General features: G+C 45.9%; 2 protein-coding genes across 14 annotated transcripts; both read left to right on the top strand.

The window, feature by feature from the left end:
- The first annotated feature begins 10,830 nt into the window (after window positions 1–10,830).
- On the top strand, window positions 10,831–90,833 carry LOC132782877 (zinc finger protein 135-like). Of its 13 annotated transcripts, XR_010908705.1 has the most exons (4): window positions 19,811–19,900; window positions 20,941–21,049; window positions 22,864–23,000; window positions 23,321–23,957. XR_010908705.1 is itself a non-coding variant. In XM_067473578.1 (3 exons), the coding sequence occupies exons 2-3, from the start codon at window positions 19,820–19,822 to the stop codon at window positions 35,389–35,391; spliced, it is 1,533 nt and encodes a 510-aa protein (XP_067329679.1). In that variant the 5' UTR covers window positions 10,831–10,906; window positions 19,813–19,819; the 3' UTR covers window positions 35,392–36,496. The 13 variants fall into 13 exon arrangements, 10 of the variants coding, with proteins under 10 accessions (XP_067329679.1, XP_067329646.1, XP_067329796.1 ...); XM_067473578.1 differs by lacking the exons at window positions 20,941–21,049; window positions 22,864–23,000; window positions 23,321–23,957 and adding exons at window positions 10,831–10,906; window positions 33,940–36,496 and having other exon boundaries at window positions 19,813–19,900; XM_067473545.1 differs by lacking the exons at window positions 20,941–21,049; window positions 22,864–23,000; window positions 23,321–23,957 and adding exons at window positions 10,831–10,906; window positions 33,940–36,496 and having other exon boundaries at window positions 19,766–19,900.
- On the top strand, window positions 70,393–104,597 carry LOC132761661 (zinc finger protein 420-like). Its single transcript, XM_067460612.1, has 2 exons — window positions 70,393–70,435; window positions 101,581–104,597. Exon 2 carries the CDS (start codon window positions 101,711–101,713, stop codon window positions 103,220–103,222), a length of 1,512 nt encoding a protein of 503 aa, XP_067316713.1. The 5' UTR covers window positions 70,393–70,435; window positions 101,581–101,710; the 3' UTR covers window positions 103,223–104,597.
- The last annotated feature ends 15,682 nt before the right edge of the window (window positions 104,598–120,279 follow it).

The following is a 120,279-nucleotide window of genomic DNA, read 5'->3' as shown; positions in this document are numbered from 1 at the left end:
CTGGAGTGCTCCAAAACACCTGCAGGGCCCAAGTTTTCCCATGCCTGCACTATACTAAACGAGTCCGGCCCGGTTTACCTGTCCGAACGTATCCTCCCCTATGAACCATCAAGATTGCTAAGATCGTCTGGAGGGGCCCTGCTCTCGGTCCCACCGGCCTCACAAGCGTGTCTGGTGGGGACGAGAGACAGGGCCTTCTCGGTGGTGGCCCCTCGACTCTGGAACTCCCTTCCACTGGAGATCAGAACAGCCCCCTCTATCTTGACGTTCAGAAAACAGGTGAAAACTTGGCTCTGGAAACTGGCATTCGAAGAATGAGTCAAGTTCTTGTGATATGGGTGGATGTCGACGAACAATGATTTTATGTTGACGACTGACCATTGTAATTATTTGACTGTATTTTGCTTTTTAATGTTTTAGTAATTTGGAATACAATGTTTTTAATGATTTTTGTAATATTGATGTTGGAAACCGGCCTGAGTCCGTCGATGGAGGTGAGAAGACCGGTATACAAAACTGCTAAAACAAATAAATAAATAAATACTAACCACCACCAACTGCTAGGCATGCCACTCACTCATTCATTCAGAGACACACCATCCTGAGCTAAGGATGTTTCTGTATATTAGTATTTTAGGAGAGCTGCCATTATTTCTTTCTTTGTTTATGTTCCATTATATGCCCATTATATGTTTTTGGAACTGCTAGGTTGACAGAAGCTGGGGCTAACAGTGGGAGCTCACTCAGCTCCCCAGATTCCAACCTGCAACCTTTTGGTTAGCAAGTGAAGCAGCTCAGCAGTTTAACCCACTGCGCCACTGGGGCCTCCCACTGTATAATTTAGCTAATACATTTTCCAATCCAGTGGCTATTTTTTTTGCAAATATTATATAGTCCTGCTTTCATAGGCTGATTGATCTCAAAGATCCGGTCTCCCTTGAGTCTTTCTGTGGTTCCAGGATAACTATAATTTCTGCATTCCTCCAGGTATCAGGTGCTTCCCTCCTTCCAATATATTATTGAATAGGGCATACAGCTCAAGGCTCATTACCTACTTAGGCGATCCCTCGTAGCCTGACGATGATGGTTCTCCAAGTGCTGTGTCTTGGCGGTGGGTCCGTAGGTGGCTTTAGGGGCTCAACCTGTGGTTGTCTCTTTGCCTCAGGCTTCTGAGGAGAATGATCATGAGTCTGCAGAGGTTCCAATGTCTGAGTTAGATGATCATGTTTCTGCTGACTCTCGGAGGTTTGTGTCTAGAGATGATGGTCAAGAGAGTAAAATTAACCAGAGTGAGCCTGAGGATTCTGGAATAGTTGGTTCCCAAGGCAAAGATGCTTTGTTGCTAACAGAAAAAGGCCGAGGAAAAGGTTGAACGGCCAAGGCGAAATAGTGATAGTGAAAGGAATGTATGAATTGTCAAGCCAAGGGAGGACCAGACACTCTTTGATAGGAAAAGTCAAATCAATCAGCATCGCCACCTGGAAGGGGGTAGAAGGCGGTCTGAAAGATTAAGAGAAAAAAGGGGTCAGGGAGAGGTTTCCCAAGGGAAACGGAATGCTTTTGCTGTGGCTTTCTGAATAAATATAGGGCCTGTGAATCTATACTCTTCAGTGAGTTCAACGTTTGGTTTTCATGTGTATCCACGCCTTTTTTTTTTCATGCCTGGTATCCATGCCTTCTTGTTCATTCTAAGTTTTCCTGTTTACTTCTGCCTAGGATTCATTTTCGTGCTGAGATTCTTATATGTGGTTGGTCCTGGTTTCAAGCTCCTGCATTGGGATTTAATGGTTCAAGTTTGCTGCTGTTTCTGTTAGCATTAGCGGAAGTTTTGCACAGGCTTAGAAGAAAAACATGGATTCTGGAGACGTCTGGTTACAAAGCAGGTTCAATTTACTTAGAGCAATTCCAAAACACATCCATTACAGTAAGCGACCAGACATGAAGTACACAGTACACAGGACAAAGCTAGTAGAAGTGTAAACCATTCTGCAGCTGCTTGGCAGATACCAGATACTCCATAATTTTCTCACAACTCTGCACAGAGAGTATCTCAGGGCTACTTTCTCACAGCCTCTAACTGTACAGAAGTGTTTATTATAATGTGTTTAAAACTGTATTTGTGTTTTACATTGGTTGCCTATGGCTGGAGCGGCCCAGCTGTGAGAGATATGTTGCCATGGAAACAAGGCAGAAGAGGAGGTGGGAGGAGCTTAGAGAGAAAAAGGTTTGAAAGTGACAGTTAAGTTTCAGTCAGGAGGAAGAGACCCTGAGAGAGAGCAGAGTCAGATAGGGACTCTGAGAGAGTAGCAGAGTCAGGGAAGAGACTCTGAAGAGTGAAGGAGTGTAGAGATAGTTAGTGTTCGTGAATATTTCTTCAGCTAGGGAGCTGAAGGGTAAAACTCTGTTAGATTTCTTTAGGTAAAAAGAACTAACAGAGGCTTTGTACGATTGCCAGTCGGTGGAAGACTGGAGTTCTATTATTTGATCCAGTATAGATCAAACAGTGAGAATATTCACAGCAGGGAACACTGAATAATAAAACCTTCACCAGAGCAAGAGTTTACAAGTTGTAACATCAAAAGCCTGAATTGTATCTCAACCAAGTCATATTGTAACCATCAAGTATATGCCAAGCTGAACATCTTTATATTGCAACCACAAGCTTTGTTCAACAATAAACTTGTTTTCTTTGTTATTTTAAAAACTGCCTCATCTCCATTGATTTTACGTTCGGTGCATTCCACTCTACCAAAATTACCTCACAACATAAACAGAGACTAACAGAGACTTTAATACCAGCGTCTCTATACATTTTGGTGGCAGTTTAATTAGCATTGACGGAGGTTCCTTACAGTTTTTGGTGGCATTTCGGTGGCATTAATACTTCTTTACACTAACATAAACAGACATCACAGCAATATTTATTTATTTACATTATTTATATCCCGCCTATATCAGCCCGCAGGCGACTCAGGGCAGTCTACATATTGGCACAATTCTATGCCATCAATACATACATTCAAAAGCAAAAACAATAAAAGTGCATTTAAACATAAAGACAGTGCATATAACAGTTTAAAAAGAGCGATATCCTCTCGTTCCAATCCTCATCCGTTTCATCGTCTTGTCCATTCCTGGGTCATTCTCCATCTCAAGCTTGACTATTTACAATACAGTCTTGTGGCATCCATATTTCTACTGCATGAAATTACATTGAAAACACATTACATACTTCAACATATACTGACAGTTTCTTCAAGGGACTTTGGTCTTTGCAACCTTTTGGAACTGAAAGACTCTTAACTCCTGTGGACTTGTTGATTGGATTTTTGGAAACCTCCTGGTTCCTGACTGATATTTATTTATTTATTTATCGTGTCATCAGCAACCATACCATTGTATTACATTTCTAACAGAACAAAACAAACAAACAGATTTAAAAAAACAAAAACAAAACACAGATTTTGTCAACTTGGTAGTTGGTTAAATGTCCTTTGACCAGCATCTGGCCACTTGGAGTGCCTCTGGTGTTGCCGCAAGAAGGTCCTCCATTGTGCATTGCAGCAGGGGGTCAGTGGTTTGCTCTTCTCCACACTCGCATGTCGTGGATTCCACCCTATAGCCCCATTTCTTAAGATTGGCTCTGCATCTCGTGGTGCCGGAGCGCAGTCTGTTCAGCGCCTTCCAAGTCGCCCAGTCTTCTGTGTGCCCAGGGGAGAGTCTCTCATCTGGTATCACCCACGGATTGAGGTGCTGGGTTTGGGCCTGCCACTTTTGGACTCTCGCTTGCTGAGGTGTTCCAGCGAGCATCTCTGTAGATCTAAGAAAACTATGTCTTGATTTAAGTCGTTGACGTGCTGGCTGATACCCAAACAAGGGATGAGCTGGAGATGTCTCTGCCTTGGTCCTGACTCATCATTGACTGTCTTATTTTGCTTTGCTCAACTGACTGCTTTGTGGACATTTCTTTATTACTTGTTTGAATGCTTTTTACCTTTTTGGCTGTTGCTATATTAATCCTCAATAAACTGCTTTGCTATAAAGAACATTGGTGTGAGTTGCCTCTGGCTGAGAAAGGCCGTATACAGATGCGGTAAATAAATAAATACGGGTTCAAAGGTGCCAACCCCAGCCTTGGTGTGCAAAAGTGGCTGTAGAGCCCTATTCTTGAACCGCATGTTCTCCCACTTAACGCTGCTCCTTCCTCCTATATGTCACAAATTCCAATGACGTGGTTTTGAGATAACAGACTGCTGGGCGTTCTCTTCCGGCCATGCCGGGGAAGGAGCAAGACGCATGTGTGATTTCTCCTGTACAAAGTTATATTTATTATTTTTCTGTAGCTTTTAGAATGTAACTAAATAAAAGTACCACTTCAAGGATTTGAAGTTGACAAAGGACTGCGCACTTTGCTTTAATTGCGTGCCTCATTGCAGTTGCACTGAAGCCAAACTTTATTGACAAGGGTTATGGACACATAGCATTACGGAAATTCAATGCATACAATGCAATTAAAGAAATACAATACAGAGTACAATGTGCACATGCACAAATTCCAAAGGCCCTTCTTCATAACTGGTCAGTTATTAAAAGTTGAAGTTGGACAAAGGACTGCGCACTTTGTTTTCATTGCGTGCCTCATTGCAGTTGCACTGAGGCTGAATTTTATTGACAATATATACAATGTATTGTCGAAGGCTTTCATGGCCGGAATCACTCAGTTCTTGTGGTTTTTTTCGGGCTATATGGCCATGTTCTAGAGGCATTTCTCCTGACGTTTCGCCTGCATCTATGGCAGGCATCCTCAGAGGTGAGGTCACCTCTGAGGAGGCCTGCCATAGATGCAGGCAAAACGTCAGGAGAAATGCCTCTAGAACATGGCCATATAGCCCGAAAAAACCCACAAGAACTGAATATATACAATCTTGAGAACAGTTGCATTGACTCACACAATATATTTTGAGAGAGATTCAAATGGTATTTAGGTGTCCATGTGGAGGATCCTCTTCCTGCAGCTCATGAAGCGAGAAATATCTCTCTGTAAGCTCCTGCACAGGTAAAGCCCAAGTATGTAACTGTTGCCAAAACTCCCAGGCTCAGCTAGCTCCTTGGGTGTTGCCCAACCAATCAGATTTGTGCTTTCCATTTCCAATTAACACAGTCACCAATTGTTTTTGTCCATGTCCTAACATGTTATAGACGGATCACTCTGACCTTTACAACCAGGGGGGAGATCCCCCTTCCATACCTTTTTGCAGCATCACCTCCCTGCTAATTATGATCCTATATTACCCATCCCCAAACTGCCAGGCATTCTATAGACTGACCACTACCAACTGCTAGATGTGCCACTCTACCAACCACCATCAACAGTGGGACATGACACCTGGGTTCAGTCCCAATGTGTCCTGTTACGGTAAGTCCTTGCAGGACACAAGTATATGTGTGAAGAAAAAAACTAATTGTTTGTAATTATCTTGTTCAGCTGACTAAGTAGGTCAAGCAGCAATCTTGTGCCACGCCCAAGGGGTTATAACTGTTTGAGTTTTTTGAATAGTGTGGTGGGTGCTGGATTTCTGGCGGGCTGCTGCTGGAGTTCTGTTTCGCCAGTGTGGAGTACCAGCAGGAGATGCTGATGGTGAAATGGCTATTTACTTCAGGTTGTTATGATTTCCCATTTGCTGCTTAGAAGATGTTTTATTTTATGTTTATTACAAAGATTGTGTAAACATGTTGCACTGCTGATTTTTGTGTGCAGTATTGCCAGTTCTGTTTCATCTCTGCAAAGTTAAGAGAGTAAAGATTTTCTGGGTTGTTGTAGGTTTTCCGGGCTATATGGCCATGTTCTAGAGGCATTTTCTCCTGACGTTTTGCCTACATTTATGGCAAGCATCCTCAGAGGTAGTGAGGTCTGTTGGAAGTAGGAAAATGGGTTTATATATCTGTGGAAAGACCAGGGTGGGAAAAAGGACTTTTGTCTGCTGGAGCTAGGTGTGAATGTTTCAACTGACCACCTTGATTAGCATTTAATGGCTTGGAAGTGCCTGGGGGAATCTTTCTTTGAGAGGTGATTTGATGTGCCTGATTGTTTACTCTCTGTTGTTTTGCTGTTGTAATTTTAGAGTTTTTTAATACTGGTAGCCAGATTTTGTTCATTTTCATGGTCTCTTCCTTTCTGTTGAAATTGTCCACATGCTTGTGGAGTTCAATGGCTTCTCTATGTAGTCTGACGGTAGTTGTGAGAGTGGTCCAGCATTTTTGTGTTCTCAAATAATATGCTGTGTCCAGGTTGGTTCATCAGGTGCTCTGCTATGGCTGACTTCTCTGGTTGGAGTAGTTTGCAGTGCCTTTCATGTTCCTTGATTCGTGTTTGGGCGCTGCGTTTGGTGGTCCCTATGTAGACTTGTCCACAGCTGCATGGAATACGGTAGACTCCTGCAGAGCACCTGATGAACCAACCTGGACACAGCATATTATTTGAGAACACAGAAATGCTGGACCACTCTCACCACCACCATGTCAGACTACACAGAGACGCCATTGAAATCCACAAGAAGCATGTGGACAATTTCAACAGAAAGGATATAACATAGATGTGCAGCTTCCCCGCTTGGCCACTTGATGGCAGCAAAGGGCTGCAGATCAGAATCTCAAGGCAAGTGCAATATTCTCATGTCCACCAGAGGGCAGCAAAGGGAATGGCAATGGGGGCTGAACCTGGATTGTCATTGACCTATCATTGGGCCATGGCAATGAATAATAATAATAATAATAATATCCTGGGAGTCGTAGTTTCATATATTAGACACTATAGATCAGCATTTCTCAACCTGGGGATCGGGACCCCTGGGGGGGGGGTCGCGAGGGGATGTCATAGGGGTTGCCAAAGACCATCAGAAAACATAGTCATGAGGGTTCTGTGTGGGAAGTTTGGCCAAATTCTATCCTTGGTGGGGTTCAGAATGCTGTTTGATTGTATGTGAATTATATATTCCAGCAACTACAACTTCCAAATGTCAAGGTCTATTTTCCCCAAACTCCCCCAGTGTTCACATTCGGGCATATGGAGTATCCAGATCCATCAGTGTTTGAGTCCACAGTGCTCTCTGTATGTAGGTGAACTACAACTCCAAAATGCAAGATCAAAGCCCATCAGACCTTTCCAGTATTTTCTGTTACTTTTGGGAGTTCTGTGTGCCAAGTTTGGCTCAATTCCATCATTGGTGGGGTTCAGAATGCTCTTTGATTATAGGTGAACTATAAATCTCAGCAACTACAACTCCCAAATGACAAAATCAATGCCCCCCACACCACCAGTATTCGAATGTGGGCGTATCGGGTATTTGTGCCAACTTTGGTCCAGTGAATGGAAATACATCCTGCCTATCAGATATTTACATGACGATTCATAACAATAGCAAAATTACAGTTATGAAGTAGCAACAAAAATAATGTTATGGTTGGGAGTCATCACAAAAATGAGGAACTGGATTAATAAGGGGTCGTGGCATTAGGAAGGTAGAGAAACCCTGGTCTACATGGTGGCAGCACACAGTTTGGCCACTGGATGGCAGCAAAGGGCTGCAGATCAAGGCAAGTGCAATATTCTCATGTCCACCAGAGGGCAGCAAAAGGAAAGGCCATGGGGGCTAAACCTGGAATATCATTGATCTATTATTTAGCCACGGCTAATAATAATAATAATAATAATATCATCCTGGGTGTTGTAGTTTCGCAAGGTCTTTCGCCTCCTATGCCCAAGAGTGTGAGTACCTCTCCAAACTACAACTCCCAGCCTCCCAGGCAAGTCTATAATTACACTGCACCTCTGCCACAGCTCACTGCTATGGCAGCCTGGGAGGTGCAGTTTTCCAAGGAGTTTCGCCTCCTCTACCAAACTACAACTCCCAGGATTCCATAGCAATGAGTCACTGAAGTTTGAGTGGGACTCACCCAGCATCAATGCCTATCAGAGAGCAATGGGAGCACAGCGAACTACAGATCCCAGCAGCCCACAGCACAGAGCCACTTCAATCTCGACCGGTGCCAAAGTGTGCCTTCATTGCACCATTGCAGTGGGGTGAGTCCCTGGTGTGATTTAGCAGAGAAGTCCTTGCAAAAGTACAGCCCTTTGCTATAGAATTTTTGGGAGGTCTAGTTCAACAAGGGTCCAAATCAGACATTGCTAGGGCCATGCTAAACTACACCTCCCAGGATCCCACAATGTAGACATGCAATATTATTATTATTATCATTCCTAAAGATTCCTATTTATGGTTATGTATTATTATTATCTATATATATATAAATGCTCTGTGCATAATGAGTGAGTACCTTAAAAACAAAAGAACCAATGAATGAAATCACACCAAATTTGGCAACAAAATGTCTCACAACACAAGGAGTGACCATCACTCAAAAAGTTATGATTTTGTCATTTGGGAGTTGTACTTGCTGGGATTTATAGTTCACCTACAATCAGAGCATTCTGAACCCCACCAATGATAGAATTAAACCAAACTTGGCACACAGTTCTCCCATGACCAACAGAAAATACTGGAAGGGTTTGGTGGGCATTGGCCTTGAGTTTGGGAGTTGTAGTTCACCTCCGTCCAGAGAGCACTGTGGACTCAAACAATGAGAGATATGAACCAAACATGGCACTAATACTCAATATGCCCAAATACAAACACTGGTGGAGTTTGGGGAAAATAGACCTTGACATTTGGGAGTTGTACTTGCTGGGATTTATAGTTCATCTACAATCAAAGAGCATTCTGAACCCCACCAATGATTGAACTGAACCAAACTTGGCATACAGAACTCCCACGACCAACAGAAAATACTAGAAGGGTTTGGTGGACATTGGCCTTGAGTTCGGGAGTTGTAGTTCACCTACACCCAGAGAGCACTGTGGACTCAAACAATGATAGATATGAACCAAACTCTGCACGAATAATCAATATGCCTAATGTGAACAGCGAGCCCCCGGTGGTGCAGTGAGTTAAAGCACTGAGCTGCTGAGCTTGTTGATCGAAAGGTCGCAGGTTCGATTCCGGGGAGCGGTGCGAGCTTCCGCTGTCAGCCCTAGCTTCTGCCAACCTAGCAGTTCAAAAACATGCAAATGTGTGTAGATCAATAGGTATCACTCCAGCAGGAAGGTAACGGCGCTCCATGCAGTCATGCCTGTAATAAGAAATTAAATGTGCAAATTTGATAAATGTGAATTTAAAATGATGTGTGTGAATGAATGGAAGAATGGAAGGATGTATGGATGGACCTAATAATTTTGGAGACACCAGTATAATATTAAGGCCTGCAATGACTAACTACCTGCTTGCTGCTTTGTGATTAAAACCTGCTAATGAGATCTGAAGAGTAAACTGTGAGAAGAACTGGGACAGTGATAAAGGAAATGTTTGCAGCCTTCCTTATGTTAAGAAGGAAGTCAACATAAGATCAGCACCAATCAAGAAGATCAACATCTGGCCAGGAAACTGAGATGGAGCCAGGATGGAAGATGTCTATCATTAATTTACAACTTTGGGACGACATCAACAGAATTTTCCTATAAAAGACTCAGGCTAATAATGCTCAAATTGTGGCAGACCTGAGGAGTCTGGTCCACTCGCCATGCTCTGCTCCATGGGAAGGACAGAGGTGGTGTATTCGGAGAGTGTCAGATATGCTCTGGGAAAGCATGATTCTGGACACTTTGAGGCTTCTTTCTCAAGGGAAGAGGAAGAAGTGTGCTTTTGGAGTCTTGGATTTTGTGCAGGGAGTCAGGTTCTGTTGTACGGAAAACAGAGATCTGGCCCTTGGCATTGTTCTTAGGGGAAAAAGTTTTGGCATCTCGGCGTTTTGAAGTTTTGGCATTATGGAATTTATGGAACTATGTGTTGGCAGGCTGCAGGAAATCAGGGTCTGGCCTTACAGGTGCTTCTCCAAGGAGGGAGAAAAGGATATGGTAATATTTGGATGCATGTGGATGAATGCATGTACATGTGTGAGAATGCTGAGTGAAAACGTCATTCCCCTTTGTTTGTTTGTTAACCAATGCAATTGTGAATCCAATGTAGTTGCATAAAATCTGTCTGTCTGTCTGTCCAATGTCATTCTTTGTCTAAATGTTTTCTGTAATCTGATATATCTTCTCATGCTGGAAATTGCAATAAAAAGAACCTATGCTTCAAAGTTATTGAAAAGTCATTCATAACATGCCGGCCACATGACCTTGGAGGTGTCTACGGACAACGCTGGCTCTTTGGCTTAGAAATGGAGATGAGCACCACACCCCAGAGTCAAACATGACTGGCCTTAGTGTCAGGGGACTACCTTTACCTTTACCTAATGTGAACACGGGTGGAGTTTGGGGAAAATAGAATCTCGACATTTGGGAGTTGTAGTTACTGGGATTTGTAGTTCCCTTTGGCGCCCTCTTGTGGACAAGGGAAGATTGCCCTCGCCTGGAGATTCCCATCCGCAGCCCTTTGCTGCCACCCAGTGGCCAGGCGGGGAAGCGCCCCCTTCAGCCCCAATCTCCTTCCCAATCTCTCTCTCTCTCTTCCCGCCCTTTCCTCCCGTCTCTCCAGAGACAGAAGGAGGCTCGGAGGCTCTTCCTCGGAGCGGAAACCGGGAAGGAAACAGGCAGAGAAGGGAAGGCCTGGCTGCGCCTGCGCACAACGGAGTCCCAAAGGGAGGGAGGCAAGAGGACACGCGGCGTCCCCTTTAAAGATGCAAATGAGCCCCGCCAGAAGGCGGCCAATCAGGAGCGCGGCTGTTGAGGGGTGACGTCACTGCAGGCCCCGCCCCTTCCAGCCCGGCCGCCATTTTCCCGGAAAAAGTCTCGTTTGGCGCCCAGGGAAGCTTTTTTCTCCTTTGATCCGGTTGGATTCTCTATTTTAAGGTTTGTATGTATATAGATCTGTGTCTATCTGTTAATATATCCTAGCTTGGCAATCTGAGGAAGGCCTTGTTTGTTTTGTGGGGTGAGGGGGTCCCATTTAGTTAATTAGCCACACTCTGGATGAGCCGCTCCCTATGAGGAGCGGCTTAAGGAGCTGGGCATGTTTAGCCTGAAGAAGAGAAGGCTGAGAGGAGGTATGATAGCCATGTATAATAAATATGTGAGAGGGAGCCACAGGGAGGAGGAGGGAGCAAGCTTGTTTTCTGCTTCCTTAGAGACTAGAACAAGCCCTATGAGGAGCGGCTTAAGGAGCTGGGCATGTTTAGCCTGAAGAAGAGAAGGCTGAGAGGAGATATGATAGCCATGTATAAATATGTGAGAGGAAGCCACAGGGAGGAGGAGGGAGCAAGCTTGTTTTCTGCTTGCTGGATGGCCCATGAGGTCTCTTCCAACTCTTTGATTCTATGATTCTAGGGAAAAGCCTGCCTTTGTTGATGAATGCGCCCATGAGGAAATACAGAACGAGCTGGGTGAACTACAACTCCCAGAATCGAGGGTCAGGCCTCCCCAAACCAGGCCTGTATGCACAGCTGGGCGTGTTGGGCCTGTGTGCCAAGTTTGGTCCAGGTTTGTCATTGACGGGGTTCAAGTGCTTTCTGGATAAGGGTGAACTACAACTCCCAGATTCCCAGGGCTGTCACCCCCAAGCCCAGCCAGTATTTACAGTTGGCCGTGCTGGCTCTGTGTGCCAAATGTGGTCCAGATATATTGTCAGCTCAGTAGAGTGCTCTCTCCATCAGGATGAACTACAACTCCCAGATGCCATAATAATCATCATCATCTTTGTATTGTCGAAGGCTTTCATGGCTGGAATCACTAGGTGCTTGTGGCTTTTTTCGGGCTATATGGCCATGTTCTAGAGGCATTTTCTCCTGACGTTTCGCCTGCATCTATGGCAAGCATCCTCAGAGGTAGTGAGGTCTGTTGGAACTAGGAAAATGGGTTTATATATCTGTGGAATGACCAGGGTGGGACAAAGAACTCTTCTCTGCTGGAGCTAGGTGTGAATGTTTCAACTGACCACCTTCATTAGTATTAGAAGGCCTGGCTGAGCCTGGGGGGAATCTTTTGTTGAGAAGTGTTAAGATGTGCCTGGTTGTTTCCTCTCTGCTGTTTTGCTGTTGTAATTTTAGAGTTTTTTTAATACTGGTAGCCAGATTTTGTTCATTTTCATGGTCTCTTCCTTTCTGTTGAAATTGTCCACATGCTTGTGGGTTTCAATGGCTTCTCTGTGTAGTCTGACATGGTGGTTGTTGGTGTGGTCCAGCATTTCTGTGTTCTCAAATAATATGCTGTGTCCAGGTTGGTTCCTCAGGTGCTCTGCTATGGCTGACTTCTCTGGTTGAAGTAGTCTGCAGTGCCTTTCATGTTCCTTGATGCGTGTCTGGGCAATGCTGCTGCGTTTGGTGGTCCCTATGTAGACTTGTCCACAGCTGCATGGTATACGGTAGACTCCTGCAGAAGTGAGAGGATCCCTCATGTCCTTTGCTGAACGTAGCATTTGTTGGATTTTCTTGATGGGTCTGTAGATAGTTTGTATGTTGTGTTTCCTCATCAGCTTCCCTATGCGGTCAGTGGTTCCCTTGATGTATGTCAAGAACACTTTTCCTCTGGGTGGATCTTCATCTTTACTCTCGTGGCTTGTTCTCGGTCTTGCAGCTCTTCTGATGTCTGAGGTGGAGTCTCCATTGGCCTGTAGAGCCCAGTTTGTCCACAACCACCATGTCAGACTACACAGAGCAGCCATTGAAATCCACAAGCATGTGGACAATTTCAACAGAAAGGAGGAGACCATGAAAATGAACAAAATCTGGCTACCAGTATTAAAAAACTCTAAAATTACAACAGCAAAACAGCAGAGAGGAAACAACCAGGCACATCTTAACACCTCTCAACAAAAGATTCCCCCAGGATCAGCCAGGCCTTCAAATGCTAATGAAGGTGGTCAGTTGAAACATTCACACCTAGCTCCAGCAGAGAAGAGCTCTTTGCCCCACCCCAGCCATTCCACAGATATATAAACCCATTGTCCTAATTCCAACAGACCTCACTACCTCTGAGGATGCTTGCCATAGATGCAGGTGAAACATTAAGAGAAAATGCCTCTAGAACATGGCCACATAGCCCGAAAAAACCCACAAGAACCTAATCATCATCTTTATTTCTACCCTGCCACCATCTCCCCAAAGGGGACTCAGGGCGGCTTACATGAGGCCAAGCCCAGTAGTGCATTACAACCAAATAAAACCAGAAGCACAGAACAAACATCACAATAAAATAAATAGAACATAAAAATACAATAAAACAATGGTGAATAAGACAATTAAAAATCAAACTATATACAGAGAGAGAGAGAGAGAGACATACACACTAGCAGTCCCCTGCCCGGCATTGCTGTGGCCCAGTCTGGTGAACTGGCTTGGGCCCTCCCAAGTTGATTTCTAATATATGTAATGTCTGGATGCTTGTGGGTAAACAGTATTTGTTGTTGTTGCTTTGTCAGTGTTGATGTGGAGATTGTCTGGCTTGCCCACTCTGGAATATGCAACACATCACTGACCTTCTTTAGGGGTCCTTTTCAAATCTATGATACTATATCTCTCTCTGTGTGAATCATATCTCTCTATCTATGGCTCTTTGTCAGGAGAGCTTTGATTACCTTTTCCTGCCCTGATGAAGGGAGTTGGATTCAATGACTTTAAGTATTATCTGTTTGTCATGGGGATTCTGTGTAGGAAGTTTGCCTCAATTCTGTCGTTCGTGGGGTTCAGAATGCTCTTTGATTGTAGGTGAACTACAAATCCCAGTAATTACAATTCCCAAATGTCAAGGTCTATTTTATCCAAAGTCCATCTGTGTTCATATTTGGGCTTATGGAATATTCATGCCAAGTTTGGTCCAGATCCATCAATGTTTGACTCCACAGTGCTCTCTGGATGGAGGTGAACTACAACTCCCAAACCCAAGGTCCACCAAACCCTTCTAGTCTTTTCTGTTGGTCATGGGAGCCCTGTGTGCCCTGTTTGTTTCAATTCCATCATGGGTGGAGTTCAGAATGCTCTTTGGTTATTTGTGAACTATAAATCCCAGCAACTACAACTCCCAAATGACAAAATAAATTGTTTGAGTAGTAGTCACTCCTTGGGTTAGTAGATGTCTTGTGGCCAAATTTGGCAGCAATTCATCAAGTGGATTTTGAGTTAATCCCACAAACAAACATTACATTTTTATTTATATAGATATAAAATATCTATATAAATGTTTATTATAAATATTTATTATAAATATATAAAAATATCTATTATAAATATATACATATGAAATGTCTATATGAATATTTACCTGATTGTTGTGGATATTTCTGTAAAAACCTTTGGAATATTTTAATGATTTTTGTCGTGCAAATATTTTCCCGAATTTTGAATGGCTCAGACTTGTTATTTCACTTGCTGCTTATCGGTTACGACAGTGTTTCTCAACCTTCTTAATTCTGCAACCGCTTAATATAGTTCCTCATGTGGTGGTGACCCCCAACCATACAATTATTTTCGTTGCTACTTCATAACTGTAATTTTGCTACTGTTATGAATCATCATGTTGTTATCCGATTTGTTGTTCATTCGTTCAGTCGTCTCCGACTCTTCGTGACCTCATGGACCAGCCCACGCCAGAGCTCCCTGTCGGCCGTCACCACCCCCAACTCCTTCAAGGTCAGTCCAGTCACTTCAAGGATGCCATCCATCCATCTTGCCCTTGGTCGGCCCCTCTTCCTTTTGCCTTCCACTTTCCCCAGCATCATTCCCTTCTCTAGGCTTTGCTGTCTCCTCATGATGTGGCCAAAGGACTTCAACTTTGTCTCTAGTCTCCTTCCCTCCAGTGAGCAGTCGGGCTTTATTTCCTGGAGGATGGACTGGTTGGATCTTCTCGCAGTCCAAGGCACTCTCAGCACTTTCCTCCAACACCACAGCTCAAAAGCATCGATCTTCCTTCGCTCAGCCTTCCCTCAGGTCCAGCTCTCACATCCGTAGGTGACTACAGGGAATACCATGGCTTTGACTAGGCGGATCTTCGTTGCCAGTCTGATGTCTCTACTCTTGACTATTATCCGATATGCAGGATGTATTTCCATTCACTGGACCAAATTGGGCACAACTACCCAATACGCCCCAATTTGAATACTAGTGGGATATTGAAGGGATTGATTTTGTCATTTGGGAGTTGTAGTTGCTGGGATTTATACTTCATCTACAATCAAAGAGCATTCTGAACCCCACCAAGGATGGAATTGAACCAAACTTATAGAATCATAGAATCAAAGAGTTGGAAGAGACCTCATGGGCCATCCAGTCCAACCCCATTCTGCCAAGAAGCAGGAATATTGCATTCAAATCACCCCTGACAGATGGCCATCCAGCCTCTGTTTCAAAGCTTCCAAAGAAGGAGCCTCCACCACACTCCGGGACAGAGAGTTCCACTGCTGAACGGCTCTCACAGTCAGGAAGTTCTTCCTCATGTTCAGATGGAATCTCTCTTGTAGTTTGAAGCCATTGTTCCACGTCCTAGTCTCCAGGGAAGCAGTAAACAAGCTTGCTCCCTCCGCCCTGTGGCTTCCTCTCACATATTTATGCATGGCTATCATATCTCCTCTCAGCCTTCTCTTCTTCAGGCTAAACATGCCCAGCTCCTTAAGCCGCTCCTCATAGGGCTTGTTCTCCAGACCCTTGATCATTTTAGTCGCCCTCCTCTGGACACATTCCAGCTTGTCAATATCTCTCTTGAGATATTGGCACACAGAACTCCCACGGCCAACAGAAAATACTGGAAGGGTTTCCCCCGCCTTGCCTGTTGCCTGCTGCTTCTGCCTGCTTTTTCCATCAGCCCACTTTAGTTGGGATTAAATGTTTACTTTTAAGATGTTGTATTATATTTGTATTGAATTGTTTAATTGGTTGTGTTGTGTTTGATAAAGAAATCACAGAGCGACAATATGTAGGGACAATAGCAATATCCTTCTTGCCATTCTCTTCTTCCATTGATGAATGGAGCTCTTGGTTTGAGGCACTTTGAAATTCTGGGTTTGATGTGACTATAGCGACTAGAGTGTAGCCTCAGGTCCAGTCCCTTGTCGCTTTAGTCAAAAAAGAAGTAGCAACGCTGGGAAGGACTACATAGATCGGTGGTATAACAGCAGCTTGTTTTTAGTTTCATATCTCAAAACTTTGTGAATTGGTATTTATTATCACGAATGTATGGTCCACTGGTTTGGGTGCTTTGCCTGTCAAATCCAGTAGATCTCAAAGAACAGTTTTCTGTGGAGCCAAAGTTTTCTTGTTGTATCCTAGTGCTAATTTTAGTACCACAGCCTCCCTTCTGTCTTTCACTCTTAGCTCTAGGGCAAACGAAACACATGTTTTGGTATCCACTTGTTGTTCAGTGTATTTAAAAATAGTAGTAGTAGTGGATACTACTATGTATGTAGTAGTATAGATTATTCTCCATCTTCATTGCTGTGATACTTCACCTTGTTGATGGGAAGCTTCCCACTGGAGTGGAAATCATCTATCGGACAGATGGCAAGCTGTTTAACCTCAGCAGACTGAAAGCCAAAACCAAGGTCACAACAACCTCTGTTATAGAACTCCAGTATGCTGATGACAATGTCGTCTGTGCGCATACGGAAGAAGATCTACAAGCCACTCTCAACACCTTTGCAGAAGCATACACAAAGCTTGGCCTGTCACTGAACATCGAGAAAACCAAAGTGCTGTTCCAGCAGTCACCAGCCATCCCCTCCCAATGCCAGAGATACAGCTTAATGGTGTAACATTAGAAAATGTCGACCATTTCCGCTACCTTGGCAGCCACCTCTCCACCAAAGTCAACATCGACGCTGAAATACAACACCGCCTGAGCTCTGCAAGTGCAGCATTTTCCCGAATGAAGCAGAGAGTGTTTGAGGACCGGGACATCCGTAGGGATACCAAGGTGCTTGTCTATAAAGCTATTGTCCTCCCAACCCTGCTATATGCCTGTGAGACGTGGACTGTCTACAGACGTCACATGCAGCTCCTGGAACGATTCCATCAGCGCTGCCTCCGGAAAATCCTGCAAATCTCCTGGGAAGACAAGCGGACAAACGTCAGTGTGCTGGAAGAAGCAAAGACCACCAGCATTGAAGCGATGGTCCTCCAACATCAACTCCGCTGGACAGGCCACGTTGTCCGGATGCCTGACCACCGTCTCCCAAAGCAGTTGCTCTACTCCGAACTCAAGAACGGAAAACGGAATGTTGGTGGAAAGGAAAAGAGATTTAAAGATGGGTTCAAAGCCAACCTTAAAAACTCTGGCATAGACACTGAGAACTGGGAAGCTCTGGCCCTTGAGCACTCCAGCTGGAGGTCAGCTGTGACCAGCAGTGCTGCAGAATTCGAGGAGGCACAAGTGGAGGGTGAAAGAGAGAAACGTGCCAGGAGGAAGGCGTGCCAAGCCAACCCCGACCGGGACCGCCTTCCACCTGGAAACCAATGCCCTCACTGCGGAAGAAGATGCAGAGCAAGAATAGGGCTCCACAGCCACATACGGACCCACAAGGAAACCCATGATGGAAGACCATCTTACTCGTCCAACGAGGGATCACCTAAGTAAAGTAAGTAAGTAAGTATAGATTCAGTAGTGGAAAACTCAAAAGTCATAGTGCACATTGAGTACCATAGGAATACGATGTTGGAGAATTATGTGCATCTTGTGATCAATATTTAGCTTGACACCACAGGTATGGGATGTTTTCTTAGAATAGTGGTTGAAGACAGTTTTTTTCATTCAGGTGCTAAGTTTTAAAAATGGCTGTTTACTAAAGCTATTGGACATAACTGATTTGTTTCAAAACTCTTATGCTCATGGTCTTTAAGCAGTTTAAAATGGTTTCCAGCCTTTTCAATGTTTTTCTTGTTTTCATCTGTTTTTGTTGATTTCACTTGTTTCTCATCTTGTAAAAATGGAATAGAAACATTTCAGCAAAGAAATGATTGATTTATTTATCGTGTCATCAGCAACCATTGTATTACAAAACAAACACAGAGATTAAAAAGAAAAAAAAGAAAAAGAAAGAAAGAAAAAAAACCACACAGATTTTGCAAATTTGGTATTTGGTTAAATGTCCTTTGACCAATATCTGGCCACTTGGAGTGCCTCTGGGGTTGCCGCAAGAAGGTCCTCCATGGTGCATGTGGCAGGGCTCAGGGTGCATTGCAGCAGGTGGTCAGTGGTTTGTTCCTCTCCACACTCGCATGCCGAGGATTCCACCCTGTAGCCCCATTTCTTAAGATTGGCTCTGCATCTCGTGGTGCCAGAGCGCAGTCTGTTCAGTGCCTTCCAAGTCGCCCAGTCTTCTGTGTACCCAGGGGGGAGTCTCTCATCTGGTATCACCCATGAATTGAGGTGCTGGGTTTGGGCCTGTCACTTTTGGACTCTCGCTTGCTGGGGTGTTCCAGCAAGTGTCTCTGTAGATCTAAGAAAACTATGTCTTGATTTAAGTCGTTGACGTGCTGGCTGATACCCAAACAGGGGATGAGCTGGAGATGTCTCTGCCTTGGTCCTTTTACTATTGGCTGCTACTTCCCGGCGGATGTCAGGTGGTGCAATACCGGCTAAGCAGTGTAATTTCTCCAGTGGTGTGGGTCGCAGACACCCTGTGATAATGATTATAGTTTCAGAGTGAACGCCACTTTTCTATGGCTAACCATATTAAACAAGGAGTATGGAAAGTAGGCATGTCATCCTCTAAACATGCCATCTTGTTCCTGAACAAAGACTTTATTCATCTCCATGTGCAAGCAGTGATCGTTGCAGAATGACGGGGCAGTAATTTGCCCTTTGAAATATACTGTAGAGAAGTGTTAATATTGTTGAACAGACTAACATGGTGTTAAATCAAGTGTGAGTTTTGGATTAAATGGGGAATGAAAGGGAACCATTTTCCCGGAAAAAGTCTCGTTTGGGAAGCTTTCTTCTCCTTTGATCCGGTTGGATGCTATATTTTAAGGTTTGTATGGATATAGATCTATGTCTATCTGTTTATATATCCTAGCTTGGCAATTTGAGGAAGGCCTTGTTTGTTTTGTGGGGTGAGGGGGTCCCATTTAGTTAATTAGCCACACTCTTTATGAGCCGCTCCCTATGAGGAGCGGTTTAAGGAACTGGGCATGTTTAGCCTGAAGAAGAGAAGGCTGAGAGGAGATATGAAAGCCATGTATAAATATGTGAGAGGAAGACACAGGGAGGAGGGAGCAAGCGTGTTTTCTGCTTCCTTAGAGACTAGAACAAGCCCTATGAGGAGTGGCTTAAGGAGCTGGGCATATTTAGCCTGAAGAAGGGAAGGCTGAGAGGAGATATGGTAGCCATGTATAAATATGTGAGAGGAAGCCACAGGGAGGAGGGAGCAAGCTTGTTTTCTGCTTCCTTGGAGACTAGGACACAATGGAACAATGGCTTCAAACTACAAGAGAGGATATTCCATCTGAACATGAGGAAGAACTTCCTGACTGTGAGAGCCGTTCAGCAGTGGAACTCTCTGCCCCGGAGTGTGGTGGAGGCTCCTTCTTTGGAAGCTTTTAAACAGAGGCTGGATGGCCATCTGTCAGGGGTGATTTGAATGCAATATTCCTGCTTCTTGGCAGAATGGGGTTGGACTGGATGGCCCATGAGGTCTCTTCCAATTCTTTGATTCTTTGATTCTATTATTTTAATATTTTGTGCCATCCTGATCATCTTTCTTTTACTGCGCGTTCTTTAACATTTCAGGTCAATTTCACATACCAGTTTCTGAGAAAGAAATTTTATATCTTTAGTCAGTTTATGTATGATGAACACATCAAATCCAGGCTGATCAAAGACATCAGATTCTTCCGGGAATTTAAGGATCAAAATGACCACAAGGTATGTTTAGAGGCTGCCTCTATTGTGATTTTAAACACACTTGATAAAAGAATTACTTGAAAGGACTTGAGTGTAGAAGTACATAGATCACAGTATATTTGTTCTGGACTTTGATGCAAAAATGTTAAAGTGTGGACATTTACCACCTTGCTATTGGAATGTCTTTAAAATTGCAAACGATGTTTGCAGTTCAAGATACTAAGTAGTATATATAGAATGGTAAGAAACCGTGGAGGCCGTGACAGACTTTGTATTTCTAGGTGCAAAGATGACTGCAGATGCAGACTGTGGCCAGGAAATCAGGAGACGCTTCCTTCTTGGGAGGAGAGCAATGTCCAGTCTCGATAAAATAGTCAAGAGCAGAGACCTCACTCTGGCAACCAAGATCCATTGCCTAGTCAAAGCCATGGTCTTCCCTGTAGTCACCTACGGATGTGAGAGCTGGACCTTAGGGAAGGCTGAGCGAAGGAAGATCGATGCTTTTGAGCTGTGGTGTTGGAGGAAAGTGCTGAGAGTGCCTTGGACTGCGAGAAGATCCAACCAGTCCATCCTCCAGGAAATAAAGCCCGACTGCTCACTGGAGGGAAAGATACTAGAGACAAAGCTGAAGTCCTTTGGCCACATCATGAGGAGACAGGAAAGCCTAGAGAAGACAGTTATGCTGGGGAAAGTGGAAGGCAAAAGGAAGAGGGGCCGACCAAGGGCAAGATGGATGGATGGCATCCTTGAAGTGACTGGACTGACCTTGAGGGAGCTGGGGGTGGTAATGGCCGACAGGGAGCTCTGGCGTGGGCTGGTCCATGAGGTCACGAAGAGTTGGAGACGACTGAACGAATGAACAACAACAACAAGGAATCTTATTAACATATGATCAGAATAGAACATGAACATGTTTGTTGTACAATCTCTATAGCAGGTAAATGCTAAGAATCTAAAAGAGGAAAGTGTTTATGTTTAGAAAAAATGTGGCAGACACATAAATCAGTATTTTATCATTGATGCCTATTCATACATAATGGATACAACAATATTTTTTCTAGTACCCTTTTGAAAGAGCAGAGAAATTCAACCGGGGAATCAGAAAACTTGGAATTACGCCTGATGGACAAAGTTACCTTGACCAGTTCAGGCAACTAATAAGCCAGATAGGTATAAAGATTGATGCTGTAATATTAATATATATGGCTTAAGAGGCATTACTATATGTAATATCGTGATATATAAGCTGGAACTGAAGGAAGGATGAGTGGGTATCCTACAAGATTTGTTTGCTTTTTCTTTCTGAACTGTAAACCTGGTGTCATCTTGAGACTATTTTGGAAAGTCACCTCAATTGGGTGAAAAATAGATGTAGAAACAGCAGTCACCTTTGTACAAGGAAGCAGTTGTTCACCTGTGTGTATCACAGCCATTTTAAATTTTCTGTTGCTTCTGTCATGCCTTACAAAACTTCAGACTAAAATTCATGCCCAAGATCAAGAGAGCAGCTACTTTTAAGTACATTAATGTTACAATTGTCAAATAAGGTCTGGCATTATCAACCTAAGTCTGAAATGACTTGAAAGAGTACAACAACAACAACAACAACAACCACCCTATCTCATCAGCAGCCAAAAGCAGTCCCACACTTCCCATTGAAATACTAATAAGTTCATATTTGTTAAAATTGTTCTTCATTTTAATTATTGTATTGTTTTAAGTGTTTTTTGCACTACAAATAAGATAGGTGCAGTGTGCATAGGGAATTCATTCATGTTTTTCTTTTCAAATTATAATCCGGCCCTCCAACAGTTTGAGGGACTGTGATCTGGCCCTCGGTTTAAAAAGTTCGGGGACCCCTACTCTAGAGCCTCTATCATTGAAAAAACAGTTCCATATTTGTGACCTTCCCAAAAGGGTGACTGGGAGTAATGTTACATCACTCCCAGTAGCTATCTATGGGAAAACAAATGAAAACAGGGGCCTTTTAAATTGCAGTTAGGGAGTTGGCCTGCAAGGGTGTTGAAGGGAATAAATTCTATATAAACCAGTGTCTGAACCCAAGGAGCAGCTGGGCTTTCCACAGAAGTTGAGGAAGCAGGAATCCATTTTGTTTCCTTCTGCTTCAGGATAAGCTTTGTTTAAATTTAACTGCTTTCAGTGCTGCTTTGTTTGAGAGGCGGGGCTTCCTGAGTTAAAAAATTAACTGCTTTGTTTGAGAGGCGGGGCTTCCTGAGTTTAAAAATTAACTGCTTTGTTTGAGAGGCGGGGCTTCCTGAGTTTAAAAATTAACTGCTTTGTTTGAGAGGCGGGGCTTCCTGGTTATCCTATATAAACCAGCGTCTGAACCCAAGGGGCAGCTGGGCTTTCCACAGAAGTTGAGGAAGCAGGAATCCATTTTGTTTCCTTCTGCTTCAGGATAAGCTTTGTTTAAATTTAACTGCTTTCAGTGCTGCTTTGTTTGAGAGATGGGGCTTCCTGAGTTTAAAAATTAACTGCTTTGTTTGAGAGGCGGGGCTTCCTGAGTTTAAAAATTAACTGCTTTGTTTGAGAGGCGGGGCTTCCTGAGTTTAAAAATTAACTGCTTTGTTTGAGAGGCGGGGCTTCCTGAGTTTAAAAATTAACTGCTTTGTTTGAGAGGCGGGGCTTCCTGAGTTTAAAAATTAACTGGCTTGTTTGAGAGGCGGGGCTTCCTGGTTATCCTATATAAACCAGCGTCTGAACCCAAGGGGAAGCTGGGCTTTCCACAGAAGATGAGGAAGCAGGAATCCATTTTGTTTCCTTCTGCTTCAGGATAAGCTTTGTTTAAATTTAACTGCTTTCAGTGCTGCTTTGTTTGAGAGGCGGAGCTTCCTGAGTTTAAAAATTAACTGCTTTGTTTGAGAGGCGGGGCTTCCTGAGTTTAAAAATTAACTGCTTTGTTTGAGAGGCGGGGCTTTTAGACTGCTCTAAAACTTGAACTTCTTATTGGATGATATCTACAGGCTCTTTGAAGTAACACATTGGATGCAAGCAAAGGGAAAGAACAAGATTTTGTGAGAACCACAGAGTGGTTAAATCGACAGCAGAACACCGCCTGTGCCTTTCTTGGCTTGCTGGAGGGCCTGACCCCTACCTGAGTGTGAGTTGCTTGATGCTTAGTGAGCTCTGCCTTCCGAATAAAGCCTTTTCCACACTCTGGACATTTGAATGGTTTCTCCCCAGTGTGAGTTGCTTGATGCCGAGTGAGGTGTGACTTCAGAATAAAGCCTTTTCCACACTCCGGGCATTTGAATAGTTTCCTCCCGGCGTGAGTTGTTTGATGACAAAGGAGGAAACTCTTCAAAATGAAACCCTTTCGGCATATCCAACAATGAAATGGTTTCTTCCTTGTGTGATCTGATTGGGAACAGGAGAGGAAGGCCTTTTGACTGAATCTTTTTTTCCCCTCCAAACACTTAGATGACGAGGAATTGTTTCCACAAGTGCTTCCTGGAAAGAGACATCAGAAGTCAACAGGATTAGAAGAAAAGAATTCTGACTGCTTTAATATCAATATAATATATAATATAATACAAAGAATTCTGGTTTTATGCGAGCTGACTAAGCACAAGACAGGGAGAGCCTTACCCAGAGAGGACAGGAGTTCCAAATTCTCCTCCATCACCTTCTGATGAAGGGTCCTTTGGCATGGGTCCAACAGAGCCCACTCTTCTTCTGTGAAATCCACAGCCACCTCCTCAAAACTCACCTGGAGAACAACAAACATATTGTTTCAGACTGCTCTAAAACTTGAACTTCTTATTGGATGATATCTACAGGCTCTTTGAAGTAACACATTGGATGCAAGCAAAGGGAAAGAACAAGATTTTGTGAGAACCACAGAGTGGTTAAATCGACAGCAGAACACCGCCTGCGCCTTTCTTGGCTTGCTGGAGGGCCTGCCCCCTACCTGAGTGTGAGTTGCTTGATGCTTAGTGAGCTCTGCCTTCCGAATAAAGCCTTTTCCACACTCCGGGCATTTGAATGGTTTCTCCCCAGTGTGAGTTGCTTGATGCCGAGTGAGGTGTAACTTCAGAATAAAGCCTTTTCCACACTCCGGGCATTTGAATGGTTTCTCCCCCATGTGAATTGCTTGATGCTGAGTGAGGTCTGCCTTCTGAATAAAGCCTTTTCCACACTCCAGGCATTTGAATGGATTGTCCTCAGTGTGAGTTGCTGGATGCCCTTTGGCTGAGAGGCCAGCCAATCACAGCAGAGGAGAGCTTTTGGTGGCAGGATTCGTCTTCAGTCACCAAAAAGGAAGAGAAGTACAGGCAGAGAGAATTTCAGCCTTCTCTTCCAAATGGGTTCCTAAGGCCATCAGAAATATATGTTTTCAGACGGTCTTTGGTGACCCCTCTGAATCCCCCCCCCCCCCGGGGTTCCAGTCCCCTGGTTGAGAATCACTTATCTATCTCATCTGATCCTGGTAATTCAGGGAAACCCATTACTATTTAATACTGGAAAGAACCATTCCTTTCTGCCCGCTTTTCTGTTCAACCCAATGAAATCAATGGGATGATCTGATTTATTTATTTATCATGTCAGGAGCAACCAAACATTTGTATTGCATTTTTAACAAACAAACAAGCAAAACGCAAAGTTTGCAGGCTTGGTAGTTGATTAAATGTCCTTTGACCAGTATCTGGCCACTTGGAGTGCCTCTGGTGTTGCCGCAAGAAGGGCCTCCCTTGTGCATGTGGCAGGGCTCAGGTTGCATTGCAGCAGGTGGTCAGTGGTTTGCTCTTCTCCACACTCGCATGTCATGGATTCTACTTTGTAGCCCCATTTCTTGAGGTTGGCTTTGCATCTTGTGGTGCCAGAGCGCAGTCTGTTCAGCGCCTTCCAAATTGCCCAGTTTTCTGTGTGCCCAGGGGGGAGTCTCACATTTGGTATCAGTCATTGATACCACTGGAGAAATTACACTGCTTAGCCGGTATTGCACCACCTGACATCCGCCGGGAAGTAGCAGCCAATAATGAAAGGACCAAGGCAGAGACATCTCCAGCTCATCCCTTGTTTGGGTATCAGCCAGCACGTCAACAACTTAAATCAAGACATAGTTTTCTTAGATCTACAGAGACACTTGCTGGAACACTTCAGCAAGCGAGAGTCCAAAAGTGGCAGGCCCAAACCCAGCACCTCAATCCGTGGGTGATACCAGATGAGAGACTCCACCCTGGGCACACAGAAGACTGGGCGACTTGGAAGGCGCTGAACAGACTGCGCTCCGGCACCATGAGATGCAGAGCCAATCTTAAGAAATGGGGCTACAGGGTGGAATCCACGGCATGCGAGTGCGGAGAAGAACAAACCACTGACCACCTGCTGCAATGCAACCTGAGCCTTCCACATGCACAATGGAGGACCTCCTTGCGGCAACACCAGAGGCACTCCAAGTGGCCAGATACTGGTCAAAGGACATTTAATCAACTACCAAGCCTGCAAACTTTGTGTTTTGCTTGTTTGTTTGCAAAATCTGTGTGTTTTTTTTAATCTGTTCGTTTGTTTTGTTCTGTTAGAAATGTAATACAATGGTATGGTTGCTGATGACATGATAAAAAAATAGTCATTGATTGAGGTTCTGGGTTTGAGCCTGCCACTTTTGGACTCTCACTTGCTGAGGTGTTCCAGCGAGTGTCTCTCTACATCTTAGAAAACTATTTCTTGATTTAAGTCGCTGATGTGCTGTCTGATACCCAAACAAGGGATGAGCTGGAGATATCACTGCCTTGATCCTTTCACTATTAGTTGCTATTCCCCGGCGGATGTCAGGTGGTGCAATACCGGCTAAACAGTGTAGTTTCTCCAGTGGTGTAGGGTGCAGACACCTTGTGATAATGTGTCATGTCTTATTCAGAGGCACATCCACTGTTTTACGCAGTGAGATGTGTTCCACACTGGGCATGCATGCTCAGCAACAGAGTAGCATAGCACAAGGGCAGATGTCTTCACTGTGTCTGGTCGTGATCCCCAGGTTGTGCCTGTCAGCTTTTGTATGATATTGTTTCTACCACCCACGTTTTGCTTAATATTCAGGAAGTGCTTCTTGTAGGTCAGAGCACGGTCCAGAGTGACTCCCAGGTATTTGGGTGCGCTGCAATGCTCCAGTGGGATTCCTTCCCAGGTAATCCTCAGAGCTCGGGATGCTTATCTGTTCTTAAGGTGAAAGGCACATGTCTGTGTTTTAGATGGGTTGGGATCAGCTGGTTTTCCCTGTAGTAGGCAGTAAGAGCACCTAGATCTTTGGAGAGCTTCTGTTCTACCATCTCAAAGCTCCCTGCTTGAGCGGTAATGGCACGATCATCAGCATAGATGAAGCTCTCTGTCCCTTCTGGCAGTGGCTGGTAGTTTGTGTAAATGTTGAACATGGATGGGGCAAGCACGCTCCCCTGAAGCAGGCTATTCTTCTGTTTCCGCCATCTGCTTCTCTGACCCTGGAACTCAACAAAAAAAACTCCTGTTTTGTAGCAGGTTTCGTATGGGACGGGTGAGGTGGTCGTCCTTTGTGATATTATACATTTTTCTCAGGAGGAGGCAGCAGTGGTTCACAGTATGATAAGCCACTGACAGGTCTATGAAGACAGCTCCTGTGATCTGCTGCCTTTCAAAGCCATCTTCTATGTGCCGAGTCAGGTTCAGCACTTGCGATGTGCAGCTTTTGCCTTTCCTGAAGCCAGCTTGTTGTGGAAAATAGTCCAATGTGGGCTAGGCAAAACTACGTTTAGATGGATCTGTAATTGTTTTTTTTTTTAAAAAAAGAAATTTTATTAGATTTTTATATAGAATACAACGAAAGAATGAGAACAATAAGGTGTAGAAAAGTGAAGAAGAAAAAAGAGAAAGGGAAAGGCCAGTAAAGTAAAAAGTAAAAAGGACATCCTAAATAAACCCTAAAAAAAAAGATTTTTAAAAAATATATAAACTACAAAAATACATTCACACACAGAAAAAAAGGTGACATTCATTCCATCTTCTTGGATAAAATATTCTTATTATTCAAAAATATATATAAAATTCTTTATTAAAGATAATAAACCTGTCTGTCTTGTTTTTTATTTTTGCAAATTGTCCAGATAGTCATGAAAATTGTCCCAATTCGTTCTTTTCATTATAATGCCTGTATTTTTCTTCAACGAAAAAGTCAATTCGTCCATGTCCTTTATTTCTCTGATTTTTTCCACCCAATCCTGTACTGGTGGTACTGAATCTTGCTTCCACTCTCTAGCAAAAACAAGTTTATCTTCTTGTTCTGACAACTGACGGATCTGTAATTGGTTAAATGGATGAACCCAGAGGGTTATTCTCATCAATGCTTCCTCTTCATCCCGGAAAGAAGTGACGAGCAGAGTGCCGCAGGGTTCCGTCCTGGGCCCGGTCCTGTTCAACATCTTTATTAATGACTTAGATGAAGGGCTAGAAGACATGATCATCAAATTTTCAGGCAACACCAAATTGAGAGGGAGAGCCAATACTCCCGAGGACAGGAGCAAAATTCAAAATGATCTTGACAGATTGGAGAGATGGGCCAAAACTAACAAAATGAAGTTCAATAGTGACAAATGCAAGATACTCCACTTAGGCAGAAAAAACAAAATGCAAAGATACAGAATGGGGGACGATGCCTGGCTTGAGAGCAGTTCGTGTGAAAAAGATCTTGGAATTGTCATGGTCAAGTTAAACATGAGCCAACAATGTGATGTGGCATCAAAAAAAGCCAATGGGATTTTGGCCTGCATCAATAGGAGCATAGTGTCTAGATCAGGGGTCCTCAAACTATGGGCCGCGTGCCACTTCCGGCCTGCCAAGGGCACTTATCTGACCCACGGAGGGGGAGTGCCCCCCCCCCACAGTGCCTCTCCCTTGGCTGGCTCACGCTATCTGTCAGGCCCGATGGGCAGCGTGAGCCAGCCGAGGGCAGCTGCTCCGCATGGCCTCCGTGAAGTGCTTTACGCGCAGGGCTGCTCCTCCCTTGGCAGGCTTACGCTGCCCATTGGGCCCAATGGGCAGCGTGAGCCAGCCAAGGGAGGCTACCCCGGCGCTCCATGCAGTCATGCCGGCCACATGACCGTGGAGATGTCTATGGACAACGCTGGCTCTTCGACTTAGAAATGCAGATGAACACCACACCCCAGAGTCAGACACAACTGTCAGAGGAAAACCTTTAACTAGGAAAATTGTGGAAGATCCAGGGTGGGAGAAAGAACTCTTGTCTGTTGGAGGTAGGTATGAATGTTTCAATTAGCCACCTTGATTACCATTTCATAGCCTGACCGTTTTTTGGGAGAATCCTTTGTTGAGAGGTGATTAGCTGGCCCTGATTGTTTCTTGTCTGGAGTTTTCCTGTGTTTGAGTGTTGTTTTTTATTTACAGTTATAATTTTAGAGTTTTTTTTTTAATACTAGTAGCCAGATTTTGTTCAGACTAGAAATAGGAAGATTTCCCATTCTCTGCTCCTGGAATTACTGCCTAAAGAGGGCTAGAAAGAACCCCCTCTAAGGGCCCTTCCACACAGCAAAATAAGATATGTGCAATGTGCATAGGAATTTTTAATTATTTTTTTAAAAAAAACTATTGTCCGACCCTCCACGGTCTGAGGGACAGTGAACTGGCCCCCGGTTTAAAAACTTTGAGGACCCCTGGTCTAGATCTAGGGAAGTCATGCTACCCCTCTATTCTGCTTTGGTTAGACCATACCTGGAATATTGTGTCCAATTCTGGGCACCACAATTCAAGAGAGATATTGACAAGCTGGAATGTATCCAGAGGAGGGCGACTAAAATGATCAAGGGTCTGGAGAACAAGCCCTATGAGGAGCATCTTAAGGAGCTGGACATGTTTAGCCTTCAGAAGAGAAAGCTGAGAGGAGATATAATAGCCATGTATAAATATGTGAGAGGAAGTCACAGGGAGGAGGGAGAAAGCTTGTTTTCTGCTTCCTTGGAGACTAGGACGCAGAGCAATGGCTTCAAACTATAAGAAAGGAGATTCCATCTGAACATGAGGAAGATCTTCCTGACTGTGATAGCCGTTCAGCAGTGGAACTCTCTGCCCTGGAGTGTGGTGGAGGCTCCTTCTTTGGAAGGTTTTAAACAGAGGCTGGATGGCCATCTGTCAGGGGTGATTTGAATGCAATATTCCTACTTCTTGGTAGGGGGTTGGACTGGATGGCCCATGAGGTCTCTTCCAACTCTTTGATTCTATGATTCTATCAAAACCTTTAGCTAGGACACAGACATCATCTACGTAAAGCAGAAGATCAATCCATTCATCATTAACACCCCTAGTATGTACACATGCACCAGCGATGCTTCTTTTGAATCCAAGACGACACAGTTCTTCATGTACACAAAGATTCGAGCACCGAGCTGACTGTCGTAAACCATAAATGGCTTTATGAAGAAGGCAGACTTTAATCTCAGCTCTAGATCTAAAACCTGGTGCTTGCTCCATATAAATGTTTTCTTTTAAATTCGCATTGAGATAAGCGGTTTCGAAATCAAAATGTCTAATGTCCAATTGTCTTTTAGCTGCCAGTGTTAGGCTTTCTGGCCTTGCAGTGGGAGCAAAAGTTTTATCATAATTTTCAAACTTTACTTGTGTGAATCCTTTGGCAACTAACGTGTCTTTATATTTCTGACTACCATCAGCAAGCACCTTCCTTTTGTAAACCCATCTACAATCCACTACCTTTTGAGCCTTAGGTCTATCTACAATTTCAAACACGTGTTGTTGCATCATGGAATTATATTCATTGTCCATAGCTGCTTGCCATTCCTCTGCATCAACACTTTCAATAGCTTGTTTGTAACATTCAGGCTCCTCATCTAGTAACAAATTTCCTGTAGCCTGATAAAGCACAGGCTCGCCATATCGATCTGGTGGCTTTCTAAGCCTTCTGCTCCTTTTCAAAACTATGCTCTCAGCACCACTAGTTTCTTCATCACTAGATTCAGGTCTCCCTTTCTTCTTTTTATCCCTAAGTCTAAAACGTGATGAAGGAACATTTGACACTTCCTCACTATCCGATAACGAATCCTCTTCTTCAACATTCACATTTGTATCTCTAGTTTCCTCATCTTTTTGACCAAATTGAATAAACACTTCTTTATCACAGTGTATCCTTTCCCATCCACTATGCGTTTCAAAATTAGCACTCCTGGAAAGGATTATTCTTCCATTCCCTGCGTAAAAACGATATTTATTTCCTTCATACCCAGTAAAACGCAACTTCCGACATTTTTGTTGACCCTTCCTTCTCTGTTGGGCTGGAATTAGTACATATGCAAATTGCTCAAAAATCCTTTAGATTGGGTGGCCTACCATACAAGGCAAAGAATGGGGTCTGTTCTATTGCTGAACACCACACTCTATTCAATACATAATTAGCAGTATGATGGCTTCTCCCCATAGATTACTGGGTGCCTCGGCATCTTTAAACATGCACTCCTTCATGTTCTTAATTATGCCTATATGTCTTCCGGCTAGTCCGTTTTTCGCTGGAGTATATGGGTTGGTGGTCTTATGTTGGATGCCAGTCTCTACAAGCCAATTTTGAAAATCATTGCCACAAAACTCCCCACCTCTATCCGTGACCAAAGAAGCCACTTTGTGAGGAAAAGCCCTCTCAACCATCTGAATTTGAACATGAAGAAAGCATCACTTTTATTTTTCAAATTGTACACAAACCCATATCTGGTGAATCTATCTACTATGTAAAAGAAATACTTGGCTCCCCCTTCACTTTCTGGAAAAGACTCTGCCAAGTCAGCATGAACAACCTCAAAAGGCCTACTAGCCTTCATCTTACTTCTTTTTAGCACAGGATATGCTGTGACCTTCGCTTGTTACACACCGCACAGTCCAAATAGTTATCACACTTCAGCATCTTTAACTCAGGACATACATTAGCTAATTTCTCCAGACCACGAAAGCTTACATGTCCCATTACCCTGTGAAAAAATGTGCACATGAGTCATGTAAAAGTACATTTAAGTCCTTATTCACATATTCTGCACAGTTCATGTCACTTTCAGTATCATCTTCACTTAGAGCCTTGTCTATAGCACCTCCCGTGGCTGCCATCATTAGTCTGGCTCCAGGAAAGTTTGATGATTCACCACCACGGCCTCTTCCTCTGTTGAAGCCCCCTCAGGCGTAGTTCCCTCTGGGTTGACTTTTCTTGACTCTGCAATCTCTGGCCAGATGTCCAGGCTTGTTTCAAGAATAGCATCTCCTCACAGCTGAAACACGGACACTTGCAAGAACAGGCTCCTTCTTTAGCTACGTCTGTGGCGACTCCCCTTCATACTTGCAGCCTCCATGCTGCTCTCTTTCAAACAAGCATCTGTCTTCCTCCTCCAGAATCCTGGAACAAACTAGATCCAATGTGAGGTCTTGAGCTCGCACAGCTTGCAAAGAATACAATAAATGGTCCCATTCTTTCGTCAAAGAAGACATCATAATATAAGCTTGATGTTCACCGCTAATCTGGACACCTCTAGTTTGGCACTCCATAAACAGTTCTTTCATTAGGTTCTTGTGGGTATTTCCGGCTATAGAGCCATGTTCTAGAGGCATTTCTCCTGACGTTTCGCCTGCATCTATGGCACGCATCCTCAGAGGTTCTTTCATTCTCTTAACATGTATTCTCCCATCTCCTCCTTCATCTAATTCAACTCTGTACAATCTTTTGGTCCAAATCATTTTACCAAGTGTGCTCTCTCGCTGATGAACATTACGAAGAGCTTCCCAGACTTCTTGAGCAGTATGCAAATTCTGTACATGAACCAATTGGTCTGGCATCAAACAAAGAATCTGGCTCGATAACCCCCTCTGATTCTTGTCTTGATCCACTTCCGTTCCCAAAATAGTCTTTTGTAATCCATCTCTTGCCAGCAAATGCTGCATGAACACAGACCACTGTTTGTAATTATGGTCATTCAGCTTCTCACTTACAGTCAAAGGGTTTGAAGCAGCCATTCTCACCTCCAGGAGACCCTCGCACTCCAAAGTTAAGCCCAGCTGCTGACTCATGAACACACCTTCAGTGGCATCTGGCAGTCTCCCCTCTGCTTACCAGCTTTATGGCTTTACTGCTTCACGCGTCTGACCATCAAACTGGGTCCAGCACGCCCCGCTCACAGCTCTGCTGGTTCTCCGTAGAAGCAGGCTCCAGTCTCCAGTCCAAACTACAGCTCCAGTTGTAGCTTCAAATAAGGGCCCATAACCCTTTGTCAGAGTGCGACAGAAGCTTTGAAGCTTGGAAGAATGCACACTTTGAGGCTTCAGTAAAAGCAAACATTTAGCTTTACTGAGTAGATCAAATATGCAGCACACATTCGCATTTACATCCAACCAAACAGACAGGAACAAGGCAAAATGCACACCGAAGTAAGAAGGACGAACAGAACCTTATCTCTGGATCCTCCCTACTCGTTCAAGGCAAACTCAGGGTCACATCTTCACAGTTCATTAAAGGCTTGACTGTTTAACCCTTTCAGTGTCAATATAGAATCATAGAATCAAAGAGTTGGAAGAGACCTCATGGGCCATCCAGTCCAACCCCCTGCCAAAAAGCAGGAATATTGCATTCAAATCACCCCTGACAGAAGGCCATCCAGCCTCTGTTTAAAAGCTTCCAAAGAAGGAGCCTCCACCAGACTCCGGGGCAGAGAGTTCCACTGCTGAACGGCTCTCACAGTCAGGAAGTTCTTCCTAATGTTCAGATGGAACATTAGTTTGAAGCCATTGTTCCGCGTCCTAGTCTCCAAGGAAGCAGAAAACAAGCTTGCTCCCTCCTCTCTGTGGCTTCCTCTCACATATTTATAAATGGCTATCATATCCCCTCTCAGCCTTCTCTTCTTCAGGCTAAACATGCCCAGCTCCTTTAGCTGCTCCTCATAGGGCTTGTTCTCCAGACCCTTGATCATTTTAGTCGCCCTCCTCTGGACACATTCCAGCTTGTCAATATCTCTCTTGAATTGTGGTGCCCAGAATTGGACACAATATTCCAGGTGTGGTCTAACCAAAGCGGAATAGAGGGGTAGCATTACTTCCCTAGATCTAGACACTATGCTCCTCTTGATGCAGGCCAAAATCCCATTGGCTTTTTTTGCCGCCACATCACATTGTTGGCTCATGTTTAACTTGTTGTCCACGAGGACTCCAAGATCTTTTTCACACGTACTTCTCTCGAGCTAGGCATCCTCCATTCTGTATCTTTGCATTTCTTTTTTCCTGCCAAAGTGGAGTATCTTGCATATACTCTCTGGCAAAGCAATCCATCTTACATTGACAGTTTTTGCAGTTGTTGTACTCTTTAGCAGACCTTTAACTGACCGCTGGGGGATAAATATCTATGAACGAAGCATGTTTTTAATAATGTCTTGTTGAAGGCTTTCATGGCCAGAATCACTGGGTTGCTGTACATTTTTGGGCTTGTCTAATCATGTTCCAGCAGCATTCTCTCCTGATGTTTCCCCTGCATCTGTGGCTAATGGTACCTTCAGAGGTTCTCTTGGCAGTGAAGCAAGTGGAGTAGTGTATATATTCCTGTGGAATAATATCCAGGGTGGGAAAAAGAAACCTTGTTTGCTTGAAGGAAGGGTGAATGTTGCAATTAGAAAGTTTGAATTAGCATTGGAGTAGCCATGAAGTCTGCAGAGTCAATCAGTGAGGATATCTGCAGAGAGGTGGCCTGGCCCCTGTTGCCTGGAGGCACCCTCTGTTTGGGAGGTGTTAACTGGCACCTGATTGCTTGTTTCTGAGTGCTGGACACAGAATCTTATCTGAAAATGCAGAAATGCTGGGCCATTCATACCTGCTTCAAGCAGACAAGGGTTCTTTCTCCACCCTGGACATTATTCCACAGGGATAGAGACACTCCACTTGCTTCATTGTCCAACAGAACCTCTGAAGACTCTGATGTCCTGGGTATTCACATTTTCAACCTGACCCATGAAGAGAAAGGGGGAAATCATGGGGGTAAAGAAAGCTTCTCGCCTTCACCCTTGATCTTTTGCTTCTTTCTTAACCAGGTCAATGAAGATTCTATGGAGCCACACCTTGGATGCAGCAATGAAATCAATAATCTAGGTGATGGTCTTGCTGAAATCTTGACCTCACATACAGATAAGGAAGGAAAAAAGATGACTGAAGCTTCTGTATTGCAATTAAACACCCATATCATGGCTGACATGAAGGAGAAAGCGTCCATATGCCTGGAATATGGGAAGAGTTTCGCTCAGAGGAGTCATTTCAAGCAACATCAAAGGACTCACACGGGGGAGAAACTCTATAAATGCCTAGAGTGTGGGCAGAGCTTCTCTGAGAGTTCAGATCTACGTAGACATCAAATGATTCACACTGGGGAAAAGCCCTATACATGCCTGGAGTGTGGGCAGAGCTTCAGTAGGAGTGGAAATCTACGTTCACATGAAAGGATTCACACTGGGGAGAAACCCTATACATGCCTGGAGTGTGGGCAGAGCTTCACTCATAGTTCAACTTTACATAAACATCAAAGGATTCACAAGGGGGAGAAACCCTACACATGCCTGGAGTGTGGAAAGAGCTTCACTCAGAGTTCAAATCTACTTTCACATCAAAGGAGTCACACAGGGGAAAAACCCTATACATGCCTGGAGTGTGGAAAGAGCTTCTCCGAGAGTTCAAGTCTACGTTCACATCAAATGATACACATGGGGTGGAAACCCCATACATGCCTGGAGTGTGGGCAGAGCTTCAGTAGGGGTGGAAGTCTACGTTCACATCAAAGGGTTCACACTAGGGAGAAACCCTATACATGCCTGGAGTGTGGAAAGACCTTCTCTCAGAGTTCACATCTACATTCACATGAAAGGATTCACAAGGGGGAGAAACCCTATACATGCCTGGAGTGTGGAAAGAGCTTCACCCAGAGTTCAAATCTACATTCACATCAAAGGACTCACACGGGGGAAAAACCCTATACATGCCTGGAGTGTGGAAAGAGCTTCACTGAGAGTTCAAATCTATGTTCACATCAAAGGAGTCACACGGGGGAAAAGCCTTATACATGCCTGGAGTGTGGAAAGAGCTTCGCTGAGAGTGCAGAGCTATGTTCACATCAAAGGACTCACAGTGGGGAGAAACCCTATACATGCCTGGAGTGTGGAAAGAGCTTCACTTTGAGTGCAAGTCTACGTTCACATCAAATGATTCACACTGGGGAAAAACCCTATACATGCCTGGAGTGTGAGAAGAGCTTCTCTAGGTCTTCTGATCTAGAAAAACATAGAAGGATTCACACTGGGGAGAAACCCTATACATGCCTGGAGTGTGGAAAGAGCTTCACTCAGAGTTCAAACCTACATAAACACCAAAGGGTTCACATGGGGGATAAACCCCATAAATGCCTGGATTGTGGACAGAACTTCTCTCAAAGTGGAAGTCTATGTTCGCATCAAAGGATTGTCACTGGGGAGGAACCCTATACATGCTTGGAGTGAGGAAAGAGCTGCACTGAGAGTTCAAGATTCACACTGAAGGAAAATCCTATAAATGGCCTGAGTGATGACAGAGCTTTACCCATTGTTCAAATTTACGTTCACATCAAAGAACTTACACTGGGAGAAACCCTATAAATGCATAGTGTGTGTTTAAAAAGATTATCTGAGAATGGAAATCTGCATAGACATCAAAGGACTCACACTTGGGAGCAACATATATGCTTGGAGTGTGGAAATAGCTTCATTCATAGTTCAGGTCTACATTCACATCACACTGGGGAGAAACCCTATAAACACATAGTGTGTGGAAAAAGCATCTCTGAGAGTAGAAATCTACATAGACATAGAATCCACACTGGAGAGAACAGTGGTGTTTGACCCCAAAGAGAGTTTCCCAGATAGAGCTTTCCAGAGTTTTCATGTTGGTGAAACACCTTTTAGACATGCGTCCTTTTGTGACACAGTTGAACTAGCAAACCAGAGGTTAAACAATCTCATATAAGATATTCAATATAATACTATATCATATAATACTAGCTTTACCCAGCCACGTGTTGCTGTGTCCCATTTTGGAGAAATGGGAAAGAAAGAAAAGAGGAAGAGCTGGTTTCTAAGCTATCTAAACACAACGGAAGTGGCAAGGGAAAGGAAGGGGGTGGATCTGGAGGAAGGGGTCCTCTCTCTCTCTCTCTCTCCCTCTCTCTGAATCCTTTGGGAAGAGAGAGGCAGGGGGTAACAAGAGGGATATATGGGCCACCTTTCCCTCCCTCTCTCAAGCCGCCTCTCTCTCAGCTGTTGGTATTTTTCCCTTCGTACAGGAGGGAGGGGCTGGGGATGGTGTTCTCCATCAACACATGCTCTGTATAGTCATTTAGGTTTTTGGGGTTTAAAGTTCTTTCCGGTTAATTCTTTTATTTTTTTGAATGAATCATAGAATCATAGAATCAAAGAGTTGGAAGAGACCTCATGGGCCATCCAGTCCAACCCCATTCTGCCAAGAAGCAGGAATATTGTATTCAAATCACCCCTGACAAATGGCCATCCAGCCTCTGCTTAAAAGCTTCCAAAGAAGGAGCCTCCACCACACTCCGGGGCAGAGAGTTCCACTGCTGAACGGCTCTCACAGTCAGGAAGTTCTTCCTAATGTTCAGATGGAATCTCCTCTCTTGTAGTTTGAAGCCATTGCTCCATTGCGTCCTAGTTTCCAAGGAAGCAGAAAACAAGCTTGCTCCCTCCTCCCTGTGGCTTCCTCTCACATATTTATACATGGCTATCATATCTCCTCTCAGCCTTCTCTTCTTCAGGCTAAACATGCCCAGTTCCCTAAGCCGCTCCTCATAGGGCTTGTTCTCCAGACCCTTGATCATTTTAGTCGCCCTCCTCTGGACACATTCCAGCTTGTCAATATCTCTCTTGAATTGTGGTGCCCAGAATTGGACACAATATTCCAGATGTGGTCTAACCAAAGCAGAATAGAGGGGTAGCATTACTTCCTTAGATCTAGACACTATGCTCCTCTTGATGCAGGCCAAAATCCCATTGGCTTTTTTTGCCGCCACATCCCATTGTTGGCTCATGTTTAACTTGTTGTCCACGAGGACTCCAAGATCTTTTTCACACGTACTGCTCTCGAGCCAGGCATTGTCCCCCATTCTGTATCTTTGCATTTCATTTTTTCTGCCAAAGTGGAGTATCTTGCATTTGTCACTGTTGAACTTCATTTTGTTAGTTTTGGCCCATCTCTCTAATCTGTCAAGATCGTTTTGAATTCTGCTCCTGTCCTCTGGAGTATTGGCTATCCCTCCCAATTTGAATGAAGGACATACATTGCTTTAGTTGGTGTCTTTTACTTATATATAGATAATAATATAGAGAGAGGCATTTGACATGAGGTATAGCTTTTATCCTAGAACTGTAAGTATACAGAACTCTGTCGTTTCACATTAATGTTGCATTGGGGGTTGTGTGGTGGTGGTGGTTGGGATGTGGAAGGATGAGTGTGTTGGTTTTGTGATATGTGCTAAGGAAAGCATAGTGATAGTGAAAGGAATGTACTAATTGGCAAGCCGAGGGAGGCCCAGACACTCTTTGATGGGAAAAGTCAAAGAGTCAAAAAGTCAAATCAATCAACATCGCCACCTGGAAGGGGGTAGAAGACGGTCCAAAACTTTAAGAGCAAAAACGGGTCAGGGAGAGGTTTCCCAAGGGAAACGGAATAATTTTGCTATGGCTTTCTGAATAAATATAGGGCCTGTGAATCTATACCAGGCATGGGGAACCTTCGGCTCTCCAGGTGTGGTGGACACCACACCTGGAGAGCCGAAGGTTCCTGACCCCTGATCTATACTCTTCAGTGAGTTCAACGTTTGGTTTTCATGTGTAACCATGCCTTTTGTTACATGTCTGGTATCCATGCCTTCTTGTTCATGCTAAGATTCCTGTTTACTTCTGCCCGAGATTCATGTTCATGCTGAGATTCTTGTATGTGATTGGCCCTGGTTACAAGCTCCTGCATTAAGTATTTAATGGTTCAAGTTTGCTGCTGTTTCTTCAAGGGACTTTGGTCTTTGCAACCTTTTGGAACTGAATGACTCTAACTCCTGTGGACTTGTTGATTGGATTTTTGCAACCCTCCTGTTTTCTAACTGATAACTGACTGTCTTATTTTACTTTGCTCAACTGACTGTTTTGTGGACATTTCTTTATTACTTGTTTGAATGCTTTTTACCTCTTTTGGCTGTTGCTATATTAATCCTCAATAAACTGATTTGCTATAAAGAACATTGGTGTGAGTCGCCTCTGGCTGAGAAAGGTGGTATACAAATGCGGATTAAAACACGCGCTGTGTAAAATGTCCAACCTTCCTTCTTTCCTTCCTTCCTGCTTGCCTGCCTGCAGCCCTTGGCCTCCTCCAGGCACTCATCCATTCATCCAGAGGCACGTCATCCTGAGCTGAGGCTGTTTCTGAAGGCATGTAAAAAGAGATTTGTGTGTCACCCTGGCTGCTTCCTGCCTGGGGGAATCCTTTGTTGGGAGGTGTTAGCTGGTCCTGATTGCTACATTATGTCTGTGGAATAATGTCCAGGGTGGGAGGAAGAACTCTTGTCTGCTTGAGGGAAGGGTGAATGTTTCCATTGGCCACCTTGATGAGCACTGAATAGCCTTGCAGCTTCAAACCCTGGCTGCTTCCTGCCTGGGGGAATCCTTTGTTGGGAGGTGTTAGCTGGTCCTGATTGCTACATTATATCTGTGGAATAATGTCCAGGGAGGGAGAAAGAACTCTTGTCTGCTTGTGGGAAGGGTGAATGTTGCCCTTGGCCACCTTGATGAGCACTGAATAGCCCTGCAGCTTCAAAGCCTGGCCGCTTTCTGCCTGGGGGGGGAATCTTTTGTTGGGAGGCGTTAGCTAGTCCTGATTGCAACATTATATCTGTGGAATAATGTCCAGGGAGGGAGGAAGAACTCTTGTCTGCTTGAGGGAAGGGTGAATGTTTCCATTGGCCACCTTGATGAGCACTGAATAGCCTTGCAGCTTCAAACCCTGGCTGCTTCCTGCCTGGGGGAATCTTTTGTTGGGAGGTGTTAGCTGGTCCTGACTGCAACATTATATTTGTGGAATAATGTCCAGGGTGGGAGGAAGAACTCTTGCCTGCTTGTGGGAAGGGGGATAGTTGCCCTTGGCTAGCTTGATGAGCACTGAATAGCCTTGCAGCTTCAAAGCCTGGCTGCTTCCTGCCTGGGGAATCCTTTGTTGGGAAGTGTTAGCTGGTCCTGATTGCAACATTATATCTGTGGAATCTCCGTAACGAGAGCACCCGCCCAAGCCTCTGGAGGACGTCTCCCAGTGATGTCATGTCAATCTGCCGTCTTGGCCAGAGGAGGGGAAAGGCCTTCCAAAACTACAACTCCCAGAAGATATTATCAGTATTATTATTGGGTTGTTGTAAGTTTTCCAGGCTGTCTGGCCATGTCAAGGTCTAGTTTCCTGAAACTACTGACAATGACATGTGTTTTCAATAGGGCCAAAGACAATTGATCTTCTGGCTTGCTAACATAACAAAATACTTCCTTCCAAGAGGAGACACTTCTGTACCAAAACATACTAATTATACGAATGATTCCTTCTCTTGTTCCTTTTTTGGGTTCTTTCCTTCCTTCTTCCTTGAATTCTGTATTATTCATTCCTTCATTTCTTTCCCCCTCCTTCCTTCCTTTATTATTCTTTCTTGCTCTCCTCCTTTGGGGGGGGGGGAAGGGGGATAAAATAATAATAATAATAATAATAATAATAATAATAATATAACATAGATGTGCAGCTTCCCCGCTTGGCCACTTGATGGCAGCAAAAGGCTGCAGATCAGAATCTCAAGGCAAGTGCAATATTCTCATGTCCACCAGAGGGCAGCAAAGGGAATGGCCATGAGGGCTAAACTTGTAATATCACTGACCTATCATTGAGCCATGGCAATGAATAATAATACTATTATCCTGGGAGTTGTAGTTTCATATATTAGACACTATAGATCAGCATTTCTCAACCTGGGGATAGGGACTCCTGGGGGGGGGGGTCGAGAGGGGATGTCAGAGGGGTTGCCAAAGACCATCAGAAAACACGGTCATGGGGGGTTCTGTGTGGGAAGCTTGGCCCAATTCTATCCGTGGTGGAGTTCAGAATGCTGTTTGATTGTATGTGAACTATAAATCCCAGCAACTACAACTCCGAAATGTCAAGGTCTATTTTTTCTCAATTTCCACCAGTGTTCACATTTGGGCATATTGATTATTCATGCCAAGTTTGGTCCAGATCCATCATTAATGCTGTGGTTGGGGGTCATCAGAACATGAAGAACTGGATTAATGAGGCATTAGGAAGGTTGAGAAACACTGGTCTACATGGTGGCAGCACAGAGGCTCCTCTATGGCTCAAGGGCGCACTTCCCCACCCGGCCAGCGGATGGCAGCAAAGGGCTGCAGATCAGAATCTCAAGAAAGTGCAATATTCCCATGTCCACCAGGGGGCAGCAAAGAGAAAGGCCATGGGGGCAGAACCTGTAATGTCATTGATCTATCATTGAACCAAGGCAATTAATAATAATAATAATAATAATAATAATAATAATACCATCCTGGGTGTTGTAGTTTCGCAAGGCCTTTCGCCTCCTATGCCCAAAGGTGCGGGTGTCTCTCCAAAATACAACTCCAAGCCTTCCATGCAAGTCGATAACTAAAATGCACCTCTGTCACACTCAGTGCTTTGGCAGCCTGGGAGGTGCAGTTTTCAGAGGCCTTTTGCATCCTCTACCAAACTACAACTCCCAGGATCCCACAGCAATGAGCCGTGAAAGTTTGAGTGGGGCTCACCCAGCATCGCCCCCTATCAGAGAGCCATGGGACCACGGTGAACTACAGATCCCAGCAGCCCACAGCATGGAGCCACTGCAATCCGAAGCGGTGCCAAAGCGTGCCTTCATTGCACCGTTGCAGTGGGGTGAGTCCCTGGTGTGATTAAGCAGAGAAGTCCTTGCAAAAGTACAGCTTTTTGATATAGAACCCTTGGAAGGTGTAGTGCCAGTTTGGCTCCGAGATTCGGCCTGGACTGCTATCAATATGCGGATGACACCCAACTCCTGTTGCGCTTGGAGCCTGGAGTAATGTCAATACCTGACAATTTCACCTTATGCTTGGAGGCTTTGTCGAACTGGCTACGTGCTAGCAGACTGAAGGTGAATCTGGCAAAGACTGAGGTTATTATTATTACATTATTATTATTAAACTTGATTTGTACCCCACTAACATCTCCCGAAGGACTCGATGCGGCTTACAAAGGCCAAGGCCTCAATACACAACATAACAATACACCTAAAGCAAATTAAAACAATTAAAGCAATATTAAAACAACAAAACCACAAACAATAAACAATACATCAAGACACTATAAAACTGGGCCAGGCCAGAGTAATGGGTACAGGATTAAAAAGTGCCGATGTGACAGGTGATATGTAAGGATTATAGGGTAAGTGCAGTGTGCGGTGTGCAGCAATCTTAATTCCAATAAAGTGCTTATGGGACTTGGTATTGGAGATTTCCTAATCGGGAAAGGCACATCGGAACAGCCAGGTCTTCAAGTTCTTTCTGAAGACTGCCAATGTAGGGGCCTGTCTAAGATCTTTGGGAAGAGTGTTCCAGAGACGGGGGGGCCACCATGGAAAAGGCCCTGTCTCGTGTCCCCACCAAACGTGCTTGCGACGCAGGTGGGATCACGAGCAGGGCCTCTCCAGATGAGCGTAGTGAACGCGTGTGTTCGTAGACGGAGATGCGGTCACCAGGGTGGTCCCAAACCGTTCAGGGCTTTGTAGGTAAGCACCTGCACCTTAAATTGGGCTTGGAAGATAAATGGCAGCCAGTGGAGCTCCTTGAACAGGAGGGTTGACCTCTCTCTGTAGGGAGCACCAGTTAACATTCTGGCCGCTGCTCGTTGGACAAGATGGAATTTCCGAGCCGTTTTCAAGGGCAGCCCCACGTAAAGCGCATTACAGTAATCCAACCTAGATCCTGTAGCATGGCCGCCCAATAGGTCCGACCCATCTGTTACCTACCTTTGATGGCGCTGCTCTATCTCCATCGCCTATCGTTAAGAGCCTAGGTGTCGTTTTGGATTTGCAGCTGACAATGGAGGCTCAGGTTGCTGCTGCCAGCAAACAGGCCTTTTTCCATCTATGACAAGCGAGACAACTGGCACCTTACCTGTCGGATGAGGCTCTGGCAACAGTCATCCATGCCACGATCACATCTAGGCTAGACTATTGTAATGCCTTGTATGTTGGCCTTCCTATTTCTACGACCCAAAAGCTCCGTATTGTCCAGAATGCTGCAGCCAGGCTACTCACAAAAACGCCCATGAGATGCCATAGAACACCAGTGCTGCGGCATCTACACTGGCTCCCAACTTAGTATCGTGGTTTGTATAAGATGCTGGTCCTGACCTTTAAAACTTTATATGGCCAGGGCCCATTGTATCTTAGAGACCGCCTCTCCTTCTACCATCATCGGAGGTCGCCACGACCATCCCAACGCGATTTGTTCTATATACCGGGCCCTAGGGAAGTGCACTTGGAGAGCACCAATGCAGGGCCTTCTCTGTTTCTGCCCCTGCCTTATGGAATTCCTTGCCTCCCTATTTGAGAGCCATGCGTGACTTAGGGCATTATATCCTAGCACTTAAGACCTGGCTTTTTACTAGAGCATTTGACCTATTATTATTATTATTATTATTATTATTAACTTTATTTGTACCCCGCTAGCATCTCCCGAAGGACTCGATGCGGCTTACACAGGCCGAAGCCTCAAAACAACAATACAATACCTATGTTAATTTTAATATTTGTATGTATGCGTTTTATCCTGTATAATTTCTGCAATGTAAATCGCCTGGAGCATCTCAGATGGAGGGCGATTAATAAGTAATTTATTAAAAAAAACAAAAAACAAACAAACAAACAAAACAAGGGTCCAAACCAGACATTGCTGGGGCCATGCTAAACTACACCTCCCAGGATCCCACAATGTAGACATGCAATATTATTATTATCATTCCTAAAGATTCCTATTGATGGTTATGTATTATTATTATTTATTTATAATGATGAGAAACATTACTAATGATCCTGGCTGTGGCTGAAGGAGAGATGCTTGATCTGGGCCCTCCCTTTGGCGCCCTCTGGTGGACAAGGGAAGATTGCCCTCGCCTGGAGATTCCCATCCTTAGCCCTTTGCTGCCACCCAGTGGCCAGGCGGGGAAGCGCCCCCTTCAGCCCCAATCTCCTTCCCAATCTCTCTCTCTCTCTCTCTCTCCCTTTGGCGCCCTCTGGTGGACAAGGGAAGATTGCCCTCACCTGGAGATTCCCATCCGCAGCCCTTTGCTGCCACCCAGTGGCCAGGCGGGGAAGCGCCCCCTTCAGCCCCAATCTCCTTCCAAATCTCTCTCTCTCTCTCTCTCTCTCTCCCTTTGGCGCCCTCTGGTGGACAAGGGAAGATTGCCCTCGCCTGGAGATTCCCATCCGCAGCCCTTTGCTGCCACCCAGTGGCCAGTCGGGGAAGCGCCCCCTTCAGCCCCACTCTCCTTCCCAATCTCTCTCTCTCTCTCTCCCTCTGGCGCCCTCTTGTGGACAAGGGAAGGCCTGCCCTCGCCTGGAGATTCCCATCCGCAGCCCTTTGCTGCCACCCAGTGGTCAGGCGGGAAAGCGCCCCCTTCAGCCCCAATCTCCTTCCCAATCTCTCTCTCTCTCTCTCCCTTTGGCGCCCTCTTGTGGTCAAGGGAAGATTGCCCTCGCCTGGAGATTCCCATCCGCAGCCCTTTGCTGCCACCAAGTGGCCAGTCGGGGAAGCGCCCCCTTCAGCCCAAATCTCCTTCCCAATCTCTCTCTCTCTCTCTCTCTCTCATTCTCTCTCTCCCTTTGGCGCCCTCTGGTGGACAAGGGAAGGTTGCCCTCGCCTGGAGATTCCCATCCGCAGCCCTTTGCTGCCACCCAGTGGCCACGCGGGGAAGCGCCCCCTTCAGCCCCAATCCCCTTCCCAATCTCTCTCTCTCTCTCTCTTCCCGCCCTTTCCTCCCGACTCTCCAGAGACAGAAGGAGGCTCGGAGGCTCTTCCTCGGAGCGGAAACCGGGAAGGAAACAGGCAGAGAAGGGAAGGCCTGGCTGCGCCTGCGCACAACGGAGTCCCACAGGGAGGGAGGGAAGAGGCCGCGGCGTCCCCTTTAAAGATGCAAATGAGCCGCGCCAGAGGGCGGCCAATCAGGAGCGCGGGGGAGGGTGACGTCACTGTACCAGCCTGGCCGCCATTTTCCCGGAAGAAGTCTCTCTCCTTGGGCGCCTGCCTTCTCCTCTGATCCGGTCTGTATCTGCGGGTGTCTACACCTCTCTCTTTAATCCGATATATATCTCTGGCTTGGGTTGTGTGGAGAAGGCCTGCTTTGTTTTGGGGTGGGGAGGGTTTCCCGGCCTGCCTGGCCCATCTGTCCCAGAAGCAGCACTCTCTCCTGACGTTTCGCCCACTTCTCTGGCTCAAGGCCTCCTCAGAGGTTGAGAGGAAACTGTTGGGAATGAGGCGAGGGAGGGTTATGTAGAATATATCTCCATGTGGAATGATGTCTGTCAAGGGTGGGAGGAAGCTAACGCCTCTCAGGTAGGAAGCAGCCAGGCTTTGAAGTTACAAGGCTATTCAATGCTCATCAAGGTGGCCAAGGGCAACATTCACCCTTCCCTCAAGCAGACAAGAGTTCTTCTTCCCTCCCTGGACATTATTCCACAGATAGAATGTTGCAATCAGGACCAGCTAACACCTCCGAACAAAGGATTCCCCCAGGCAGGAAGCAGCCAGGCTTCGAAGCTGCAGGGCTATTCAGTGCTCATCAAGGTGGCCAAGGGCAACTATCCCCCTTCCCACAAGCAGACAAGAGTTCTTCCTCCCACCCTTGACATTATTCCACAGATATAATGTTGCAATCAGGACCAGCTAACACCTCCCAACAAAGGATTCCCCCAGGCAGGAAGCAGCCAGGCTTTGAAGCTGCAAGCCTATTCAGTGCTCGTCAAGGTGGCCAATGGAAACATTCACCCTTCCCTCAAGCAGACAAGAGTTCTTTCTCCCACCCTGGACATTATTCCACAGATATAAAGTAGCAATCTGGACCAGCTAACACTTCCCAACAAAGGATTCCCCCAGGCAGGAAGCAGCCAGGCTTTGAAGCTGCAAGGCTATTCAGTGCTCATCAAGGTGGGCAAGGGCAACATTCACCCTTCCTTCAAGCAGACAAGAATTCTTCCACAAGGATAGAAACCCCAACAGACCTCCCAACCTCTGAGGATGCCTTTAGCCATCGATGTGGGTGAAACATCAGGAGAGAATGCTTCTGGAACTTCCCTGTGGAGTGATGCCCAGGGTGGGAGGAAGCACTCTGGCCTGCTTGAGGCAAGTGTGAATGCTGCCCTTGGCCACCTCCATGAGCATTGGATGGCCTAACAGGTTTCAAGGGGTCGCTTCTTACTGCCTGGGGGAATCCTTTGTTGGGAGGTGAGAGAGGAGACAGGAGGAGGGCCAGGGGTCAAGAGGTCAGGGGAGGTCCTGCGGAGGAAGGAGCAGCTTGTTTCCTGCTTCCCTGGAGATTAGGATCCTCGAGTGGGAAGAGGCCTGGTGGGCCATCATCCAGCCCAGCCCCATTCTGCCAAGAAGCAGGACAATTGCCTTCAAAGCACCCCCGACAAATGGCCATCCAGCCTCTGTTTCAAAGCCCCTCACATACTTAAAACATGGCTCTCATCATGTCTCCCCTCAGCCTTCTCTGCTGCATGCTAAACATGCCCAGCTCTTTAAGCCGCTCCTCACAGGGCATGTTCTCCAGACCCTTGATCATTTGAATCACCCTCCTCTGGAAACGTTCCAGCTTAGAGTCAACCTCTCCCTTCAATTGTGGTGCCCAGAATTGGACACAGTATTCCAGATGTGGTCTGTCCAAAACAGAATATTTATTTATTTATTTATGACACTGATATGCCGCGTTTCTCACCCCGAAGGGGACTCAGAGCGGCTTATAAAATATATATACATATACTATATTATATTATTAGCATAGTACAATATCAATATTATATACTAGCTTGGAGACCCGGCACTGCCCGGGTTATTTGATAAAGTGGGTAATGGCGGTTCTGTATGGCGTTTGGTCTTTATTGGTCATTGGATGATGGTTGCATTGTTTTAAGGAAGTGAGTGAAGGTACTGCAAGTACCATCGTCCATGGTCTATCCTCCTCCAAATTGCAGCAGTATGTAGAGTGGGACATGGGGGCTCTGTGTGCCAAGTTTGGTCTTTATTGGTCATTGGATGAGGGTCGCAGTGGTTTCAGTAAGTGAATGAAAGTACTGCAAATCCCTTCGTCCATAGTCCATCCCCCTTAGAACTGCATCAGGATGTAGAGTGGGCCATGAGTACTCTGTGTGCCAAGTTTGGGCCTGGTCTGTGATTTGTAGGGGCTACAGTGTTCTGTGGGAAGTGAATCGGGTGAAGGTACTGCAAATCCCATCATTCGTGGCCCATCCTGCCCTGAAATGCACCAGGTTGTAAAGTGGGCAGTTGGGCCTCTGCATGCCATGTTTGGTCTTGATCCGTCATTGGTGTGGGCCATAGTGCTCTAAGGAAGTGAGTTAAAGTACTGCCAGTTCCATCATCCATGGCCCATCCTCCCTCAAACTGCACCAGAATGTAGTGTGTGTGTGTGTGTGAGGGGGGTCTGTGTGCCAGGTTTGGTCTTGTTCTGTCATTGTCGGGGGCCACAAGGTGTTTTGGACTTCAACTCCAACCATTCCTGACAGCCTCAGACCTATCCTCTCTCTGCCCCTCTCTCTCTCCCCTCCCTGTTGAGGTTGGCCAATCAGAGACCATATGCAAATTGTACCTCAGTGGCAACCAATCAGATAGCTGCCACAGGCTCAGGCCCCTTTTCTTTTCCCTATCTGTTACCTCATAATGTTGAAATGTTGAGGCTGGCCAATCAGAGTCCATATGCAAATAGCACCACAGTGGCAACCAATCAGCTGCCACAAACTCCTCCACCCCATGTCCTCCCTCTGTCCTCCTTCACATACAAACTTTGATTTTTATTATATATATATATATATATGTGTGTGTATGTATGTATATATATGTATATGTATATGCACTTCAGCCACATACAAACACTCTCTTTTATTATATACTAGCTTGGGGACCCGGCGCTGCCCAGGTTATTTGAGAAAGGAATTGTGTATCAAGGTTGGTCTTTATCAGTTATTTATATGGCTTGCAGTGGTCTCAGGAAGTTAGTGAAGATACTGCAAGTCCCATCATCCATAGTCTGTTCTCCCCCAAACATCACCAGAATGTTGAGTTGGCCATGGGGGCTCTCTGTGCCAAGTTTGGTCTTTGTTGGTATTTGGATGAGTGTCGCTGTGGTTTCAGGAAGTGAGTGAAGGTACTGCAAGTCCCATTATCCATCGTCCTCCAAACAGCACCAGGATGTAGAGTGGGTCATGGGGCTCTCTGTGCCAAGTTTGGTCTTGATCGGTCATTAATGAGGGTTGCAGCAGTCTTGGGAAGGGAGTGGAGGTACTTGAAGTCCCATCATCCATGTTTTATTATTATTTTATTTACAGTTTTTATATTCCGCCCTTCTCACACGGCAGGGGACCCAGGGCGGATTACAGTATACACATATATGGCAAACATTCAATGCCAGTTTGACAGACAACGAATACAGACAGTACACAGAGGCTATTTAACTTTTTTCTGGCCGCTAGGGGAGCTGCTGCTTTCATCATCCATCAGCTACACCTATGAGGTTCTTCCACATTCCACATCCCAGAGTTTTCTTTATAGCCTCATAAATTAGTTAATTTAGTTAATTAGTTAGTGTTCTGTCCTCCTCAAAAGTGCACAAGGATGTAGGGTCATGGGGGCTCTGTGTGCCAAGTTTGGTCTTGATCAGTCATTGGCGAGGGTCTCAGTGGTCTCAGGAAGTGAGTGAAGTTACTGCAAGTCCCATCATCCATCTCAAAATTCTTCCAAACCGCACCAGCATGTAGAGTGGGTCATGCGGGCTCACTGTGTGAATTGTGATCCTGATCCATCATTGTTCGCAGTTGTAATGGTGTCAGGAAGGGATTGCAGATATTATAAGTTCTATAGTCCATGGTGCATTCTCCTCCAAACCGCACCAGGATGTAGAGTGCCTTTTCTTTCCCCTCTCAGCCACTTGAGAATGTTGGAATGTTGTGGCTGGCCAATCAGAGACCATATGCAAATTGTACCACAGTGGCAGCCAATTGGAAAGCTGCCACATACACCTATGTCCGCCGCACACATTCATACATACATACAAACACTCTTTTATTATTATAGTTATATAGATAGATATAGAAATAGATTACTATATTGTACTATACCGTTATATTGTGATATAACGAGAAGCTTTCTAGGCTTTTAAATTTCTAACCCTGGTCCCTCAGGGCCTTAATGACAAACTTGATGTCACTTGTTATCTGTAACATGTATTTAAGGCCCATCAGGATTAAGAGCATTTGCTTGCAACAGAATCTCCTGCTGCAGAGCCTGTGTTTACTTAATGAAATGTAAGTCATGTGAACATTACTTTGACTATCTTGCATTAGTTATACATTGATTTAATATTAACATAATAATAGAACACTTCTCTGACACAACCTTGGATGCCACAAATAGTCCTTCAAAAACATTTACAAGTGATTCTTTCAATCATCAGACAGATTGGACTATTATGTTTATCTAAATGAATATGGACATTTATCCATGATTAAGAGAAGTTGTCCCTTTATATTGTGTTTATAAACAATAAACCTGTCATATGACATATTTGAAGTTTCAACAACAATAACATAATACTTTGTGCATGTTAGTAATCAATATTTGTGATCTATATGTTGCTTAATATTTTAAGGGCTATAACAACCACACCACCCACCAGCAGCGAGGAAATAGAAGAGAAGAGTAAGATTTTTAATTAAATTATTGAGACAGGGGAATCTATATAGAATAATTCCCAAACGCTCTTTGTTCAGCCAAAATTATGAAGTGCACAAAAGTAGAGGAAGTATGGTTGCTGAATCATACTTCCTCACTTAAAAGTGAGGAACTGGGAACCACTAGAACTGAGAGTTTTAAAATGATTCTTCAAAAGATTTCCACTGCCACCATCTTACTATTATTCAAACAGGCTGAGGTTATATTGAGAGATTGTTCTGTGACCCACACTGTGTCACTATAGGTTCTGAAAAGCTGCTGTGAAGCTGTCCTTAGTAATGCTTTGACCACAAAGGTATTCACACTGAGGCTGGTATAAGTTGATAAGAATAACAAGAACATTTATTGAACAGGCTTGAATTATTCAGGTACAAATGCTTAATGGTTTCCGTAAAATACTGGCATAAAAGCTTATGGTTACATTAGAGTAAAGATCTTAAAAACTTCTGGGTTAAAAGTCTTAAAAGTTCCACCACAGAAAATTGTTTCAGGAAATGAATCTCTGATAGTAACTTCCAAAAATGTAACTTAGGAATCTAGCCAAAAACCCTGAACTAGACTTCCTTAGGACTTGAACAGACCACTAACGGGGTTGCTGCTCCCACAAACAGTATTCTAGCTTACTTACTTACTTAGGCGATCCCTCGTTGGACGAGTAAGATGGTCTTCCATCATGGGTTTCCCTGTGGGTCCGCATGTGGCTGTGGAGCCCTATTCTTGCTCTGCATCTTCTTCCGCAGTGAGGGCATTGGTTTCCAGGTGGAAGGCGGTCCCGGTCGGGGTTGGCTTGACGCGCCTTCCTCCTGGCACGTTTCTCTCTTTCACCCTCCACTCGTGCCTCCTCAAATTCTGCAGCACTGCTGGTCACAGCTGACCTCCAGCTGGAGCGCTCAAGGGCCAGGGCCTCCCAGTTCTCAGTGTCTATGCCAGAGTTTTTAAGGTTGGCTTTGAGCCCATCTTTAAATCTCTTTTCCTGTCCACCAACATTCCGTTTTCCGTTCTTGAGTTCGGAGTAGAGCAACTGCTTTGGGAGACGGTGGTCAGGCATCCGGACAACGTGGCCTGTCCAGCGGAGTTGATGTTGGAGGACCATCGCTTCAATGCTGGTGGTCTTTGCTTCCTCCAGCACGCTGACGTTTGTCCGCTTGTCTTCCCAGGAGATTTGCAGGATTTTCCGGAGGCAGCGCTGATGGAATCGTTCCAGGAGCTGCATGTGACGTCTGTAGACAGTCCACGTCTCACAGGCATATAGCAGGGTTGGGAGGACAATAGCTTTATAGACAAGCACCTTAGTATCCCTACGGATGTCCCGGTCCTCAAACACTCTCTGCTTCATTCGGGAAAATGCTGCACTTGCAGAGCTCAGGCGGTGTTGTATTTCGGCGTCGATGTTGACTTTGGTGGAGAGGTGGCTGCCAAGGTAGCGGAAATGGTCGACATTTTCTAATGTTACACCATTAAGCTGTATCTCTGGCATTGGAGAGGGGACGGCTGGTGACTGCTGGAACAGCACTTTGGTTTTCTCGATGTTCAGTGACAGGCCAAGCTTTGTGTATGCTTCTGCAAAGGTGTTTAGAGTGGCTTGTAGATCTTCTTCTGTATGCGCACAGACGACATTGTCATCAGCATACTGGAGTTCTATAACAGATGTTGTTGTGACCTTGGTTTTGGCTTTCAGTCTGCTGAGGTTAAATAGCTTGCCGTCTGTCCGATAGATGATTTCCACTCCGGTGGGAAGCTTCCCATCAACAAGGTGTAGTATCATGGCGATGAAGATGGAGAATAAAGTTGGGGCAATAACACATCCCTGTTTGACACCCGATTCCACTTTAAATGGGTCACTTTGGGAGCCATTGCTGTCCAAGACTGTTGCCATCATGTCATCGTGGAGGAGCCGCAGGATGTTCACAAATTTGCTTGGGCACCCGATTTTTTGGAGGATGGTCCAGAGAGCGCTGCGATTCACTGTGTCGAATGCCTTTGCAAGGTCGATGAATGCCATGTACAGAGGTTGGTTTTGTTCCCTGCATTTTTCTTGGAGCTGTCGTGCAGTGAAGATCATGTCCACAGTTCCTCTGGAGGGGCGGAAGCCGTTCTGGGATTCTGGGAGGGTGTCTTCTGAGAGGGGCAGAAGGCGGTTTGCAAGGATTCTTGCGAGGATTTTTCCAGCAGAGGTTAGAAGGGAGATACCTCGATAGTTTCCGCAGTCTGTTCTTTCCCCTTTTTTGACGAGGGTGATGATGGTGGCATCCTTGAAGTCTGCTGGGATTTTCTCGGTCACCCACACTTTTCCTATGAGCTGGTGGAGTTGGTGTGTCAGCGCAGGTCCTCCCTCTTTAAAGATTTCAGCAGGGATCCCATCCGGTCCGCTGGCTTTGTTGTTCTTTTGTTGGCTGATGGCATTGCTGACTTCTTCCAAACTAGGCAGTGCTGCAAGCTCATCCCTGGTTTGTTGTTGCGGGATTTGTGAGAGGACCTCTTCGGCCACACTGGAGCTGCGGTTTAGGAGGCTTTGGTAGTGTTCTTTCCAACGTAGTGCAATTGACTTTTGGTCCTTCAGGAGTTTGGTTCCGTCTGATGAGCGTAGAGGCTGTATGCCATGGTTTCTTGGCCCATAGATGACCTTTGTGGCTTTGAAAAATCCTTGAGCATTATGGGTATCTGCCAGGTGTTGGATTTCTTCAGCCTTCTTTGTCCACCAGATGTTCTTGAGTTCTCTTGTCCTTCTTTGGACCTCAGCTTTTGCACTGGCGTAGATCTTTTTCTTAGCAGCACAGTTGATGTCTCTCTGCCATGTTTGGAAGGCTTTCCTTTTCTTGTCAATTAGCTGATGGATCTCGATGTCATTTTCATCAAACCAGTCTTGATGTTTCTTGGCTTGGTATCCAATAGTTTCTTCGCAGGCTTGGATGATGGAGGTCTTCAGTTTGTTCCAATGTTCCTCAACATTTTCGGGGTGTACTGTGGGTAGATGGTCCTTGAGTGCTGTTTGGAGATGGGCTCGTCTGGAAGGCTCCTGAAGGGCTTGGGTGTTCATTTTGCGCCTTGTCTTCCTTCCTTGGAGTCTGCGCTTGGGAGCGATCTTGATAGCCATCGAGGATCGAATTAGCCTGTGGTCAGTCCAGCAGTCGTCAGCACCTGTCATGGCTCTTGTGAGGAGCACGTCACGGCGGTCTCTGGCGCGTGTGATTACATAGTCTAAGAGGTGCCAATGCTTTGACCGGGGGTGCTTCCATGATGTCTTGAACTTGTTTTTCTGGCGGAAGAGCGTGTTGGTGATGACAAGGTTGTGCTCCGCACATTTGGTGAGAAGCAGGATGCCATTTGAGTTGCTGTTTCCAAGCCCGTCTTTTCCAATGGTCCCTGGCCACAGGTCGAAGTCTCGCCCGACTCTTGCATTGAAGTCCCCCAGGAGGATGATTTTGTCCTCCTTAGGTATCCCCGATAGGACAGTGTCCAGCTGACAGTAGAATTTCTCCTTGATGTCTTCGTCAGCATCTAGTGTTGGTGCATAGGCACTTATGATGGTTGCCCGTTGGTTTTTGGCAAGATCGATTCGGAGGGTTGAGAGACGTTCGTTGATGCCAGTGGGTGCTTCGGTCAGATGTTTCACCAGATCATTCCTGATAGCAAAGCCAACTCCGTGCAGTCTTTGGTCTTCTTCGGGCAGTCCCTTCCAGAAGAAGGTGTAGCCTCCTTTTTCTTCCTTCAGCTGTCCCTCTCCTGCTCTCCGGGTCTCCTGAAGGGCTGCTATGTCGATGTTGAAGCGTCCCAGCTCCCTTGCAATGATGGCAGTTCTGCGTTCGGGGCGTTCACTGCCACTGTTGTCCATCAGAGTCCGTACGTTCCACGTACCGAAGTTCATTTTCCTTTTTTGGCCGCAGGGTGGTGACCCCACTGGACGCGGCAGTCCAGTCAGGGATGAGTGAGGCAGACTATGTTTAGGGCACCTTTTCTAGCCCCCTCCCCGTGTGGGGTGAGCAGAGTGGGTCCTCAAAAGGGCTGCTCAGTCGCGGATACAGCTGCCGAACTACTCAACTGCCTCGGACCTTGAGGTAGAACGACTGAGTCCGTACCCACCGCCCATGTGCCAGTCTGTGACTAGGGGCTTCCAGATTTCACAGTCCTGCCCCCGTCGCCACTCGCTGATCGCCATGGGGCTTTGGTTGGTTTGTTTTTTTCTTGGAAGACGCCTGTGCGTGGGTTTTTTTAATGTGTGGAGGTCAGTGCACAACTGATCAACACACAGACTTCACAGAGTGAGGTTCCACTGGTGATGTAGTTTAACACAATGACCGTGGCTTCTCAGTCTGTTGCAGCCTTCTTCCGCCTTCGCAGCCGTTGTAACATGTACCATGTTATCCTCCGCCTGCTCCGCCGTTGAGGTCTTTGGGTCTTCGAACTGTGCTTGGTCTGGAACCTCCCCCGCGGCCACTCCTGGGAGTGCACGACTCCAGTTGTTGTGCCTACAGGTTCATCGGAACGCGCAAGCCCCCTCACCACGACAAGGTGACAGTCCATCGAGGCTCTTCTGAATACTACACAAAAGACTAACCCTAATCTTCTTCAAACCCAAACTCCCCCTCACTAACACTATCACTACTTCTCTCTAACAGCTCCAAACCCTAACTCGCAAACTGGGACCTCAAGCCTCAGTTTAAAAGAGACTTTTTTCCTCTAAACCACTTAGGCTCTGCCCCCATCTTTCTAACCTATCCTAGCCTTCTAACTTTCCCTCCAAGACTTGAACACGTCCCCTTAAGGCAAAACCTAACCTAAGACGGCTTCTCCCTGTTTCCCTTCCCTAAAATGGATGTCGTGGCTTTGCCAGGCCCATTCCCTTAGACCCCAGGCAGCCAATGTAAGGGATTCATTACAAGAGCCATTATTTTTAATGTATTTTCAATGTGTTTTTACTGTTGTTGACCTGTAGTTCGGCGCCTAATGATTGCCAATTGTAAGCCGCCCTGAGTCCCCCCCTTCAGGGGTTGAGAAGGGCAGGATATAAATGTTTTCAGTAAATAAATAAATAAACTGCAGAGGTCCTATGGCAGCAATAAAGTTCGAGGTCATGCTTTTGGATCCTAGCTGGGGCCAACTACCTAAAGAATTGTCTACTCAAAAGCACAGCAGAACATCCACGTCTTTAACTCGCCTGATCTCCCGGGGGGGGGGGGATACCAGAGCCAGGGGGCCACATCCAAGAAGGCCCTCTCCCTCATCCTCACCAATCGTGCCTGAGAAGGGGGTGGAAGCAAGAGAGGATTTTGGAGATCACGTAGGTTCCTAGAGGAAGATCGTGTAGGTTCGTAGCGGTCACAAAGATAGGCAGCTCCTACATTAGATTAGCAAACAACTTACAGTTAAATTGGGTAATCAAACAAATAAAGGGGAATTACATTTTCAATCACCATTCACACACATGTGCATGCATCCATCACCATGCATCCAGATGTTACCATATCCTTTACTCCCTACTTGGAGATGCACCTGTTTAGGTCATTCCCTGCTTCCATACAGCCTGCCAACGCACAGCTCCAAAACTTCCCTAACTTCAAAACTTCTTTCCCTAAGCACAATGTCAAGGCCCAGATCTCTGTTTTCCATACAGCAGAATCTGACTCCCTGCACAAAATCCAAGACTCCAAAAGGTCACTTCTTCCTCTTCCCTTGAGAGAGAAGGCCAAAGTGACCAGACCGTGCCTTTGCAAATCTGTCCCTCTCCGAATACACCATCTCTCCCCTTCCCATGGAGTAGAGCATGGCGGGTGAACCAGACTCCTCGGGTGTGTCACAATTTGAGCATTATTAGACAATTTTTCACCCTTTAGCAGACCTTTAACTGGCAGCTGGGGGAAAAATATCTCTGGACGAGGCATGTTTTTAATAATGTTTTGTTGAAGGCTTTCACGGCCGGAATCACTGGGTTGCTGTACATTTTTTGGCTGTCTGGCCATGTTCCAGCAGCATTCTCTCCTGAAGTTTTGGCTGCACCTGTGGCTAATGGCACCTTCAGAGGTTCAGAAGTAAGAGGTGTATATATTCCTGTGGAATAATATCCAGGGTGGAAGAAAGAATCCTTGTCTATCTGAAGCAAGGGTGAATGTTGCAATAAGCAAACTTGAATTAGCATTGAAGTAGCCATGAAGTCTGCAGTCAATCAGTGAGGATATCTGCAGAGAGTTGGCCTGGCCTCTGTTGCCTGGAGGCACCCTCTTTTTGGGAGGTGTTAACTGGCACCTGATAGCTTGCTGTCTGGAGTTCTCCTGTTTCTGAGTGCTGGACACAGAATCTTATTTGAAAACGCAGAAATGCTGGGCCATTCACACATGCTTCAAGCAGACAAGGGTTCTTTCTTTCACCCTGGACATTATTCCACAGGGACAGAGACACTCCACTTGCTCCATTGTCCAACAGAACCTCTGAAGACCCTGATGTTTGCATTTCTGGGTGTTTCCATTTTCAACATGACCCATGAAGGGAAAGTTTGAAATTGTGGAGGTAAAGGAAGTTTCTCGCCTTCATCCTTGATCTTTTACTTCTTTCTTAACCAGGGAAACGAGGATTCTATGGAGCCACCCCTTGGATGCAGCAATGAAATCAATCATATAGGAAGAAGAACTTCTCTCTAGGTGTGGGTCTGGCTGAAATCTTGACCTCACATACAGATAAGGAAGGAAAAAAGATGACTGAAGCATCTGTATTGCAATCAAACACCCATATCATGGCTGACATGAAGGAGAAAGCATTTATATGCCTGGAATGTGGGAAGTGTTTCACTCAAAGGAGTGTTCTGAAGCGACATCAAAGGACTCACACAGGAGAGAAACCCTATACATGCCTGGAGTGTGGAAAGAGCTTCTCTGAGAGTTCAGTTCTACATAGACATCAAAGGATTCACACTGGGGAGAAGCCCTATAAATGCCTGGAGTGTGGAAAGAGCTTCACTATGAGTGCAAGTCTACATAAACACCAAAGGATTCACACTGGGGAGAAACCCTATACATGTCTGGAGTGTGGGCAGAGCTTCTCTACGAGTGGAAATCTACATACACACCAAAGGATTCACACTGGGGAGAAATCTTATACTTGCCTGGAGTGTGGAAAGAGCTTCACTCATAGTTCAGATCTACATAAACATCAAAGGATTCACAGGGGGGAGAAACCCTATAAATGCCTGGAGTGTGGAAAAAGCTTCACTCAGAGTGGAAGTCTACATTCACATCAAAGGATTCATACTGGGGAGAAACCCTATAAATGCCTGGAGTGTGGAAAAAGCTTCACTGAGAGTGGAAGGATACGTTCACATCAAAGGATTCACACTGGGGAAAAACCCTATACATGCCTGGAGTGTGGAAAGAGCTTTGCTCTGAGTTCAGTTCTACGAATACATCAAAGGATTCACACTGGGGAGAAACCATATACATGCCTGGTGTGTGGCCAGAGCTTCACTCGGAGTGGAAGTCTACGTTCACATCAAAGGACTCACACTGGGGAGAAACCCTATACATGCCTGGAGTGTGGGCAGAGCTTCACTACGAGTGGAAGTCTACGTTCACATCAAAGGACTCACACTAGGGAGAAACCCTGTAAATGCCTGGAGTGTGGGCAGAGCTTCACTAAAAGTGGAAATCTACATAGACACCAAAGGATTCACACTGGGGAGAAACCCTATACATGCCTGGAGTGTGGAAAGAGCTTCGCTGAGAGTGGAAATCTACGTTCACATCGAAGGATTCACACTGGGGAGAAACCCTATACATGCCTGGAGTGTGGAAAGAGCTTCACTCATCAATCAGGTCTATGCTCACACGAAAGGACTCACACTGGGGAGAAACCCTATACATGCCTGGAGTGTGGAAAGAGCTTTGCTCTGAGTTCAGCTCTACGATTACATCAAAGGATTCACACTGGGGAGAAACCCTATACATGCCTGGAGTGTGGAAAGAGCTTTGCTCTGAGTTCAGGTCTACGTTCACATCGAAGGATTCACACTGGGGAGAAACCCTATACATGCCTGGAGTGTGGGCAGAGCTTTACTAAGAGTGGAAGTCTACATAGACACAGAATCCACACTGGAGAGAACTGTGGTGTTTGAGAGAGTTTCCCAGATACAGCTTTCCAGACTTTTCATGTTGGTGAAACACTTTTCAGACATGCATCTTTTTCTGACACAGTAATTTAGCTGAACTAGCAAACCAGAGGTTAAACAACCTCATATAAGATATTCAATATAATACTATATTATATAATACTACCCAGCCACGTGTTGCTGTGGCCCATTTTTGAGAAATGGGAAAGAAAGAAAAGAGGAAGAGCTGGTTTCCAAGCTATCAATACACAACGGAAGTGGCAGGGAAAGGAAAGGGAAAGGAAAGGAAGGAAAGGGAGGGGGTGTATCTGGAGGAGGGTGTCCCCCCTCTCTCTCTTCCTCCCTCCTTCCCTCCCTCCCTCTCTCTGAATCCTTTGGGAAGAGAGGGGCAGGGGGTAGCAAAAGGGATATATGGGCCACCTTTCCCTCCCTCTCTCAAGCCACCTCTCTCTCAGCTGCTGATTTTCCCCCCCTCGTACAGGAGGGAGGGGCGGGGGAGGGTGTTCTTTTAATGCATGCTCTGAATAGTAATTTAGTTTTTTGGGGTTTAAAGTTCTTTCCACTTAATAATTTATTTATTTATTTGCTTTTTTGAGTGGACATACATTGCTTTAGTTGGTGTCTTGTGTCCAAATTTGTTGTCAGTTTGTCCAGTGCTTTTTGAGTACTGTTAATCCCACAAACAAACATTACATTTTTCCTTATATATAGATAATAATATAGAGAGAGACATTTGACATGAAATACAGCTTTTATCCTAGAGCTGTAAGTATACAGAACCTTTCCCTGTGATGAATTATGATGAACTGTGACTACGAGTATGAATATGACCATGACTGGATTGACGATTTGGCTTAGGTAATTGTAATGATGATGTTTTATTGTACTGTATTTACTATTTTAATATGTAATGATTTTGCACTTGTTGTTCTTTATATGATTGTATTTTATATATGCTGTAAACCGACCTAAGGCCCTCGTCGAGGTGAGAAGGCCGGTATAGAAAATTTCTAAATAAATAAATAAATAAACTTCGTGATTTTGCATTGATGTTACATTGGGGGGTGGGGGGTGGTTGGGGTGTGGAGGGACGCGTGTGTTGGTTTTGTGATGTGTGCTAAGGAAAGCATAGTGATAGTGAAAGGAATGTACTAATTGGCAAGCCGAGGGAGGACCAGACACTCTTGGATGGGAAAAGTCAAATCAATCAACATCGCCACCTGGAAGGGGGTAGAAGACGGTCCAAAACTTTAAGAGCAAAAACAGGTCAGGGAGAGGTTTCCCAAGGGAAACGGAATAACTTTGCTGTGGCTTTCTGAATAAATATAGGGCCTGTGAATCTATACTATTCAGTGAGTTCAACGTTTGGTTTTCATGTGTAACCATGCCTTCTTGTTCATGCTAAGATTCCTGTTTACTTCTGCCCGAGATTCATGTTCATGCTGAGATTCTTGTATGTGGTTGGCCCTGGTTACAAGCTCCTGCATTGGGATTTAATGGTTCAAGTTTGCTGCTGTTTCTTCAAGGGACTTTGGTCTTTGCAACCTTTTGGATCTGAATGACTCTAACTCCTGTGGACTTGTTGATTGGATTTTTGCAACCCTCCTGGTTCCTGACTGATAATTGACTGTCTTATTTTACTTTGCTCAACTGACTGTTTTGTGGAGATTTCTTTATTACTTGTTTGAATGCTTTTTACCTTTTTTGGCTGTTGCTGTATTAATCCTCAATAAATTGCTTTGCTATAAAGAACATTGGTGTGAGTCGCCTCTGGAGGACAGAGCATAAAGCAGTACAAAGTTCAATAGTTCAGGTTAAATGCAATTTTTAGAAATAATCCACTACAATCCATAGAACCAAAGGCAAGAAGCATGAAGCACAGGGTCAGTGCAAAATCCAAAAAACAGCATGAGGAAATCCAGGCCCCAAAGCCACAGGAACATGAGCTAGTGAAGAGCAACGTTGAAACTGACAACGAGAATCCCCAGAGCAAGCCCTAATATTCACTAAGCATCAAAACATAAGCATCAAAACATTCAGCTTTCCCACCGAACTGTTCACATAACCTACCGGTGACCTCACTGCTTGGCAACAATTCTCGGGCTCCGTCTCACACTTTCACTATCACTGCGAGGCACCTGAAAACCTTGAGCTGCCCGTTGATTAGCATCTGCGTTCTTTTCCTGTGAGAACCTCGTCTGCAGCCTCTGTACTGTTACAGAAGGCTGAGAAAACTGAAATCCATCATTAAACCCATCAGGCTGCTGAACCACAACATACATACATACATACATACATACATACATAAAGGTTCAAAGGTACCATCCCCAGCCTTGGTGTGCAACAGTGGCTGTAGAGCCCTATTCTTGAACTGCGTGTTCTCCCTCTTGATGCTGCTCTTTCCTCTTGGCATGTATCTCCCTTTTGCCCTCCACTTGTGCCTCTTTCAATTCTGCAGCACTGGTGGTCACAGATGCTCAAGGGCCACGACTTCCCAGTTCTTGGAGTCAATGCCACCGTTTTTAAGGTCGGCTTTAAATCTCTTTTCCTGTCCCCCAGCATTATGTTTCTTGTTCTCAAATTTATAGTTTTTAAACTCTGGGTGTCCGGTGTAAGGCGTAATGCTACATAATGCTATGCAAGAGTTAAAGGCATAGAGTGATGTACTGCCTAGAGAGTGAACTGTGAGCTTTTCCTGTATACGTCACACATTCCAATGATGTGGATTTTTTGATAATAGACTGCTGGGCGTTCTCTTCCAGCCATGCCGGGTAAGGAGAAAGACGCATGTGTGATTTCTCCTATACAAAGTTATATTTATTATTTTTCTGTAGCTTTTAGAATGTAACTAAATAAAAGTACTTCCAAGGATTTGAAGTTGACAAAGGACTGCGCGCTTTGTTTTAATTGCGTGCTTCATTGCAGTTGCACTGAGGCCGAATTTTATTGACAAGGGTTATGGGCACATAGCATTACGGAAATTCAAAGCGTACAATGCAATTAAATAAATACAGAGTGCAATATACACATGCACAAATTCCAAAGGCCCTTCTTCATAAATGGTCAGTTATTAAAAGTTGAAGTTGGACAAAGGACTGCACACTATGTTTTCATTGCATGCCTCAATGCGGTTCCACTGAGAACAAATTTTATTGACAATATATACAACCTTGAGAACACTTGCGTTGAGTCACACAATATATTTTGAGAGGGATTCAAATGGTATTTAGGTGTCCACGTGGAGGATCCTCTTCCTGCAGCTCATGAAGCAAGAAATATCTCTCTCTGTAAGCTCTTGCACAGATAAAGTCCAAGTATGTAACTGTTGCCAAAACTCCCAGGCTCAGATAGCTCCTTGGATGTTGCCCAACCAATCAGATCCGTGCTTTGCATTTCCAGTTAACACAGTCACCAATCGATTTTTCCCATGTCCTAACATGTTATAGACGGATCACTCTGACCTTTAGAACCAGGAAGGAGATTAACTCCTTCCATACCTTTTTGCAGCATCACCTCCCTGCTAATCACGATCCTATATTACCCATCCCCAAACTGCCAGGCATTCTATAGACTAACCACTACCAACTGCTAGATGTGCCACTCTACCAACCACCGTCAACGGCGGGACATGACACCTGGGTTCAGTCCCAATGTGTCCTGTTACGGTAAGTCCTTGCAGGACACAAGTATATGTGTGAAGAAAAACCTCATTGTTTGTAATTATCTTGTTCAGCTGACCAAGTAGGTCAAGCAGCAATCTTGTGCCACACCCAAGGGGCTAGAACTTGAGTTTTTTGAATACAGTGTGGTGGGTGCAGGGGCGGCTCATCCCATTACGCATAAGCATTTGCAGTATAGTTGATTTTGCCCAGGGGCACACGAGGCGCCTCCGTAAATGCCCCAGTCCTGCTCGCACAGCAGTGGTTAGCTGAACCTCTCACCATATATTCCCCTTCCTTCCTTGCTATCGCTGCCTTTTCCTTTTCAAGCAGGAGCCGGAGACAAAGAGAAGCACCAGGAGAAAAGGGAGGCACGCTTCTCTCCCTCTCTGGCGCCTTCTCGGAAAGAAGAAGGCAGCGATGGCGGGGAAAGGAGGGAATATATTCCCCTTCCTTCCTTGCTATCGCTGCCTTTTCCTTCTCAAGCAGGAGCCAGAGAGGAAAAGAAGCAGCAGGAGCAAAGGGAGGCACGCTTCTCTCCTTCTCTGGTGTCTGCTTGGAAAGGAGAAGGCAGCGATGGTGGGGAAAGGAGCAGAATATATTCCCCTTCCTTCCTTGCTATCGCTGCCTTTTCCTTTTCAAGCAGGAGCCGGACAAATAGAAGCAGCAGGAGAAAAGGGAGGCACGCTTCTCTCCCTCTCTGGCGCCTGCTTGGAAAGGAGAAGGCAGTGATGACGGGGAAAGGTGGGAATATATTCCCCTTCTTTCCTTGCTGTCGCTGCCTTTTCATTCCCAAGCAGGAGCCAGAGAGTGAGAGAAGCAGCAGGAGGAAAGAGAGGCACGCTTCTCTCCCTCTCTGGCGCCTGCTCAGAAAGGAGAAGGCAGCGATGGTGGGGAAAGGAGGGAATATATTTCCATTCCTTCCTTGGTATCGCTGCTTTTTCCTTCTCAAGCAGGAGCCAGAGACGAAGAGAAGTAGCAGGAGAAAAGGGAGGCACGCTTCTCTCCCTCTCTGGCGCCTGCTCAGAAAGGAGAAGGCAGCGATGGCGGGGAAAGGAGGGAATATATTCCCCTTCCTTCCTTGCTATCGCTGCCTTTTCCTTCCCAAGTAGGAGCCAGAGAGGAAGAGAAGCAGCAGGGGCAAAGGGAGATATGAGGTATTACTGTGAGATATGGCAATACAGATGCAGAATAGATGGAGATGAGACTGTCTCCAACAAAAGATAACTGGTTTATTGAGAACAAAGCGTGTGGTTACAAGTTGTAACTTAATTTATAGAACTTTGAACAATACTTGGTTAGTTAAACATTTCACTCTTCCAGGTTACACAGTATCTCACTGAGGTGAAGCTCTTATTACTAAACAATGTTTCAGTACAGGACTATCTTCCCTATTTGATCTTTCCTTGATCAAATAAATTAACAAGCTTATCCTTTAGCCTTTCCCTTGACTAAAGAAAACTGGCTATGTTTCTCCTTTCAGCCTCCTAAGACTGAGAAACCTCCAGTAGCTATTCAGGCTTCCCAAAGCCACAATTCTTTGCTTCACACTTCACACTCCCACTCTACTCTTCACTTCCACTCTTTTACTCCTTTCAGATACAAAATCAACTCCTAACTGTCTGTTTTCAAAACTCTCTCCACTTGGCTCCTCCCACTCCTCCTTCTGCCAGCTTGCCTTGGTCTCCATGGTAACGCTGACTGAGGATCTCTGAAATAGGCTGCTCCAGTGTTACTGTAGCTAACCCAAACACATATATATACAGTTTAAAACACGCAAAGTATTAATTACTTCTGCACACAGCGATGGCGGGCAAAGGAGGGAATATATTTCCCTTCCTTCCTTGCTATCACTGGTTTTTCCTTCTCAAGCTTGATGCCAAGCACCCCCCCCCCAAGTATTTATAGTTCGCCAAGGGCCGGACAATGGATTCTGTTGCTTCCTGACCCAGCACACATAACTGGGTTCCTGTTTCCTCTTTGTGAACTCTCTGGCTTGTGCACTGGACTATGGGCTCTGCTACTACCCAACCCAGCTCCCCCTTCAGCTCCAGCTCCTGTTCCTAGAAGGAGCCAATCTTCTGTTGACCAACCCGGACCTTGGACTGATCTTCTGGTGGCCAGCCTGATGCATGGACTGGCCCCTGCACCCAAAACCCTTCCGTCCAGACTTTGGGACTTCTAGTTCTTTCCTCTCTCTTTTTATGAAATGAATAAAATATTTTCTTATTACTGTGGATTGGGGTTGGGATGGGTGGTGGGTGGTGATATATGGAATGCCTGTATACTGGTGATGCCTATGGTTTATGAATATGAAATATGTAACCCCTATGAACTCCTCTGTATCCTCACCCCCTTGACCCTCGCCCCACAAGAAAACCAGCGTGACCAGGAACTGCCTGGGGACAGAGCCCAAGCCTCTTTCCCCCAAATCACCCATTGATTGACTCATTTTGCATGGACAATGCTGCTGGCCCCAACCCTAGCCCTCGGAGCATGGCCAGCGAAGGAACAAGGGTCAGCAGAGCTTCGGAAAAAGAGACTGATTAATTCACCCAGATATTGTTGACCCTCCGGGTGGTCCGATATTGATCTAGCCTATTCAAATTCCCTGCCAGACTCATCGAGGACAGGAAAGCCTTTGTTTGTCAAACATCTGGAGACATTTTTTTCCTTTGTTTCGCTGAGCACATGGCATTCCTTTGTCTGCAGATTCCTTTCCCAGATTCCTTTGTGCTCCCTCATCCCGCCCCCATTTCTCCTGATTGGCTGTCGCCACCATGTGACAGAGGTCTCCCCATTGGATCCTACAGACCACTGGAGCTTCCTGATTGGTACAGGGGCGCCAGGGGCGGGAGGGCTGCTTCCCAGGTGTCCGCCCATCACCCAATCACAGCGGGGAACATCAGAGGAGCCGGGGCAGAAGGGTTGAACTCTGGGTTTTCAAAAATTGTATAAATATGCCTGCATCACTGTACCCCGGCATGCTTTGCAGTGGAACGATTCCTGTAAATCATCCGTTCAGCTGAATCGCAAATAAACGCCTCGGTCACTGGATACCTCTTCAGCCTCTGGTGAGATTAATTCTCAATATTCTTGCGCTTTGGATTGGCTTTCGCTGGCTGCTCACCAAGGTCAAAGACCCCATTAGCGGTCTTCTGGGATCTCCCTCGCTGGGAGGACCCCACAAAAGAGCTCGATAACACAGGTGTTTTGGACTTCAACTCCCACAGTTCTGGCCGTTAGGAATTGTGGGATTTGAAGTCCAAAACACTTGGAAGAAGAGCCAAAGTTAGTTTAGACCTGATACACACATTTACGTACATACACACAAAAAGAGAATAGGAAGAAGACAGGGGAAAATGCGGGGAGGGGAGAGGAAGGAAGGGGATATCTCTAACACACACACACACACAAACACACAAAGAATAGGAAGAGGGGAGGGGAAAGGGGGAGAAGGGAGGAAGGGGAAGGTAAGAGGGGGGAAGAGAATAGGAAGGGGGCAAGGAAAAGGGTGAGGAGGAAGGAAGGATGGAGACCCACACAAAGAGAATAGGAGGAGGGCAGGGAAAAAGGTGAGGGCCCTTCCACACAGCCCTATATCCCACAATATTAAGGCAGAAAATCCCACAATATCTGCTTTGAATATCTGAGTCCACACTCAGATAATGTGGGATTTTCTGCCTTGATATTCTGGGGTATAGAGCTGTGTGGAAGGAAGGAAGGGGAATAGATCTAGATATTGACACACATACACACAAGAGAATAGGAAGAGGGCAGGGAAAAGGGTGGGTGGGAAGGAACGGGAATACACACACACACACACACACACATATAAAGGCCTGGGCCAACTTTGACCCTCCCTCCAGGTGTTTTGGACTTCAGCTCCCACAAATCCTAACAGCTCAAATTGTGGGAGTTGAAGTCCAAAACACCTGGAAAGAGGGCCGAAGTTGGCCCAGATTAGATTAGATAGATAGAGATATAGATGTGTGCACACACACAAAGAGAATAAGAAGAGGGCAGGGAAAAGGGTGAAAAGGAAGAAAGGAGTGTGTGTGTGTGTGTGCATAAATGCTCTGTTCGTTTTGAGTGACATCATAACTCAAAATCCGCTGGACAACTGGCCACCAAATTTGGCCACAAGACACCTGCTAACCCAAGGAGTGACCATCACTAAAAAAATTGAATTTGTCATTTGGGAATTGTAGTTGCTGGGATTTATAGTTAACTACAATCAAAGAGCATTCTGAACTCCACCAATGATGGAATTGAAGCAAATTTGGCACACAGGACTCCCATGGCCAATAGAAAATTCTGAAAGGATTTGGTGGGCATTTACTTTGAGTTTGGGAGTTGTAGTTCACCTACATCCAGAGAGCACTTTGGACTCAAACAATGATGGATTTGGACCAAAATTGGCACAAGTACTCCATGTGCCCAAATATGGACACAGATGGAGTTTGGGAAAATAGACCTTGACATTTGGGAGTTGTAGTTACTGGGATTTATAGTTCACTTACAATCAAAGAACATTCTGAACCCCACTAACGATAGAATTGGGCCAAACCTCCCACATTGAATCCCCCATGACCAACAGAAAACACTGTTTTCCAGTGGTCTTTGGCAACCCTTCTGACACCCCCTCATGATCCCCACAGGTTGAGAAATGCTGCCTTATGGCCATCCAGACCAACTTCCTTCACCAGAGCAAGGAAACATAATCAAAGCCCTCCTGACAAAGAGCCATCCACCCATAGATATAGATAGATATGTAGGATTCAAACACACACACACGCATGGAAGATATAATATCATAGATTTGAAAGGGACCCCTAAAGAAGGACAATGATATGTTACATGTTCCAGAGTAGGCAAACCAGACAATCTCGACATCAACACTGACAAAGAAACAAGAAATGCTGTTTACCCACAAGCATCAAGAAATTACATATATTAGAAACCAACTTTCTTTTCAAGATCACCAGACTGGATCACAGCAATGCGTGGCAGGGGATGGCTTATATGTGGGAAGATGGAAGGCCGACCGGACTCTGTACCCGATTGTTTCCATCAGTGCCTCGAGGCTGTGACTGGATGGCTGCGTGCCAGCAGGTTGAGGGTGAATCCAGCAAAGACGGAGATCCTATGGCTGGGTCAACCAGGCAGTGGGGATATCCAGTTGCCCACCCTGGATGGCGAGGCGCTACAACCATCATCGTTGGTAAAGAGTCTGGGAGTCCTTTTGGACCCTCTGCAGACAATGGAGGCCCAGGTCTCCGCCGTTAGCAGAACCGCCTTCTTTCACCTGCGGCAGGCTAGACGGCTGGCCCCCTCCCTGTCCAGGGACGACCTAGCTACGGTGATCCAGACCACGGTCATCTCAAGACTGGACTACTGTAACGCCCTCTACATTGACCTTCCTCTGTCGGTGATCCGGAAGTTCAAGTTGGTACAAAACGCAGCTGCTCGGCTTCTTGCGGGAATTCAATGAGATGCCACATAACCCCAATCTAACTGCAGCTGCATTGGTTACCAATTGAGCACCGGATCACTTTCAAAGGGATGGTACTCACCTTTAAGGCCTTGCATGGTCTGGGGCCGATGTACCTGAGGGACCGCTTCACCTCCTCCCATCCCCAGAGATCCCTCCGTTCTGAGGACCAAGATCTATTGGAAGTCCCCAGTGTCAAGACCTTGCGTCTAACAGCAACCAGGCGCAGAGCCTTCACAGCAGTGGCACCATCACTCTGGAATACTCTGCCACCGGAAGTCCGTGCCTCGCGGGACTTACCAGCTTTCCGCAGGGCATGTAAGACATACCTGTTTCGACAGGCCTTTGATCCTTGATATTGCTGTTTTTAAATTGTTTTAAATTGTTTTTAAATAGTGTTAGATTTTAGCCTGTTCTTGTAAGCCGCTCCGAGCCCCAGGGGAGTGGCGGGATATAAGTTTGAATAAGAAAGAAAGAAATATATGTATGTATGTATGTATATGGATGGCATGGGCCAACTTCGGCCCTCCATGTGTTTTGGACTTCAACTCCCACAATTCCAAACAGCCAGTAGGAAGTCCAAAATACCTGGAGGGCCAAAATTTGTCCATGCGCGCATATATATATATATGTGTGTGTGTGTGATTTTTTTTTGGGGGGGGCGCCAAAATACTGTTTGCTTACCATTGAAAATTACCTAGGGCTGCCTCTGGGTGGGTGCTGAATTTCTGGTGGGCTGCTGCTGGAGTTCTGTTTCGCCAGTGTGGAGTACCAGCAGGAGATGCTGATGGTGAAATGGCTATTTACTTCAGGTTGTTATGATTTCCCATTTGCTGCTTAGAAGAAGTTTTATTTTATGTTTATTGCAAAGACTGTGTAAACATGTTGCACGGCTGATTTGTGTGTGCAGCATTGCCAGTTCTGTTTCATCTCTGCAAAGTTAAGAGAGGAAAGATTTTCTGTTTACCTTGACTATTGGTCTGAGACTATTTTGCATCTGGGGTTTTTGGGCGTTGGGACGTTGGATTAAAACACGTGTTGCGTAACATGTCCTTCCTTCCTTCCTTCCTTCCTTCCTTCCTTCCTTCCTTCCTTCCTGCTGCCCTTGGCCTCCTCCAGGCACTCGTTCCTTCATCCAGAGGCACGCCATCCTGAGCTGAGGCCGTTTCTGAAGGCATGGAGATAGAGATTTGGGTGTCATCTGCGTAACGACAGAACCCACCTAAGCCTCTGGAGGACGTCTCCCAGCGGTGTCATGTCAATCTGCCGTCTTGGGCAGAGGAGGGGAAAGGCCTTCCAAAACTACAACTCCCAGAATATTATTATTAGTATTATTATTGGGTTGTTGTAAGTTTTCCAGGCTGTCTGGCCATGTCAAGGTCTATTTTCCTGAAACTACTGACAATGACATGTGTTTTCAATAGGGCCAAAGACAATAGAATTCTGTATTATTCATTCCTTTATTTCTTTCCTCCTCCTTCTTTCCTTTATTGTTCTTTCTTGCTCTTCTTCTTTGTGGGGCGGGGCGGATATAACATAGATATGCAGCTTCCTCGCTTGGCCACTTGGTGGCAGCAAAGGGCTGCAGATCAGAATCTCAAGGCAAGTGCAATATTCCCATGTCCACCAGAGGGCAGCAAAGGGAATGGCCATGAGGGCTAAACCTGAAATATCATTGACCTGTCATTGTACCATGGCAAGTAATAATAATACTAATATCCTGGGAGTTGTAGTTTCATTAGACACTATATATCAGCATTTTTCAACCTGGGGATTGGGACCCCTGGGGGAGTGTCACGAGGGGTTGTCAGAGAGGTTGCCAAAGACCATCAGAAAACACATAGTCATGGGGGTTCTGTGTGGGAAGTTTGGCCCAATTCTATCCTTGGTGGGGTTCAGAATGCTGTTTGAGTGTAGGTGAACTATAAATTCCAGCAACTACAAATCCCAAATGTCAAAGTCTATTTTCCCCAAAATCCCCCAGTGTTCGCATTTGGGCATATGGAGTATTTGTGCCAAGTTTGGTCCAGATCCATCAGTGTTTGAGTCCACAGTGCTCTCTGGATGTAGGTGAACTACAACTCCAAAACTCAAGGTCAATGCCCATCAGACCCTTCCAGTATTTTCTGTTAATTGTGGGAGTTCTGTGTGCCAAGTTTGGTTCAATTATATCATTGGTGGGGTTCAGAATGTTCTTTCATAGAATCATAGAATCAAAGAGTTGGAAGAGACCTCATGGGCCATCCAGTCCAACCCCATTCTGCCAAGAAGCAGGAATATTGCATTCAAAGCACCCCTGACAGATGGCCATCCAGCCTCTGTTTCAAAGCTTCCAAAGAAGGAGCCTCCACCACACTCCGGGGCAGAGAGTTCCACTGCTGAACGGCTCTCACAGTCAGGAAGTTCTTCCTCATGTTCAGGTGGAATCTCCTCTCTTGTAGTTTGAAGCCATTGTTCCACGTCCTAGTCTCCAAGGAAGCAGAAAACAAGCTTGCTCCGCTCGTCACTTCTTTCCAAGATGAAGAGGTAGCCTTGGGGAGAATCACCCTCTGGGTTTGTCCATTTAACCAATTCCAGATCCACCTCGCCGTAGTTTTGCCTAGCCCACATTGGACTAGTTTCCTTGCCAAAAGGTCATGGGGGGCCTTGTCAAAGAAGGCCTTCCTGAAATCCAGGTACGCTCCATCCACGGCATTTGATTATAGGTGAACTATAAATCCCAGCAACTACAACTCCCAAATGACAAAGTCAGTGCCCCAACCCCACCAGTATTCGAATGTGGGCGTATTGTGCCAATTTGGTCCAGTTTATTTATTTGTCGTGTCAGAACAACCAGTCAAATTATATTACATTTCTAACAGAACAAAGCAAACAAGCAGATAACAAAATTTGTGAGTATGAGAGTTGATTAAATGTCCTTTGACCAGTATCTGGCCACTTGGAGGGCTTCTGGTGTTGCTGCAAGAAGGTCCTCCATGGTGCATGTGGCAGGGCTCAGGGTGCATTGCAGCAGGTGGTCAGTGGTTTGCTCTTCTCCACACTCGCATGTCGAGGATTCCACTTTGTAGCCCCATTTCTGAAGGTTGGCTCTGCATCTCGTGGTGCCAGAGCGCAGTCTGTTCAGTGCCTTCCAAGTCGCCCAGTCCTCTGTGTGCCCAGGAGGGAGTCTCTCGTTTGGTATCAGCCATTGGTTGAGGTTCTGGGTTTGAGCCTGCCACTTTTGGACTCTCACTTGCTGAGGTGTTCCAGCGAGTATCTCTGTAGATCTTAGAAAACTATTTCTAGATTTAAGTCGTTGACGTGCTGGCTGATACCCAAACAGGGGATGAGCTGGAGATGTCACTGCCTTGGTCCTTTCACTATTGGCTGCTACTTCCTGGCGGATGTCAGGTGGTGCAATACCGGCTAAGCAGTGTAATTTCTCCAGTGGTGTAGGGCGCAGGCACCCCGTGATAATGCGGCATGTCTCATTAAGAGCCACATCCACTGCTTTAGTGTGGTGAGATGTGTTCCACACTGGGCATGCATACTCAGAGTAGCACAGCGCAAGGGCGGATGTCTTCACTGTATCTGGTTGTGATCCCCAGGTTGTGCCAGTCAGCTTTCGTATGATATTGTTTCTAGCACCCACTTTTTGCTTGATGTTCAGGCAGTGCTTCTTGTAGGTCAGAGCACGGTCCAGAGTGACTCCCAGGTCCAGTGAATGGAAATACATCCTGCATGTCTGATATTTACATGACCATTCATAACCATAGCAAAATTACAAGGGAAGGTTGCCCTCGCCTGGAGATTCCCATCCGCAGCCCTTTGCTGCCACCCAGTGGCCAGTCGGGGAAGCGCGCCCTTCAGCCCCAAGAGCCTTCCCTATCTCTTTCCGAATCTCTCTCTTTTGGGGGACTCTTCCCGCCCTTTCCTCCCGACTCTCCGGTGACAGAAGGAGGCTCGCAGGCTCTTCCTCGGAGCGGAAACCTGGAAGGAAACAGGCAGAGAAGGGAAGGCCTGGCTGCGCCTGCGCACAACGGAGTCCCAAAGGGAGGGAGGGAAGAGGCCGCGGCGTCCCCTTTAAAGATGCAAATGATGCCAGAGGGCGGCCAATCAGGAAAGCGGCTGCTCCGGGGGGTGACGTCACTGCAGGCCCCGCCCCTTCCATCCCAGCCGCCATTTTCCCGGAAGAAGTCTCCTTGGGCGCCTTCCTTCTCCTCTGATCCGGTCTGTATCTGCGGGTGTCTACACCTCTCTCTTTAATCCGATATATATCTCTGGCTTGGGTTGTGTAGAGAAGGCCTGCTTTGTTTTGGGGTGGGGAGGGTTTCCCGGCCTGTCTGGCCCATCGGTCCCAGAAGCAGCACTCTCTCCTGACGTTTCGCCCACTTCTCTGGCTCAAGGCCTCCTCAGAGGTTGAGAGGAAACTGTTGGGAATGAGGCCAGGGAGGTGTTTATATATAGATATATCTCCCTGTGGAATGATGTCTGTCAAGGGTGGGAAGAAGCTAACGCCTCTCAGGCAGGAAGCAGGCAGGCTTTGAAGCTGCAGGGCTATTCAGTGCTCATCAAGGTGGCCAAGGGCAACATTCACCCTTCCTTCAAGCAGACAAGAGTTCTTCCACCCTGGTCATTATTCCACAGATATAATGTTGCAATCAGGACCAGCTAACACCTCCCAACAAAGGATTCCCCCAGGCAGGAAGCAGCCAGGCTTTGAAGCTGCAAGGCTATTCAATGCTTGCTCATCAAGGTGGCCAATAGAAACATTCACCCTTCCCTCAAGCAGACAAGAGTTCTTCCTCCCTCCCTGGACATTATTCCACAGATATAATGTTGCAATCAGGACCGGCTAGCACCTTCCAACAAAGGATTCCCCCAGGCAGGAAGCAGCCAAGCTTTGAAGCTGCAAGGCTATTCAATGCTCATCAAGGTGCCCAAGGGCAATTATCACCCTTCCCTCAAGCAGACAAGAATTCTTCCACAGGGATAGAAGCCCGACTGGCCTCGTTTCCAACAGACCTCCGAACCTCTGAGGATGCCTTTAGCCATCGATGTGGGGGAAACGTCAGGAGAGAATGCTTCTGGAACTTCCCTGTGGAATGATGCCCAGGGTCGGAGGAAGCACTCTGGCCTGCTTGAGGCAAGTGTGAATGCTGCCCTTGGCCACCTCCATGAGCAGTGAATAGCCTAGCAGGTTTCAAGGGGTGGCTTCTTACTGCCTGGAGGAATCCTTTGTTGGGAGGTGAGAGAGGAGACAGGAGGAGGGCCAGGGGTCAAGAGGTCAGGGGAAGTCCTGCGGAGGAAGGAGCAGCTTGTTTCCTGCTTCCCTGGAGATTAGGTTCCTGGAGTTGGAAGAGGCCTGGTGGGCCATCATCCAGCCCAGCCCCATTCTGCCAAGAAGCAGGACAATTGCCTTCAAAGCACTCCTGACAGATGGCCAGCCAGCCTCCAAAGAGAGCTAATGTTCAGGTGGAGAGCTAACAGTGAGAGCTGTTCAGCAGTGGAACTCTCTGCCCCGAAGGGAGTGTGGTAGAGGCTTCCTCCACCACACTCCCTCCGGGGCAGAGAGTTCCACCGCTGAACAGCTCTCACTGTTAGCTCTCCACCTGAACATTAGCTCTCTTCCTCAAGTTCAGGCGGAGTCTCCTTCCTTTCCTGGAGTTTGAAGCCATTGTTCCATGGTGTCCTAGTCTCCAGGGCAGCAGAAAACAAGCCTCCTCCATAGGACTTCTCCTCACATACTTAAACATGGCTCTCATCATGTCTCCCCTCAGCCTCCTCTGCTGCATGCTAAACATGCCCAGCTCTTTAAGCCGCTCCTCACAGGGCATGTTCTCCAGACCCTCCTCTGGACACATTCCAACTTAGAGTCAACCTCTCCCTTCAAGTGTGGTGCCCAGAATTATTATTATTAGTATTATTATTACTATTAACTTTATTTATACCCCGCTAACATCTCCCGAAGGACTCGGTGCAGCTTACAAGAGGCCAAGGCCAACACATCAATAAAACAACAGTATAACAAATACAACAATAAATAAACTCATAAAGCAAAACAATAACATTAAAACAATAGCAATAAACATTAGACAATAACACCATGACGCATTTAAACCTGAGGCCGGGCCAAATGTAATGGATAAAATTTTAAAAAATGCTGGACATGACAGGTGAAATGGATAGGTTTTTGGAGATAGGTGCAGTGTGCAGACTTAAATCTCTAGTAAAGTGCATTTGGGACATGATGCTAGGAGTTTCCTATTCAGGGAAGGCACACCGAAACAGCCACGTCTTCAAGCTTTTCCTAAAGACTGCCAACGTTGGGGCTTGTCTGATGTCCTTGGGGAAAGAGTTCCAGAGTCCGGGGGCCACCACAGAGAAGGCCCTGTCCCTCTTCCCCACCAAACATGTTTGCGACGCAGGTGGGATCGTGAGCAGGGCCTCCCCAGATGATCAGAGAGATCATGTGGGTTCGTATACGGAGATGTGGTCACGCAGGTAGGCGGGTCCCAAACCGTTTAGGGCTTTGTAGGTAAGCACCTGCCCCTTGAATTGGGACTGGAAGATGGCACAATTGGTGGGGATGAGGGAGAGGGCCTTCTCTGTGGTGGCCCCCCCGACTCTGGAACTCTTTCCCCAAGGACATCAGACAAGCCCCAACGTTGGCAGTCGTTAGGAAGAGCTTGAAGATGTGGCTGTTTCGCTGTGCCTTCCCTGAACAGGAAACTCCTAGCATCATGTCCCAAATGCACTTTACTAGAGATTTAGTAAAGTCCCCTTGGGGAGATGGTGGCGGGGTATAAATAAAGTTTTATTTATTTATTTATTATTAGAGTCATGACAAACGCCAGAAATCGGTTTACTCAGTGTATGGAGAATGGGGGACGTCACCTACCTAATTTGATCTTCAAAGCTAGGTAAAACAAAACTTTAGGTATGCACCTACATTATATATAAAACAAATAAATTCTGATTCATACAATGGGTGTTATTAAGTTTTGAAAAAAGGAAGTTATGCTGCCTCACCCTGTACAACAGTGGTTCTCAACCTTCCTAATGCCGTGATCCCTTAATCCAGTTCCTCATGTTGTGGTGACCCCCAACCCTTAAAATGATTTTCGTTACTACTTCATAACTCATTTTGCTACTGTTATGAATCATAATGTAAATATCTAATATGCAGGATGTATTTTCAGTCACTGGACCAAATTTGGCACGGATACCTAATATGCCCACATTTAAATACTGGTGAGGTTGGGGAGGATTTATTTTGTCATTTAAGAGTTGTAGTTGGCTGTTGAAGTCACCAATTACTACCGCCCTTTGGTGCCTGTCAAAGTTCTCGGCGGAGGAGAAGCAGAACTCTTCATTTGGGGGCTTGTACACAGAGGTGATGGTGATGTTATTAAGCTCTACTGTTAGAACCTCGATATTGTTTTCTTCAGTGTTGTGGGCACTGCTGACTTGGAGGCTTGGTTTGATAAAGACAGCGCTTCCATACTGCGCATGTGGTCTTTCTGCTACTAAGACCATTCCTGGAACTTTGGGTCGTTTCTGTCGTTCATCCCTGTGTGTTTCTTGGACACACAGCACATCACATTTCTTATCTTGTCACAGTTCATAGAGCAGTTGTTCTTTGGCAGCTGACATGCCTTCGATGTTGATTGAGATTATTGTCATGGTTGGTCCTGAAAAGGTCTGTTGGTTGTTTTGCTTGCACGCTGATCCCTTCTGTGGCGAGGGAGCCCGCGCGAGGAGAGCCCTCGGCTGGATCATGGCCTTGAGGGAAGGTGGGACTGTGGCCCAGGCGAGGGAGCATGACCATCGGAAAATACTGGAAGGGTTGGGTGAGCATTGACCTTGAATTTTGGAATTGTAGTTCACCTACATCCAGAGAGCACTGTGGACTCAAGCAATATTTATTTATTATTTATTTATTACTTGCACTTATTAACCGCCGCTCTCAGCCCTAGGGCGACTCGTGGCGGTGAACAACAACATAGAAAAGACAGTTTACAATAATCAGGACAGTACACAACATTCTACTACTACTTCACATATACTAAAAATCCGCTTCGTCATATCATGGGGTCATAATCAGTCTCATAGTCGTGGTCCATTCCGGTCATCATTTCCAATGATATAGCACTCAGTTGAAGGCCAACTCGAAAAGCCATGTTTTCAGGCTCTTACGAAAGGCCATAAGGGAGGGCGCCTGTCTAACTTCAGCAGGGAGGGCGTTCCACAGCCGGGGGGCCACCACCGAGAAGGCCCGCTCTCTCGTCCCCGCCAGACGTGCCTGTGAGGCAGGCGGGACCGAGAGAAGGGCCTCCCCAGATGATCTCAAGGTCCTCGTGGGCTCGTAGGCCGAGATGCGGTCTGCAAGGTATTTTGGGCCGGAACCGTTTAGGGCTTTGTAGGATAACACCAGCACCTTAAATTGGGCCCGGTAGCGAATCGGCAGCCAGTGGAGCTGGGACAGCAGGGGCGTTGTATGCTCCCTACGCCCTGCTCCTGTTAACAACATGGCTGCCGCGCGCTGGACTAGCTGGAGCTTCCGGGCCGTCTTCAAGGGCAGCCCCACGTAGAGAGCGTTGCAGTAGTCGAGGCGGGATGTGACCAAAGCGTGTACCACCGTGGCCAAGTCAGACTTCCCAAGATACGGGCGCAGCTGGCGCACAAGCCTAAGCTGTGCAAATGCTCCCCTGGTCACCGCTGAAACCTGGGGATCCAGGCTCAGCGACGAGTCCAGGGTCACACCCAAGCTGCGAACCTGTGCCTTCAAGGGGAGTGCGACCCCGTCCAGCACAGGCTGTAACCCTATACCCTGCTCGGCCTTGCGACTGACCAGGAGTACCTCTGTCTTGTCTGGATTTAATTTCAGTTTGTTCGCCCTCATCCAGACCATTACAGCGGCCAGGCACCGGTTCAGGACTTCGACGGCCTCCTTAGTAGCAGGTGGTAAGGAGTGACAGAGTTGGACATCATCTGCGTACAGATGACACCGCACCCCGAAACTCCGGATGATCTCACCCAGCGGCTTCCTGTAGATGTTAAACAGCATGGGGGACAGGATGGAGCCCTGAGGAACCCCACAGGTCAAAGGCTGTGGTGTTGAACAGGAGTCCCCCAATAACACCTTCTGGGTATGGCCCTCCAGAAATGACCGGAGCCACTGCAAAGCAGTGCCCCCAAGACCCATCTCTGCAAGGCGCCCCAGAAGAATACCGTGGTCGACGGTATCGAAGGCCGCTGAGAGGTCCAGGAGCACCAACAGGGACACACTCCCCCTGTCTAGCTCCCGGCGCAGATCATCGACTAAGGCGACCAAGACCGTCTCGGTACCATGTCCTGGTCTGAAACCAGACTGTGCCGGATCCAGATAATCCGTGTCTCTCAAGAATACCTGGAGTTGTGAGGCCACCACGCTTTCCATGACTTTGCCCAAGAAGGGAAGATTGGAAACAGGCCGAAAGTTGTCGAATTTGGTGGGGTCCAATGATGGTTTCTTCAACAGCGGCTTTATAATAGCCTGTTTTAGGCTCGCTGGAATCTTGCCTTCCCAAAGGGAGGCATTCACCACCACCGTTACCCACTCGGCCAATCCCCCTCTGGCCTCCTTCAGAAGCCAGGATGGGCAGGGGTCTAGGATGGACGTGGTGGGCCTCATTCCTCCAAGTATCTTGTCCACATCCTCGGGCTTCACAAACTGAAAAGAATCCAACAAAATAGGACAAGCAGGTGCTTGTGTCACATCCACGGAGACTGCATTTAATGTGGCGTCCAGCCCAGAGCGGATCAAAGCGACTTTGTCTGCAAAGAACCGAGCAAATGCTTCACAGCGCGTGGCCAAATTGTCAGGGCTCCCACCTGAAGTAGGGGGAGTTAAAAGACCTCTGACAATCCGAAACAACTCCGCCGGACGGTTTTTTGCAGACGCAATAGTAGCCGCAAAGAAAGTTTTCTTTGCGGCTTTTATTGCCGCGGCATATGCCCTTAAAAAGGACACAAACCGTGTTCGATTTGGCTCGCTTGGGTCCGAGCGCCACACGCTCTCTAGTACCCTCTTCCTTCGCTTCATCGCTGCCAGCTCCTCAGTAAACCAAGAAGCTGGTTTAGCTCGGTTACTTGAGAGGGGACGTTCCGGAGCGATCCTGTCAATTGCCCTGGTCATCTCCCCATTCCAGAGAGCGAGCAAGGCCTCGACATGGTCACCTACCGAGGTGGCGGGAAAATCCCCAAGAGCCGTCAGGAATCCGTTCGGATCCATAAGTCTCCTGGGGCGGACCATCTTAATGGGTCCTCCACCCTTGCGGAGGTTAGGGGGCGCAGTGAGCCTAAATCTGATCAGGAGGTGGTCGGTCCATGGCAACGGAGAGATAGACAACTCCTCCACACCGCCACCCTGCTCCCATCCCTGGCAGAAGACCAAGTCCAATGTGTGTCCAGCGCAGTGGGTGGGGCCAGTTATTCGTTGGGACAGCCCCATGGTTGCCATGGCGGACATGAAGTCCTGAGCCGCTCCTGTGAGGGTTGCCTCAGCATGGATGTTGAAGTCCCCCAGCATAAGAAGCCGTTGGGACTCCACCGCCAGGCTCGAGACCACCCCCGCTAGCTCAGGTAGGGAGACTGTAGTGCAGCGAGGTGGATGGTACACTAACAGAATCCCTATTCTGTCCCGGTCACCCACCCTCAGGTGGACGCATTCAAAATTTGTGGTCTGCGGGATGGGGCTCCTGGTCAGATGGATGGAATCTCTATAGACCACTGCGACCCCGCCTCCCCGTCCTCCGGCTCTTGGTTGGTGTTGCACGGAGAAGCCTGGAGGACAAAGCTGGGAGAGGTTTACGCCCCCAGCTTCATCCAACCAGGTCTCCGTGATGCACGCCAGATCTGCCCGCTCCTCCAGGATTAAGTCCTGGATCCAGGTCGTTTTTCCGTTGACAGATCTGGCGTTCAACAACACCACCTTCAAACCGGAGGGTCCGCTCACCTGGTTACACCAATTTACCTTAGGAGACCGATTGGGGGTTGTCAATATGGATAAGCGGTCCGAATTAGGCCAAATTTGAGGTCTCCTTTTTCCGCATCTCCTCCTTCCCACCACGACCTCTATGGGGGCCCCTCGGCTAGTGGAACACCTCCCCCCCTCCATGCCGCAATCCAGAGCCAAGAAATTGCTTTCTACTTTGCTCGTTGTTAGATTTTTTGGTTCTTGCCAACATCCTCTCTCCCCCTCCCCCCCCCCACCCCATTTTCATTCGCAGGCTCCAACCCACCTCCTCTTCTGCCCCCTCCGCTACACAGAAGTAACAGGGACAGTACATAAAGGGGGATGGGGAACCACATGGATAGCAGCAATACAGGTGGTAGTAGGTGTTCCGGCCACACCAATGGGATAGTTCTTAAAGTGCAAGTTTTAAGTGCAACCCCGTCTATAATAATATTCAATCAGCAGCAACCACTACGTGCTATCGGGCACATTCATAAAGTGCTGGGTCTAAAGTGCTCTGTTCAACGATAATTAAAGTGCGGCACAGAGGGACAGGGAAGGGGCGTAAGTGCTGGTGCAATCTAGCAGCAGACGGCAGGCGCCTAAAGTGGTCTATTACGTTCTCATCACATTAGTACAGATGACAACCAGGAATATACTGAGTTGGTAATATGTAATCACCGTCCTATGGGGGTGAAGATGATAGCAAATTAGCTAAATGCTGATATGATCCCCGGTGAAATCTCTAGACGGTTGGTATGCAAGCAGATGGGGCTTCCGGAGATGACAACTCAGCGGTGGGGCAGCACAGATGGTCAATCACACTCTTACTCAATATGTATCAACGTAAGGAAGGCTAGCTTAAAGGTCTACGCAGAAGTCTACATAAAGGTCAGCACAGGTCTACACAGAGGTCTACACAAGAAGGTCAGCACACAATATCTCATAGAGGTCCACACAAAGGAGCCAGCACAAAAAGGTCTACACAAACTCAGTCAGACCCTCCGCGGACTCATCGCTTCGCCCTGATGGAGGAGGGCGGCAATGGAGGCCGTGACTCAGCAGCTGCCTGATGGAAAAGGCGGCCGGATGCGGCAACGGCAGTCTGGTGACGGCCACGGTCTGGCGGCGGCTGTCGCCTGATGAAAAGGCAGCGACGGCCCCCGGTCGTGGCGGCGGTGGCGGTCCGGCGGTTGTTCGGCCTCTACCACGAGGTGGTGGTGGTCTCGTCCGGGCAGCGGCGATGACGGCCTAGCGGCAAAGGCGGCCGCCGCTCAACAGCGGCCTGATGGTAATGGGGCCGCGGCGGCCGCGGCCCAATGAAGGCGGCGGCGGCGGCCCGGCGGTGGCTCAGCCCCTGTAGAGGGTGGTTTCGTCCGGGCGGTGGCGCCAGCGGCCCAGCGTTGGTATCGGCCGCGGCCTGTTAGTAATGGCGGCCACGGCAACCGCGGCGACGGCGGCGGCCCAGCGTCGGCCGCGGCCTGGTGGCAGCGGTCCAGCGGCGGCCTTGCGAAGGTCTGGCTGGCCGGCCTAGCGATGGTCTGGTGGCGGCCCGGTGGTGCTCCTAGCCAGTCGCGAGGCCTGCTGCGGGGCAGCACTGACCTCTTCCGGGCGGCGGCGGCAGCGGCCTAGCGATGGTGTCGGCCGCGGCCTAGTAGTAATGGCGGCCGCGGCAGCGTCGGCCTGATGGTTGCGGCCCGGCGGCGGCCTGGCGCTGGTCCGGCTGGCCTGGCGATGGTCTGGTGGCTGCAACAGTGGCGGGCCGGTGGCCCGGCGGTGTTCGGCCCCCACAGTAAGGCGGCGGCGGCCCCCGTCCGGGTGGCAGCCCGGCGGAAAAGGTAACCGCGGCTCAGCAGGAGCGGAGGCCCGGCAGCGCCTGGGAGAATGGCGGTCCGGTGGCGGCCCGGCGGGGGCAGAGGCGGCCCGGCGGAGGCAGAGAGCCGGTAGAGGCCCGGCGGAGGCCGAGGGCCAATGGAGGCCCGGTGGAGACGGCGGCAGCGGCGGCGGCCTAGCGATGGTCTTGCCAGCCGACAGCCCCTGGGAAGCCGCACAGGACGCGAGGCTGCAGGTAGGTCGGCCGCGTTGTAATGGCGACCACTTCTCCTTCTCCTTCTTCCCCTGCTTCCGCCTTTCCTCCACCTTCCAGGCTCTTTCCCCAGCTCTGCGACTCTCTATGGGGAGCCTAAGGCCTAAGGCTCAGGGTCTCTCATCCCTCAAATTGTAGGTGGATTGGTGAGGGGATGGCGCAAGATTCCTTCGGATTTCAAAAGTTAGATGGAGCAGCTCTGCGTTTCCAGCTGCTTGCCACCATGCCGGAGTTTGGGGAAAATAGACCTCGATATATGAGAGTTGTAGTTGCTGGGATTTATAATTCACCTAAAATCAAAAGAGCATTCTGAACTCCACCAACGATGGATTGGAACAAGCCTTGGCACACAGAACTCCCATGACTAACTCCGCGGCCCAGCCAAGGGAGCCTTCATGTGAGGAGAGCCCTCAGCTGAGTTGCGGCCTTGCCGGAAAGCAGGACCGCGGCCCAGCTGAGGGAGCCTTCGCGCAAGGAGAGTCCTCCGCTGGGCTGTGGGGCCCGCAGCCCAGGCGAGGGAGCCTTCCTGCGAGGAGAGCCCTTGGTTGTATCTGTCCGAACGTATCTCCCGCTACGTCCCACCTCGGAGCTTGAGATCATCTGGGGAGGTCCTGCTCTCGACCCCACCACTCTCACAAGTGAGGCTGGTGGGGACGAGAAGCAGGGCTTTCTCAGTGGTGGCCCCTCACCTGTGGAACTCACTCCCCGGGGACATCAGAGCATCACCATCCCTCCTCTCCTTCAAGAGGAGGGTGAAAACTTGGTTATGGGACCAGGCCTTTGGGCAACCAGGCAATTAAAGATCAGCAGGATGGACGAAATGGTATTAAAAGCGGATCTATGAGACAGCAAACACTGACAATGTAAGGGAGGAATTTAGGTTTGTATTGTTTTTATTGATTTTATTGACTTTTACTGGAATAATGCATGAAGCTGTTAGTAACTGTGAATTTTACTGTAAGTTGTGATGATTGTTGTGATGCTGGCATCTAATCGTGCCTTACTGTGTAAGCCGCCCTGGGTCCCCTTCGGGATGAGAAGGGCGGGGTAAAAGAACCCCAAATAAATAAATAAATAAATTGGATCACGGCCTTGCCGGAAGGTGGGACTGCGGCCCAGGCGAGGGAGCATTTGCGCCAGGAGAGCTCTTGGTTGGATTGCGGCCTTGCCGGAAGGGGGACTGCGGCCCAGGCGAGGGAGCCTTTGCGTGAGGGGAGCCCTCTATCGGGTTGCGGCCTTGCCGGAAGGCAGGACCTCAGTGCAGGTGAGGGAGCCTTCATGCGAGGAGAACCCATTGCTGGATCTTGGCCTTGCCGGAAGGCAGGACTGCGTTCCAGGCGAGGGAGCCTTCGCGTCTGAAGAGCCCTCGGCTGGGTTGCGGCCTTACCGGAAGGCGGGACCGCAACCCAGCCAAGGGAAGCTTCACGTGAGGAGAGCCCTCGGCTGGATTGCGGTCTTGCCGGAAGGCGGGACCGCGGCCCACCTTAGGCAGCCTTCGCACGAGGAGAGCCCTTGGCTGGGTCGCGGCCTTGCCAGGAGGCAATACCGTAGCCCAGGCGAGGGAGCCTTCGCGCGAAGAGAACCCTCGGCTGGATTGCAGTCTTGCCAGAAGGCGAGACCGCAGCCCAGGCGAGGGAGCTTTCGTGCAAGGAGAGCCCTCGGTTGGGTTGTGGCCTTGCCGGAAGGCGGGACCGCAGCCCAGCCAAGGGAGCCTTCTCACAAAGAGAGCCCTCGGCTGGGCTGCGGCCTTGCCGGAAGGTGGGACCGCGGCCCAGCCAAGGGAGCCTTCACACGAGGAGAGCCCTCGGCTGGGTCGCAGCCTTGCCTGAAGGCAGGACTGCAGCCCAGGTGAGGGAGCCTTCGCGAGAAGAGAACCCTCGGCTGGATCGCGGTCTTGCCGGAAGGCGGGAGAACCCTCGGCTGGGCGCGGCATTGGGGACGGGGCCTAAGGAGGCAGCCTCGCCACCCCTCCGAAATGGCCAAACAACCCCCCTAGGGGTCGCAACCCCCAGTTTGAGAACCGCTGCTGTACAATATAAATATTATATATTACTATATTGTACCATACCATTATATTGTAATATTATTAGTAATATTACATTTAGTATAAAATATATAATTGTAATATCTTATTAGTATTCTATTATATTGCATTATAATATTATAAATGTTATATGTATATACAATATAGTACATTATATTATATTGTTAGCATAGCACAGGAAACAAGGTGGAACTGGATAGGAATATAGGAAATCGAATGACCTGACAATGGAATTGGACTGTGCTTGAGAATAATGAGACGCTGATGATGTTGCTTTTATTGCTTTTGTGATGTTTTATACTGTTTAATTTTTTTATATATCTATATTATGTTTTATGTATATTGATTTGTTGGAAACCGCATTGAGTCACCAATTGGCTGAGAAAGGTGGTATACAAATAAAGCAAATTTACCCGGCCCTTGCTCAGGGTCAACCTAAGTCTGAAACAAGTTGAAAGCACACAACAACATTTCTATCTCATCAGCCAAAAGCAGGCCCACACTTATTTATTTATTTATTTACAGTATTTAGATTCTGCCCTTCTCACCCCGCAGGGGACTCAGGGCGGATTACAATGTACACATATATGGCAAACATTCAATGCCAAAGACACACAACAGATATAGACAGACAGTCAGAGGCTATTTAACTTTTCTGGCTGCCAGGGGAGCCGTCGCTTTCATCGTCCAACTACGACACTGATGAAGTTCTTCCGCATTCCCCGCATGCTTTTGCTTCAGTGCTTTGCTGGAGTCTTTTTATAGCATTGTAAATTGGTTAAATTAGCCTCCCCACACATAGGTGGTACCTAATTTTCCTACTTGACAGATGCAATTGTCTTTCGGGTTGCAAAGGTCGACAACAAGCTGCACAATTGATCGGACACTCACTCCAACCCAGGCTGGCTTTGAACTCATGACCTTTTGGTCAGAAGTGATCTTAATGCAGCTGACACTCAGCCAGCTGCGCCGCTTCCCATTGAAATACTAATAAGTTTATATTTGTTAAAATTGTTCTTCATTTTAATTATTGTATTGTTTTAAAGTGGGGGTTTTTTGCATTACAAATAAGATTTGTGCATAGGAATTCATTCATATTTGTATAGAATCTGTATGTCTGCATGTCCAGTTGACAAAGAATGTCAACTGGACATGCAGACATACAGATTCTATACAAATAACAACAACTTTTTAAGATTTGTACCCCGCCTCCATCTCCCTGAAGGGACTTGGTGAAGCTTATGTGGGGCCAAGCCCAATCAAAACAGTTAAAAACACATTAAAAAGCAAACAACAGTGTGAAACAAAATAAAACCAACAACAATATAACAATATATAAATCAGGCATCAAAACAACAACCAGTAACGAATTCATTTTATCATCATGGACGGGCAGACTGGTGCAATAATAATTTAAAAGATAGGCTAGTAGCAAGCGCGACTGGTGGAGACGAGAGACAGGGCCTTCTCCGAGGTACTCCCCCCCCCCCCCCGGTCTGTGGAATGCACTCCCCAGTGAAATCAGGGCGACTCCATCTCTTCTCTCCTTCAGGAAAAAAAATCAAGCCTTGGCTCTGGGACCAAGCATTCGGGCAGCTGGCTGAGCAACAGCTGTAATGACTCGTGAGAATTTTCAATGAAGAGACCTTGGACTGGAACTCGACTGTGATTTGGATTTGCAGACTCAGACTTGGTTGTGTTAATATTTTAAGGTACACAAAGTATTGTGTTATTGTTGTTGAAACTTCAAATATGATGTCATATGACAGGTTTATTACTTAGAAACACAATAAAGAGGTAATTTGTGGGACGTCATGATTCATTCAGATTTTATAACATCGAAGACAAGACACCCAAGAAACAGTGAAGGGAAACTTTGCATGCAGACATTGTGACTGCTGTAGCCAAATGTTAAACACAATGTATTTCACACATCCAACTCGTAATATCACAGTTTCCCTACAAGATCATACAACATGCTCTTCAGAGAATGTAATATATGTGATTCAATGTCCCTGCAACCTATTGTACATTGGGATGACCACCAGGCCCCTGAGAACTAGAATGTATGAACACCGTTCTCGGATTAAGAATGGGAATACTGACTCCCCCTTATATATGCACTTTAGGGAAAAGGCACACTCAAGTTACAGTTTCAGGTTCTGTGCTTTGGAAAAACACCAGACCTCATTTAGATATGAAGAAACTACTCAAAAGAGAAGCTTTCTAGGCTTTTAAATTTCTAACCCTGGTCCCTCAGGGCCTTAATGACAAACTTGATGTCACTTGTTATCTGTAACATGTATTTAAGGCCCATCAGGATTAAGAGCATTTGCTCGCAACAGAATCTCCTGCAGCAGAGCCTGTGTTTATTTAATGAAATGTAAGTCATGTGAACATTACTTTGACTATCTTGAATTAGTTATGTATTGATTTAATGTTAACATAATAATAGTGGTGCTATAGCATATCTATTTTATGTATGTTGTTCTTTTTTCATACATGTAATTGTAGTATCAGAGATTTGTTTCCTGTTGAAATATTAAGAAGAATTCATTACCTGAAGAGGGTGTTTTCATCACCAACACCTAAAACAAGGAACCACACCCAGGATACCTTGTTGTAACCTGGGTACCGTGTAGAACTCTTCTCTGACACAACCTTGGACGCCACAAATAGTCCTCCAAAAACATCTACAAGCCATTCTTTCAATCATAAGACAGATTGGACTATTATGTTTATCTAAATGAATATGGACATTTATCCATGATTAAGAGGTCGTACCTCTATACTATGTTCATAAGTAATAAACCTGTCATATGGCATCATATTTGCAATTTCAACAACAATAACATAATACTTTGTGTATCTTAGTAATTGATATCTGTGCTCTATATATTGCTTAATATTTTAAGGGCCTTTTTAAAACGTATCTTCAATGTGTTTTTGCTGTTGTTGACCTGTTTATGTTAATGGCTGTGCCATAGTAGTTCTTTGTCTGCATCTAATGATTGCCAATTGTTAGCCACCCTGACTCCTCCCATAGGTCCTGTGGTAGCAATAAGGTGCAAGGTCACACTTTTGGGTCCTAGCTGGGGCCAACTACCTAAGGAATTGTCTACTCAAAAGCACAGCAGAACATCCACGTCTTTATCTGGCCTGATTTCCCTGGGGAGGGAATTCCAGAGCCGGGGGGCCACAACGAAGAAGGCCCTCTCCCTCATCCTCACCAATCATGCCTGAGACGGGGGTGGAAGCAAGAGAGGATCTTGGAGATCGGGGAGGTTCCTAGAGGAAGATCATGTAGGTTCGTAGCGGCCACAAAGATAGGCAGCTCCTACATTAGATTCGCAAACAACTTACAGTTACATTGGCTAATCAAACAAATAAAGGGGAATTACATTTTCAACCACCATTCACACAAATGTGCATGCATCCAAATATTACCATATCCTTTACTCTCTCCTTGGAGAAGCACCAGTTTAGGCCAGACCCTGCTTCCCTGCAGCCTGGCAACTCACAGTTCCAAAACTTCCATGACTTCAATTCTTCTTTCCCTAAGCACAATGCCAAGGACCAGATCCCTGTTTTCCATACAGCAGAACCTGAGTCCCTCCACAAAATCCAAGACTCCAAAGGCACACTTCTTCCTCTTCCCTTGAGAGAGAAGGCCGAAGTGACCAAACCGTGCCTTTGCAAATCTGCCACTCTCCGAATACATCATCTCTCTCCTTCCCATGGAGCAGAGCATGGCGGGTGAACCAGACTCCTCGGGTGTGTCACAATTTAGCATTATTAGATCGAGTCTTTTATAGGAGTATTCTGCTGATGTAGTCCCAAAGTTGTAAATTAATGATAGACCTCTTCTATCCTGGCTCCATATCAGTTTCCTGGCCAGATGTTGACTCTTCTTGATTGGTGTTAGCCTTGTGTTGATTTCCTTCTTAACATTGTAAACATTTATCTTTTTTTTTTGTTGTGCATATATTTTTATTAAAGTATTTCTCTAATACAACGAAAGAGTGAGAACATTTAAAGAAGATAGAACAGTAGGAAAAAAAGTATACATAAGAAAAAAAGAAAGTAAAAGGGAGAGAAAGCAAAAAAAAAACTACAAAAATACAAAAAAAGGAAGACTACAAAAATCCATATAAAAAGTATAAAAAAAGTTTGACTTCCATCTCCTCGTCAGGTGTTGTGTATCCAGTATTATTGCTGTTGCTTTTCTAAACTTTGTCTCTTTTTTACTTTTTCTCTTCTTCCTCGTACTTGTCAAAAAGTGTCCAATCTGTCCTTTTTATCGGGTTTCCGGTATTTTTTTTCAAATAAAAAGTCAGCTCATCCATCTCCCTTATTTCTCTGATTTTCCCCAACCAGTCCTCCTTAGTAGGTATACTATCCTGTTTCCAAACTTTTGCTAATTCAATTCTCGCTGCCGTTGTCATATAAGTAAAAAGTTTATCCTCATTCTCTTGTAATTGTATTTCAGAGTCAGTAAAGCCCAATAAGTAATATTCAGGTTTCTTCTTAAATACTCTTTTCAAAATTTTTTGTAACTCTTCGTGAATCATAGACCAATATTTCACTATTTCTTTACATGTCCACCACATATGATAGAAGGTACCTATCTGTTGACATCCTTTCCAACATTTATCCGAAGAATTTTTATTTATCAATGATAATTTCTTAAGAGTGGTATACCATCTGTGGAACATTTTTATCCAGTTTTCCTTTAAATCAGTTGCATACACATATTTTAGTTTCTTGTTCCACATCTGTTCCCACTCTTTAAATTGAATAGGTCTTCTTATATTTTGTGCCCACTTTATCATACATGGTTTGACTTGTTCAACTTCCGTTAGCCACGTCAGCAGCGTACTATAAATAACCGAGATAACTTTTTTCCTTGCCTTTAAAATTTTATCCCAAGTCGATTCTTCCCAGGCAAAGCCTATTTTATTATCTTGTTTAATATAATCCTTCATTTGTAGATAATGTAACCATGTCATATTCTTATTTTTTCCCTTTAATTGCTCATAAGTCTTAATCTCCCCTGTATTCTCTTTTAAAATATCCTTATATGTTGGCCACGCTCTCCAGCCCAATAGTCTTCTTTGGTGTGCCTCCATTGGTGAAACCCAAAGAGGCGTTTTATTATAGAAATAATACAAAGACAAAATGTAAACATTTATCTTATCACTGTCCAGTTTTTATCACAGTTTTCTTTTCAGTTCTTATTCGCGACTTTTAATTACAACCCAGCAGGCAGGCAGGTAGTTAGTAATTGCAGACAGGCCTGTAGCGAGGGGGTGGTTTTAGGGGTTCAACCCCCCCCCCCCGAAATGTTTCAGTTTTTTTAAAAAAAAAACTGGTTTACTCATGAATTTTAACTGGTTAACCAAATCATCATGCTAAGTCTATGAGATGCAAAAAAATAAAGAGTCCCTCCAGAACTGCAAGAACTATCTCAAGCAAATATTGACAATTTATTCAACTGCCATTGCTTGCAGCAATAGCTGATGTAGTGAAGCAGCCAAGTTGGCGGGGGGGTGGGGGTGTTGAATTCTCTCATTAAGGAGGCCAGACTTGGTGGAGGTGGTTGACAGGGGCAGAGCTGCAGGCTATTAAAAGCTGCTCTGCTCCCTGCTGTGCCCTTTGCTTCAGTGTGAGCTAGGAGGCAGGTTTCACCCCCCCCCCCCGTGAAATTTTAACACCCCACCCCCCCCCCCCCCCCCGAAAATTTCAACCCCTCCCGAAAAATTTTTCTGGCTACAGCCCTGATTGCAGGCCTTAATATTTTACAGGTGATTGCAAAATTATTAACTCCGCCCATTCATCCTTCCATTCATTCCCACACATCATATTAAATCCGCATTAATCAAATCTGCATATTAAATTTGCGTGACACCCTCTTGTGGACAAGGGAATATTGCACTTGCCTTGAGATTCTGATCTGCAGTCCTTTGCTGCCATCCAGTGGCCAATGAGGGAAGTGTGTCCCTGAGCTTTGGAGGCACCTCTGTCCTGTGGGAAACTGCGCCTCTATATCATATTTCCCCCTCCCAAAGGATGAAGGCAAGAAAGAAAAATAAAGAAGGGAAGGGGGGAAAAAAGAAATAAGGAAGGCATAATGAAACCTTCAAGTGGTCTCCAAAAGGTCCCAAACGTTTCCTGCTTCTGAAAGGCTTCCCTGACCAGGAGCAAAGTTACAATTTTTTACCCTTTAGCAAACCTTTAACTGGCAGCTGGGGGAAAAATATCTCTGGACGAGGAATGTTTTTAATAATGTTTTGTTGAAGGCTGTCATGGCGGGAATCACTGGGTTGCTGTGCATTTTTTGGCCTGTCCGGCCATGTTCCAGCAGCATTCTCTCCTGAAGTTTCCACTGCATCTGTGGCTAATGGCACCTTCAGGGGTTCTCTTGACAGTGAAGCAAGTGGTGTATATATTCCTGTGGAAGAATATCCAGGGTGGGAGAAATAACCCTTGTCTATTCGAAGCAAGGATGAATGTTGAATTGAGCAAGCTTGAATTAGCATTGGAGTAGCCATGAAGTCTGCAGAGTCAATCAGTGAGGATATCTGCAGAGAGTGGGCCTGGCCTCTGTTGCCTGGAGGCACCTTCTGTTTGGGAGGTGTTAGTGCTGGACACAGAATCTTATTTGAAAATGTAGAAATGCTGGGCCATTCACACATGCTTCAAGCAGACAAGGGTTCTTTCTCCCACCCTGGACATTATTCCACAGGGATAGAGACACTCCACTTGCTTCTTTGTCCAACAGAATCTCTGAAGGGAAAGAGGGAAATCGTGGAGGTAAAGAAAGTTTCTCGCCTTCATCCTTGATCTTTTGCTTCTTTCTTAACCAGGGAAATGAGGATTCTATGGAGCCCCCCCCCCCTCCTTGGATGCAGAAATTGAATAAATGATATAGGAAGAGGAACGTTTCTCTAGTTGATGGACTTGCTGAAATCTTGACCTTACATACAGGCAAGGAAGGAAAAAAAGAAGACTGCAATTAAACACCAATATCATGGCTGACATGGAAGAGAAAGCATTTATATGCCTGGAATGTGGGAAAAGTTTCACTCAGAGGGGTGATCTGAAGCAACATCAAAGGACTCACACGGGGGAGAAACCCTGTACATGCCTGGAGTGTGGAAAGAGCTTCACTCACAGTGGTAGTCTACGTTTACACGAAAGGACTCATAGAGGGGACAAACCCTATACATGCCTGGAGTGTGGAAAGAGCTTCACTCAGAGTGGAAGTCTGCATTCACATCGAAGGATTCACACTGGGGAGAAACCCTATACATGCCCAGAGTGTGGCCAGAGCTTCACTACAAGTGGAAGTCTACGTTCACATCGAAGGATTCACACTGGGGAGAAACCATATACATGCCTGGAGTGTGGGCAGAACTTCACTCAAAGTGGACATCTATGTTTACATCAAAGGATTCACACTAGGGAGAAACCCTATACATGCCTGGAGTGTGGAAAGAGCTTCACTGAGGGTGGAAGTCTACGTGCACATCAAAGGATTCACACTGGGGAGAAACCGTATACATGCCTGGAGTGTGGAAAGAGCTTTGCTCAGAGTTCAAGTCTACGTTCACATCAAAGGACTCACACTAAAGAGAAACCCTATACATGCCCGGAGTGTGGGCAGAGCTTTACTTTGAGTGGAAATCTACGTTCACATCAAAGGATTCACACTGGGGAGAAACCCTATACATGCCTGGAGTGTGGAAAGAGCTTCACTCAGAGTTCAAATCTGCGTTCACATCAAAGGATTCACACTGGGGAGAAACCCTATGCATGCCTGGACTGTGGGCAGAGCTTCACTATGAGTGGAAGTCTACGTTCACATCAAAGCGTTCACACGGGGGAGAAACCCTATACATGCCTGGACTGTGGGCAGAGCTTCACTCAGAGTTCAAATCTGCGTTTACATCAAAGGATTCACACAGGGGAAAAACCCTATACATGCCTGGAATGTGGAAAGAGCTTCACTCAGAGTGTAAGTCTACGTTCACATCAAAGGATTCACACTGGGGAAAAACCTTATACATGCCTGGAATGCGGGCAGAGCTTCAGTAAGAGTGGAAATCTACGTTCACATCAAAGGATTCACACTGGAGAAAAACCCTACATATGCCTGGAATGCGGGCAGAGCTTCAGTAAGAGTGGAAGTCTATGTTCACATCAAAGGATTCACACTGGGGAGAAGCCCTATAAATGCCTGGAGTGTGGAAAGAGCTTTGCACAGAGTTCAGGTCTACGTTCACACCAAAGGACTCACACTGAAGAGAAACCCTATACATGCCTGGAGTGTGGAAAGAGCTTCGCTGGGAGTGGAAATCTACGTTCACATCAAAGGATTCACACTGGGGAGAAACCCTATAAATGCCTGGAGTGTGAGAAGAGCTTCACTCAGAGCGGAAATCTACATTCACACCAAAGCACTCACACTGGGGAAAAACCCTATACATGCTTGGAATATGGAAAGAGCTTCACTGAGATTTCAGGTCTACTTTCACACCAAAGGACTCACACTGGGGAAAAAATGCCTATAAATGCCATGAGTGATGACAGAGCTTCACCCATTGTTCAAATATACGTTCCCATCAAAGAACCTACACAGGGAGAAACCCTATAAATGCATAGTGTGTGGAAAAAAGCTCTGAGAATAGAAATCTACATAGACATCAAAGGACTTACACTTGGGAGCAACATACATGCCTGGAGTGTGGAAAGAGCTTCATTCATAGTTCAGGTCTACGTTCACATGAAAGGACTTACACTGGGGATTATTATAGACATATAGATATTATTATAGGCATATAGATATTTTTATTATTGTTGATATATAGATATTATTATAGACATAGATATTATAGGCATATAGGTATTATTATTATAGAGGTATAGATATTATTGACAGATATTATAATTATAGACATATGGATATTATAGACCTATAAATATTATTATAGGAATATAGACATTCTTATTACAGAGATACAGATATTATAGACATGTAGATATTATTGTTATAGATGTATAGATCTCACACACACTCACACATACACACATATATATATTATAGACTTAATAGATATTATTATGATAGATACATAGATATTATTGTAGATATATTATAGCTAAGGGTTGCTATAAAGTAAAAATGGATGGCCATCTTTCGGAAGTGTTTTGATTGTGCCTTCCTGGACAGCCTTTCCTAACTTTCTGGACAGCCTTTCCTATATAATTTTATATAGTTAATTAATAATATAGAGACATTTAACATGAGAGATAGCTTTTCTCCTAGAGCTGTAAGTATACAGAACTCTGTGGTTTTGCATTGATGTTGCATTGGGGGCTGCGTGGTGGTGGTTGGGATATGAAGGGATGGGTGTGTTGGCTTTGTGATGTGTGCTGAGGAAAGCATTGAATTTGGTTTTACCGTGTACAACAACAATAAAGTTACTCTATAATTCCATTCTATGTCATCTTTACTGTATAAACCAATTATTCGGCATTGTCGAAGGCTTTCATGGCCAGAATCACTGGGTTGCTTGAAGCTTTTGGGCTGTATGGCCATGTTCCGGTAGCATTCCGGTCTGTTGGAAGTGAGACAAGTGGGGTGTGTATATATATCCCTGTGGAATAATGTCCAGGCTGTTGCCTGTTGGTAGAAAGTGTGAATGTTGCAATTAGCAAGCTTGATGAGCACTGAGTCATCATGAAGCTTCCAAATCAGTCGGTGAGGGTTTTTGCATAGAGGTGGCCTGGCTGTTGTTGGCTGGGGCATCCTCTCTTTGAGAGGTGTTAACTGGCCCTTGATTGCTTGTTGTCTGGAGTGCTCCAAAACACCTGGAGGGCCCAAATCTTCCCATGCCTGCTTTTAAGTAACCACCACCAGTTTCTCAAGTCGCTCCTGGCATGACAAAACACAAAACAAAAAACTAACCACCACCAACTTGCTAGCATGCCACTCATTCATTCATTCATTGGGAGACACACAATCCTGAGCTGAAGTTGTTTCTGTATATCGGATTTTAGGAGAGCTACCGTTATTTCTTTCTTTGTTTATGTTCCATTATGTTGTTGTTCAGTCGTCTCCGACTCTTCGTGACCTCATGGACCAGCCCACGCCAGAGCTCCCTGTCGGCCGTCACCACCCCCAGCTCCTTCAAGGTCAGTCCAGTCACTTCAAGGATGCCATCCATCCATTTTGCCCTTGGTCGGCCCCTCTTCCTTTTGCCTTCCACTTTCCCCAGCATCATTGTCTTCTCTAGGCTTTGCTGTCTCCTCATGATGTGGCCAAAGGACTTCAACTTTCCCTCTAGTCTCCTTCCCTCCAGTGAGCAGCCGGGCTTTCTTTCCTGGAGGATGGACTGGTTGGATCTTCTCGCAGTCCAAGGCACTCTCAGAACTTTCCTCCAACACCACAGCTCAAAAGCATCTCTCTTCCTTCGCTCAGCCTTCCCTAAGGTCCAGCTCTCACATCCGTAGGTGACTACAGGGAAGACCATGGCTTTGACTAGGCAATGGATCTTTGTTGCCAGTCTGATGTCTCTACTCTTTACGATTTAATTGAGATTGGACATTGCTCTCCTCCCAAGAAGGAAGCGTCTTCTGATTTCCTGGCCACAGTCTGCATCTGCAGTAATCTTTGCACCTAGAAATACAAAGTCTGTCACGGCCTCCACATTTTCTCCCTCTATTTTCCAGTTGTATTTCAAAGTGTTCCATTATATGTCGTATATTTCCGATTGGATTCCCAGTGTACCTGTGTTTGACAAATCCATATCAGTCTGTATTAATTTAAGGTAAAGGTTTTCCCCTTTTCCAGTCGTGTCCGCCTCTGGGACTCTGGTGCTCATCTCCATTTCTAAGCCGAAGAGCCGGCGTTGTCCGTAGACACCTCCAAGGTCATGTGGTCGGCATGACTGCATGGAGCACCGTTACTTTCCCACCAAAGCGGGACGTAGTGAATTCCCTCCCTGTTAGGCTAGGACAACCTGGGGGTCGGGACCCCTGGGGGGGTCGCAAGGGGATGTCAGAGGGGTCCCCAAAGACCATCAGAAAACACAGTATTTTCTGTTGGTCATGGCAGTTCTGTGTGGGAAGTCTGGCCCAATTCTATCGTTGGTGGGGTTCATAATGCAATTTGATTGTAAGTGAACTATAAATTCCAGCAACTACAACTCCCAAATGTTAAGTCTCCTTTCCCCAAACTCCACCAGTGTTCACATTTGGGCATACTGAGGATCTGTGCCAAGTTTGGTCCAGATCCATCATTGTTTGAGTCCACAGTGCTCTCTAGATGTAGGTGAACTGCAACTCCCAAACTCAAGGTCAATGCCCACCAAACTCTTCAAGTATTTTCTATTGGTCATGGGAGTTCTGTGTGCCAGGTTTGGTTCAATTCCATAGCTGGTGGAGTTCAGAATGCTCTTTGATTGTAGGTGAACTATAAATCCCAGCAACTATAACTCCCAAATGACAAAATAAACCCCATCAGTATTCAAATTTTGGGCATATTAGGTATTTGTGCCAAATTTGGTCCAGTGAAAGAAAACACATCCTGTATACTGGATATTTACATTCCGATTTATAACAGGAGGAAAATTACAGTTATGAAGTAGCAACGAAATTAATGTTATGGTTGGGGGTCACCACAACATGAGGAACTGTATTTAGGGGTCACGGCTTTAGGAAGGTTGAGAAACACTGGGCTAGGAAAAGCCTAGAAAAGTAGGCCCAGGAAGTTCGGCAGCCGTTTCGGAAAGGGTGCCGGGCGGGGGGGGGGGGAATCCATTTTAATTACTATTTCTTGAAGGAGGCGTGATTAGAAAGAGCAGCTTTGGAGGGAAATGAGGGAAGACTGTAATTGGCTGAGTTAGAGTAAGCTAACTCAGCCAATTACTTGGCAAAAGAAAAAAATGGCTTTAAGGGAAGGTTTTGAAACCTTGTCAGGAGATTGAGCCTGGGTGTCAAAGGGATAAGGTGTTATTTATTTATCTTCTAGAGCTGTTAAGTATACAGAACTCCTTGGTTTTGCATTGATGTTGCATTGGGGGCTGTGTGGTAGTGGTTGGGGTATGAAGGGATGGGTGTGTTGGGACTCGGGTCCCAACACACTCAGGTCTCAGGTCGGTTTACAGCATATAAGAAAGTACAATAATATATAAGTATAACAAAGTGCAAAGTCTTTATTTATTTATTTATTTATTTATTTATTTGCTTTACTTGTATACCGACTCAGAGCGGTTAACAACCAGTATCAGCAACACAGTACAAAATCATTAGTCATTTAAAACAGTAGTATCAATTAATTAACATCAAAAACATCAATGCAACAATACAGCAAAACAACAATCCATCATGTCTCATCAATAGAATCAGCATCCGATCTCGTTGTCCATTAATCCATATTCCAGTAAACAATCAGTTGCACTGTTTAGTTAAAAGCCTGTACGAAGAGCCAGGTCTTCACTCTCTTCCTGAATGTCAATAAGGAGGGGGCCGATCTAATGTCTGTAGGAAGGGCGTTCCACAGCCGCGGAGCCACTACTGAGAAGGCCCTGTCTCTCGTCCCCGCCAGACGTGCTTGTGAGGCCGGCGGGACCGAGAGCAGGGCCCCCCCAGATGATCTTAACGTCCTAACTGGTTCATAGGAGGAGATGCGTTCGGACACATAGGTCGGGCCAAAACCGTTTAGGGCTTTAAAGGCTAAAGCCAGCACTTTGAATTGTGCCCGGTAGCAAATTGGCAGCCAGTGGAGCTGGTGCAACAGAGGAGTTGTAAGCTCCCTGAGTGCTGCTCCTGTTAGCATCCTGGCTGCCAATCGTTGGACCATTTGAAGCTTCCGAGCAGTCTTCAGAGGCAACCCCACATAGAGAGCGTTGCAGTAGTCTATACGGGATGTAACCAGAACGTGGACTACCGTGGCCAAGTCAGACTTCCCAAGGTACGGGCGCAGCTGGCGCACATTCAAATTATTTTAATATGCGCAGCTGGCGCATATTAAATTAGTACACGAAGGTACAATAAAACACCATCATCACAATTACCTAAGCCAAGTCGTCAATCCAGTCATAGTCATACTCGTAGTCACAGTTCAGCACAAGGAAGGAGGTTATAGGTTCAGTCCTCAAATGCCACATTCCAGAGCCAGGTCTTTAGTAGTTTCCTGAACGTCAGGAGGGAGGGGGCAGATCTGATCTCTAGTGGGAGGGAGTTCCAGAGCCGGGGAGCCACCACCGAGAAGGCCCTGTCCCTCGTCTCCACCAACCGTAATTGCGAGGATGGTGGGACCGATAGCAGCCCCCCCCTCCCCCCGGAAGATCTTAATAGCCTTGATGGTTCATAGGGGAGAATCCGTTCGGACAGGTTAACTGGGCTGGAGTTGTTTAGGGCTTTATAGGTCAAAACCAGCACTTTGAATTGTGCACGGAAGCTAATCGGCAGCCAGTGGAGCTGGCGTAACAGAGGGGTCGTATGGTCTCTGTACCCCGCTCCTGTTAGCAATCTGGCTGCCGCACGCTGGACTGATTGAAGCTTCCGGGCAGTCTTCAGAGGCAACCCCACGTAGAGAGCGTTGCAGTAGTCTAGACGGGATGTAACCAGAGCGTGGACCACTGTGGCCAAGTCAGAGCCGGGGAGCCACCACCAAGAAGGCCCTGTCCCTCGTCCCCACCAACCGTGATAGCGAGGGTAGTGGGACCGATAGCAGCCCCCCCCCCCCCCCGGAAGATCTTAATAGCCTTGATGGTTCATTGGGGAGAATCCGTTCGGATTCCCAAGGTACGGGCGCAGCTGACGCACAAGTTTTAATTGTGCAAAAGCTCCCCTGACCACCGCCGAGACCTGAGGTTCCAGGCTCAGCGATGAGTCCAGGATCACTCCCAAGCTGCAAACCTGCGCCTTCAGGGGGAGTGCAACCCCGTCAAGCACAGGCTGTAACCCTATGCCCTGTTCGGCCTGTTAGGAGTTAGGAGTGGTGTAGAGGGTTAGTGAGAAAGACCTGAGATTGGTCAGTTGGCCAGCAGAGATAGCTAGTGAGACGATTACAGCTATTTGGGAAGGATAGCTGGGGAGTGGAGAGACAGATCCCAAAAGGTCTGTGTGGAGGAGTTTAGAAATTACTGTCAGAGAAGCAAACCTGTCAGTATTTCTGTGGAGGGAGAGAGAAGTGTCTCCTGTGTAACTAAGTCTGAACTGCTTAACATAACCACACACTTTTAAGTCAGTATTTTGAAACCAACTAAGCTTAATACAAAGGATCACTGCCTTGTCGTGGCGCTGGAGCTTGAGCACCTCAATGATGTCACGAGCGAAACCATGAAGGGCCACCCAAGACTGGACGGTCGAGGCAGAGAGGTCAGACCAAGCATGATCCCTGGGGAAGGCAATGCAAGCCACCCAGTATTCTTGCCAAGAAAACTAAATGGACCAGTACAACCAGAGAGATGTTGGTATGCCATTGGAAGATAGGACTCCCAGGTCGGAAGATGGCCAAAATGCTACTGGGGAGGAGCAGAGGATAAGTTCAACTAGCCCCAGATGTGATGACGCAGCTAGCTCAAAGCCGAAAGGAAGGCTAGAGGCCAATGGTGCTGGAGGTGAATGACGAATCCGATGCTCTAAAGATCAACACACCATAGGAACGTGGAATGTAAGATCTTTGAGCCAGGGCAAACTGGATGTTGTTATTGGTGAGATGTCAAGACTGAAGATAGACATCATGGGAGTCAGCGAACTGATATGGACTGGAATGGGCCACTTCACATCAGATGACCACCAGATCTACTACTGCGGACAAGAGGAACACCGAAGAAATGGAGTAGCCTTCATAATTAATAAGAAATTTGCTAAAGCAGTGCTTGGATACAACCCAAAAAATGACAGAATGATCTCAATTTGAGTGCAAGGAGAGCCTTTCAACATTGCAGTGATCCAAATATACGCCCCAACCACAGCTGCTGAAGAAGCAGAAGTAGATCAGTTCTATGAGGATCTGCAGCGCCTACTGGATAATACACCAAAAAGAGACATTATTTTCATTACAGGAGACTGGAATGCCAAGGTGGGAAGTCAAATGACAACTGGGATCACAGGCAAGCATGGTCTGGGAGAACAAAATGAAGCGGGACGCAGGCTGATAGAATTCTGCCAGGAAAACTCGCTGTGTATAACGAATACTCTCTTCCAACAACCTAAAAGACGGCTTTATACATGGACCTCACCAGATGGTCAACACCGAAATCAGATTGACTACATCCTTTGCAGCCAAAGGTGGTGGACATCCATCCAGTTGGTGAAAACAAGACCTGGGGCTGACTGTAGCTCAGATCACGAACTTCTTATTGCCCAATTTAGTATAAAACTAAAGAGATCAGGGAAAATACACAGACCAGTTAGATATGATCTCACTAACATTCCTAGCGAATATACAGTGGAAGTGAAGAACAGATTTGAAGGACTAGATTTAGTAAACAGAGTCCCAGAAGAACTATGGACAGAAGTCCACGACATTGTTCAGGAGGCTGCAACAAAGTACGTCCCAAAGAAAACCAAGAAAGCAAAATGGTTGTCTGGTGAGACAATGGAAATAACCCAAGATAGGAGGAAAGCAAAAGGAAACTGAGATAAAGGGAGATATGCCCAGTTAAATGCTCAATTCCAGAGGTTAGTCAGAAGAGATAAAGAACTATTTTTAAACAAGCAATGCATGGAAGTAGAGGAAGACAACAGAATAGGAAGGACAAGAGACCTCTTCCAGAAAATTAGAAACATTGGAGGTAAATTTCAGGCAAAAATTGGTATGATAAGAAAAAAAGATGGCAGGGACCTAACAGAAGCTGAAGAGATCAAGAGAAGGTGGCAAGACTATACAGAAGATCTTTATAGGAATAATATCGAGGGTAGTAGTGAGTGAATTAGAACCAGGCATCCTGAGGAGTGAGGTTGAAGAGGCCTTAAGAAGCATTGCTAACAACAAGGCAACAGGAGATGGCGGGATCCCAGCTGAACTGTTTAAAATCTTGAAAGATGATGCTGTCAAGGTGATGTATGCCATATGCCAGCAAATATGGAAAACACAAGAATGGCCATCAGACTGGAAAAAATCAACTTATATCCCCATACCAAAAAAGGGAAATGCGAAAGACTGCTCAAACTTTCGTACAGTGGCCGTTATTTCTCATGCCAGTAAGGTAATGCTCAGGATCCTGAAAGGATCCTGAAAGGAAGACTCCAGCAAGACATGGAGAGAGAGTTGCCAGAAGTACAAGCAGGGTTCAGAAAAGGCAGAGGAACGAGAGACCAGATTGCCAATATCTGCTGGATAATGGGGAAAGGCAGGGAGTTTCAGAAAAACATCTACTTCTGCTTCATTGACTATTCTAAAGCCTTTGACTGTGTGGATCATCATAAATTGTGGCAAGTTCTTAGTGGGATGGGCATACCAAGCCACCTTGTCTCTCTCCTGAGGAATCTGTATAAGGACCAAGAAGCAACAGTCAGAACTGACCACGGAACAACAGACTGGTTCAAGATTGGGAAAGGCATACGGCAGGGTTGTATCCTCTCACCCAACCTATTGTATGCAGAACACATCATGTGATGTGCGGGGCTTCACGAATGCAAGGCTGGGGTGAAAATGGCTGGAAGAAACATTCACAACCTTAGATTTGCAGATGACACCACTTTGATGGCCGAAAGCGAGGAGGAGCTGAGGAGCCTTCTAATCAAGGTGAAAGATGAAAGAGCAAAAGCTGGGTTGCAGCTAAACATGAAAAAAAAAAAAAACAAGATTATGGCAATAAGAATGATAGACAACTGGGAAATAGAGAGAGAAAACGTGGAGGCAATAACAGGGTTTGTATTTCTAGGTGCAAAGATGACTGCAGACACAGACTGGGGCCAGGAAATCAGGAGACACTTACATCTTGGGAGGAGAGCAATGACAAATCTTGATAAAATAATGAAGAGTAGAGATATCACACTGGCAACAAAGATCCGCATAGCCAAATCATCTACGGATGTGAGAGCTGGACCATAGGGAAGGCTGAGTGAAGGAAGATAGATGCTTTTGAACTGTGGTGCTGGAGGAAAGTTCTGAGAGTGCCTTGGACTGCGAGAAGATCCAACCAGTCCATACTTCAAGAAATAAAGCCTGACTGCTCATTGGAGGGAAGAATAGTAGAGGCCAAGATGAAGTACTTTGGTCACATCATGAGAAGAAAGGAAAGCTTAGAGAAGACAACGATGCTGGGGAAAATGGAAGGAAAAAGGAAGAGGGCCAACCAAGGGCAAGATGGATGGATGGTATCCTTGAAGTGACTGGATTGACCTTGAAGGAGCTGGGGGTGGTGACGACCGTCAGGGAGCTCTGGGGTGGACTGGTCCATGAGGTCACGAAGAGTCAGAAACGACTGAATGAATGAACAGAAAGCTTAATACCTAATTTATTCAAGTTCTCTCAATTAAACCTCATTGTTTTGTTATTCACAACAACTGCCTCACGTGTGCCTCTGTGGGTGAAGTTTTAAGAGCAGTTTCCTGCAGCAAACAGGAGACTAATGGCAGCAGTGTAGATTTTAAAGAACAATCTTTAGTGTTACCTCAGAAACACAAGCCTTAGGGCTAAATCCAGCACACTCTTGCGTAAGAATACATCCAGTAAGCCCAGGGCTTATCAGCGCTTCTAAGTTGGTGGGCGTCAGAGGGCTTTCAAAAAGGGGTTTTCGGCTAGAAGAAAGTTCCAGTTTTTCTTACAGCTTTTGATTTGGCGCTTTTAATCACAGAAACATCACTCCAATTTTAGTGGTGTTTGCTTTTGGGATTATTTTTAGTCCCAAATAAAGCCTCTTCTCGAATCCTATTGGTACCTATTAATCTACCGTTGTTCATGTGGGTTCTGTGTGGGAAGTTTGGCCCAATTCTATCCTTGGTGGGGTTCAGAATGCTGTTTGATTGTGGGTGAACTATAAATCCCAGCACCTATAACTCCGAAATGTCAAGGTCTATTTTCCCCAATTTCCACCAGTGTTCGCATTTGGGAATATTGAGTATTCGTGCCAAGTTTGGTCCAGATCCATCATTGTTTGCATCCACAAACAGTGCTGTCTGGATGTAGGTGAACTACAACTCCAAAATGCAAGACCAATGCCCACCAAACCCTCCCAGTATATAGTCATGGGAGTTCTGTATGCCAAGATTGGTTCAATTCCATCGTTGGTGGAGGGCAGAATGCTCTCTGATGGCGGGCTAACTATAAATCCCAACAACTACAACTCCCAAATGACTAAATCAACCCCACCAATATTCACATTTGGGCGTAGTGGATATTTGTGCCAACTTTGGTCCAGTGAATGGAAATACATCCTGCATGTCAGGTATTTACATGACGATTCATAACAATAGCAAAATTACAGTTATGAAGTAGCAACGAAAGTAATGTTAAGATTGGGGGTCATCACAAAAATGAGGAACTGGGTTAATAAGGGGTCGCGGCAGTAGGAAGGTAGAGAAACACTGGTGTACATGGTGGCAGCACAGAGGCGCCTCTATGGCTCAAGGGCGTGTTTCCCTGTGTGGACACTGGATGGCAGCAAAGGGCTGCAGATCAATATCTCAAGGCGAGTGCAATATTCCCATGTCCACCAGAGGGCAGCAAAGAGAAAGGCCATGGGGACTGAACCTGTAATGTCATTGATCTATTACTTAGTCACGGCTAATAATAATAATAATAATAATAATAATAATAATAATAATAATAATATCACCCTTTACGGCTCCGGCCCAGCGTACCTGTCCGAACATATCTCCTTCTACGTCCCACCTCAGAGCTTAAGATCTGCTGAGGGGGCCCTGCTCTCGGCCCCACCTTTATCACAAGCGAGACTGGTGGGGACGAGGGACAGGGCCTTCTCGGTGGTGGCCCCTCGCCTGTGGAATTCACTCCCCAGGGAAATTAGAACATCAACATCCCTCCTCTCCTTCAGGAAGAAGCTAAAAACCTGGATGTGGGACCAAGCGTTCGGGTAGCTGGCAGATGGACAAAGACAACCGATAATGACCAGAGTAGGAAAGGACAATGACGATGCTAAAAGGTTTACGGACTTGGATTTGGTGAACACTGACCACAAGATGTTTTATTGCTGCTAGTATATTGTCTGATGGTTTTAATTAGTTATTTCTATGATATTATGTGGTAAATTTGTGTATTGTATAGTGTATTGTATGTTGTAATTGTTAGGCATCGAATTGTGCCTTTTGTAAGCCGCCCTGAGTCCCCCCTAGGGGGTTGAGAAGGGCGGGGTAAAAGCACTCCAAATAATTAATAAATAAATAAATCCTGGGTGTTGTAGGCTAATAATAATAATAATAATAATAATATCCTCATCCTGGGCATTATACTTTTGCAAGGCCTTTTGCCTCTTATGCCCAAGAGTGTGGGTACCTCTCCAAACTACAACTTCCCGCCTCCCATGCAAGTCTATAAGAAAACTGCACCTCTTCCGCAGCTCAGTGCTATGGCAGCCTGGGAGGTGCAGTTTTCTAAGGCCTTTCGCCTCCTCTACCAAACTACAGCTCCCAGGATTCCATAGCAATGAGCCCCAGAAGTTTGAGTGGGGCTCACCCAGCATCGCCGCTTATCAGAGAGCGATGGGACCACGGCAAACTACAGATCCCAATGGCCCACAGCACTAAACCACGACAATCAGAATTGGTGCCAAAGCGTGCCTTCATTGCACTGTTGTAGTGGTGTGAGTCCCTGGTGTGATTTAGCAGAGAAGGCATTGCAAAAGTACAGCCTTTTGCTATAGAACCCTTGAGAGGTCTAGTTCAACAAGGGTCCAAACCAAACAGTGCCAGGTCCATGCTAAACTACATCTCCCAGGATCCCAGACAATATTACTATTATTATCATTATCATCATCATCATCATTCCTAAAGAATCCTACTTATGGTTATGCATTATTATTATTTACATCTATTGATGAGAAACACTAATAATCCTGGCTGTGGCTGAATGAGTGATCCATGATCTGGCAGGTGAAGCCCTCCTGGCCCTCCCTTTGGCGTCCTCTTGTGGACAAGGGAAGATCCTGATGTTTGCGTTTCTGGGTATTTCCATTTTCAACATGACCCATGAAGGGAAAGGGGGAAATGGTGGAGGTAAAGAAAGCTTCTCGCCTTCATCCTTGATCTTTTGCTTTTTTCTTAACCAGGGAAATGAGGATTCTGTGGAGCACCCCTTGGATGCAGCAATGAAATCAATCATATAGGAAGAAGAACCTCTCTCCAGGTGAGGGTCTTGCTGAAATCTTGACCTCACATACAGATAAGGAAGGAAAAAAGATGACTGAAGCTTCTGTATTGCAATCAAACACCCATATCATGGCTGACATGAAGGAGAAAGCATTTATATGCCTGGAATGTGGGAAAGGTTTCACTTGGAGTGGTGATCTGAAGCGACATCAAAGGACTCACACGGGAGAGAAACCCTATACATGCTTGGAGTGTGGAAAGAGCTTCACTCACAGTGGTAGTCTACGTTTACACGAAAGGACTCACACTGGGGAGAAACCCTATACATGCCCGGAGTGTGGAAAGAGCTTCACTCATAGTTCAGCTCTATGTTCACATCAAAGGACTCACACTGGGGAGAAACCGTATACATGCCCGGAGTGTGGAAAGAGCTTCACTCATACTACAGGTCTACGTTTACATCTAAGGATTCACACTGGGGAGAAACCGTATACATGCCCAGAGTGTGGCAAGAGCTTTGCTCATAGTTCACATCTATATAAACATCAAAGGACTCACACGGGGGAGAAACCCTATACATGCCTGGAGTGTGGAAAGAGTTTCAATGAGAGTGGAAGTCTACGTACACATCAAAGGATTCACACTGGGGAGAAACCCTTTACATGCCTGGAGTGTGGGCAGAGCTTCACTGATAGTTCAGGTCTACGTTCACACCAAAGCACTCACACTGGGGACAAACCCTATACTTGCCTGGACTGTGGGCAGAGCTTTACTACGAATGGAAATCTACATTCACATCAAAGGATTCACACTGGGGAGAAGCCCTATACATGCCTGGAGTGTGGGCAGAGCTTCACTATGAGTGGAAGTCTACGTTCACATCAATGGATTCACACTGGGGAGAAACCCTATACATGCCTGGAGTGTGGGCAGGGTTTCACTAGGAGTGGAAGTCTATATTCACATCAAAGGATTCACACTGAGGAGAAACCCTATACATGCCTGGATTGCGGGCAGAGCTTCACAACGAGTGGCAGTCTACGTTCACATCAAAGGATTCACACTGGGGAGAAACCCTATACATGCCTGGAGTGTGGCCAGAGCTTCACTACGAGTGGAAGTCTACGTTCACATCAAAGGATTCACACTGGGGAAAAACCCTATACATGCTTGGACTGTGGGCAGAGCTTCACTACGAGTGGAAGTCTACGTTCACATCAAAGGATTCACACTGGGGAAAAACCCTATACATGCCTGGAGTGTGGAAAGAGCTTCTCTGAGATTACGGGTCTACGTTCACATCAAAGGACCCACACTGGGGAGAAGCCCTATAAATGCTTGGAGTGTGGAAAGAGTTTCTCGGAGAGTACAGGTCTACGTTCACACCAAAGGACTCACACTAAAGAGAAACCATATACATGCCTGGAGTGTAGAAAGAGCTTCACTCAGATTGGAAGTCTACGTTCACATCAAAGGATTCACACTGGGGAGAAACCCTATAAATGCCTGGAGTGTGGAAAGAGCTTCACTCAGAGTGGAAATCTACGTTCACACCAAAGGACTCACACTGAAGAGAAACCATATACATGCCTGGAGTGTTGAAAGAGCTTCACTCAGAGTGGAAATCTCCATAGACATCAAAGGATTCACACTGGGGAGAAACCCTATATGTGTCTGGAGTGTGGAAAGAGCTGCACTGAGAGTTCAGATCTACTTTCACACCAAAGGACTCACACTGGGGAAAATCCTATAAATGCCATGAGTGATGACAGAGCTTCACCCATTGTTCAAATTTACGTTCACATCAAAGAACCTACACTGGGGAGAAACCCTGTAAATGCATAGTGTGTGGGAAAAGCTTCTCTGAGAGTTGAAATCTATATAGACATAGAATCCACACTGGAGAGAACAGCAGTGTTTGACTCCAAAGAGAGTTTCCCAGATAAACCTTTCCAGACTTTTCATGTTGGTGAAACACTTTTTAGAAATGCACCCTTTTGTGACACAGTAATTTCGTTTAACTAGCAAGCCAGAGGTTAAACCATCCCATATAAGACTTTCAGTATATAATAATTGTATAGAGAGAGACTGAGAGATAGCTTTTATCGTGGAGCTGTAACTATACAGAACTCCGTGATTTTGCATTGATGTTGTATTGGGGGCTGTGTGGTGGAGGTTGGGGTGTGGAGGAGCTGTTGTATTGGTTTTGAGGTGTGATGAGGAAAGCATTGGATTTGGTTTTACCGTGTACAATGACAATAAAGTTACTCTATCATTCCATTCTACATCATCTTTACTGTATAAACCAATTATTCGGTATTGTCAAAGGCTTTTGTGGTGAATCTTACCTGGTAGGCCGGAAAGGGAGTCTGGATAACAGTAGGGCAGGCCTCTATTTTAGGAGGGAATGTCAGGGAGGCAGCCATCTTGAGTGAGGATGGTTGGAAGAGGGGAAGAGTTTAGAGACTCCTAGGATTGGCCAGAGCAATTGGGAGGAGCCAAGTCTGAGGAGGGAAAGAAGGTAGCTTCAGTGAGAGTTGAGAGCTGGGAGCTGGTATGTGAAGGTGTAGGTTTTGAAAATGAGTTTTTTTCGGAGAGAGTGTCTGTGTTAGACAGTGCTGTGAGCTGACAGGAAAAAGGTCAGACAGCAGTCTGACCTCTTGTGAGAGTTAGCACAAGAGATTGGCTCTCCAGGCTGGGTTGGTTAATAGGAAGAATTCTAGGGTAGAGTTAGTTAATAACCCAGGGGCTGCCTAGATAGGCTAGTCAGACTCATCACTGTTCTTTGAAATAGAGCGAGGGTTTTGTTACCAACAGTTAGTTCTGTTTGGTTAGCTCTGTCTAGGACAAAGTGAAGAGAACTGTTCAAGCAACCAATCAAGCTGAAGTACCTTTGTAACAAGTCACGCTTTTTGTACCTCTCAGGAGTGGTTAGTTGTCTGTTTTAAAAATAAATCCTATTCTGTTTAACTTTCAACAGAGTCTCTACTGTACATCATTCCGTCGTCAAGCTTTTGTGATCGTTCCAGCAATTTTAACACCCTGTTGCTACAGAAACGCCTCTCAAGAAACAGTTGTTTCGGAGCCAGGGATAAGAGCAGTGTTGGCAAGAGTGGGAAAAGTAAGATGTAATGCTGTGTAATGCTATGCAAGAGCTAAAGGCATAGAGTGATTTACGGCCTAGAGAGTGAACTGTGAGCTTTTCCTGTATACGTCACACATTATTATTATTATTATTATTATTATTAAACTTTATTTGTACCCCGCTAGCATCTCCCGAAGGATTCGATGCGGCTTACACAGGCCGAGGCCTCAACACACAACATAGCAATACAAACTAGGCAAATCAAACAATTTAAAACAGGATAAAGCAAATAAACAACAGGCAAAAGCAATACACTAAAACACAATAAAAACTGGGCCAGGCCAAAGTAATGGGTACAAGAATTAAAAGTGCTGATGTGACAGGAGGTGTATATGAGGCTTCTAGGGCAAGTGCGATGTGCAGCAGTCATTGGTTCTGATAAGGTGCTTATGGGACTTGGTAGTGGAGATTTCCTAATCTGGAAAGGCGCATCGGAAAAGCCAGGTCTTCAAGTTCTTTCTGAAGACAGCCAATGTAGGGGCCTGTCTAAGGTCTTTGGGGAGGGTGTTCCAGAGTCTGGGGGCCACCACGGAAAAGGCCCTGTCCCACGTCCCCACCAAGCGTGCTTGCGACACAGGTGGGATCACGAGCAGGGCCTCTCCAGATGACCGAAGTGAGCGTGTGGGTTCATAGATGGAAATGCGGTAACGCAGGTAAGCTGGTCCCAAACCGTTCAGGGCTTTGTAGGTAAGCGCCTGCACCTTAAATTGAGCTCGGAATATAAACGGCAGCCAGTGGAGCTCCTTGAACAGGAGGGTTGTCCTCTCTCTGTAAGGGGCCCCAGTTAACATCCTGGCTGATGATCGTTGGACCAGTTGGAACTTCCGAGCCGTCTTCAAGGGCAGCCCCACGTAGAGCGCATTGCAGTAGTCCAGTCTGGAGGTGACGAAGGCATGGACCACTCCGGCCAGATCCACCTTCGCGAGGTACGGTCGCAGTTGGCGCACGAGTCTCAATTGTGCAACCGTCGACGCCTGAGCATCAAGCGTAAGCGATGAATTCAGAAGGACTCCCAAACTGCGGACCTGTGGCTTCAGGGGGAGTGTAACCCCGTCCAGCACAGGTTGCCACCCTATACCCCGGTCAGGTTTTCCAATGACATGGATATGAGATAACAGAGTGCAAGGTGTTCTCTTCCAGCCATGCCAGGGAAGGAGCAAGACGCGTGTGTGATTTCTCCTGTACAATGTTATATTTATTATTTTTCTTGCAGCTTTGAGAATGTAATAAAAGTACCACTTCAAGGATTTGAAGTTGACAAAGGACTGTGCACTTTGTTTTCATTGTGTGCCTCATTGCAGTTTCACTGAGGCCAAATTTTATTGACAAGGGTTATGGGCACATAGCATTACCAAAATTCAAAGCATATCATGCAATTAAATAAATACAATACAGAGTACAATATACACATGCACAAATTCCAAAGGCCTGTCTTCATAACTGGTCAGTTATTAAAAGTTGAAGTTCAACAAAGGACTGCACACTTTGTTTTCATTGCGTGCCTCATTGCAGTTGCACTGAGGCCGAAATTTATTGACAATATATACAATCTTGAGAACAGTTGCGTTGAGTCACACAATATATTTTGAGAGAGATTCAAATGGTATTTAGGTGTCCATGTGGAGGATCCTCTTCCTGCAGCTCATGAAGCGAGAAATATCTCCTGCACAGATAAAGCCCAAGTATGTAACTGTTGCCAAAACTCCCAGGCTCAGCTAGCTCCTTGGGTGTTGCCCAACCAATCAGATCCGTGCTTTGCATTTCCAGTTAACACAGTCACCAATTGATTTTTTCCATGTCCTAACATGTTATAGATGTGAGAGCTGGACCTTAGGGAAGGCTGAGCGAAGGAAGATTGATGCTTTTGAACTGTGGTGCTGCAGGAAAGTTCTGAGAGTGCCTTAGACTGCGAGAAGATCCAACCAGTCCATCCTCCAGGAAATAAAGCCCAGCTGCTCACTGGAGGGAAGGATACTAGAGACAAAGTTGAAGTACTTTGGCCACATCACGAGGAGACAGCAAAGCCTGGAGAAGAGAATGATGCTGGGGAAAGTGGAAGGCAAAAGGAAGAGGGGCCGACCAAGGGCAAGATGGATGGATGGCATCCTTGAAGTGATTGGACTGACCTTGAAGGAGCTGGGGGTGGTGACGGCCGACAGGGAGCTCTGGCGTGGGCTGGTCCATGAGGTCACGAAGAGTCGGAGACGACTGAACGAATGAACAACAACAAAACATGTTATAGACGGATCACTCTGACCTTTAGAACCAGGGGGGAGATTACCCCTTCCATACCTTTTTGCAGCATCACCTTCTTTCTAATTATGATCCTATATTACCCATCCCCAAACTGCCAGGCATTCTATAGACTAACCACCACCAACTGCTAGGCGTGCCACTCTACCAACCACCGTCAACGGCGGGACATGACACCTGGGTTTAGTCCCAATGTGAAGAAAAACCTGGGCTGGACCCATAACCTATTACACAGCACGTGTTTTAATCCAATGTCCCAACGCCCAAAAAACCAAGATGCAAAATAGTCTCAGACCAATAGTCAAGGTAAACAGAAAATCTTTACTCTCTTAACTTTGCAGAGATGAAACAGAACTGGCAATGCTGCACACACAAATCAGCCATGCAACATGTTTACACAGTCTTTGCAATAAACATAAAATAAAACATCTTCTAAGCAGCAAATGGGAAATCATAACAACCTGAAGTAAATAGCCATTTCACCATCAGCATCTCCTGCTGGTACTCCGCACTGGCGAAACAGAACTCCAGCAGCAACCTGCCAGAAATCCAGCACCCACCCAGAGGCGGCCCTAGGTAATTTTCAATGGTAAGCAAGCAGTATTTTGCCCCCCCCCCCCCGCCATCACTGATTTACATTACATTTACATTTACATTTACATTACATTACAGATTCACCAGTTGAAGGAAATGTGCTCACCAAGGTGGAGAGAAGTCATCGAAGATTTATTGATTTCAGCGGAAGTGACGCCTTCTGGCGATATCTCGATCAAAGTAGCTGAGATGTCATACGGCACAAAACATGCATCTTTTATACAGTAAAGGTTCAGATTTCCCGCTGCCCCCAGCTGGATTCGGTCCCGCCATGATTGGTTGGGCGAGGTTGAACGTCATCAGGACTCCGGACGGAGGAGGAGTAAGGCGCGCCTCAACCAATCGGAGACACCGGCCACCTTCGATGGAGATGTGCCCATTGTCCAATGGTGGGAGAGGGGTTGGCCGGTCATCTGAACAAAGATGTATCAGTGGATGATGATGGGATTAAGTGTTCCCAAGAGCCCAGTTACTTACTTACTTACTTACTTAGGCGATCCCTCGTTGGACGAGTAAGATGGTCTTCCATTATGGGTTTCCTTGTGGGTCCGCATGTGGCTGTGGAGCCCTATTCTTGCTCTGCATCTTCTTCTGCAGTGTGGGCATTCGTTTCCAGGTGGAAGGCGGTCCCGGTCAGGATTGGCTTGACGCGCCTTCCTCTTGGCACGTTTCTCTCTTTCACCCTCCACTTGTGCCTCCTTGAATTCTGCAGTACTGCTGGTCACAGCTGAACTCCAGCTGGAGCACTCAAGGGCCAGAGCTTCCCAGTTCTCAGTGTTTCTGCCAGAGTTTTTAAGGTTGGCTTTGAGCCCATCTTTCAATCTCTTTTCCTGTCCACCAACATTCCGTTTTCCGTTCTTGAGTTCGGAGTAGAGCAACTGCTTTGGGAGACGGTGGTCAGGCATCCGGACAACGTGGCCGGCCCAGCGGAGTTGATGTTGGAGGACCATTGCTTCAATGCTGGTGGTCTTTGCTTCTTCCAGCACACTGACGTTTGTCCGCTTGTCTTCCCAAGATATTCTTTTTTCTTTTCTTTGGAAGATGCCTGTGCGTGGGTTTTTTTAATGTGTGGAGGTCAGTGCACAACTGATCAACACACAGTCTTCACAGAATGAGGTCCCACTGGTGATGTAGTTTAACCCAATGACCGTGGCTTCTCAATCTGTTGCAGCCTTCCTCCGCCTTCACAGCCGTTGTAACATGTACCATGTTATCCTCCGCCTGCTCCGCCGTTGAGGTCTTTGGGTCTTCAGACTGTGCTTGGTCTGGAACCTTCCCCGCGGCCACTCCTGGGAGTGCATGACTCCAGTTGTTGTGCCTACAGGTTCATCGGAACACGCAAGCCCCCTCATCACGACAAGGTGACAGTCCATCGAGGGGGACAAGAGCCCAGTACAACAGCCCTGATGAGCTTTACCAATACTATTATTGTCTCTGTGTAAACAGTCTCGGACAGAGGCCACTGCCCACGGCAGGAAGCTCCCATATATGGTCCATCCAGTAGGTATTGTCTTTGGTAAGTTTGATGGGGAGTACTAAAGGTAAATGGATCCCAGGACAATGGTGACAGGGTACTCCCAGGTAGGAACACGCCCTGCCGAGAGGAGAGTGTCTTCTATTGTCCAGGCTTTGGCAAGAGGAAGGATTCCCGAAACCACCTGAAGGGATTATGGGTTCCGTTGTGATACCTGGTATATTCAATCAAAATTTAAATGGAGCCTGGTAGGGTGTGGAGAGATTCCTTCCCAGGACATGAGGTGCTGGCAGAAGGTTCTCGCTGGTCAGTAACTTCCCAAAATTTTATAAAGTGTACAGAAAGCAAACAATTAGACATATGCACACAATAAGGGGCTCCCGATGGCGGGAGGAATCCCAGGTACTTCATTCGTGGGGTCCTGACCATTGTTGGGTTGGGGAGTAATTCACAATATCCCATAAGAATACAAGGGGCTTATGGGCGGGAGAAACATAGACCATAAGGCAGTGTTTCTCAACCTGGGGGTCGGGACCCCTGGGGGGGTTGCAAGGGGGTGTCAGAGGGGTCACCAAAGACCATCAGAAAATAATATTTTCTGTTAGTCATGGGGGTTCTGTGTGGGAAATTTGGCCCAATTCTATCGGTGCGGTTGAGAATGCTCTTTGATTGTAGGTGAACTATAAATCCCAGCAACTACAACTCCCAAATGTCAAGTCTATGTTCCCCAAACTTCACCAGTGTTCACATTTGGGCATATTGAGGATTCGTGCCAAGTTTGGTCCAGATCCATCATTGTTTGACTTCCCACTGCTTTCTGGATGTAGGTGAACTACAACTCCAAAACCCAAGGTCAATGCCCACCAAATCCTTCCAGTATTTTCTGTAGGTCATGGGAGTTTTGTGTGCCAATTTTGGTTCAATTCCATCATGGGTGGAATTCACAATGCTCTTTGATTGTAGGTTAACTGTAAATGAAAGCAACTACAACTCCCAAATGACAAAATCAATCAGTCCCCCAAACCCACTGTAAAGAAGCGTTAATCCCACCGCTTGTCAACCAAAAATGTAAAGAAGCAGCGCTAATCCCACTAGATGCCACCAAAAATTATGTGAGGAAGTATTAATCTTCTTTAATGTCACCAATATTCTGTGAGGAACCTTCTTTTAAATATCAATTAAGCTGCCACCAATATGTTTAGAGACGCTGGTTTATGTCTCTGTTTATCCTTAGTTGTGTTGTGAGGTGATTTTGGTAGTGTGGAATGCACCAAGTATAAAAGCAATGGAGGAGGCAGGTTTGAAATACAAAGAGAACAAGTTTTATTGTTAACAGAACGTAATTGTTGCAGTTTTGAGAGTTTGAACTTGGCACAAGGCTTGATGTTACAAAATGGCTGGTTTGAGATACATTCAGCCTTCTGAATGTTACAAATCTACAAACTCCTACTTTAGTGAAGTGCTTATACTATTTCAGAGTTCCCTATTGTGAATGTCCACACTGTTTGCCCTATACTCGGAACAAACCACTGATCACCAGTCTTTCCTTACTGGCGATCCTTAAAACCCCCTCTGTTAGATTCTTTAACCTAAGTAATCTAACAAGGTAACACCTTCAGCTCTCTTCTAAGAACTGCTGAATTCTCACAGCTTCACAACAGAGCCCTAACTGGCTCTCCTCTTCCCCGGGTCTCTTCCACCGGACTAAACTACTTTCCCCAGAGTCCTTTCTTGACTCTGCTATTTCCCAGAGCCCTTAACTGGCTCTGCTCTTCTCCGGGTCTCCTCCACCGGACTGGAGCTTAACTGCCACTTTCAAACCTTTTTCTCCTTAAGCTCCGCCCACCTTCTCTGAGGCTTTGTCTTGTCACCATGGCAACCTATCCCTCACAGCTAGGCCATGGCAATAAATGTAATACATAAATACAGTTTAAATACAGTATAATAAACACTCTATAATAAACATTTCTCTACACCTTCCCCCCCAGAAAAATATTTTTGCACATTTCTTAATCCTAGAATAGCAAAAATAATCCTACATAACATTTAACAATAAATATACATATATCAATTCTGAAAGGGAAACATATTAGGGTTAAATACATTTCAATTACACATATATACAAACCTTTAACCTATGGAATCCTAGATAAGGCGTCCGCAACTACATTTCGTTTACCTGAAACATGTTTTATGTCAAATATGAAATCTTGTAAACCCAAACTCCATCTTAACAATTTGTTAATAGCCCACACAATAGTAAAACTCCCACATTTGATCGTTGACATAGGTGTCTTAGTGTCCAATGTCCCATGGTTCAAACACAACCTCGGTTGTACTGGACCAACTGTCCACAGCAATGTCTCTTTATGATGATTTTTTAGCTTCTTTCTTCCACTTCTTCGTTTCTTCTTTTTAGGTTTCTTCTTTTGTCCCTTGATGTCTTTCCGATGACCTGGAGATACGGTTTTCTTCCTCACACGATGTCTGCAAGTCTTTTCTGCTCTCTTTTTTGTTGCTGGGGTTTCTTCTTTTAATCTGACCTTCCAATTATCAGGAACAGTTCTGTTTCCATCGATTTTCAGGGCTTGAACAATGGCTTGCTTCCATGAAGCATCAGGTTGTAGTGAATAATCTGGAATTCCTCGAACATCTTCTCTTGGCACTGAAGAGAATTCACTGTCCTTGGAAGAACGAACACAAATACTGTCCTTCTTCATGGCAAGCTCATCACTGCTATCTGGACAAACTTCCAAAGCTAGAAATTGCAGCTTTTTCTTTTTATCACCACCATTACAGTCTGCGTACATCAGCTCTCCTGTCAGTCCATCAGCTTGGTTTTTATTCTCTCTTTCTTCTTTGTTCAAGGATAAAGGAGATTTCTCTTCCGATATATGGTTAAATCTTCTTTTTCTGCTCACTTTCTCTTCAGATGTATGGATCTTTGTTTCACAGAAGACCCCTGGATATTCTGAACTCGCATCAGCTTCTACTGTCACATCCAGAGTTTGTTTTTCTTCAGCTTTCTCTTTTGATTTTATTTTATTGTCTTTGTCAAAAAGTTCGGCTGAGGTAATTTCTTTACGTGGAGCTGAAGGAAATACATCTTTTAAGGTCAAGGATTCCTCTTTCTCCTCAGAGTTTATCACTTGTCTTTCCAGACCTATTGTTTCTATACTCCCTTCACTGGCTCTCAAATAATCAGCCACTGGAATCGGCTCTGCTGCAGGGCTTGTTCCTCGTTTGCATGGTCTCTTCTGGCTGTACACTTCTGACTTTATATTTGGAACACCATCTTCAGCAATAAATCTATAGGGTTGTTCTTCTGCTCTTTGTTCCTGTTGAATTTCTCTGACTCCTCCTGTCTCCTTAATAAGCTCAGTAACCGTAGCGCTGGATTCTGGATTTTCATCTCCATCCTGTTGTATGGCAAAACACAGGGCTTTCTGTTCAAGGCTTTCATTGTTACATTCTTTCTCCCCATACGCCACCTTACAGAATTTAATCTCCTCAGCCAAATCATTTCCAATTAAACATTGATATGGTATGTCAGGACTGACTGCAAAATCCCACATACCCTTCCATCCTTTATATTCTATTGGCAAGGTCACCACGGGTGTTGGGATCGCGGGACCTAAACCTTTTAATTTTATTTCAGAGGTTGGCTGTTGGAATTTCTGAGGTATTATTTCAGGGTGCGCGATGCATACTTCGGAACCTGTATCTCTGAGTCCTTTCCTGTCTTTGTGATCAATAGAAATGGTTTCTAAGTAGTCCTTAGATGGGCTGCCTGACAGGATAAACAGACATTGTTTCTCTTGAGGCTCTGAGCTTGAACTCTCCTTTGAAACAGTATCTGCTTCTGCCCTTGGTGTTTCTTTCATTTTATTCACAAAGAGGGTTGTTTTCTCTTTCCTTAACAAGGGACATTGATATTTTAAATGATTCCATTCTCCACATTGAAAGCACCGTCGTTTTACCTCAGGAGCAGTTGGTCTTATTACACTCTGCCTCCTATAGGGGGTGTTTTCTATGTCAGCACCCTTTTCTTGCTGTGGGCGCTTTTGTTGTGAATAAAATGGCTGCCTGTTTATTCTTTTGTCATTTGGCAGATCTTCCCCTTTGAATCCTTCTTTCAAGGTTGTTATTTGATCCGCCATACCCGCTGCCTCTACAATCGTGGATGGCTTGCGATCTTGAATCACCCAACGAATTTCATAAGGAACTAATTGGAAAAATTGTTCCAATTTCAAAAGTTCCCTCAGCTGATGATAATCTTCTACCTCAGACGTCTTTATCCAACTATCGAACAGTTGAGACAATCTAGAGGCCACCTGAGCAAAACTTTGTGTTTTATCTTTCTTCAACGTCCTGAACTTAAATCTATAATATTCCGGAGTCAATCTAAACTCTTGTTGAATCTGTTTCTTAAACAGATCATAGTCTCTATAAGATTCTTCAGGCAACTGTCCATAAATCTGCAAAAGTTTCCCACTTATCTGTGGCCTAAGGTATGTCATCCATTTTTCCTTAGCCACTCCAAAATCACGACAACATCTTTCAAAAGATATTAGGAATTTCTCTGGACAATCGTCCTTGGTATATTTTGGGAATTTCTTCATCAAATCTGGGGTATCCCCTCCAGATCTCCCTTCCTGAACATCACTGGATGTTTGAGACAAAGTCAATCTTTGTTTTTCTAGCTCAAACTCCATTCTCTTCAATTCTAACTCCCGTTCAAATTCTCTCACTCTTTGTCTTTCTTCAAACTCTCTTTGTTTAGCCTCTCTCTCCATTTCTCTCTCTCTTTGTTTTTCTTTTGCCTCCATCTCCAAACGTTTCATCTCTAATTTGTACTTAAAAGCCATTTCTGACATAGGCACTGCCTCTGTCTCTGACTCAGAGCTCGAGCTTTCCCCTATGTCTCCCTCTCTTTCTTCAGCCAGCTTTCTCTGCCGCCTGGTAGCCATTTTTCAGCAACTTTTACCTCACAACTTATTTTAAAATTAAACTTAAGGCACTCGATTAGTTGTTACACGAATCCCGTCGTCTGCCACCAAAAATGTAAAGAAGCGTTAATCCCACCGCTTGTCAACCAAAAATGTAAAGAAGCAGCGCTAATCCCACTAGATGCCACCAAAAATTATGTGAGGAAGTATTAATCTTCTTTAATGTCACCAATATTCTGTGAGGAACCTTCTTTTAAATATCAATTAAGCTGCCACCAATATGTTTAGAGACGCTGGTTTATGTCTCTGTTTATCCTTAGTTGTGTTGTGAGGTGATTTTGGTAGTGTGGAATGCACCAAGTATAAAAGCAATGGAGGAGGCAGGTTTGAAATACAAAGAGAACAAGTTTTATTGTTAACAGAACGTAATTGTTGCAGTTTTGAGAGTTTGAACTTGGCACAAGGCTTGATGTTACAAAATGGCTGGTTTGAGATACATTCAGCCTTCTGAATGTTACAAATCTACAAACTCCTTCTTTAGTGAAGTGCTTATACTATTTCAGAGTTCCCTATTGTGAATGTCCACACTGTTTGCCCTATACTCGGAACAAACCACTGATCACCAGTCTTTCCTTACTGGCGATCCTTAAAACCCCCTCTGTTAGATTCTTTAACCTAAGTAATCTAACAAGGTAACACCTTCAGCTCTCTTGCTGAAGAAATATTCACAAATTCTAAGAACTGCTGAATTCTCACAGCTTCACAACAGAGCCCTAACTGGCTCTCCTCTTCCCCGGGTCTCTTCCACCGGACTAAACTACTTTCCCCAGAGTCCTTTCTTGACTCTGCTATTTCCCAGAGCCCTTAACTGGCTCTGCTCTTCTCCGGGTCTCCTCCACCGGACTGGAGCTTAACTGCCACTTTCAAACCTTTTTCTCCTTAAGCTCCGCCCACCTTCTCTGAGGCTTTGTCTTGTCACCATGGCAACCTATCCCTCACAGCTAGGCCATGGCAATAAATGTAGTACATAAATACAGTTTAAATACAGTATAATAAACACTCTATAATAAACATTTCTCTACACCACCAGTATTCAAATTTGGGCATATTGAGTATTTGAGCCAGATTTGGTCCAGTAAATTAGAATACATCCTGCTGCATATCAGATATTTACATTACTATTCATAACAGAAGCAAAATTACAGTTGTGACGTACCAATGAAAATAATTATATGGTTGGGGGTCAACCATATAATTATTGAGGAACAACATGAGGAACTATGTTAAGGGGTCATGGCAATAGGAAGGTTGAGAAACACTGCCATAAGGGGAGGAAAAGTGGGGGGGACATAACATGGGGTTCAGATACTAACAGTTAGGAGCATTGTCTCGTTGAAAAGTTCTGGGATAGGTAATATATAGAGAGAAGGATAGATCTGTCGCTGCAGTAATAAAAGTTGGATTGGTTGCAGCCATAAAGTAATTAGTTTATTTACATTCTATTTACAAAGACCAACACAGCACAAAGCAAGCACGTCTGCACTCCGGCAAAGACATCTCCGAAAGATGGCGATGGTAGTCTCCCCTTATCAGTAAATATCAGGCCTATCCAATTCCATTCTGATGACAAAAGTCCGGTCTCATCAGAGGAAGCAGGAAAACATTTCTACTGTCCTTTCTAGGATAATTTAAACCTCTGTGGTCTGTTAACGCTACACACGCTAGGCAGCTTTACAAACACACACTTTGAAATCTCCCAATTGATCAAATATAGTTCAACAAGATGTTGGGGCTACTCTAGAGGTTTGTTGGGACGGCAGAGGTCTGAGGAGGATCCAGAAGTGCTTCGCCTTTGGTGGCGGGAAAAATAGAACACGGACGGCGAAAGGCAAAGGAGGCATGCAAAATTAAGGTCTTTTGCCCTGCTTAGGGTGGGTGAAAGGATGACGAAGATCGATAGGTTTTCCCATTAATTCACTGGCAGTCGGTGGGCCCCTCCAGCAGTGGGAACTCCCTGCCGCAGGTGTCAGAACCCAGAAGAGCCAGACTCAGGAGTGTGTCCAAAATAAACAGTTTATTAAATCTAACAAAAGGACTCAGAGACACTTACTTCAGTGCCTCTGGTCAAAACTCAAAGGTAGTAGCAGTTATTAGCTCAAAAAACCAATTTAGAGGATAATCCGGATTATACAGAGATTGTTGCAATCCAGAGCAGGGAACGAGGCCCTAAGATAACTATCCACCACACTTGGCTGTGAAAAACAATCCTTTTTTATTGAAGAACAATGGTTACAAAATAAAGGAAAAATGCAAGTCAAAAGCCACAGCAAAATCAGCAAACATGAATTTAAATGGACAAAGCAAAACCAAAAGCCTCACTGGGAAATACTGGAATCTGTTAGCAATCCACTAACCGTACTTGATATCCTAGAAATCTTCCCAAACTATGGCCAGGGAACCGGGAGAACTGCCAAGGTCTTCATCAATTCTGAAACGATGCCTGAACTGAGGCAATCAGCCTGCCGTATTGCAATTAAAACTCAAGAATCGGTTCCGTGAACCGCCCTTCTGTTTTGAAGCCAATGTTTTTAATTCTTGAATTCGGGAGGATCGACGCAAACTGAGTGTTTTACTTCTGTCTTCCCAAATTTGGCCCCTTCCGTTGTCATTACAGTTAACAGGTGCAGAAGGGAGGGAAAGTTCAAGGTCTCCCTCTGAAACATTCTCATGAACACTGGTACTTTCATTTTCCAAATCTACAGAAGTTCCTTCCTCACTAATTTCAGGAGCATTGGCATCAAAAGGTACATTTCCACTAGCATCAGTAAATATACTTTCATTAGCATCAGGAGGAACAAACAGAGAATCAGGTTCAAGTTCAAACTCAGGCTGAACCCCAACAGAGATAAAATCCGGATTATAGTGTTCAAAGACACCCCAAATAACACAGCAGGTACAGAACAAGCAAACAAAGGTCCGTGAAGCAAAAGCCGTAGCCAGAAGTAGTCCAAAGTCCAAAGTTGCGAAGTTCCAAAGTCCACGTAGGCAGCGTTGTCGTTGTCAAAAACAATCCGAAGTCAAGGAAAGGAGAAGTCAGCACTCACGGGGATTCAAGCTGAGTTGAAGCACGAATGGAAACAGCAACATGCACATCCAGGACCCAACCCCAACACAAAAGTGGCAGCCACAAAACCCAAGGCACAAAACCAACACTTTGCCTTCTGCAAAGTTCTAACTCTTTGGTGCCTACTTTTATCTTACAACTCCTCAAGGGATGATGTGCTGGCCTCCACCCCATTGTTAACTCCCACAGCTGCCTTTGCATCTGCACCCATCCCTCCAATTCTGTTCATTTGTGGGATTAATATAACTCAAAAACCACTGGACGAATTGCTACCGGAACATGGCCATGCAGCCCAAAAAGCTCACAGCAACCCAGTGATTCTGGCCATGAAAGCCTTCGGCAATGCCGAATAATTGGTTTATACAATAAAGATGATACAGAATGGAATTATAGAGTAACTTTATTGTCATTGTACGTGGCAAAACCAAATTCAATGCTTTTCTCAGCACACATCACAAAACCAACACACCCGTCCCTCCACACCCCAACCACCACCACACAGCCCCCAATGCAACATCAATGCAAAACCACGGAGTTCTGTATACTCACAGCTCTAGGAGAAAAGCTATCTCTCATGTCAAATGTCTCTCTCTATATTATCTATATCTATAAATTTGTTAGGGGTGTCAAACGGAGCCACAAAACTCAAAACCCCCCCAACGAAACTTAACCAAAATTCCCATGCACATAACACAACCCACTAGGTACAAACGAATCGAATCAAAATGAAAAACAACACAACAACACACTCACAAAAGGACAAAACAAATGAGCATGCGCAATGGCGCAAAGTCCCCGGCGCGCGCGCGCACATGGCCGAACGGCCAACGCACCCTCTGCACCTCCCTCCCTCCCTCGCCCCGCCCCGCCCAGCATGAACACGTCACCTCACTTCCTTGCGGCACACACACACACACACGGCAGAACACCTCACCTCACTTCCCCGCGGCACACACACACACACACACACACGCCACAACACCTCACCTCACTTCCCTGCAGCACACACACACACGGCCAACGCACCCTCCGCACCTCCCTCCCTCCCTCGCCCCGCCCAGCACGAACACGTCATCTCCCTGCAGCACACACACACACACACACCTCACAACACCTCACCTCACTCCCCCGCGGCACACACACACACACACACACACCCCACAACACCTCACCTCACTTCCCCGCGGCACACACACACACACACGCCACAACACCTCACCTCACTTCCCTGCGGCACACACACACACGGCCAATGCACCTTTTGTACCTCCCTCCCTCGCCCCGCCCAGCACGAACACGTCATCTCACTTCCCTGCAGCACACACACACACACCTCACAACACCTCACCTCACTCCCCCGCGGCACACACACACACACCTCACAACACCTCACCTCACTTCCCCGCGGCACACACACACACACACACACACGCCACAACACCTCACCTCACTTCCCTGCGGCACACACACACACGGCCAATGCACCCTTTGTACCTCCCTCCCTCGCCCCGCCCAGCACGAACACGTCATCTCACTTCCCTGCAGCAGCACACACACACACACCTCACAACACCTCACCTCACTCCCCCGCGGCACACACACACACACACACACACACCCCACAACACCTCACCTCACACCCCCGCAACAATAATATATGACATGTTCCAGAGTAGGCAAATCAGACAATCTTCACATCAACAATGACAAAGAAACAGCAAGAAATACTGCATACCCAACAAGCATAAAGAAATTACATATATTAGAAACCAACATTTTCACGTTACTTTATTTTCCAGATCACAAGACTGGGCTACAGCAATGCGTGGCAGGGGACAGCTAGTCATCTATATATAAGTAAAAATGTAATGTTCGTTTGAGGGAATTAATAGAAAAACCACTGGACTAACTGATACCAAATTTGGACACAAGACACCAACTAAAGCACTTGAGGCTCAGGTGTCGGCGGTATCCGGGAGGGCCTTTGCACAACTGAGACTTGTGCGCCAGCTGCGACCGTACCTCGTGAAGGCAGATCTGGCCGGGGTGGTCCACGCCTTGGTCACCTCTAGAATGGATTACTGCAATGCGCTCTACGTGGGGCTGCCCTTGAGGACAGCTCGGAAACTTCAATTGGTCCAGCGGGCAGCAGCCAGGATGTTAACTGGGGCCCATTATCAAGAGAGGTCTACCCCTCTATTTAAGGAGCTCCACTGGCTGCCATTTATTTTCCGAGCCCAATTCAAGGTGCAGGTGCTCACCTACAAAGCCCTGAACGGTTTGGGACCACCCTACCTGCGGGACCGCATCTCCATTTACGAACCCACACGCTCACTCCGATCATCTGGGGAGGCCCTGCTCGTGATCCCACCCACGTCGCAAGCACGTTTGGTGGGGACACGGGACAGGGCCTTCTCTGTGGCGGCCCCCCGACTTTGGAATGCCCTTCCAAAAGATCTCCGACAGGCCCCTACTTTAGCAGTTTTCAGAAGGAATCTAAAAACCTGGCTGTTCCGATGTGCCTTTCCAGATTAGGAATTTCCCCTTTCCAAATCCTAGAAGCACTTTAGCCCATCAGATGTTACTGCACACCGCACCTTTAACCCATGTTCCTCCTGCCATCTCAGCATTTTAATCCCTGTACCCCATTGCGCCGGCCGAACCAGTTTTTAATTGTGTCTTGAGGTAGTTATTGTTGTTATTTTGCTTGATTGCTTGTTTTGCTTTGTTTAGTACTGTGTTATGTTTCTTATTGTATTGTGTTTTGAGGCTCCGGCCTGTGTAAGCCGCATCGAGTCCTGCGGGAGATGCTAGCGGGGTACAAATAAAGTTAATAATAATAATAATAAATAATAAAGCAATGTATGTCCTTCACTCAAAAAAAAATTAACTGGAAATAACTTAAACTCCTACAAACCTAAATGACTATACAGAGCATGCGTTAAAAGCACACCTTCCCCCTACCCTCCCTCTTGCACGAGGGGGAAAAGACCAACAGCTGAGAGAGAGACAGCTTGAGAGAGGGAGGGAAAGGTGGCCCGTATATCCCTCTTGCTACCCCCTGTATTTATTTATTTATTATTTTCACAGTTTTCTATACCGAGCTTCTCAACCTCACTG

This window comes from Anolis sagrei, chromosome 1, assembly GCF_037176765.1.
Source record: "Anolis sagrei isolate rAnoSag1 chromosome 1, rAnoSag1.mat, whole genome shotgun sequence".
Classification (NCBI taxonomy): Eukaryota; Metazoa; Chordata; class Lepidosauria; order Squamata; family Dactyloidae; genus Anolis; species Anolis sagrei.
This window is presented reverse-complemented; position numbering and strand designations above follow the sequence as displayed.

Excerpts from the sequence above, each read along its gene's own strand:
- LOC132782877 (XM_067473450.1), top strand. The coding sequence starts at position 88,365 with ATGGCTGACATGGAAGAGAAAGCATTTATATGCCTGGAATGTGGGAAA.
- LOC132761661 (XM_067460612.1), top strand. The coding sequence starts at position 101,711 with ATGACTGAAGCTTCTGTATTGCAATCAAACACCCATATCATGGCTGAC.